Source organism: Nicotiana tabacum, chromosome 20, assembly GCF_000715075.1.
Source record: "Nicotiana tabacum cultivar K326 chromosome 20, ASM71507v2, whole genome shotgun sequence".
Lineage (NCBI taxonomy): Eukaryota > Viridiplantae > Streptophyta > Magnoliopsida > Solanales > Solanaceae > Nicotiana > Nicotiana tabacum.
Window position 1 is genome coordinate 17,089,298 of NC_134099.1, and position 144,179 is coordinate 17,233,476.

The following is a 144,179-nucleotide window of genomic DNA, read 5'->3' on the forward strand; positions in this document are numbered from 1 at the left end:
ATATTTAACAGTGAAAAATCCACTTGAATTGTGGACTGGCCTGAAGGAAAGGTATGATCACCTTAAGGCTACGGTATTGCCAAGGGCTCGATATGAGTGGATGCACTTACGATTGCAAGATTTTAAAACCGTAAGTGAGTATAACTCTGCTGTATTTCGAATAACTTCCCAATTGAAATTATGTGGGGAAGTTATGAATGATGAGGATTTGCTGGAAAAAACTCTTACAACTTTCCATGCCTCAAATATGGTATTACAACAGCAATACCGTGAAAGGGGTTTTAAAAAGTATTCTGAATTGATCGCATGCCTTCTGGTGGCTGAGCAACATAACACCATTTTACTGAAAAATCATGAAGCTCGTCCCACAGGGTCAGCTCCGCTTCCTGAAGCAAATATGGCAGCTAAACGTGATAAGTCTGGAAAAAGACAGAAAAATAATCATGGTCATATGAATGTACGTGGGTATGGCAATGGTAAGAGGCGACATGATAGTAGTCATCGTGGTGGTCATGGAAAACGAGAGAATAATATGGGTTCTCAAAACAATCCTTCAAGAGGCAAAAGTGGTAACTGCCACCGCTGTGGCATGGAAGGTCATTGGAAAATTGAATGTCGTGCACCTGAGCATTTTGTCAGGCTTTATCAAAAACTCCATCAAAAGAAAGACAAATAATGTTGGAGCATCTTCTGCTAATGCCCCAGTGGAGTTACACTTGACCTTTAAAAATGATTTTGAGGCAGGGTCTTCAAACGAAAATGATGACAATGCCGAGGCAAATCTTGCTTTGAAAGATGATGATTTTCAAGGCCTCGATGATCTTATTCATTTGGAAGTTGAAGATTCATTTGGAGATCAAAACTAAAGTTTGATCATTTTATTAGGGAATGCAATTATGTTGTTATTTTTAGTGTTTTTATCTCATCTAAAGTTGTTTTTATTTTTAAGTAGTACTTAAGTTGTCTTATGTTGTTGTTGGAGATGTTTGTTTTCCATATTTCTCATTATGTACTTTTATTCTTTTTTATGAAGAAATTAAAATTCCCCAGTCTTCAATTGGATCCAAGATGAGTAATGAAGATTTATGTCTTTTGGATAGTGCTACAACTCACACAATATTAAGAGAAAAGAAATTTTTCTCTTATTTGGTTATGAAAAAGGCCTATGTTAATACAATATCCGGTAGTACAAAGTTGATTGAGGGCTCCGAAAGAGTGGCCTTATTATTACTCGAATGAACGATATTAACTATTGATAATGCATTGTATTGTAGTAAGTCTCAAAGAAACTTGTTGAGTTTCAAAGCTATTCGCCAAAATGGCTACCATGTTGAGACATCAAACGAAGGAAAGGTTGAATACCTTTATATTACTACAATAAAAACGGGTAAAAAATATGTACACGAAAAATTACCTGCATTCACTTCCGGATTGTACCACACAAACATTGGTGTGGTTGAATCACATGCCATAGTAAACAAAAAGTTTACTACTTCTAATGATTTTATCATTTGGCATGACCGGTTGGGCCGTCCCAGTTCTAACATGATGCGCAGAATAATAGAGAATTCAAATGGACACACATTGAAGAACAAGAAGATTCTTCAATTTAAGGAATTCTCCTGTGTTGCTTGCTCTCAAGGAAAATTGGTTATTAAACCATCAACAGCTAAAACTGGGATTGAATCCCCTACATTTCTGGAACGTATACATGGTGATATATGTGGGCCTATACACCCTCCATATGGACCATTCAAGTATTTTATGGTCTTGATAGACGCATCTACAAGATGGTCACATGTGTGCTCATTGTCAACTCGTAACATGGCATTTGCGAGATTGTTGGACCAAATAATAAGATTAAGAGCACAATTTCCAGATTATGCAATTAAAACAATTCGTCTTGATAATGCTGGTGAATTTACATCTCAAGTCTTTACTGATTATTGTATGGCCACTGGAATAAAAGTTGAGCATTCGGTTGCTCATGTTCATACTCAAAATGGTCTAGCAGAATCATTGATTAAACGCCTCCAATTAATAGCTAGATCATTACTAATGAGGACAAAACTTCCCCTTTCAGTGTGGGGACATGCTATTTTGCATGCAACAACACTTGTGCGCATAAGGCCAACCAGTTATCATGAAGTCTCCCCATTACAGTTGGTTTTTGGTCAGGAGCCAAATATTTCTCATCTAAGAATTTTTGGATGTGCGGTATATGTTTCAATTGCTCCACCACAACGCACAAAGATGGGCCTCCAAAGAAGGTTGGGAGTATATGTAGATTATGAATCTCCTTCTATTATTAAATATCTGGAGCCTATGAAAGGAGATTTGTTTACAGCCAGATTTGTTGATTGTCATTTTGATGAATCAGTTTTTCCAACATTAGGGGGAGAAAATAAACAGGTGAAAAAATGATAGATTGGAACATATTATCTTTATCTCATTTGGATCCTCGTACAAATCAATGTGAACGAGAAGTTCAAAAGATCATTTATATGCAAAATGTTGCAAATCAATTGCCAGATGCATTTACTAACCTTCCACGAGTTACTAAATCGCATATTCCAGCTGTAAATGCTCCAATTCGAATTGATGTCTCAGCTGGACAGTATGATAATGAAAAAGAGTCTAGGCCACGCCTTAAACGTGGTAGACCAATCGGTTCCAAGGATAAGAACCCCTGAAAGAGGAAAGGAGCGAATGATCAAGTTGATCATAACATAGAGGCAATTGCTCAAGAGGAGCATAAAGACATAATAATTGATAAGACCTCACAGGAGGTTCTAGTACCTGGAAATGATGAAAATGAAGAGATCTCAATAAGTTATGTCTCTACGGGAAAAATGTGAAACCGAAATAATGTTATTATTGACAACAATTTTGCATATAATGTTGCAGTTGAAGTAATGCAACAAGATGGGTATCTTGAGTCAAAATCTATCGATAAATGTAGACGGGGAAATGACTGGCCAAAATGGAAAGATGCAATTCAAGTGGAATTGGCTTCACTCGAAAAACATGAAGTTTTTGGACCAATAGTCCAAACACCTGTCAAGCCAGTGGGGTACAAATGGGTTTCTGTTCGAAAACAAAATGAAAAAGGTGAAATCATAAGTCATAAAACATGACTTGTGGCACAAGGGTTTTCCCAAAGGCTTGACATTGATTATATAGAGACACATTCTCCTGTGGTAGATGCAATTACCTTCAGGTATTTAATAAATTTGGCAGTCCATGAAAAACTTGATATGAGGTTGATGGACGTTGTCACAGCCTACTTATATGGCTCACTAGACAATGAGATTTTTATGAAAATACCTGAAGGATTTAAAGTTCCTGAAGCATATAAAAGTTCAAGAGAAACTTGTTCAATAAAACTTCAGAAATCCTTATACGGATTGAAGCAATCAGGGAGGATGTGGTACAATCGCCTTAGCGAGTATTTGCTAAACCAAGGGTACAAAAATGACCCTATTTGCCCTTGTGTCTTTATTAAGAGGTCTGGATCTGAATTTGTCATCATAGCTGTATATGTTGATGACTTGAATATCATTGACACTTCTAAAGAGCTTCCCAAAGCCGTAGAATGTTTAAAGAAGGAATTCGAAATGAAAGATCTCGGAAAGACAAAATTATGTCTCGGTTTGCAAATTGAACATTTGGCAAACGGAATTTTTGTTCATCAATCTGCCTACATAGAAAAGGTATTGAAACGGTTTTACATGGATGGAGCACATCCATTAAGTACTCCGATGGTTGTTCGATCACTTGATGTGAATAAGGATCCGTTCCGACCTCAAGAAAAGAATGAAGAGCTTCTTGGTCTTGAAGTACCATATCTTAGTGCAATTGGTGCACTAATATATCTTGCTAACACTACAAGGCCTGACATAACTTTTTCGGTTAATGTCTTAGCAAGATATAGCTCTGCTCCTACAAGGAGACACTGGAATGGGATCAAACACATATTGCGATATCTAAAAGGGACTACCGATATGGGCTTATTTTATGGCAATAATTGCAGTCCTGATCTTGTTGGTTATGCCGATGCTGGGTATTTATCTGATCCGCATAAGGTTCGATCTCAAACAGGTTATGTGTTTACATGTGGCGGCACTGCCACATCTTGGCGATCGACTAAGCAATCAATCGTGGCTACTTCTTCTAATCATGCCGAGATAATTGCTATTCATGAAGCAAGTCGAGAATGTATTTGGTTGAGGTCTATAATACATCTTATCCAAGACAAATGTGGTTTGAAGTGTGACAAACTACCCACAATTTTGTATGAAGACAATGCAGCATGCATAGCCCAATTGAAGGGAGGATTCATAAAAGGAGATAGGACAAAACACATTTCACCAAAGTTCTTTTTTACGCATGATTTTCAACAAAATGGTGAAATTAGTGTTCAACAGATTCGTTCATGTGAAAATTTGGCTGATCTGTTCACTAAGGCATTACCAACCTCAACATTTGACAAGTTGAGACAGAAGATTGGAATACGCCATCTTCGAGAAATAAAGTGATGTTTTCATGAGGGGGAGTAAGATACGCGATGTACTCTTTTTCCCTTAGCCTAGGTTTTGTCCCACTGATTTTTACTGGTAAGGTTTTAAACGAGGCAGCAAATAAAGCATATTACAGATATGTGTACTCATTTTCCTTCACTAAGATTTTTTCCCTACAGAGTTTTTTAGTAATGTTTTAACGAGGCACATTATCTATGGACATCCAAGGGGGAGTGTTATGATAAATATCACATTATGATGTATGTCTACTCTTCTTCCATGATTTTTCATCTCAAATGCTTAATGACATATTCAATGACATATTTTGTATGTTCAATGACATATTCCATGACATATTTTCTTCACTTTTTATGCCTATATAAAGGCCGTGTAATAGATAGGAAAATACACACAATTGAAGAAGAAAATCTCTTCCTTTCTCTCTATCTCTATTTCTTGTTCATGTTTTACTAAATTGTCTTCATTTCTTGTTCATGTTTTACTAAATTGCTTTTATTTCATAACAATATTGTTATTATAGTGGGAAAAAGGGTCGGATAAGTTCTTGGTATCTTCTCAAGATTCGACCAATCGATCGGATTTTAAGGAACAAACTTTACACTTTTGATATAATAATAAGAGAATTGAGAATTTGGAGAGTCAGCTGATAAGAAAGCTGCTATGCGTTCGTCCAAATTGGTCCAGCCTAAAGCGTTTTCATTGATCTATTAAAGGCAATGTGAAATTATAGGTTATTCTTATGTACCAAAAATAGTAAAGGCTTTTCTTGTTTGTTACGGGCCAAATATATATATATATATATATATATATATATATATATATATATATATATATATATATATATATATATATATATATATATATATATATATATATATATATATATATATATATATATATATATATATATATATATATATATATATATATATATATATTGTTGTTTTGTTATAGATTTTCAAGAAGTAAACATAAAGTTGAAGACTTTAGATACTTATTATTGTGTTTTTAGCCAAAGTTGTCTTTACGTCTACTTTTGCTCTATAAAATAATATTATTTTTAAAAAGAATGTCAACTTGGAGAACCAAAAGTATTTTTCCCATAAAATATGGTATGCTATAACTAATTTGTTGATAATCAATTACAAGTTGGGGGACAAAAAGGTTTAGGTCAAAAGGTAATACAGGTGAGAATTATAAGCGTGCATTTGCCAATGAATGTAGTGGAGCTGCAAGAATTCGTGATATTTTCACTAGAACTAGAAATCTCAAATTTTGATTCCTAATAATGGGAGAGAAGCTTATTAGTTCGAAATTGTAATTTTTTAAGTTATTAATTTTAAATTAATAAGCTATACATATTTAATGAATTTATTAAGATAAATATAAAATTTGAAGGAAAGCCGGTAAATACGATAGAGCTCATAAACTCTATGCTAGCTCCGCCTATAATCCCCATATAGATATAATGAAAGTTTATAAAGAAGTGTTTTGTTTCCCTTATTAATATTTTTGGTATCAGATAAATAGCTTTGCTAACACAGCTAGCTATGTTTTACATCCTCCAAAACTTAGCCAACGCATGCATGCATACATTGGCTGATTCTCTTGTAGTATGCAAATGCGAAATGTCCCAAGGGACAAATTTAATTATCTGTATCTAGGGGTACATGAAATATTACATAATTCTTGGATTGTCTAGACTCAAGTATTGAATGTTTGGATGTTACACAGAAGTATGTGAATTTTAAATACTTTTATCTAATTCAAAAGTCTAATATCGGTAACAAATTATATTTGTATGATTGTTTTTATTTTTTTCTACATATGTTACAAAATATATACTATAATTTTAGTTGACTTAAGTCTACAAGTTGCGTAAACTCCATGTATGATGTAACTCAATAATGGAGTAGCATTTTTAATTGACTTCTTGTGACGTGTACGTAGTCTTCGAATACAAAGTCTACAAAATAAATCAGACGCACCTTATTTTATGAGATTCAAATCTAAGATCTCAAACTCCGTTGGAAGCAAGATAACACAACTATAGAGGATTAGAAGCAAAGCATTGACTTCATGAGTTCATAATTGTTGCGTTTTTTTCTTTAAAGGTTGCCAATGGAAAATGAAAGAGTCACCTTTTGGATTGCACCTCTCCATCTCACCTTTCCTTTAATTTGTCTATAATTTAGAGGCTTAACCTCATTTTTCAGACATGAAAAATGTGTCATGTGAAAACTTCTTCCCTCTTTCCTATATTGTTGCATTATTTTCCAAATAAATATAAGTGCCAAGTGTGATTTGTTATGCCTGTTGAGTTCGTTGAATTTCTATGATTTATAGTGCCGCTATCACAGAATAGTTATTCCGTTCTATCCTGGGAGGAATTAATCCGTATACCTTGGACAACAGTGAGGAGATTAAATTTCTTAAGGACACTGTGAATTCAGTGGGCTCAAAATTATTTTACAATTTGTTTATTGAACTAACGTTTGTTTGCTTCTCTAATTTTCTGATTTTGAACACAATAATACTAACAATCTTAAGGAATTTAACTATTTTTTGGATGGTTGTCAGAGAGGAGAACCAGAGCGAAAAAAAAATTTCTGTCGAATAAGCAGTATTTTTGAAATGAGGCCGAGAGTTCTTGGCACATGTGGGGGTCGGCCCGCATGATTGATTGAGAATTGCGGCACAACCTATTTCTTAGAAAAGCAAGAATTAATGCGTTGCTATTTCTCGTATACCTTTTTGTTGCATTTTGCTGGTATATGATGTGGTAAAGTCATATCAAATGTTGTATGGCCATGAAATTTGACAGCAATGATCTTGGCCACTCGGTCAAAAGCAAATTGATCTTGCTTTAGAATGTTCTGTTTGAAGATTACCATAGCGATATCATTTACTACCATGTGTTGGGCATAATGAAATTACCAATTAGAAGGAAGGCATGTCAAATAGTTGCCTTAAAGAAAGAATTACTGGGTGTAAACATTCCAGTAATTGTTATATGAAGGCATTGGGTACGCGACAAATTGTTATACTTCCTGTCAAGAATGACAAATTTGGATCAATTAAAAAAAATACAGTGGCTTTCTTTTGGTGTTCGACACAGTCGTTACTATCGATATGGTGAGGATCACCAAATTCCATTTATACAGGGAGAAATTTATCTCTTCGAATTTGACAAAACGTTGCGCCTGATCATCAAAGTTCATTTTGATGAATTAGTAGATTCTATATAAACTTAGCAGCCCTTATGTCAATGCGGTGACGATTGCAACCCGCAACGTATATATAAGTTGGCACATAACCGGGTTTTGTTTTCTTACTCTACTTATTTTTAATTTCCTACCCTATGCGTTTTACAAATGCTAAGGTAAGATACTTATTATGTGATGATCTCATATTATATATTTAGAATATATGCATGAGTAGGAGTAACATGTATTTACGGGTAATTTGTTATTCCTTTGACTATATGAAAAACTATGAGTAGTTGATATAGAATTTGATAAGATGCATAAATATATGTGGATGGTAGGGGTGACAAAATGGTTAAAAGAAAACAGTTAACCACTCATATTATTCACTAAAAAATGGGTTGGATTGAATTTTTTAAAAACGGATCAAATATGGATAAGAACCATATTATCCATTTAGAACACCAATGAGCCTAACTTTTACATTTGTAAATCCTCAAATTGGGGGTTCCTCAAGTTAGGGAGACTAAGAATTCTTCCAAAAGTGATCATATATGCAAGAAGTCATGGATAATATGGTTACCCATATTATCCGTCGGTTAACCCTTTTTATCCGTATTAAATATGAGTCGGGTCGAATTTTATCTATTTTTATTACCCGTTTTCGACCCGACCCGCCCGTTTGTCACTCCTAGTGGATGGTTATTTTCAAGGTTGTAAGATATGAATTAGGCTTACAGTAATACTTGAAGTATTCTTGAGATCATGAATATAATATATTTAAGATATATAAGTATTTAATTAGAGAAAGAGATCAAAATGGTTAAAGTGTTATAATGGTTTAGTTAAAAAAACTATTTGGAAAGAGAATTAATATTCTCGTGATTTTCTACATCCGTTATGGAGAATAAAATCTTCGTGATTTTCTACTCCTACTTCGAGATCAAAATCTGCGTGATTTTTTACTCGTTCGTTGAGATTAAAGTTGTGATGACCCAAAAGGTCATCTCTTGTTTTAGAAGTCGAATCCGTATTCTGAGGCCTTAAAAATCTCCTTTTATCTCTCCTCGATCTGTGTGCGCAGTCCGGGCGCGATGTCGGAAAGCTTTTATTTGAAAGTTTTAAGAAATGATGATTTTGTTTGGCTTAAAAAGTTGATTTTAGATGACTTCGGTCAACATTTTAGGTAAACGGATCCGGACCCGTATTCTGACGATCCCGAAGTGTCCTAGTAAAATATGGGACTTGGGTGTATGCCCGGAATCGAATTCCGAGGTCTCTAGCCCGAGAAATAAAATTTTGAAGAAAATTATTAAGCTGGAAATATAATAGTTTTTAGAAATGGAATAATGTTTGAACTTGTTAATATCAGGCCCATATTTTAGTTCCGGAGCCCGGTACAGGTTCGTATAATATTTTAAAAATATCTGTGAAATTTGGTGAAAAACGGAAGTAATTTGACGTGATTCGGACCTTTGGTTGGGAAAATAGAAAGTTTGAACTATCTTGGAAATTTCATGAGTTTTGGTGTTGAATTCATAATTCTAGATGTTATTTTGGCGATTTGATCACGCGAGCAAGTTCGTATGATGTTTTAAGACTTGTGTGCATGTGTTGGTTTGGAGCCCCGAGGGCTCGGGTGAGTTTCGGATATGCTACGGAGTATTTTGAACTTAGAAGTTTTGCTGGTGTGTTTCAGTTTTGTTGCAGAGTCTCTGATCTCGCAATTGCAAGATCAAGCCTCGCATTTTCGGAGAGTAGCTGTGGAGGCCAATGTTCGCAATTGCGAACAATTCTTCGCATTTGCGAAGCAGTCAGAGAAGGAGGACCTTCGCATTTGTGACAACAGCAGAAATGCAACAGGTTCGCATTTGCGATGCCTTTCTCGCAACAACAACAACAGAAATGCAACAGGTTCGCATTTGCAATGCCTTTCTCGCATTTGCGAGCTTCGCAATTGCGAAGCTCAGGTCGCAAATGCGACATCTGCAGCCGAGTAAAAGGGTCTTGGACGGGATTTTTCATTCATTCTCCCATTTTTCAAAACCTAAACATCAAGAGGCGATTTTCCTAGGGCAAGTTCTTCCCCAAATCATAGGTAAGTGATTCTTAACTTAATTCTTTCAATCTATCTCATCTTTTTACAAGATTTCATCCTAGAATCTAGGATTTTTCATGGTGGAATTTGGTGTTTTTGGGTAGAATTTAGGAGTTTCGAAATTTGGGGATTTAGACCTCAAATTGAGGTCGGATCCCAAAACCAATTGTATATCCGGGCTCGGGGTGAATGGGTAATCGGGTTTTGACCAAGCGGGCCCGGGGTCGATTTTTGACTTTTTGGGGAAAACATTTGGAAACCTATAATTATGCATTGGAATTGAGTTCTTTAGCATTTATTGATGTTATTAAGTTAATTATGACTAGATACGAGTGAATTGTGGTGGAATCGAGAGGTAAAGCGATGATTGAGCTTTGAAATACCCGTTGGCTTGAGGTAAGTGCTTGGTCTAACCTTGACTTGAGGGATTAGGAATCCCCAGCTCACTTGCTATGTGAAATTCCATGTGTGTGGCATATAGGTGTGGTGACGAGTACCAATGCGCCACCAAATTATCATTTTAGTCGGTTCCCTTCCTCGTTTACCTATATATAGCTTTCATGTATTAATTGCTACTTGCTCATAAATGTTTCCATGTCTAATTACTTCATATTAACTGTTGTTTCCTTGATTGAAGTATTTACTTGTTTCATGGTTTCGTTTTATTATCCTGTTGGCTTATATTGGTTTATTGGTGCTTCATGGTGCACTTTGGTTGGTCTTGCTGTGTAGTTTAACTGGTGAAGTTTCATGATCGTAGTGATATTCCATTGTGTGGATTGAGGTATAAGTGTTGTGGAGGATTTGAGTTAACTCGTGCAACACTTGTCTTTATTTTTGTGATTGGTGATGATACTTATATTGGGATCGGTTTGCACGCCGCAACAAGAGGAATAATGGTGAATGTGATTGTCTAGTGGGATTGGGTTGCGCGCCGCAACAAGGAGTAATAAGGGTGGACAGGTGGGATCGGTTTGCATGCCGCAACATGAGGAATAAGAGTGATATATATTGAGGAGTAATAAGGGTGGATTGGTGGGATCGGGTTGCACGCCGCAACAAGGAGTAATAAGGGTGAATATTTGTACTGTTATTGATTATATGGTGGGATCGGAATGCGTGCCGCATCAACTATTGTTTATATATTTATTCATGCTGAGTCTCATTATTGTGGTGTTAAAACTCCCTTAAGGATTGGTTATAGCTGAGTATTGGTAGAAGACTGGGTTCTGTATCTACTTAGTGGAAGTTAATGTTATGTTTCATTTTGTATTTCCTTTCTGTTAGTATCAACTGTTCCTATTATATATATGTTGTTATTCCCCGCCGTAGCCTCGTCACTACCTCATCGAGGTTAGTCTCGGCACTTACCAGTATATGAGGTCGGTTGTACTGATACTGCACTCTGCACTTCTTGTGCAGATTTCGGAGCTAGTGGCTGATCAAGAGGTTGGTTGTTGTTATTGCATTTTGGAGACCCAAGGTAGTCTTACAGGCGTCCGTAAGCCCTGGCGTTTCCTTCTATCTTACTTCATTTCTGTTTTATTTACTTTCGAGATAGATGTAATCTTTCCTTTCAGGCCAGTATTTGTAGTAATATGTAGAAAGTTTGTGAGTTGTGACACCAGTTTCTGGGTGGTATTGACTTATATTTTCGTTAATAGTATAATAGTAAATAGTTAAATTATATACCTCCATTTTCATTTTCCGTTGATTTAGTTATGTTAAACTGTAGTTATAAAAGGATAAAGGAAAAAGGTGTAATAATATGTAATATTGGCTTGCCTAGTGAGTACAATATTAGGCGTCATCACAGTCCCGAAGGTGAAAAATTCGAGTCATGACAAAAGTCTTCGTGACTTTCTACTCATTTGTCGGAAATTAAAGTCTAAGTGACTTTATACTCATTTTGAAAATTAAAATCTTAGTGATTTTCTACTCCAATTTATTATTCGGTTTGAAGATTAAAAACTTCATCGTTTACTAGATCTAGTTGTATCATATGTTACTTGGTTTGAAGATTAAAAACTTCACCGTTTATTAATTCTGAATGTGTCAGATTGGTTTGAAAATTAAAAACTTCACCATTTATTAATTTTGGCTCTGTCGTGATGCAAACAACAGTTTTTGTGGTTGACTCAACAATGTAATAGGGGCGTCTAATATGAATCTCCTTTTGAAGAAATATGTTTGGAATATAAAATTATTCACCAAACAATCACCCCTTGGTCACCGCAATCTAATGGAATTGCGGAAAGAAAAAATAGAACGTCAAAGGAGACGATGAATGCCTAGTTGATAAGTTCTGGTTTACCCAAAACCTACAGGGAAAAGATATGCTTACAGCTAACTGAATACTCATTCGTGTTCCCCATAGCAAGAAACAATCTATTTCGTATGAAAAAAAGGAAGAAAATCCAACTTGAAATATTTCCAAGTGGGGGAGGGGTATTTGAGTAAAGTGCAAGCTCTTAAACCCCAAAGGATAAATCAGATCGAAAACTGTTGATTTCATTTTCATAAAATATGCAACAAATAGTAAGGCATATCGTTTTCTGATTCATAAATCAGGAAATCCCCACATTCATAATAATACGGTAATCGAATCAGATAATGCTGAATTCTTTGAGAATATTTATCCATATATAAAGGAATGTGAGTCGTCTAGTGAAATATCTAAACGAACTCGGAAATAAGCAAAGGAAAGTACGTTGAATTCGGAAAATCCAAAACGTAGTAAACGTCAAAGGATAACTACTTCCTTTGGAGCAGATTTTTTGACATTCTTGTTGGAAAATGAGCCTCAAACGTTTAAAGAAGCATTGTCTTCCTTGGAAGTACAATATTGGAAAGAGGCAGTCAATAGTGAAATAGAATCTATATTAAGTAATCATACTCGCGAATTAGTTGATCTTCCTCCAGGAAATAAACTTTTGCGTTCTAAGTGGATTTTTCATAAGGGAAATGAAAGCTGAGGGTACCATTGACAAATATAAGGTAAGATTAGTTGTCAAATAATTTAGACAATGAAAAGGTCATGATTATTTTGGTACATACTCGTCGGTAACAAGGATTACATCTACTCGGGTGTTAATAGTGTTAGCTGTCGTGTATGGCCTTGAAATCCATCAGATGGACTTAAAGACATCCTTCTTAAATGGAGATTTGGAGGAAGAAATTTATATGAAACAACCTGAAGGGTTCGTGGTTCCTGAAAAAGAAAAGAAGGTGTGCTGACTTGTTAATTCACTTAACGGATTAAAACACGCACTCAAACAATGACATGTGAGATTTGACCAAATAATACTGTCAAATGGTTTCAAAATTAATGAGTATAAACAAATGTGTTTACGTTAAGAATACCTCAAATCAATAGTAATTATTTGATTATATGTGGATAATATGTTGATGAAATACTTAAAATGTGGGGGCGTTTAACTTATGCATGGCACAAGCGAATGTTAGACGTAATGTCTAAATGATATAATTTTTGAACCCCACCAATCCTTAGTGGATATTGATATGGTAGTCGGTGAATTCATTACTTGTTTAGTCTTAGCGGTGATTGATGATGAAACTACAAATTTGAAAGTTGTTTACGTGCTTTTCCAGAATTGATTTGTTCCTTCTTGAACATTTATAATGTTTAGCTCTTTTATGAAAGGGTATCACCTGGAAGGCTGTGACTTTTCATGAAAAGTGTGTTTACATGTTTTGTATAAACATGACTGTTCATGAACAAATGTATTAATATGTTGGTCTATAATGAGGTGAACAACCGATGAACATGACCAAAATCCATTCCAAGTTGGATTTGTTTCATGAATAAAGGTGCTATAATTTGCATATCATATAGACGTATGAATAAATAGCATAACAAATGCTTGAAAATGGTGGAATGATTGCGAAATGTGTTATATATTAAAAGGTTGTAGCCACAACTGATTCCAATCATTCCATCTGTTGTTATAATGTATTATTACTACATTAAGTGTAGTCAGTAATCTGATATGCAATCAAAAGTCGAGACGTATTAGACTACGGCATAAGAAAGTTTGCATCGAATTTTCATGACAATGAAACGAGTTTTGAAGTATTTGAAATATACTCCAAATTATGCTTTGCACTATAATAAGTATCCCACGATAATAAAGAGGTATAATGATGCAAATAAGATCACCAGTTCCACCGATTCTAAATAAGTTGGTGAAGGAGCGATGTCTTGGAAATCGTTCAAACAAATGTACATTAACCGCTCTACAGTGGAGGCTGAGTTTATAGCCTTAGGCAAGGCCGGTGAAGAAACTGAATGGCTCCGCAATTTCTTGGAAGTTATTCCATTTTGGCCCAAATCTTTGGCACCTATATGTATACATTGTGATAGTCAAGCGGCAATAGGCAGGGCAGGGAGCGTTATGTATAATAGAAAATATCGTCACATACGATGGAGACACAATACCATTAGACAACTACTCTCTAGTGGTGTTATCACGATTGACTACGTAAAGTCAAGAGATAACGTGTCGAATCCACTTACAAAAGGCCTATCTAGAGAGGCAGTTGAAAGTCATCGAAGGGAATGGGCTAAGGCCTAAGACAAGTCATCATGGCGGTAAATCTACCTAGCAGACTGGAGATCCCAAGAGCTAGGTTCAAAGAGATCAAACAAAGTTATGAATGACGGTTCAACATGTCAAATAACTCAACCCATTCTCGTGATGAAGATAATGTTCAGAAATCAAGGTAAAGCATTAAGGCTTTTTGATGGGTTAATAAAGCTTAAAGCTTTTTAATGATTTGCTAAGTCTGCAGGATATGTCCAGATAGTGTGTCTATAGGGTTACACGTTTAGAAATCACCTATGTGAGTGTGAAGTGTAAGCCGCTTTGAGGGGAATGAAAGTAAATGCTCATTCTCTAAGCACCCATGAAATCAAGCGGTGCTCATGGCTGAAACGAACACAACTGTGAGAACAAAGACGGTTAAGGATTGATTGTGTGACTTATGGTTGTCTAGGTATACACCAAAGATCGATGGTTCAAAGTATATCAAATCTACCGATTGACCGAGTATATCCGACTTAAGTTCACTATGGAAAGTTTAAAGGGAAACCTACTTATCCAGATATGATTAATCCTTACTTGCGAATCACAAAGTATTTTCATGCATGTTTTTCCACAAATGTTCATTCCCTATTCATGTGGGGGATTGTTGCGTTTTTTCTTTAAAGGGTGTGAATGAAAAATGGAAGAGGCACCTTTTGGATTGCACCTTTCCATCTCACCCTTTCTTTGTCTATAAATTTAGAGGCTTGGCCCATTTTTCAGACATGAAAAATCTGAAAACTTCTCTCCACTTTCCTATCTTGTTGCATTATTTTCCAAATAAATATAAGTGCCAAGTGTGATTTTCTCCGTCTGTTAAGTTCGCTGAAGTTCTGTGATTTGTAGTGCCGCTATCGCAGAATAGTTATTCCATTCTATCCTGGGAGGAATTAATCCGTACACCTTGGACAACAGTGAGGGGATTAAATTCCTTAAGGACACACTGTGAATTCAGTGGGCTCAAAATTATTTTACAATTTGTTTATTGAACTAACATTTGTTTGCTTCTCTGATTTTCTGATTTTGAACACATTAGTACTAAGAATAATAAGCATGAGTGTAATATATTCGATCTTTTGAGAATGGAATAAACTATAGAGGAAACACTTTCATACATTTTACCACCTTACACAATTATTTTTAAACAACTAATTTTTATATTATGACACGAAATATTTAAATCTTATAGTAATATCTTCACATAACTTATTTAGTGAAGAAATTATTTTCACTAAATATTTTGTGTAGTTAATTATTAATTTGATTAATCGAGATTCACGTCCCATATACCTCATCCTTTAATAGGTGGAGGGATCTCAACTCTCCCATTTGATGATTGTGGACAAAATATTCTAATCCAATAAAATGTATTTTATCATGCTCTTTTAATGATCGGATTTTTGAACATAGTTGATAACCTAATTGGACAAAATAAAGAATATTTTTTTTGAAAAAAGGGTTCTTTTTAAAATGGATTGGCAGCTACATTCTGTCTAGAACTGAACTAATGTGTCATTTTTTTTAAGATTAAGACGTCTGAATCTGAACTCATAACTGAATATTAAAATGTGTATTAAGATTAAGATGTTTGAATCTGAATACACATCTAAATGTTAAGATGTATATTAAGATTTGAATACTGACTAAGACTGTTTATTTTTTCAGCATATGAATGAATAAAATTAGTCTTTATTTAAAAAATAATAAATTTAAAATTTAAATAATACTATTTTATTTAATATTTTATCAATAAAATATTTTTTTAAAATAAATATATGGTAGTTGATGGTGGTGATCGCTAACGATGGTGTTTGTGGATGCCGATTAAAAGTGGTGGTTGGTAGTGGTTTTGATTGATAATGGTAGTTCGAGGTAGTAGCTAATAGTAATTGGTAGTGGAGATTATGGTTGAGAATGGTGGGTGGTGGTAGTTGATAATGGTGGATGGTGGTAGTAGTGGTTGAGAAAAGTGGTGGTAGTTCATAATGGTGGGTACTGGATGTTATGGTTAATAATGGTGGTGGGGGTAGTTGAGGTAGAAGGATGAATAGTTGTGGTTGAGGATAATGGTGGCAATGGTAGTTGATAATTGTAGGGGTGGTAGTCAATAATGGTGAGGTGGCGAGTGATAGTAGTCAATAATAATGACGGTTATGATTATACTTGAGAATGATGGTGGTTGGTAGTGATGGTGGTTGAGTATGGAGGTGGTGGGTGGTGCATGGTGGTAGTTGATAGTTGTGGGCAGTGACGGTAATTAATTGTGAATGTGGATAGTAACATCTTAATAAAATTAAGTCTCTGTTATAGATCCTAATCATTCAGACCTATTTAGACTCATTAAGTGGATGTAAAATTAAAAAAAAATACTTTTAATGATCAAGATCTGAATGATCCAGATTCAAACTTTAAAAATAAATGCATTTAATATGTGAGATCTGGATGATTAAGATTATGAACTCAATTAAGTGCAAACAAATGAAGTCTAAAACTCCCTCCTCTTTAATCTATCTATATCTATACTATATTAAAAGCACAAAGGCCATTAGCGAAATGTCGTTCGCCTTTTTTATCCTTTTAAAATAGAGCTCACACTAGACAAAATAGTCATTTAATTATTATCTTAATATTTAGGACTTTAAAAGAAACTAAAATTTGATTATTAGATTTTTCCTTATTGAATTAAGTAAGAAACCCTAATATTAAGGGCTTTAAAATATATATTATTTAAGAGAATTAATTAAGAGTACTCACGTGATTTCCATAGAAATATGTTTACATTGATTCCTCTTATTAGGGAACCTATAATTCTTGTGAGCACGTGATTTTTGCCCTATGAGAACTACTCCTAAAAATTCAAAATAAAATAGTTTTGTGTTGTTTGTAATTTATGTGTATTTTGTCTACGCATGTTTATTTTCTATTTTAAATGAGAAAAATACAAAAATATGTGTTGCATGTGCATTTAGGGTTTAATTTTACAATTTAGGAATTAATTAAACGATCAAGTTTGTTTTACGAAATGGAAAAATCACAAAAATATGTACTTTGCATTTTAGCATTTAATGTCCAAATTGTGCAATTTTGTCTTCATTTGATGTTTAACTTCGTGTGATAGCTATTATTAAGAGTTAATGTTTTAGCTAATTATCAATTTTATAATTAGGATTTTTAGTTGGTAGTTAGGAATTAAAAGAGAATAGAAGAAAAGGAAGAAATAAAGAGAAAGTCGGACTGGGCCAGTTTTGAATTAAATAAACCAGGCCCAAACCAAAATAACTCCTTGCAGCCCAGTCCAAATACCTTCTTGTCCGGTCCAACCTAGCCAGCTTTGGGGGCGGATGGAACGACGCCGATCAGGCGTGAAAAATCTGGGTCGTTGATCTCACTTGATCAACGTTCCAAATCACTTCGCCCTCACCCGTAACCCCATACCCGACCCATGGCCCTGAACCACCCGATCCCCTACTAAAACCAAACGACGCCGTCCCCATTAAGGGAATTAATCCAGGCCGTCAACCTTCATCGATCCAACGGACCACATCAAATCCCCACCCCACTATATATTCCCAAACCATACCCCGCCCCCCAAACCAAGCCCCCCATCTCATTAAACTCGGCAGCGCCGGCTCCAATGACCGCCAAAATAATACCCCTGAACCTCCTAACCACCCTCAACCTGAATCCTCACTCTGTTTGCCTCGAATCAATCACCAGCTTCTCGAATCTTCAATCGAAGATTCGAGCAGAACTCGAACCTACCCGAACCAAGCCCAAATTCATACCCTGGCACCCCATGACCTCCCTCGTGCCCGAACCACATTTGGTTCGAGTCGAATCTAGCTAGAAACACTCAAACCACAAATCGAAATGTAAGAACCCTAGAAAACCAAAACTGGTTTCTGTCCGAAGTTTAAGGGAATTTGGGTGTTTAACTGACCTTAGTCGAAGTGTTCTCAGTTGAGAACACTCGATTAAGGTCCGTTCGACCTCAAACAGTTCGAGTTTGAGTTCGAATCAGGGTCGTCCAGGTCCCGAGTTCTTGAGGTATTTTCCCTTTCCTGTTTGTTCTAGTTTGTGTTTGTTTATTCTGTTTATTTGTTTAGTTTAGTTTTGTTGGTTTTTCAATTTCTTTTGTCGACTGATTCTGCCCATATTCAATGACCCTTTATTTGGTCAAACTTTTTCTGGTCATGGTTAATGAATGTGATAAAACTATATAATCGATTTGAATGAGTGTCGTCGATTAGTTAAGTTTTATTATGAATCCATGTTTCCATTAATACGATTCGAATCACCTGTGTGCATGTTCGATTCTTATTTGCTATTGATTGTATGTGTTGTAATTCGTGTAGTCGATTGTATAAGTGTCGTCGATTAGTTTTACATGCTTCAATTCTGATTAAATAACCTGATAATAATGTGATTCGTACTACTTCAATTCTGATTGAATCAGGGTTCTTCTGTTGATGCCATTTGATCTGATTTAAATGCTAGTTTGAACGGTCATTTGAATTCGAATTGAATTGGTTATAGCTGAAAGATGTAGTATAAATTAAAGGGTTTAAGGTAGGACATTAAGTCACAGGAGTTTTCAGGGGTATTTTGGGGTTTTAAAAGGGTTGAAAGGGTTAGTGTTAGTGGTCTGACCATGAGGGTACTTAATTGACCATTAAACTAATATTTTGTCTAGTAGTAGTGGCTTGGGAAACATAATAGCATGGGGATTAATGGAATATTATAAACTGCCCATGCCTTTGGTTCAAGACACATGATAATGGGCTGTAAGAAAATATCATGGGCAAAAAGATGGTGGTGGTATTAGTTTAATTGCTTTTGAGAGGGGGAAGGGTCTGTTTTTGGGCAGATAAATAGAGCAAGGTTTAGACATTGAGGAGGACTTTTTTTTGGAGGAATAGGCAGAAAAGGTTGAGAGTAAAAAACAAATTGAAAAATCCAAAGATTGGCACACACTGCCTGACTTTGAAAAAGATTGAGAAAACCCACTGTGGCATTAGTTTCCTGAAGTCAAATTAGAATGCCAGTTGATGAGTTGCATGTTTCTAGCTTGATTTCTGATTGTGAGAGTCTCAGAGGTTCCCTGGTTGGTCTTCTAGTGATTTTGGGTTTATTCAGGCTGGTTTTGAGTCAGTTCTGGTAATTCTGTTGGGTTTTAAACACTTCTGGATTTCTGGTTTATCGCTTGGGTCTGCTGCATATGTCACTAGCTGTTGGTACCTGCTGTTTGGTACTCGCAGTGTTTGTTCGTTGTTCTGCTGTGTTGTATTGCTACTGCTGCTGATCCTCTTCTTCTTCTTCTTGCATTGTCAATACCAGGTACACTTCGAGACTTTGATGTAGTATCTCGTATCGGATATGAAATAGAAATGAAGCAAGTTTTCCTGCTGCGGAATTATAGTGAAAAACTTCTGTTGCATATATGGATAATTTGCTTATGATGCGTGTATTTGTCCACTGTGGTTAAGTATTCTGAGCCCCAATGGACTACTGGACTGTTTGTTTTAACTTGTGGACTATGTTGGACTGTTATAATAGATTCTAGAATTTAGATTTAGTTAAACTAATTAGATGTGTATTCATGAAAGCATGAGAGTTCTATATCTAACAATTTGATTTAACTTGTGTTGATTAATGGAATCTCAGTTTTCTTTCATATATATTCCACTAAATTGTTTTTCGAGGATATAGTTGATTTTGAAATCAGTATGACGACCACTTTAAGTTTTATGGCCTGGGATTCATTGTTATAGTATAGGTGTTTGTAATTCTGGATTAATAGTTCATAGCAGTAGTTAATCGAATAGAACATGCCTTATTAATAAGACTGCTTTGAATCTACTCGTGGATGTTAGTGAAAGCAAATAATCAAGCTGTCTAGTCAAAACTCGATCCCTCATTAGGAATCACCATTAGTTAAACAGGTGGAGTAAGCTGAATTTTAATATGAGATTCAAATGATCAATTGTTCCTTAATTTGAGTAGATAAACGTGATTCTCCCTTCTCATAAATTGTTGAGTGCACGTTAAATAATTTGAAGTTGTTCTAGTGATTCTGCGTTCAACTAGAATTGAAGCTGAGGTCAGTGGTCCACTTTGGACATTTTGGGCTTCGGTACTGTCACAAACGACCCAGGTCTAGCTTTGACTGCATGTTCATCTGGACCTGGGCCCAGATCTATAGTTGGTTGGCTCTTAGTACACACTTAGATAAGAGTTTATTTATACGGACTGCATTCAGAACCTAAAGTGAATAAAATTTGATTGCGTATGAGTTCAATAGACCCAGGTCTTCTAATTCTTACATAATGCAAAACTAATTAGGATCTTCTTCTTTGTTTTAGAGGCAAATAAAAATAGAAAATTATAGATTGCTTTAGGATTGGGCCTTTAAATAAAAATGATGAGACGAGCCTCACCGAGTGAAAGTACAAGTTGTGGGGGCCTCAATGAATGGTTAAAATAAAACATTTAGAATTCGGGACGGGCTATTTAGCGAATGTTACGGCTTTCCCCAGAATAACAACGCGTTAACCTCTTTAGGCGCGCAGTTTAATAACATTACCTCTCTAAACCCGGGTGCACATTTATGTGACCCAAATCCAAATCTCAACGAAAGTCGAAACGTGTCGCTAATCACGGGTACATTGATTGTGACGTGGTTCGAGATACGTTTTCACAACGTTGCAATTCTCTATTAAAATAATAAATGATAAAAGCAGTTAAAAGTTAAAATTTGCACATAGGTTCATAATTGTACAAAAATCCGATAATTAAGCCGAATATGACAGTTGAGCGACCGTGCTAGAACCACGGAACTCGGGAATGCCTAACACCTTCTCCCGGGTTAACAGAATTCCTTATCCGGATTTCTGGTGCGCAGACTGTTAAACAGAGTCATTCTTTTCCTCGATTCGGGATTCAACCGGTGACTTGGGACACCACAAATCTCCCAAGTGGCGACTCTGAATCTTTAAATAAAATCCCGTTTCGATTGTCCTTTAATTGGAAAAACTCCCTTTACGTCCCCTTCATGGGGGTATAAGTGAAAAAGGAGGTGTGACAGCTCTGGCGACTCTGTTGGGGAGTATATAACCCAGAACCTCTGGTTCAGGATTCAAAATTCGAGCTTATATAAATTGTTATATTTGGCTTTATCTGATTTTATTACATGTTTGGGCCTAATGTGCTAAATGATGCTTTTACCACTTTGATATTATCCGAACTGTATATAAACTGTGCCGAACCCTTCTCTTATTGCCTCCGGGGATGTGCTTACTGGTTGAGACTCCTTATTCTGTTAGTGTCATACCCTGAAATAAGAAAGAGGCCGGACAAGTTACTAAGCCGGATGGCCTTTTGGTTCCCGGTACGTAGTCCCCTCCTCGACTCAAGTTGTCCGCTCGGGTACACAGTCTAGAACAAATACCCAGGTTATAAACCTAGAATAACTCAGCTTCATGCCGGATCCCTAGTAGGAACGTTTGTTTGCATCACATGCATTTGACTTTGGAGGATCAACACTGGGGTTAGGTCTGTACCAAAAATGACAAAAGATCATCCTAATGCATCTTATTTGCTACTTGTGCATTTGTTTGCTTTGGACTTGCATGCTGACCGGCTTTTGAATATTTTGAGGAAAAAGAGATAGAGGTACGAGGGTTAAAGAGAGTTAATCGCCTATTTTAAAAAAAAAACAATGTCCAAATAGTGTCGAAACTCTGCCAAATTTTTGAGAAAATGAAAAGAAAAGACAAAAAGAGAAAAATAGTTTTATTTGCCAATACCCATCGGGTCCAACTCCACTTTTTTGCAAAAATAGCCAAAAGAACAAAGTTTTAAAAAATAATTAGGATGGTGTCATTCTTGATAGGAATAGTCGAATGTCCCTAAAAGGGCGCCGAAAGTCTATTTTTGCAAGAACAGCCGCCTGTGGTCATGTTTTAGGCTTTCACCGGTTAGCCGACACAGCCTTAAAATCTTCGACCCCGAGGTGCTGAAAGGCCGTATTGGCAAGACCAGTTTTAGTTTAAATGAAAAAAAAAAGTGAAAAGTGTCCATGTTATCTTTGAGTCAATTTTGTTTAACCACCCTAATAAATGTGCAGAATGAGCACAAGTCAGAATTTGCACGTAACAATTATGAACAAGATCCCTTTGGAGTTGCACATGTGGTGGGATGACTTGGGCGAATCAGGGCGCGACACAGTCAATCTATACCTGGGAGGCCTTAATGGGTTGTTGAAGATTAATCCTAGAGGGGATATCATAAAGGCCTTGGTCGCATTCTGGGACCCGGCTCGCAACGTATTTCACTTCTCGGATTTTGAACTTACCCCAACATTGGAAGAAATAGCCGGATACATCGGGGGTCCCAAAATTCCTTTGAGACATCAGTACCTGATTTCTCCAAGGGCCGTAGTCGTACACAGGTTCCTAGACTCTTTGAAAATAAGCAGGGGGGGTCCACAATCCAGACTTAGCAGCTGGTTTTTGTACTATGCGGTTTATATACAATAGGTATGGCCACATAGGGGGGGTTCAACAAGCCAGAAAACAAAATCTGTAGCAAAGGAAACCACCTTAAGTGGGAAGAACATAGGTGTTTTGCATTCATGGTATCCTTTTTGGGACTCCTGGTGTTTCCTAGAAAAGACGGGAACATTGACATACGAGTATCCGGGGTTGTCAGCACTTTACTCACTCAGGCCAACAACACCCTCGCACTCATGATAGTAGCTGAAATCTTCCGCGCTCTCACAGCCTGCAAAGCCAGGGGAAACTTTTTTAAGGGATGCAATGTGTTGCTGCAGATGTGGATGATTGAACACCTATGTCGTCGTCCTCAATTTATGAGTTATGGGTCGACAGAGAAAACATGCATAGAGGAATTTTCCACAAGGATTAACGGAATCAGCTTACCAGAAGGGGTCACATAATGGGTAGCACGCCTCCGTTCTGTCACTGCGGGCCAAATAGAATGGAAATTTGGATGGTTTCCTACGGATGAAATCATACATATGCCAACCACTGGACCCCATTTCCTTTTGATGGGACTCCGGAGTATTCAGCCCTATGCCCCGTATCGAGTCTTGAGACAGTTGGGGAGATGCCAAATAGTTCCGAAAGATGAAGATCTTAGTGGCCAAGTAGTCGAGATCGGGCCCAACGGACAGTTTCCTGAAGCAGCCGTCCGACAAATATGGAGTGAGTGTTAATACTTAACAGCCAATACATGTGTACGTTATCGGTCCAAGGGTGAAGTTTCACCATGATACTTTGCTTGGTTTAGGAAAGAAATCGAGTTTGGGAGACCGGCCAAAAGGCCCCATCTCCAGGAGTTCGTCCAGGCATCACAAGAACAGTGGGATTGGTTGGCTAAAGAAGAGAGTTACAGGGCCGAAGTAGGCAAGCTGAGGCAGCAGATTAGAGACCTGGAATTTGAAAATAGTCTGCAAGTTGATGCCGATCGGAGAGAAAAGAGCAAATTGGCCCAAGAAAATGAAGCGCTAAAAGCCCAAATCTGACAAATGAGGAGAGATGCTGACAAACAACAAAGGAGTCGGTCAGATGAGCGGTTAATAAAAGGGTTGAAAAAAGGAAATCGGTGGGTGCCGGGATGATTTGAAGCAATCTGAGGATACCATAGCACAACTCCGGGCATAATGGGCAAAAAGAATGAAAGAGCGCACACAGTACTTACAGCAGGCAAAGAAAGATTATGAAAAGACCATTGTCAGTCTAAAAAGGAAGGTGACCACCCTAGAGAGCAAGGCGGCTAAACAAGCCAAGGCTTTTGAAACCGAGAGTAAACACTGCTGTAATCTGATGTCCTCGATGGAAGATGAAAAACAGCAGTTAAGGAAACAACATCTGCATGATTCTCGGGTTTTGAAGGCTAGAGGGGATCGGACAGAACGCCTACTCCTAGAGAAAGACCGAACCAGGAACAAGATTCTGACTATTGCTCGTGCTATCACCAGGAAATGTCGGGAGTGCGAAAACTTGACCCGTACTACTTTTTTCTTGGCGGTGATGATATTTGTGAAGCAAATTATGTACGAATTGGAACAGCTAGAAAGGAACCTTACACCTAAACCCGCGGCGAGGCCGAATGACGCCTCGCGGGCACCCAAATTTAAAACTTTAATGTGTTCATAGTTTGAATCTGCATTTTCTTTTTCATAGAGTCTGTTGTCTGTTAGAGTCTGTCTTTATTTCGCATCAGAGTATGTCAGTAGTAATTGAGTTTGTACTTGGTTTGGTTTCGAGTCTATTATTTTCCTTTCCAAAAAGCGTCTGGTTTGTAATAGAGTGTTTAATAATGAAAAATTGAAAATTTCCAAAAAATTATCTTTTTCTTTTCGCACTTATGTGGCAGAACTATGCGCGGTCTGATTCATGTGGGGACATGATATGTAGGCAATCCACATAAGATTCGACCACCACTAAAAAGAAAAAAGAAAAGTCAAAGTGAATAAAAGAAAGGAAAAGAAAGAAATAAAAAGAGAGATAAAGAAAGTTTCATAGGCACAAACAAAGTAAGCCGGAATGACGCATGCAGTCGAAGCAAAGACATGTTAGAAATGGTTAAACTGCCTAGGAACATTGCATCCCCCAACGTGAAATTGCAATATGTGTTAAACTCTAAAGCTAACAAGTTTGTTGTTTATCTAGAGAGATATTTCGAACCAGTTAGTTTGTTAGAACGTTTTGGCAGATTACCATTACCAAACAAGATCCAAAGGGCCCGTACTAAAAAACATGACTAGTTCAGACCAAAGTGTCGAGGATGAAAGGACGGAGAATCAAATGCTGAAGGAGGAAATGGATAAGATGAGACAGGAGATGAAAGAAATGCAACTGGCCTTAGCTAGGGTATAAAAGGTGTCTAACCCTCCCGTTATTCCCACTCTCCCACCAGGACACATGCCGGAATACCCTCCCCCGGCCCTTCGACAAGCTTCCCCAGTCACCAATACTATCAGGGAAGAAATGCCTATGATCCCCAAGCTTCACAACGCAATCAGAACCCTCCTCCACCAAATGTCCCTGTTTTCGTGGCACCCCCACCAGCCACGCTGCAAAGATCATCCAGCGAGCCGTTGTTTCAGGCTCACGATAACCAATATTACCCCCTGAACCAACTTTCAAAGCACCCGAGCCTCATACTTATAATACTCACTTCGAGCTCCCGGTAGAGACTGAAAAGCCGGCTAAGAGCCCAGAGCAAGACGAAGTACTTCGAAAGTTTAAAAGCCTGGAGCAGTCCTTCAGGAATATCCATGGGCTAGGCAACCAAGTCAGTGTGGCCTACAAAGATCTGTGCCCATTCCCCGATGTTCAATTGTTGGCAGGTTTTAAGATGCCAAAGTACGATCTATATGAGGGACATAGTGATCCCATGGCACATCTACGAGGTTTCTGTAGTAAGATGAGAGGGGCAGGTGGGAAGGATGAGCTGCTGATAGCTTATTTTGGTCAAAGTTTAAGCGGGTCCGCACTGGAAGGGTACACGAGGCAGGGTCCTAGCAGGTGGTATACCTGGGACGATCTAGCACAAGCATTTGCAGGTCACTTCCAGTATAACCTTGAGATCGTCCCTGACCGTCTCACATTGCTGAAACTTGAGAAGAAGACCGGGGAAAGCTTCCGAGAATTTGGGTTCCGCTGGAGAGAGCAGGCAGCAAGAGTTGATCCTCCGATGAGAGAGGGGGAGATGGTGGACTACTTTCTGCAGACTCTAGAGCCAACTTACTTTGGTCACTTGGTGACGTCAGTTGGCAAATCTTTCAACGAGGTGGTGAAAATGGGCGGTATGATTGAAGAGGGACTTAAGTCCAACAAAATCCTGAGCTATTCGGCGATTAAAGCAACCACTCAGGCCATCCAGAGTGGCACGGGAGGTGCGCTCGGAAAGAAGAAAAGGGAAGATGTCACAACAGTCGAGGCAGGTACTTGGTCCAGATCCAGAGGTCCCCCCCACTACCAACCTAGACCCCATCACTCAAGTTACCCGCACATTCCATACGGCCCTCCACAGCCCTACTATCCACCACAAGAGCCACATTTCTCTTTTCCATCACGCCCAAACCTACACCTAGCCTCCGGCTCGCCCGCAATGGCGTGTGCCGGCTCCCCAAAATACATACCCGCCTCCACAAAATACATATCCACCTCCACAAAACACATATCCACCACCAAGGGCCTACAGGAATCCTTCGGGACTAGGTTTCTGTGGGAATCAGACTTTCAGGAATAAAAGGGTGCAGAGGCCGAGAACATTCACTCCACTGGGAGAAACCTATACTACTCTGTTCCACAAATTGAGGCAGTTAGGCCTATTGAGTCCTATGGAGCCCAAATTGCCAAATCCCCTTCCCAAAAATCTGGACTACTCGGTAAGCTGTGAATATTGTTCGGGGGCTCCCGGGCATGAGACTGAGAAGTGTTGGAAGTTGAAGACTGCCATACAAGATCTTATTGACACAAATAAGATCGAGGTCCAGGAGCCAGAGGCACCCAACATCAATCAGAACCCACTACTGGCACACCACGGAACCCATATGATCGAGCTTGTACACGAAGGAGGAGAGCTAAAGAAACCCTCACAGACGATGATGATGATCCGTGCCAGTCCAAAAGAAAAGTCGACAGGGGGAGAAGAGGTGGTACAGTCGGAAAAGGTAGACGTCAAGCCAGTGGTGGTGATGGGGAAGAGTTCGTCTATTGTTGCAAAGAATCCAGAGCCGGTCAAAGTAACGGTGCGAGGGGTACCAAGAAAGCTAGCATGCATATGGCCAGTTGTTATCAGGCCCATAATGCAGATGCCGATAACCAGTGAGAAAGCCGTGCCATGGAGCTACAGTAAAGCGATGGTGATGTACAAAGGGAAGGAGGTTGTGGAGGAAGTATGTGAGGCCCAGGGCTTAACTCGTTCAGGAAGGTGTTTTGCTCCCATAGAGTTAAGAAGGTCCAACCCAACGGTCGTAAAGAAGCCTGTGACAGAGGAAGAGGTTGAGGAGTTTTTGAAGAAAATGAAGGCACAAGACTACTCCTTTGTAGAGCAGTTGAGGAAGACCCCAGCACAGATTTCGCTGCTATCCTTGTTAATCCACTCCAGCGATCATTGCCAGGAACTGATGAAAATCCTGAACGAGGCCCATGTTCCGGATAAAATCTCCGTAAACCATTTAGAGAGGATAGTGCACAAAATCTTTGAGGTAAACCGAGTGACATTTTTGGATGATGAATTGCCGACAGAAGGTACAGAACACAACAAAGCCCTCTACTTAACCATGAAATGCGAAGACTCGGTGGTCACCCGAGTATTGATTGATAATGGGTCAAGCGCCAACATCTGTACTTTTAGTACTCTGAACAAGCTGAAGGTTGATCATGACCGGATTCACAGGAACAACGTCTGCGTCCAAGGTTTTGATGGGGGCGGTACTGACACGGTGGGTGATATCATATTGGAATTAACCATTGGTCCAGTCGAATTCACCATGGAATTCCAAGTGGTAGACATGGAAGTATCATACAACCTTCTATTGGGGCGACCCTAGATCCATGCCGCCAAAGCAGTGCCTTCTACATTGCACCAGATGGTAAAATTTGAGTGGGACAGGCAGGAAATAGTGGTGCACGGGGATGACGGTACAGGCATTGTGAGTGATACCGTTGTGCCATTCATAGAAACTGATGACGACAAAGGTCCATGGGTGTTCCAGTTGTTCGACGCGGTTTCAGTGGATAAAATTTCTGAAGGCGAGGACCTTCCACTTCCCAGGATCGCAGCTGCGACCTTCATGGTAGCCTCGGAAATTCTAAACAGCGGGTTTGTACCAGGAAAAGGTTTGGGGGTTGATCTACAAGGTATGGTCCAGCTAGTTTCTTTGCCCAAGAACCTGGACACTTTCGGGCTAGGATTCAAGCCTACGGTAGCAGATGTAAGGCGGGCCCAGAAGTTGAAGAAGAAAGTTTGGGTTCTTCCCAAGCCAGTTCCACGTCTTTCCAAATCCTTTGCCAGTGCAGGTAACGGAAGGTTGTCAGTCCCCAAAATTCTCGGACCTCTGATTGGGCCAGACGGAGATTTGAATGAGGGTTTTGAAAGGCTTTCGCCGATGTCAACATGATAGAAGCTGGAGAAGGGTCCAGTAGGGCAGATATACAGTTTGTGGGACCTAGGGCCAATATCAACAATTGGGCAGTTACTCCTCTTCCTACCCGAAGGGAGTCGTGGTAGTGGGCTCTGATTTTTCTTTTTTGTTTTTGGATTATTCCAGGGTTGTAATCCAGTTTTGTTTTGTATTCGGCAAAGTGTGAAACTCTGTTACCCCGTATTTTAATGAAGTAAAAGCTTTTTTTTTTTTCTTATTTTGTTCTAATTTTGTTTTCTTCTTTTTCTCTTTCTGAACAGTTCTCTTTATATTGGTCCTAATGACATGCCATGCACAACGGATCTTCAACCCAGTCTAAAAAATTAGTCTGATTTCGAACTAATTGTACAAGAGGTCGATTATGATGATGAATCGGAATACGATGAGGATGAAACCTTCGAAGAGATAAACAGAGAGTTAAGCCAGTTTGAAGATAAATCCAAGCCCAACTTAAATGACACAGAAGTCATCAATTTAGGGGATGCAGATGATATCCGGGAAACTAAAATAAGCATCCACATTGCACCAAATATCAGGGAAGAACTAATCAAAGCACTTATTGAGTTCAAAGATGTTTTTGCATGGTCGTATGATGACATGTCGGGGTTAAGCACGGATTTAGTGGTTCACAAATTGCCCACTGACCCGGCGTGCCCTCCCGTCAAGCAGAAATTGAGGAAGTTCAAGACAGATATGAGTGTGAAGATTAAAGAAGAAGTAACCAAGCAGCTGCAAGCAAAGGTTATTCAGGTCACTCGATATCCTGATTGGTTGGCTAATATGGTGCCAAGGCCGAAGAAAGATGGGAAGCTCAGAGTGTGTGTTGATTACTGCAATTTGAACAGGGCAAGCCCCAAGGACAACTTTCCATTACCCAACATCCATATCTTGATCGATAATTGTGTCGGACGTGAGATCGGGTCTTTTGTAGATTGTTATACTGGGTATCATCAAATTCTGATGGATGAAGAAGTTGTGGAAAAGACGGCATTCATTACGCCGTGGGGGACTTATTACTACCAGGTAATGCCTTTTGGCTTGAAGAACGCGGGGGCAACGTACATGAGAGCAATGACTACGGTGTTTCATGACATGATACACAAAGAGATTGAGGTATACGTGGACGATGTGATCATAAAATCCAAGCATCAGGAAGACCACGTAGCTGACTTTAGAAAGTTTTTCCAAAGACTTCGAAGGTACGATATTAAGCTCAACCCCGACCAAATGTGCATTTGGTGTTCCATCTGGAAAGTTGTTGGGATTCATCGTCAGCCGGTGAGGCATTGAGTTGGACCCGTCGAAGATCAAATCCATCCAAGATTTGCCACCGCCAAAGAATAAGACAGAAGTAATGAGTCTGTTGGGAAGGTTGAATTATATCAGTAGGTTTATTGCTCAACTCACAGCAACTTGTGAACCCATTTTTCGGCTACTGAAGAAAGATGTTGCGGTAGAATGTACGGCAGAATGTTAGGAGGCATTTGACCAAATCAAAGGATATTTATCAAATCTACCTGTGTTGGTTTCACCTGAGCCGGGGAGACCGTTAATTCTTTATCTAACGGTCCTAGAGAATTCGTTTGGCTGCATACTGGGGCAACACAATATTACAGGAACGAAGGAGCAAGCCATCTATTATCTCAGCAAAAAGTTTACAGGCTATGAGGTTAAGTACACTCAACTCGAGAAGACATGTTGTGCCCTAACTTGGGTGGCCCAGAAATTGAAGTATTATCTGTCATCATATACTACTTATCTCATTTCACGCTTGGATCCACTGAAGTATATTTTCCATAAGCCTACGCCCACAGGGAGGTTAACGAAATGGCAAATATTACTCACGGAGTTCGACATCATCTATGTGACGAGGACGGCCATGAAAGCCCAAGCATTGGCCGATCACTTGGCTGAGAATCCTGTTGATGAAGAGTACGAGCCATTGAGGACGTATTTTCCTGATGAAGAAGTGATGCATATAGATGAGTTGAAATTATTTGAGGAACCAGGTTGGAAGCTCTTCTTTGATGGAGCCGCAAATGCGAAAGGAGTTGGAATAGGAGCGGCACTTATTTCTAAAACAGGACATCATTATCCTGTTACGGCTCAGCTACATTTCTATTGTACTAACAACATGGCTGAGTATGAGGCATGCATTCTGGGCTTATGGTTAGCTGCAGACATGGATGTCGGGGACATCTTGGTCTTGGGAGACTCGGACCTCCTGGTGCATCAGATTCAGGGTGAATGGGAAACAAGGGATTTGAAGCTCATACCATATCGACAATGTTTGCACGATCTGAGCAAGCGATTTCAATCAGTGGAGTTCAGACACATCCCAAGAGTTCATAATGAGGTTGCCGATGCTTTGGCCACTTTGGCATCGATGTTGCATCACCCAGACAAAATTCATATTGACCCATTGCATATTCAGGTTCGTGATCAACATGATTATTGCAACATGATAGAGGAAGAAATGGATGGTGAACCATGATTTTATGATGTCAAGGAATACCTCAGGATGGGGATATACCCGGAACATGCCACCAGAGATCAAAAGAGAGCCATTCGGCGATTGGAAAATGGATTCTTCCTCAGTGGAGGAGTGTTGTACAAAAGAACCCCAGATTTAGGATTACTGAGATGTATAGATGTTAGTCAAGCCACGACAGTTATAACAGAGGTACATGCTGGAGTTTGTGGGCCACATATGAGCGGATATGTGTTGGTGAAGAAGATTCTTCGAGCAGGGTACTATTGGCTCACTATGGAGTGTGATTGTATCAACTGCGTATGAAAATGCCATCAGTGTCAGATACACAGAGATTTGATTCATTCTCCACCGACAGAGTTGCATACAATGTCAGCACCATGGCCATTTGTTGCCTGGGGCATGGATGTCATTGGACCTATTGAGCCGGCAGCTACCAACGGTCATAGGTTCATTCTGGTGACCATCGATTATTTCACTAAGTGGGTTGAAGCTAAAACTTTCAAGTCTGTAACCAAGAAGGCAGTGGTAGATTTTGTTCATTCTCATATCATCTGTAGATTTGGGATCCCAAAAGTGATCATCACGGACAATGGTGCTAATCTTAATAGCGGTTTGATGAAAGAGGTATGTCAATAGTTCAAAATTACACACCACAATTCCACACCATATCGTCCCAAAGCGAATGGAGCGGTCGAGGCGGCCAACAAGAACATAAAGAAGATACTGAGGAAGATGATAGAAGGATCCAGACAATGGCATGAGAAATTACCATTTGCATTGTTGGGTTATCGCACTACTGTTCGTACTTCAGTAGGGGCAACTCCTTATTTGTTGGTATATGGAACTGAAGCAGTAATACCGGCGGAAGTTGAAATTCCATCCCTTCGGATTGTCGCTAAAGCTGAGATTGATGATGACGAGTGGGTCAAAACCCGTTTGGAGCAGTTGAACTTGATTGATGAAAAGAGAGTGGCACCTGTCACACCTCCTTTTTCCTACCTCATAAGGGTATAAGGGAGTTTTTCCAATTAAAGGACAATCAAAACGGGATTTGTTTATGTAATTCAGAGTCGCCACTTGGGATATTTATGGTGTCCCAAGTCACCGATTGAATCTCGAATCGAGGAAAATATTCGACTTTCCAAATGAAGTCTGTGAACCAGAAATTCTAAGTAAGGAATTCTGTTGATCCGAGGGAAGGTGTTAGGCACCCCCGAATCCCGTGGTTCTAGCACGATCACTTAAACTGTTATAATGGCTAGACATTTGATTTTTTATACATATTATAAGTCTATTGTACAAATCTTAACTTTGAACCGCTTTTATCAATTTTATTATTATTGTTATTATTTTACGGAGAATTGCAACGTTATAAAAACATATCTCGAACCACGTCACAGTCAATGTACCCATGGTTATCGACACATTTCGACTTCGTTGAGATTTGGATTTGGGTCACATAAATGTGCACCCAAATTTAAGAAAGTTATTTATTAAAAAACGCGCCTAAAGCGATTAGCGTATTGTTGTTTTGGGGAAAGGCCACAAAATTTTGCTAAACGGCCCATCCCGAAGTCTAAGTATTCAATTAAACATTTATCGAGGGCCTCGTAATTTGTGTGTTATATTGGTGAGGCTCATCTCATTTTTATTTTAAAGGTTGTCCTATAATGACTATGTTTTCTATTTCGTTTGTCTCTGTAGTAAATGAAGAAAAAGGTCCTACTTAAATTACATGCTATAACTAAGTTTCGGATGCGGTTTGTTAAAGCAGAATATAATGGTGCATATGGAAAGTCCGTTTGCCAAACATGGGCCAGGTCCAACGTAAATAGCATTTAACTGAACATGGGCCATTGCATTCCAGTATTATGGCCTAGTTAAATTATTCTACACATGTTCCAAATTTGTAATGTTGAAAGGTAAAAAAATGATAATATCTAATTAAACAAATTACCCAAGTTTTAAAGAATCAATCAATTGGGGTGGGGTAACTTAGAGATCTAATTTTAATTCTAACTTCAAACCATTGGATGTTGAAACTAGACTGCCAGTGTAATTAAAATGATCTACTAGGCTTGATTTTGTTTGACATGTATTTAAACACATAATAACTATTAACCAAACTAAAATGAACAGAATGTCATTGGCTATATTACTACACAAAACTGTTCAGTTATACCAAAGGGGAATCAAATTACATAAGAATAGTACATGGCATGTTCTAATTACAATTAGTGAAAAGAAAAGAAAAGCTATATTAAGACTTCAAACTTCCATTCTTTCATAATTGTACATGCTTCCATATTTTCAGCTTACAATAGTCAGTGTATTCAGTTGTGTACCTGATTTTGGAAAGCAGAAGAAGAGGAAGATCAGCAAAATTACAGCAGCACACACAGAGCAATACAGCAGATTGACAACACGGCAAAATCCGTGAAACCAAAAAAACAGTAGCAGAAATCTCAGGAAATTCCAGATTCAAACCAAACAATATCACCAAGCATTAACAGGAACAGGGATTTATAATAAAACAACTAATCTACGAACTTAGTCGAATCGACTACACACATTGTAACTCATAACAATTACAACAAACAAAAGCAATGCTAGAATTGGACCAAATAAACAGGTCTAGTGGAGATGAGAAGATGAATTGAAAAGCAGGGGAAATCAATAAAACTAAACTAAGCACATACATAGATAGAAAATCATAAATATAGAGTAAAGGAAAAAGAAGAGTACCTCAGAACCTCAGAATTATACGGACCCAGGCTCGAACTCAGACCTAAGCACTTTGAGGTCGAACAGACTTTAATCGAAGTGTTCTCAACTGATCTGGGTCGTTCGATCAAGAGAAATCGAAGGTCCAAATCAATTCACTTAACTCAACGGTGTCGTTTGGCTTAAGTTGGGGAATGGGTTGGCCCGGGGAATGGGTCGGGTATGGGGTTACGGGTAAGGATATTGAATCTTAGCCGTTGGATTGATTTAATCCAACGGCCTTGATGAAAAGTGACCAAACGACATCGTTCGGCTTACCCCTGAGCTGGACTGGATTGGGGTGGGTCTTTTGGAATGTTTGGTCCTGATTTTTGGGTCTAAATTCCTGGCCCAGATCTGATTGGCCCTATATTTTAACTCTTTTCATTTTCTTCTTTTAATTAACAATTCATAATTAAAAATAAAAAATAACACTACACAATTATTAATTAATATTTACAACAATCATACAAATTAAAACCTTAAAATAAAATCACACAATGACAACAAATAAATGACAAAATTACAACAATTACATATTTTTTGTGATTTTCCTTCTTCTAAAATCCAATTATGGTTTAATTAATTCCTATTTGTAAGAAATAAAAATCCTAAGTGCACATGCCACATATTTTTTTTATTATTTCAATTAATTATAACAGGATAAACATTCACTGACAAAACACAAATAATTATCCAAAAGTGCCACGCAAATCCTAAAAATTGTACACCAAGAAAATGGAGGTTTTATTTTTTGATTTCTTTTGGAGTAGTTTTCGTGAAGCAAAAATCACGTGCTCACAGCATCTGTGTGTCATGGCCAGTTATATCAAAAGAGAATGGCAAGAGCATACAACAAAAAGGTGTGTCCCCGAGAGTTTGAAGTGGGTCAGCAAGTGCTGAAACGCATCCTCCCACATCAGGCTGAGGCAAAGGGCAAGTTCGTCCCGAATTGGCAAGGACCATTCATTGTAACCAGAGTGTTGTCCAATGGCGCTTTATGTTTAACAGATATCGAAGTGAAATGCGTCTACATGGCTATCAATTCTGACGCAGTTAAGAGATATTATGTATGATTTCTTTTAATTGTAATTGTTGTTTGTTTGTACTTGGCATTTATCGGAGAATGAAATGACGGAGGCAATTCTTTCTTCTATCCAAACACTTTAACCTTTGCTTCCCCTTTTGAGCCTTATTTATTCTTTCATACCCCTCTTTTGGAATCAGTAATGAAAATGAAAGAAAAAGAGAAGAGAAAAATAATGAAAAATAAAGACAAAGAAAGTCACAAGAAAAATAAAGGAGTTGGGAACTACGTTTGACCTGATTCCTCAAAGAAGGATACGTAGGCGCCTCAAGGCTCGGTCATAGTGTAACAAAAAATAAAAATCCCCAAGCAAGAAAAACTGGGGCAGAAGTTTGTGTTCGTAATTTTGGAAAGAAAGTTTGATTCCAAGAGTTGTACTGTTTTACCCATCAAAATTATTTTGAACTCTTGATACCCCTTTTCTTTAGCCATACACGAAAACCCATATTTATGTCTAAAAAATACCTCCCGATCAGTATCCGAGAAGTGCCAAGTCATGCAAATGGAAGTCGGGGATAACACCCCGATCCCCAGCAGAGAAGAGGATCATGAACTGGAAATGAATTGATAGCCGAAAAGAATCCCCAACAGAGAGAGTCATATCGGCAACACTCCAATCCCCAGCTGAAAAATAAAATAAAATGAGAGAGTCTTATCGGTGAAAACTTTCACAGGCACCATAAGGCTACGGAAGACGAGAGAAATAAAACGAGAGAGTCTTATCGGTGAAAACCTTCACAGGCACCATAAGACGACGAGAGTTGAGAGAAACGAGAGAGTCTTATTAGTGAAAACCCCTCGAAGGGCACTATGAGGCGACAAGACAAGATTGGCGGAAGGATCCGCATTTGGCAAAGAGTTGAGTGCTTGTTTATCCCCAGCAAGATGAGGCCGTCTGAAAGATTGATTGATACAAATAGACTGGGTTGATTAATCCGGAATGCACGGCATGATCATTGGGATCGGTTATATCATTCAGATCAGTTCTCTTCTTTCCTTTTCCTCAGCATTTGTTCAGAAAGACTTCTTCTTTTTCTATCTTTTGAAATCATCACTTTTTCATTCCTTGGTTTAAAGACTTTATCTCCCAAGCAGTTTATTTTTGAAAAAGATTTTCAGAGCTTATTACAAGTTGCCCAGATTGTGCAAAAACACAATGTGAATAGGACAGGCCAAAGATAAGGCGACAAAACGAAAAGAAGTTTGTCGCAAGACCCAATGATGGATGGGTCTAGATTCCAAGAGGACCGAATTTCCAGGGGAAGTTGGAGAACACAACAGTTGAAAAGTTATGGATCAAATTCCAAGAGGATCCCTAGCAGATTTGCGGGATGTAGGAACAACGACAGATTATCGACCAAGTTCCGCAATGGTCGGACAACAGAGAGCGGGGAAGGAAGAGAAAAGAAAAACCATCCCCAGCAGGAGTATCATCCCCAGCAAATAATATCATCCCCAGCAAGTTTTGTAATAAAACACAAAGCAGGGAAAGGGAGAAGGGAAAAACCATCCCCGGCAGGAGTGGCACGACCACTCACCACGTTTTAAACTAACAAATTATTCTTTGATTTGAAGCAGGGAAAGGAAATATTATTGACAGCGGGAAGACATTGCCACAAAGAAAATTATCAAACTGGGGCAGAAAATTTTCTCTCATTGCCTAATTTTTCTTGAATTCAGATACCTACTTGGGGAAGATGGAAGATAACACAAGTTTTGAAGGAAGTGGAATCCCCATCAGTTTAAGGGAGAAGGCAATAAAAGTTTTAAAGAAAGCAATCTTGGAAGAAGCAAGATAACCCGAGTTTTAAGGGTAGTGGTTTTTGAATCAGTGCCATCCCCACCATTGATAAAAGGAGGGAAGTAATTAGTCTTAAAGAAGGAAGATAACTCCCCAGCAGTGTTATCCCGGCGGGTTTCAGAGAAGTGAAAACACCAGCTTGAGGGAAGTAGTTTCAGTGGGAGGAAGGTACCAGCTTTAAAGGAAGTAGTCTATGAAGAAGGAAAATAACATAGTTGTGAATAAAACACTGGTGTTATCCCCAGCAGTATTCGAAGGAATAAGACACCAGTTTTGAGGGAAGCAGCTGAAAGAAGATGATTCAAGTTAGAAGGAAAATGGTTCGGGAGGCAGGAAGGAACAACATCAATAAAACACATTTTTAGGAAGTAGTTGAAGTCATGAGCCCGCCTGGAGAATGGAGGTGTTATATTTTTAAGAAGTAGTTAAAGTCAGGAGCCCGCCTGGAGAATGGAGGTGTTATATTTTTAGGAAGTAGTTGAAGTTAGGAGCCCGCCTAGAGAATGGAGGTTGTTATATTTTCAAGTTGTAGTTGAAGTCAGGAGCCCGCCTGAAGAATGGAGGTGTTATATTTTTTAGAAGTAGTTGAAGTCAGGAGCACGCTAGAGAATGGAGGTGTTATATTTTTAGAAAGTAGTTGAAGTTAGGAGCCTACCTGGAGAATGGAGGTGTTGTATTTTTAAGAAGTTGTTGAGGTCAGGAGCCCGCCTGGAGAATGGAGGTGTTGTATTTTTATAGAAGTAGTTGAAGTCAGGAGCCCGCCTGGAGAATGGAGGTGTTATATTTTTAAGAAATAGCCGAAGTCAGGAGCCCGCCTGGAGAATGGAGGTGTTGTATTTTTAAGAAGTTGTTGAAGTCGGAATCCCGCCTGGAGAATGGAAATGTTATATTTGTAAGAAGTTGTCGAAGTCAGGAGCCCACCTGGAGAATGGAGGTGTTATTTTTTTAAGAAATAGTCGAAGTCAGGAGCCCGCCTGGAGAATGGAGGTGTTGTATTTTTAAGAAGTTGTTGGAGTCAGGAGCCCGCCTGGAGAATGGAGGTGTTATATTTTTAAGAAGTAGTTAGAGTCAGGAGCCCGCCTGGAGAATGGAGGTGTTATGTTTTAAGAAATATTTGAAGTCAGGAGCCCACCTGGAGATTGAAGGTGTTGTATTTTTAAGAAGTTGTTGAAGTCAGGAGCCCGCCTGGAGAATGGAGGTGTTGTATTTTTAAGAAGTAGTTGAAGTCAGGAGCCCGCCTGGAGAATGGAGGTGTTATATTTTTAAGAAATAGTTGAAGTTAGGAGCCCGCCTGGAGAATGGAGGTGTTATATTTTAAAAATTAGTTGAAGTCAGGAGCCCGCCTGGAGAATGGAGGTGTTATAAAGAAGTAGTTGAGGTCAGGAGCCCGCCTGGAGAATGAAGGTGTTATATTTTTAAGAAGTAGTTGAAGTCAGGAGCCCGCCTGGAGAATGGAGGTGTTGTATGTTTAAGAAAATGTTGAAGTCAGGAGCCCGCCTGGAGAATGGAGGTTGTTATATTTTTAAGAAGTTGTTGAGGTCAGGAGCCCGCCTGGAGAATGGAGGTGTTATATTTTTAAGAAATAGGTGAAGTCAGGGGGCCGCCTGGAGAATGGAGGTGTTACATTTTAAGAAGATTGTTGAAGTGAGGAGCCCGCCTGGAGAATGGAGGTGTTATATTTTTAAGAAGTAGTTGAAGTCAGGAGCCCGCCTGGAGAATGGAGGTGTTGTATGTTTAAGAAGTTGTTGAAGTCAGGAGCCCGCCTGGAGAATGGAGGTTGTTATATTTTTAAGAAGTTGTTGAGGTCAGGAGCCCTCCTGGAGAATGGAGGTGTTATATTTTTAAGAAATAGGTGAAGTCAGGGGCCCGCCTGGAGAATGGAGGTGTTACATTTTAAGAAGATTGTTGAAGTCAGGAGCCCGCCTGGAGAATGGAGATTGTTATATTTTCAAGTTGTAGTCGAAGTCAAGAGCCCGCTTGGAGAATGGAGTCGTAGTAGAAGTCAGGAGCCCGCCCGGAGAGCGGAGGGTTACAACAAAGATCCCCAACATAAATTAAAGTTCAGAAGTCGGAAGGAAGGCAACATTAGTCAGAAGAAGGTGGTTCAAGCTTCGAAGGAAAAATAATTCGAAGCTTTAAAAAGGAAATAAGCAGTTCAAATTCAGCAATCAAAGAAGACTACGAGTCAAGACAGAAAGAAAGAAACGTCATAGGAAACACCAATCACCAAGACGTCAAAGCAACAAGAGACACAAGAGCATGGCTGAAGTTCTAGATAAGATTTTGTAATTCATAGACTATAGTTTAGTCTAGCTTCTTGTTTCCTTTTAGCATGGTGTAATAAGGAGATCGAAAAGCAGTAGCAACAGCATGCAGCAGCAGTAACAGCAAAAATGCAGTCCCATGGTAGTCCCAGCTACCAAAACTTCTCGAACTACATTAACCTGATTCCCTTTTTAGCCAGTGATATGTAGGAAACCTTTGAAGCAGAGGTTCGGTTAAATTATTCAAAAGATGCTTCACACGGAGTAGCCGAACGGGCAAAAATTGCTCGTATCCGCTCACTTTATCTTTGCACGGAAACCCTTTGTGTTTTCGGACAAAGAGGGGCAACTGTGAGCACGTGATTTTTGCCCTATGAGAACTACTCCCAAAAATTCAAAATAAAATAGTTTTGTGTTGTTTGTAATTTATGTGTATTTTGTCTGCGCATGTTTATTTTCTATTTTAAATGAGAAAAATACAAAACTATGTGTTGCATGTGCATTTAGGGTTATTTTACAATTTAGGAATTAATTAAACGATCAAGTTTGTTTTATGAAATGGAAAAATCACAAAAATATGTACTTTGCATTTTAGCATTTAATGTCCAAATTGTGTAATTTTGTCTTCATTTGATGTTTAACTTCGTGTGATAGCTATTATTAAGAGTTAATGTTTTAGCTAATTATCAATTTTATAATTAGGATTTTTAGTTGGTAATTAGGAATTAAAAGAGAATAGAAGAAAAGGAAGAAATAAAGAGAAGTCGGACTGGGCCAGTTTTGAATTAAATAAACCAGGCCCTAACCAAAATAACCCCTTGCAGCCCAGTCCAAATACCTTCTTGCTCGGTCCAACCCAGCCAGCTTTGGGGGCGGATGGAACGACGCCGTTCAGGCATGAAAAATATGGGCCGTTGATCTCACTTGATCAACGATCTAGATCACTTCGCCCTTACCCGTAACCCCATCCCCGGCCCGTGGACCCGAACCACCCCATCCCCTACTAAAACCAAACGACGTCGTCCCCATTAAGGGAATTAATCCAGGCTGTCAACCTTCATCGATCCAACGGACCACATCAAATCCCCACCCCACTATATATTTCCAAACCATACCCCGCCCCCAAAACCAAGCCCCCTCTCATTCTCTCCCAAACCTCGTCTCTTTCAGAGACGAGGAACCCTAATAGCCGCCACCCCATCCCTTCACCGTAAATCCGGCGGTGCCGGCTCCGATGACCGCCAAAATAACACCCCTGAACCTCCTAACCACCCTCAACCTGAATCCTCACTCTGTTTGCCTCGAATCAATCTCCAGCTTCTCGAATCTTCAATCGAAGATTCGAGCAGAACTCGAACCTACCCCAACCAAGCCCAAATTCATACCCTGGCACCCCATGACCTCCCTCGTGCCTGAACCACCTTTGGTTCGAGTCGAATCTAGCTAGAAACACTCGAATCACAAATCGAAACGTAAGAACCCTAGAAAACCAAAACTGGTTTCTGTCCGAAGTTTAAGGGAATTTGGGTATTTAACTGACCTTAGTCGAAGTGTTCTCAGTTGAGAACACTCGATTAAGGTCCGTTCGACCTCAAACAGTTCGAGTTTGAGTTCGAATCAGGGTCGTCCAGGTCCCGAGTTCTTGATGTATTTTCCCTTTCCTGTTTGTTCCAGTTTGTGTTTGTTTATTCTGTTTATTTGTTTAGTTTAGTTTTGTTGGTTTTTCAATTTCTTTTGTCGACTGATTCTGCTCATCTTAATGACCCTTTATTTGGTCAAACTTTTTCTGGTCATGGTTAATGAATGTGATAAAACTATATAATCGATTTGACTAAGTGTCGTCGATTAGTTAAGTTTTATTATGAATCCATGTTTCCATTAATACGATTCGAATCACCTGTGTGCATGTTCGATTCTTATTTGCTATTGATTGTATGTGTTGTAATTCGTGTAGTCGATTGAATAAGTGTCGTCGATTAGTTTTACATGCTTCAATTCTGATTAAATAACCTGATAATAATGTGATTCGTACTGCTTCAATTCTGACTGAATCAGAGTTCTTTTGTTGATGCCATTTGATCTGATTTAAATGCTAGTTTGAACGGTCATTTGAATTCAAATTGAATTGGTTATAGCTAAAAGATGTAGTATAAATTAAAGGGTTTAAGGTACGACATTAAGTCACAGGAGTTTTTAGGGGTATTTTGGGGTTTTAAAAGGGTTGAAAGGGTTAGTCTTAGTGGTCTGACCATGAGGGTACTTAATTGACCATTAAACTAATATTTTGTCTAGTAGTAGTGGCTTGGGAAACATAATAGCATCGGAATTAATGGAATATTATAAGTTGCCCATGCCTTTGGTTCAAGACACATGATAATGGGTTGTAAGAGAATATCATGGGCAAAAAGATGATGGTGGTATTAGTTTAATTGCTTTTGAGAGGGGGAAGGGTCTGTTTTTGGGCAGATAAATAGAGTAAGGTTTAGACATTGAGGAGGACTTTTTTTTGGAGGAATAGGCAGAAAAGGTTGAGAGTCAAAAACAAATAGAAAAATCCAAAGATTGGCATACACTGCCTGACTTTGAAAAAGATTGAGAAAACCCACTGTGGCATTAGTTTCCTGAAGTCAAATTAGAATTCCAGTTGATGAGTTGCATGTTTCTAGCTTGATTTCTGATTGTGAGAGTCTCAGAGGTTCCCTGGTTGGTCTTCTAGTGATTTTGGATTTATTCAGGCTAGTTTTGAGTCAGTTCTGGTAATTCTGTTGGGTTTTAAACACTTCTGGATTTTTGGTTTATCGCTTGGGTCTGCTGCATATGTCACTAGCTGTTGGTACCTGCTGTTTGGTACTCGTAGTGTTTGTTCGTTGTTCTGCTGTGTTGTATTGCTACTGTTGCTGATCTTCTTCTTCTTCTTCTTGCATTGTCAATACCAGGTACACTTCGAGACTTTGATGTAGCATCTCGTATCGGATATGAAATAGAAATGAAGTAAGTTTTCCTGCTACGGAATTATAGTGAAAAACTTCTGTTGCATATATGGATAATTTGCTTATGATGCATGTATTTTTCCACTGTGGTTAAGTATTTTGAGCCCCAATGGACTGATGGACTATTTGTTTTAACTTGTGGACTGTGTTGGACTGTTATAATAAATTCTTGAATTTAGATTTAGTTAAACTAATTAGATGTGTATTCATGGAAGCATGAGAGTTCTATAGCTAACAATCTGATTTAACTTGTGTTAATTAATGGAATCTCAGTTTGCTTTCATATATATTCCACTAAATTGTTTTTTGAGGATATAGTTGATTTTGAAATCAGTATGACGGCCACTTTAAGTTTTATGGCCCGGGATTCATTGTTATAGTATAGGTGTTGGTAATTCTGGATTAATAGTTCATAGCAGTAGTTAATCGAATTGAACATGCCTTATTAATAAGACTGCTTTGAATCTGCTCGTGGATGTTAGTGAAATCAAATAATCGAGCTGTCTAGTCAAAACTCGATCCCTCATTAGGAATCACCATTAGTTAAACAGGTGGAGTAAGCTGAATTTTAATATGAGATTCAAATGATCAATTGTTCCTTAATTTGAGTAGATAAACGTGATTCTCCCTTCTCATAAATTGTTGAGTGCACGTTAAATAATTTGAAGTTGTTCCAGTGATTCTGCATTCAACTAGAATTGAAGCTGAGGTCAGTGGTCCACTTTGGACATTTTGGGCTTCGGTACTGTCACAAACGGCCCAGGTCTAGCTTTGACTGCATGTTCATCTGGACCTGGGCCCAGATCTATAGTTGGTTGGCTCTTAGTACACACTTAGATAAGGGTTTATTTATACGGACTGCATTCAGAACCTAAAGCGAATAAAATTTGATTGCGTATGAGTTCAATAGACCCAGGTCTTCTAATTCTTACATAATGCAAAACTAATTAGGATCTTCTTCTTTGTTTTAGAGGCAAATAAAAATAGAAAATTATAGATTGCTTTAGGATTGGACCTTTAAATAAAAATGATGAGACGAGCCTCGCCGAGTGAAAGTACAAGTTGCGGGGCCCTCAATGAATGGTTAAAATAAAACATTTAGAATTCGGGACGGGCTATTTAGCGAATGTTACGGCTTTCCCCAGAATAACAATGCGTTAACCTCTTTAGGCGCGCAGTTTAATAATGTTACCTACCTAAACCCGGGTGCACATTTATGTGACCCAAATCCAAATCTCAACGAAAGTCGAAACGTGTCGCTAATTACGGGTACATTGATTATGACGTGGTTCGAGATACGTTTTCACAACGTTGCAATTCTCTGGTAAAATAATAAATGATAAAAGCGGTTAAAAGTTAAAATTTGCACATATGTTCATAATTGTACAAAAATCCGATAATTAAGCCGAATATGACAGTTGAGCGACCGTGCTAGAACCACAGAACTCGGGAATGCCTAACATCTTCTCCCGGGTTAACAGAATTCCTTATCCGGATTTCTGGTGCGCAGACTGTTAAACAGAGTCATTCTTTTCCTCGATTCGGGATTCAACCGGTGACTTGGGACACCACAAATCTCCCAAGTGGCGACTCTGAATCTTTAAATAAAATCCCGTTTCAATTGTCCTTTAATTGGAAAAACTCCCTTTACGTCCCCTTTACGGGGGTATAGGTGAAAAAGGAGGTATGAAAATTCTAACACTACCTAATTAAATATCTGTTCTAATTATTAAATGTAGTTTTCAATATTACATAATATCGATAAAGAGAATGTCACATCTCCTTTTTACCTGCGCCCCCAGGGGCGTAAAGGAAGTTTTTCCAATTAAAGGACAATCGAAACGGGATTTATTATTAAGAATCAGAGTCGCCACTTGGGAGATTTATGGTGTCCCAAGTCACCGGTTTAATCCCGAATCGAGGAAAAGAATTACTCTATTTAACAGTCTGCACACCAGAAATCCGAGTAAGGAATTCTGTTAACCCGGGAGAAGGTGTTAGGCATTCCCGAGTTCCGTGGTTCTAGTACGGTCGCTCAACTGTTATATTCGGCTTAAATTATCTGATTTTAACAATTATGAACCTATGTGCAAATTTTAACTTTTTATCGCTTTTATTATTATTATTCTAAAAAAGAATTGCAACGTCATTAAAACACATCTTGAACCACGTCACATAAATGCACCCGTGGTTTTTGACATATTTTAACATCGTTGAGATTTGGATTTGGGTCACATAAATGCGCACTCGAGTTTAGGGAGGTAATGTTATTAGAATACGCGCCTAAAATAGACTAACGCGTTATTATTTTAGGAAAGGTCGGAAAATTTACTAAACGGCCCGTCCCGAAATTTAAGTATTTTGAAATACATTTAACGAGGGCCCCATGATATCCAGGCTAGGGTTATTGACACTAAAAAATGAAGTATAAACCATTTCTACCATCTATTATACATGGAATAGATGTATTCCAGTTGAGAGCACTCGATTAAGGTCCGTCCGACCTCAAAAAGTTCGAGTCAAGGGTTCGACCTGGGTTGGTCTAGTTTCTGTTTTGTTAAGGTACCTTTTTCTCTTTTCTTGTTCTATTTTGTTACGGTTATTTGTGTTATAATCCAGTCTTGTTCATTGTTCCTTCTTTTTCTCCATCAGACCTTTTATTTGGTCCAATTTTATCATTGCTTCTGTTTGTTGTCGATTTTTATATGTTATAACTGTTTAATCAATCGAATAAGTTTCTTCGATTAGTCCGGTAGGTTTGAGTGTTAGTTCAACACGATAGTAGTTTAATTTTGGTTTTGATTTTCATAGCTCATTCCTGTCTGTTTCCCTTCCTGCCTCGTTTGTGTTCTAAAGTTTGTGTTAAAATGAGCTCGTTTGTATATTTGAACTTAGAACTGAGCCTATTGGTATATTCAGTTCATTGAACTGAATTTATTGGTCATTTGTTATCCTGAATATGTTGATCCCCTTAAGGCTCTTCTGGTTGTTTCTTCTTTTGTATTCCAATCTGATTAAGGCATATGCTCATCTAGTTGATTTCATTTCATCTGTTGCTGAGCTAAATATGATTGGTTCCCCAATATAATTAGTTCAATATGTGTTGCCCTGAACCCTTAGTCTTCATTTTAATGCCATTTGATTTAATATCTTGAAATACTAACTGATTTGAATTGGTTATAGCTGTTGTAGTTTGTTGGATTCAGCTTAGTTAGTTGGTAGGTTTGAATAGGTTAGAGTTGAAAGGTTCAATGCAGAGTGAAAGGGATTGGGTAGGATAGTAATTTCAGGGGCTTTAGGAGGGTAATTTGGGAATTGAAAAGTTAAAAAATGGCTAGTTTAAGTGGGCTGTCAGTAAAGCACTTAATTAACATTAAACTAATGCATTTGTTTAGTGCTAATGGGGAACAAAACGTGATAGTGTGGAAGGTCTAAAGGAAATGGATTAAGAAATAGGTGCTCATACTTGTTTGAACAATTAAATAAGGAAAAGACAAGGGTAGTGGGGAACAAGTAAATTAAAAAGAGAACACAACATGTAGTAGTGGTGGAGGAATATCATGGGCAGAAAATCTGATAAGGCAGAGGGGGCAGGCCTATTTTGGGGGTTATATATAGAGTCATTTTTAGACAGAGGGGGATCTTTTTTTTTAGTCGAGTCTGGGCTTGGTTTTTCTTCTAGGTCAGAACTGGAAGGCAGAAAGAGAGAGGGGAAAAGAAAAAGAATAGGAGGCAATTGTTGAAAACTTGAAAACAATTTTTTTAGGCAGTTGGAAAGGAGAGTCCTGAAAATCCATGTTGGTGAGTCTTTAATCAATCTATGAGAGCACTATTTGAGAGCATATTGAGGTCAGTTTTTAGTCAGTTAAAAGAAACATCTCAGAAAGCTTGTAAGGATTCAATTCTAAGAGTGTTTGAACCTGAATCTAGAGTGTTAGGTTACTGTTTCATCAACCCTTTGAGCAAACCTCCAGTCTACTTTCAAATTTGGAGTATTTTGAGTAGTTTGAGATTCTATTCTGTATCTGTTTAGTTAAGTGTGAATCCGGAACTAAATTCTATTTCAAAGAACTGCATCCCATGGTCTGAGGTTGATTGGTTTTGGTCTGAGTTTTGGTTTAAGTTGTTGCTGCATTGCTTGAAGTCCTTTTCCTGATTTTGGTTTGCTGTTGCTGTTGGTTTACAACCTCTCTGGGTTTTTCTGGAGTATTGATTGAGTCACTGCTGCTGGTGTATTGCTGTTGTATTGACTGCTACTAGTCTGTTGCTGACCTCTTTCTCTTCTCATTATATTGCCATTTCCAGGTACACAGCTGTAACCCTGGTTATTTGTAAGCTGAAAACATAAGCATGAATATACATGAAGATTTGAAGCTTTAAGTTTGATCTAGATTTTCTACTGACTTGTATATTAGGATATCTCACTCACTAATATCATGTAAATGCCTGCGGGATGTATAACTGGACAGTTCTTGTAATGACTTAATTTGGTGAACTTTCGAATGAATTTTATATCATGTATCTGCTCTTGTCTATTTCGAATGTATAGTTGTAGTCAATAATATTTGGTTTGTTTTAGCTTGATTATTAGGTAGTGTATTTCGAATGCATGTCCGTTAGAATCCGGCCTAATAGACTATTAAATTAATACAACAATCTAATTGTAACATCAATGACTTGAGTTTAGGATTAGGAATAGACATCTAAATTACCTCTTTCTAACTATTGCTCTTCTAAAACCTGTAGTAATATACTTAATTAGATATAATCACTTCACATTTCTGCGTGGCAAATTGTTGAATATGTGTAGAATAACTTAAGTAAGTTTCATTAAGTGTCTAGTTCGTTTAAAATCAGAAGAGTGATGTGTTTTGTCGAAAAGAGATCGATAGCCCGTATTTAGGCGGATTGGGCCTCAACACTTGAATAAGATGGCTCAGGTCCTATTTTTAACACTACATTCATTTGGACCTGGGCCCAGGTTAGTGAGTAGCCATGCCCGTCTGCGTACTTAGGTTCTGATTTTAAACGGATGGTGTTCATGACCCAATTATAATAGCTCTTAAACCATATAATTAGCTAGGACTCCTCCTTTTATTTTTAGAAACGAACTAAGTAGAACGCTATAGATTACTTTAGGTTTGCCCTTTAAAGATAGTAAAATGAGATGAGCCTCGCCCAAATAAAAATGCAACATTGCAAGGCTCTCAATGAATGGTTAAAATAAAACATTTAGACTTCGGGACGGGCTATTTAGCGAATTTCACGGCCTTCCCCAAAAGTTAATAACGCGCAAGTCACTTCCGGCGCGCTTTAAAAATTTACTCTCTTAAACTCGGGTGCACATTTATGTGACCCAAATCCAAATCTCAATGAAGTCGAAATGTGTCGCTAATCACGGGTACATTGATTGTGACGTGGTTCGAGATGCCTTTCCATGATGTTGCAAATTCCTTTAAAAAAAATAATGAATGAGACGAGCCTCGATAAACAAAAAAACACAAGCTGCGGGGACCTCTATACGTGTTGGTAAAATTACTTAGACTTTGGGATGGGCCGTTTAGTAAAATTTCACGGCCCTACCCAAAAATAATGACACGCTAGTCGCTTTAGGCGCGCCTTTAATAATTTACTTTCTTAAACTCGGGTGCACATTTATATGACCCAAATCCAAATCTCGACAGAGTTGAAATGTGTCAATAACCACGGGTGCATTGATGTGATGTGGTTCGAGATATATTTTTACGACGTCGCAATTCTCGTTAAAAATAATAATAATAAAAGCGGTAAACAGTTAAAATTTGCACATAGGTTCAACATGTATTAAAATCAGATAAACAAGCCAAACATGACAGTTGAGCGACCATGCTAGAACCACGGAACTCGGGAATGCCTAACACCTTCTCCCGAGTTAACAGAATTCCTTACCCGGATTTCTGGTTCGCGGACTGTAATACAGAGTCAATCATTTCCTCAATTTGGGATTCAACCGGTGACTTGGGACACCATAAATCTACCAAGTAGCGACTGATTGTCCTTTAATTGGAAAAACTCCCTTTGCGCCCCCTTGCGGTGGCGCGGGTAAAAAGGAGGTGTGACAATTGGTCCGTCAAATGACCCTTTTACCCCTGAATAGATGCAACATGTAGCACATAGGATACATCAAGATGGTCTGTTATTTTGGGTATACCTGTCCTAGACGGACCCAACCCCTGAATTGAGTCCCCAAAGTCAAAATGCACATGATGCAAACAAGCGTTCCTACTAGGGATCCGGCATGAGGCTGAGTTATTCTAGGTTCAAAACCTGGGTATGTGTTCTAGACTGTGTACCCGAACGAACAACTCGAGCCGAGGAGGGGGCTACGTACCGGGAACCAAAAGGCCATCCGGCTTAGTAACTTGTCCGAGCCTCTTTCTTATTTCAAGGTATGACACTAACAAAATAGAGAGTCTCGACCATCAAGCACATCCCCGAAGATGAGAAGAGAAGGGTTTCGTAGAAATTTATATACAGTTCAGATAATATCAAAGAGGTAAAAGTATCATTTAGCACATTAGGCCCAAACATGTAATAAAGTCAGATAACAGATAAAGCCAAAATATAACAATTCATCTAAGCTCGAATTCAGAACCATGAACAAGAGATTCTGGGTTCTTGTCCCCAGCAGAGTCGCCAGAGCTGTCACACCTCCTTTTTACCTGCGCCCCCAAGGGCGTAAAGGGAGTTTTTTCAATTAAAGGACAATCGAAATAGGATTTATTATTAAGAATCAGAGTCGCCACTTGGGAGATTTATGGTGTCCCAAATCATCAGTTTAATCCCGAATTGAGGAAAAGAATGACTCTATTTAACAGTCTGCGCACTAGAAATCCGAGTAAGGAATTCTGTTAACCCGGGAGAAGGTGTTAGGCATTCCCGAGTTCTGTGGTTCTAGCACGGTCGCTCAACTGTTATATTCGGCTTAAATTATCTGATTTTAACAATTATGAACCTATGTGCAAATTTTAACTTTTTATCGCTTTTATTATTATTATTTTAAAAGAGAATTGCAATGTCATTAAAACACGTCTTGAACCACGTCACATAAATGCACCCGTGGTTTTTGACATATTTTAACATCGTTGAGATTTGTATTTGGGTCACATAAATGCGCACCCGAGTTTAGGGAGGTAATGTTATTAGAATACGCGCCTAAAATAGACTAACGCATTATTATATTAGGAAAGGCCGGAAAATTTACTAAACGGCCCGTCCCGAAATCTAAGTATTTTTATATACATTTAACGAGGGCCCTACAATCTAGGTACTTAATATGGCGAGGCTCATCTCGTTCATTATTTAAAGGGCAAACCTAAGAGCAACTATGATTCTCTACTTTATTTGTCTCTAAAATAAAAGAAAGAGTCCTAGTTAATTATGTATTGAATTATAATACGTTGAACTATGAATTGAATTCTTCCAGCCAAGTCCAAATAATGAATTTGCTTGTGCACGATTGCAGCAACCCGACATTTCAGCCACCAGCGTTTGGGCTCAAAGTCGTGGATCAGTTCTAGAGCCCAACGTTCTTTTAATCTCCCCTAGGAGACCCTTTTGTGGGTTAGAAATCTTTGGGCTTGTTTGCCACGCATTCAAGCCCAATCTCCATGGTCCAAAAATTTCAGACTTTAACCAAACGAACTTACACTAATGCCTCAATCCTTTCTTTCAATATGCAATTAGTGGGCGAATCATAATAACTCAATATCGAAGCTAGAAGAGATGCAACTTCTGAACTATGACTACATGATATCCAGGCTAGGGTTATTGACACTAAAAATGAAGTATAAACCATTTCTACCATCTATTATACATGGAATTACTGGTACGAACATAGACATTCTTCCTAACCTTTTAGGCTCCATCATATTCCAGTTTTAATACTTTATAGAACAGGGTGCCATACTTGGACTATACTAAAATTGAACCACACTAAGTCGATTCTATTGAAGAGAATAGGCATAGGTTAATAGTCCATATACACAGTATCTCAAGTATTCAATTAACTTTACATACCACAAATATTCAGATAAGAAAGAAAGAGCAACATGATTCCCAGAATACACTACTTGTACTAGGATGAAACAGACTAAACTAACTACTTTCACATTATGCTACTGGATTCCAAACAAGTTGTTATTGAAGACTAAAGGCCAAAGATTATTCATTCATCAAGCTTCGTGTAATTACAATTTTACATATTTTTGTATCTCATCTTCTATAGATTCAAGGGATACCTGGAAATGGCAATACAATGAGAAGAGAAGGAGGTCAGCAAACAGGCTAGTAGCAGTCAATACAACAGCAATACACCAGCAACAACGACTCAATTAATACTTCAGAAAAACCCACAAAGGTTGTAAACCAACAGCAACAGCAAATACCAAGACAAACAGACTTAACCAAACTTGTATTAAACCTAAAACTGAACCAGTAGACCACTGAACCACTTAAGCAATCAAAAGGAATGAGAATCACTGTCCAGAATTCGAATTACACCTACGGATGTAATGAAACAGTATCTTTCTTTTGGTTTTCTGTTCTTAAACTCTCCAGCACTCTCTAAAGGAAACTAATTGTTTAAAACTCTCAAAAACTGGCCTCAACTCTCCTCAAAGATTCTTTTAAATTTAACCTCTGAAAACTGATCCTAAAAGCCCTCAAATAAAACTGGTCTTTTGGATCCTCAAAACTGCTCTCTAAGACTGATTAGAGAGGAACCAAAAGCAGAACCTCTCTCAAACTCCTAAGGTCTCAAAATTCAGAACCTTTTGAACTCTCTTAAAAAAACTGATCAAAGACTAATCTCCCTTATCTCAAAAAAAAAATTCTGCCCCTAACTCTGTATCTCTTTTTAGCCCTCTTAAGGTCTGAACCCCCCTATTCTAAGGTCTGCCCTGTATTTTATACCCTAAGACAGACCCATTTTCCAGCCTGTTTTAACACTTTGATCATTAAGAAATGTATTTCTTCCATCATATTCCCTGACAGCCACTACTAAGTGTCTAATTTCATTATTTAATTCAAATGTATATGGGCAGCCTGAATTTAAAACTCAGGCGTGCCCTGACAACCAGAATGAGCTTCCACTTGATTTTAACATTTTCACTTCAGTGATTTACCCTTAACTTCATTAACTAATGATTCCTAAACCGACTAACAAGCATGATACATATTCAAACAACAGCTTAAACAAACAAATTCACAAAACTCAACTGATTAACCAATTCAGTGTTTTATTCCAACAACAAAAGAAACAAGATAACACTGAATTGCCCATAAGATTGTTTAATAATACGCACGAGCATGGGATGAACAAGTTCTATTAAGTTGAAATGAACCATTTTGACTGACTAAATTATTAAACAAGGCAGGCTTACACACAACTGACTATACAGACTTGTGAGACCAAGAACAGATTCCCCAAATATTATGACAAACAAAACAGCGAATTGGCAACAGAATAAACAAAATGCCAAACGTTTCTTCTTGATAAACAAAATGGTCTAATAAACAAAATGCCAAAACAGAGGACTAGTCGAGTTTCAATCCGAAAACGACCAGAGAAAAGAAAAAGAGACGGGGAAAGATTGACAACAGAATAAACAAAACTAGGAAATAAACTCACCGGCCAGGCTCGAATTGGGAAATGACATGCTGAGTCAACACAACATAATGCCAAACGGTAATAAAGCGGTAAAAGCATCATTTAGCACATTAGGCCCAAACATGTAATAAAGTCGGATAACAGATAAAGCCAAAATAGAACAATTCATCTAAGCTCGAATTCAGAACCATGAACAAGAGATTCTGGGTTCTTGTCCCCAGCAGTGTCGCCAGAGCTGTCACACCTCCTTTTTACCTGCGCCCCCAGGGGCGTAAAGGGAGTTTTTCAATTAAAGGACAATCGAAACATGATTTATTATTAAGAATCAGAGTCGCCACTTGGGAGATTTATGGTGTCCAAAGTCATCGGTTTAATCCCGAATCGAGGAAAAGAATGACTCTATTTAACAGTATGCGCACTAGAAATCCGAGTAAGGAATTCTGTTACCCGGGAGAAGGTGTTAGGCATTCCCGAGTTCCGTGGTTCTAGCACGGTCGCTCAACTATTATATTCGGCTTAAATTATCTGATTTTAACAATTATGAACCTATGTGCAAATTTTAACTTTTTATCGCTTTTATTATTATTATTTTAAAAGAGAATTGCAATGTCATTAAAACACGTCTTGAACCACGTCACATAAATGCACCCGTGGTTTTTGACATATTTTAACATCGTTGAGATTTGTATTTGGGTCACATAAATGCGCACCCGAGTTTAGGGAGGTAATGTTATTAGAATACGCGCCTAAAATAGACTAACGCATTATTATATTAGGAAAGGCCGGAAAATTTACTAAACGGCCCGTCCCGAAATCTAAGTATTTTTATATACATTTAACGAGGGCCCCGCAATCTAGGTACTTTATTTGGCGAGGCTCATCTCGTTCATTATTTAAAGGGCAAACCTAAGAGCAACTATGATTCTCTACTTTATTTGTCTCTAAAATAAAAGAAAGAGTCCTAGTTAATTATGTATTGAATTATAATACGTTGAACTATGAATTGAATTCTTCCAGCCAAGTCCAAATAATGAATTTGCTTGTGCACGATTGCAGCAACCCGGCATTTCAGCCACCAGCGTTTGGGCTCAAAGTCGTGGATCAGTTCTAGAGCCCAACGTTCTTTTAATCTCCCCTAGGAGACCCTTCTGTGGGTTAGAAATCTTTGGGCTTGTTTGCCACGCATTCAAGCCCAATCTCCATGGTCCAAAAATTTCAGACTTTAACCAAACGAACTTACACTAATGCCTCAATCCTTTCTTTCAATATGCAATTAGTGGGCGAATATACAGTATCTCAAATATTCAATTAACTTTACATACCACAAATATTCAGATAAGAAAGAAAGAGCAACATGATTCCCAGAATACACTACTTGTACTAGGATGAAACAGACTAAACTAACTAATTTCACATTATGCTACTGGATTCCAAACAAGTTGTTATTGAAGACTAAAGGCCAAAGATTATTCATTCTTTAAGCTTTGTGTAATTACAACTTTACATAATTCTGTATCTCATCTTCTATAGATTCAAGGGATACCTGGAAATGGCAATACAATGAGAAGAGAAGGAGGTCAGCAAACAGGCTAGTAGCGGTCAATACAACAACAATACACCAGCAGCAACGACTCAATCAATACTCCAGAAAAACCCAGAAAGGTTGTAAACCAACAGCAACAACAAATACCAAGACAAACAGACTTAACCAAGCTTGTATTAAACCCAAAACTGAACCAGTAGACCACTGAACCACTTAAGCAATCAAAAGGAATGAGAATCACTGTCCAGAATTCGAATTACACCTACGGATGCAATGAAACCATATCTTTCTTTTGGTTTTCTGTTCTTAAACTCTCCAGCACTCTCTAAAAGAAACTAATTGTTTAAAACTCTCAAAAACTGGCCTCAACTCTCCTCAAAGATTCTTTTAAATTTAACCTCTGAAAACTGATCCTAAAAGCCATCAAATAAAACTGATCTTTTGGATCCTCAAAACTGCTCTCTAAGACTGATTAGAGAGGAAGCAAAAGCAGAACCTCTCTCAAACTCCTAAGGTCTCAAAATTCAGAACCTTTTGAACTCTCTAAAAAAAACTGATCAAAGACTAATCTCCCTTCTCTCAAAAAAAATTCCGCCCCTAACTCTGTCTCTCTTTTTAGCCCTCTTAAGGTCTGAACCCCCCTATTCTAAGGTCTGCCCTGTATTTTATACCCTAAGATAGACCCATTTTCCAGCCTGTTTTAACACTTAGATCATTAAGAAATGTATTTCTTCCATCATATTCCCTGACAGCCACTACTAAGTGTCTAATTTCATTATTTAATTCAAATGTGTATGGGCAGCCTGAATTTAAAACTCAGGCGTGCCCTGACAACCAGAATGGGCTTCCATTTGATTTTAACATTTTCACTTCAGTGATTTACCCTTAGCTTCATTAACTAATGATTCCTAAACCGACTAACAAGCATGATACAGATTTAAACAACAGCTTAAACAAACAAATTCACAAAACTCAACTGATTAACCAATTCAGTGTTTTATTCCAACAACAAAAGAAACAAGATAACACTGAATTGCCCATAAGATTGTTTAACAATACGCTCGAGCATGGGATGAACAAGTTCTATTAAGTTGAAATGAACCATTTTGACTGACTAAATTATTAAACAAGGCAGGGTTACACACAACTGACTATACAGACTTGTGAGACCAAGAACAGATTCCCCAAATATTATGACAAACAAAACAGCGAATTGGCAACAGAATAAACAAAATGCAAACGTTTGTTCTCGATAAACAAAATGGTCGAATAAACAAAATGCCAAAACAGAGGACTAGTCGAGTTTCAATCCGAAAACGACCAGAGAAAAGAAAAAGAGACGGGGAAAGATTGACAACAGAATAAACAAAACTAGGAAATAAACTCACTGTCCAGGCTCGAATTGGGAAATGACATGTTGAGTCAACACAACATAATGCCAAACGGTAATAAAGCGGTAAAAGCATCATTTAGCACATTAGGCCCAAACATGTAATAAAGTCGGATAACAGATAAAGCCAAAATATAACAATTCATCTAAGCTCGAATTCAGAACCCTGAACAAGAGATTCTGGGTTCTTGTCCCCAGCAGAGTCGCCAGAGCTGTCACACCTCCTTTTTACCTGCGTCCCCAGGGGCGTAAAGGAAGTTTTTCCAATTAAATGACAATCAAAACAGGATTTATTATTAAGAATCAGAGTCTCCACTTGGGAGATTTATGGTGTCCCAAGTCATCGGTTTAATCCCGAATTGAGGAAAAGAATGACTCTATTTAACAGTCTGCGCACTAGAAATCCGAGTAAGGAATTCTGTTAACTTGGGAGAATGTGTTAGGCATTCCCGAGTTCCGTGGTTCTAGCACGGTCGCTCAACTATTATATTCGGCTTAAATTATCTGATTTTAACAATTATGAACCTATGTGCAAATTTTAACTTTTTATCGCTTTTATTATTATTATTTTAAAAGAGAATTGCAACATCATTAAAACACGTCTTGAACCACGTCACATAAATGCACCCGTGGTTTTTGACATATTTTAACATCGTTGATGTTTGGATTTGGGTCACATAAATGCGCACCCGAGTTTAGGGAGGTAATGTTATTAGAATACGCGCCTAAAATAGACTAACGCATTATTATTTTAGGAAAGGCCGGAAAATTTACTAAACGGCTCGTCCCGAAATCTAAGTATTTTTATATACATTTAACGAGGGCCCCGTAATCTAGGTACTTAATTTGGCGAGACTCATCTCGTTCATTATTTAAAGGGCAAACCTAAGAAAAACTATGATTCTCTACTTTATTTGTCTCTAAAATAAAAGAAAGAGTCCTAGTTAATTATGTATTGAATTATAATACGTTGAACTATGAATTGAATTCTTCCAGCCAAGTCCAAATAATGAATTTGCTTGTGCACGATTGCAGCAACCCGGCATTTCAGCCACCAGCGTTTGGGCTCAAAGTCGTGGATCAGTTCTAGAGCCCAACGTTCTTTTAATCTCCCCTAGGAGACCCTTCTGTGGGTTAGAAATCTTTGGGCTTGTTTGCCACGCATTCAAGCCCAATCTCCATGGTCCAAAAATTTCAGACTTTAACCAAACGAACTTACACTAATACCTCAATCCTTTCTTTCAATGTGCAATTAGTGGACGAATCATAATAACTCAATATCGAAGCTAGAAAAGATGCAACTTCTGAATTATGACTACATGATATCCAGGCTAGGGTTATTGACACTAAAAAATGAAGTATAAACCATTTCTACCATCTATTATACATGGAATTACTGGTACGAACATAGACATTCTTCCTAACCTTTTAGGCTCCATCATATTCCAGTTTTAATACTTTATCGAACAGGGTGCCATACTTGGACTATACTAAAATTGAACCACACTAAGTCGATTCTATTGAAGAGAATATGCATAGGTTAATAGTCCATATACACAGTATCTCAAGTATTCAATTAACTTTACATACCACAAATATTCAGATAGGAAAGAAAGAGCAACATGATTCCCAGAATACACTACTTGTACTAGGATGAAACAGACTAAACTAACTACTTTCACATTATGCTACTGGATTCCAAACAAGTTGTTATTGAAGACTAAAGGCCAAAGATTATTCATTCATCAAGCTTCGTGTAATTACAACTTTACATATTTCTGTATCTCATCTTCTATAGATTCAAGGGATACCTGGAAATGGCAATACAATGAGAAGAGAAGGAGGTCAGCAAACAGGCTAGTAGCAGTCAATACAACATCAATACACCAGCAGCAACGACTCAATCAATACTCCAGAAAAACCCAGAAAGGTTGTAAACCAACAACAACAGCAAATACCAAGACAAACAGACTTAACCAAGCTTGTATTAAACCCAAAACTGAACCAGTAGACCACTGAACCACTTAAGCAATCAAAAGGAATGAGAATCACTGTCCAGAATTCAAATTACACCTACGGATGCAATGAAACAATATCTTTCTTTTGGTTTTCTGTTCTTAAACTCTCCAGCACTCTCTAAAAGAAACTAATTGTTTAAAACTCTCAAAAACTGGCCTCATCTCTCCTCAAAGATTCTTTTAAATTTAACCTCTGAAAACTGATCTTAAAAGCCATCAAATAAAACTGATCTTTTGGATCCTCAAAACTGCTCTCTAAGACTGATTAGAGAGGAAGCAAAAGCAGAACCTCTCTCAAACTCCTAAGGTCTCAAAATTCAGAACCTTTTGAACTCTCTAAAAAAAACTGATCAAAGACTAATCTCCCTTCTCTAAAAAAAAAATTCTGCCCCTAACTCTGTCTCTCTTTTTAGCCCTCTTAAGGTCTGAACCCCCCCTATTCTAAGGTCTGGCCTGTATTTTATACCCTAAGACAGACCCATTTTCCAGCCTGTTTTAACACTTAGATCATTAAGAAATGTATTTCTTCCATCATATTCCCTGACAACCACTACTAAGTGTCTAATTTCATTATTTAATTCAAATGTGTATGGGCAGCCTGAATTTAAAACTCAGGCGTGCCCTGACAACCAGAATGGCCTTCCACTTGATTTTAACATTTTCACTTCAATGATTTACCCTTAACTTCATTAACTAATGATTCCTAAACCAACTAACAAGCATGATACAGATTCAAACAACAGCTTAAACAAACAAATTCACAAAACTCAACTGATTAACCAATTCAGTGTTTTATTCCAACAACAAAAGAAACAAGATAACACTGAATTGCCCATAAGATTGTTTAACAATACGCACGGGCATGGGATGAACAAGTTCTATTAAGTTGAAATGAACCATTTTGACTGACTAAATTATGAAACAAGGCAGGGTTACACACAACTGACTATACAGACTTGTGAGACCAAGAACAGATTCCCCAAATATTTTGACAAACAAAACAGCGAATTGGCAACAGAATAAACAAAATGCCAAATGTTTGTTCTCGATAAACAAAATGGTCGAATAAACAAAATGCCAAAACAGAGGACTAGTCGAGTTTCAATCCGAAAACGACCAGAGAAAAGAAAAAGAGACGGGGAAAGATTGACAACAAAATAAACAAAACTAGGAAATAAACTCACCGGCCAGGCTCGAATTGGGAAATGACATGCTGAGTCAACACAACATAATGCCAAACGTTTGTTCTTGTTGGAGAACAAATGGGCGTCATTATTTTATGTTGAAACAGACTTGAATAAACTAAGAAATCCAAACGAACGACCCCCTTGTGCACTGATCCCAATTTAGGGTTCTAAGGCTTGAACTTAGATTTGATATTCGACTAACTTTGGTCTGATTCGAAAGGATTCCATGATGAATTCGTTATGAAGGAGTCACGGGGGGTATGTGGCGTTGATTTGGGGTCGATTTGGATGAACTAGGGTTTGGGTCGATTTCTTTGATCTAAGATTCGAGGGGCTCGGGGGTGATTCAAAGAAAAATGAGCGTGGAATTGAAGAGGGGATGGTTTGGTGGTTCAGGGGTGTGATTTTGGGGTTGTTTGGCCACCGTTTGCCGCCGTGGGCGATTTCCGGCGGGCGAAAAGCGGTGGTGTGTGTTTTGGTCTCTGAAGAGACGAGTGGGGGGGGGGGGGGTGTTTGGTATATCAAAATTAGTTGATTAATCTGGGCCGTTGGATGATGGGAACCAACGGTCCAAGATTAAGTCACTTAAGCCAAACGGGGTCGTTTAGGCTTAGCTGGGGCGGGTATGGTTCAGGGTAAGCGGGTCGGGCTAGAGACGGGTTATGGGAGGGGGATCTTAGACCGTTGGATTGGGTGATTGAACGGTTGAGATTGATTGGCGACGAAATGATGTCGTTTGGTATGGTCTCTTGGACCGGCCAGTTGAGCCTAGATATGGGGTGTGACATTGGGTCTGAACTTTTCTTTTAAAACTGGTCCAGTCCGATTTTTAACTCTTCTTCTTTTGTTTCTTCTTTTTCTTTTATTTTCTTTTTAATTCCTAATTACCAAAAATTCTAAAATAAATTGTAAAGCCAAAATTAACTTAGAAAATACTAATTAACCCTTAATAATAATTATCACATAAAATTAAATACAAAGATAATCACACAATTTTGACATTAGACACTAAAAATGCGAAGTACGTTATTTTTTTTTTTGATTTTTCATTTTCGTAAAACAAATTACTGTTTAATTAATCCTAAATTGCAAAATTAAATCGTAAATGCAAATGCAACACATATATTTTTTGTATTTTTCATTAATTAAATTAGAATAAACATTCACAGACAAAATACAAATAATTATCCAAAAAAAAAAAATGCCACGCAAATTCTCAAAATTGCACATAAAGGAAAATTATTTTATTTTGAATTTTTGGAAGTAGTTCTCATAGGGCAAAAATCACGTGCTCACAGAGAATAATATTATGCTCGATAGGAGAAAAGTTTGAAAATAATTTATATTTTCTGTACAATCAAAAAAGCATAAAATCTCAACAAATAATTAAGTCTTTGAATTAATAAAGCAACAAAAAAGTCAATTCAATTTTGTTTTAAAATTATTATATAAGTAAACTTATTTGTCAAGTTGATAAAACTCTTAAGGTACACAAATTATTTTACACAATACGAGCAGTTGTCGTGAAAGAAATAAGAAAATAGAGAAAAATTTATTATAATATAGTGTTAAAAGTTAAATTGCTAAAATGTTAAGTTGAAGCAATAAGGATATAACCCAAGACAAAAACAATTCACAAAAATTACCCTTATCATTTTTTCTTTCTTTTTATATTTATTTTAATAAATGATAGCTCCCTATATTTTTCATATCGTATTACATCATTTTTTATAATTCAATATTAGCTATTTTATACTTTATATTGTTATTTATCTATAGGCTTGCAGGAGCTATAGTTCTATCTTTACACTCACAAATTTCTAAAAGACCCAAAGATTCAAATTCTTCAATTTATTTTATTATCTTTGAATAATTATTGCAAAGTATTTTTTTGTTATTTGTTTATAGTATTTGGTAATAAAGGTAACAATAATTTTCATAAGATATATATTATCTCATAAATCATAATAAGACATATAAAGACTTATGTGGCGTAGGATTTCTTTGTTTAATGAGCTAGCTTAGTGAGATTAACATTCATTATATTTAGAAACTTACATTTTCTTTCTTTGATATTTTTTCAATAACTAAAACACATTATTGAATAATATATATATAATTTTTAAAAATTATATATTTATTGATATAGGTACACGCGCAAAGCGCGTACCCTAATACTAGTATATATTAAAAGCACAAAGGCCCTTAACGAAATGTCGTTCGCCTTTTTTAGCCTTAAAAAATCAGGTTCATATTGGACAAAATAGTCATTTATTTTGGGCTACATTATTCTTTAATAAAAAGGGACCATTACTTTACAGTTAGAAAATTTTGTCTCTGTATATTCTTTTTTGGTTCTATTGTTAACCAGAAAACCAATAAATATTATTTAACATCAATAAACTTAAATTATTTAATGTTGAGGGGTATTTTTCCAAGTGTAACACCCCTAAACGAAACCTACTCTTTGCTTATTCGCTGTTTTTCCCTTACAGTGTTCTTCAGTGTCTTTCTCTGCCTCTGCTTTTGGACCCATTACTGCGTCCGCTTTTAAGCTTATCAATTTGTAAACTGATCTTACTGAGATGGCTCAAGCTCAAGCGATTTCTTCAGTGAATCTTCTCTTCCGGGGCTCCATAAAAAGTATTCGTATTCACTTTTTTTTGGGCGTTTGTGTTATCAAGAAATGGTTTTAAACCTTAAAGATTGGATTTTGAAGCTATTTTTAATGACCCTTTTGTAAATGCAGGTTCACCTCGGATTCAAGATAAGCTTTGCTGCTCTAAAAAGTTGGATTCTTTACAAGAGGTTGGGTTCTTGATTGACACCCTTTAGATTTATTTTAATGTTATTCAGCTGAAATTTTTACTGATGGGGTTTTTGTTTTTAAAATTTTCTTGTTATTGCAGCTTGGTGTAAAAGCTAGTGAATTTAATGGTCTTGCAATTGCTCATAGCCGTTCTAGCTTTGCTTTGCCTTGTGCCACTCATGGTAGTAGTTTTTACCATATTTTATTTGATTGATTATATAGGTCTATAATAAGTCCATGCACGTGCAAGCTTGATTCTTTTTCTTGTGTTAGTTCAAGTGTTTGAAATATTTTGTGTCAAATGATTTCCTTAAGGATTTGGGTTGATAGTTGAGTTGGGAACTTGGAACTAAAAGGACCTTAAATTATTGCTATTCTGAAGGAGTATTCTTTGAGAAAAATTTGATCTTTATAGGGGAATACAGTTTAACTTCATTCATATTCTTGTGGATTTGGAAAGAACATGAATCATGATTCTTTCCTGCTAAAAATGGTCTATGCAATTCTAGTTATTCTTGTTCTAACGCGTCTGCGGTCTATGACTTGAAAGTCTCTGTATACAATGGAATATAAGGATCCCATATAAAGGCCAAATTAGCATGGCAAAAAATGTCTTCCATGAGAAATACTTTATCATATCATCTTCAATGTTTGGGTGGATATAAAGTTGGTGGAATATGATTTTGGTGGAAGATGGGGCTAATGTTGGGGCTTGGATATTCTTTTCATCGATTATGAGTAGAGTAGAGAAATATAGACATGCTAGAAGGAGTGAGCAATAAAGAATTGGATTTAAGCGGAAGCTTTGTGGACTTAAGCTGTTATTTTCCTCTTAAAGAAAATATTTTCAAAAAATGCTAATGTCATGTCCTTACTGCTTCCTACAATTTTCAGTTGATAGCATAATGATGAAAAATTTACTTGAATATTGAAGGTATCCAGGCAGTCTTGACCAATGACAAAGAGACGGCTAGTTCCAGCGTGGTTGGGGAAAAGCCTCTGCGCAAAAAATTGAACAAAGTGGTTCTAGCTTATAGTGGTGGTTTGGATACTTCAGTTATTGTACCTTGGCTGAGGTAGCTCCTTTTTGTTTTCTTTTATTTTCTTTTACAGCATTGTTGACCTAGGGTAAGTCCCTTCTGTTGCATGTAAGCCTCACTGTCTGAATATTTTTTTGGTGACGCTCTTAACCTCAAATGTTGGTTGACCACTTAATTTACCTCTTTTAGCAGTATGCTGTTAGTTCTGCAAAAATATTTCTAGAAATTCATCTTGTATGTCAGCTTTACAAGGTGGAATCTCAGTTAATATTGTACTGTTTGTTATGTATATCTGAAGTATATGTAGATGAGCGGAAAGGCTTGTTAAATATGAGAACACTACTATCTTTGTGATGTATGGAAAAGGATAACTTTAGGCAATGAAAGCAGCTCAAATTCAGCTTAAAGATAACGGCTATGTTTGACCCTTTTTTTGTGTGGAAAAAACAAGAAGATAATAGTTATAGTTGATTGGAAAGAGATCCAAGTAATCCAATCTATTAAACACAAATATCCGTCAGTGTTGTCAAAGGCGCGCTTAAGCCCTAAAGCGAGGCTCAAAGCATGTTGAGCACTTCGCCTCACTTTGTGGGCGCTTCAGTGTCACATCAAGACTCTAAGGCATACTTTTCCTTGCCAATGAGTGTAATCATGAAAATGCGACACTAAACAATTGATAATTCACCTTCTTGATGCCAGCAATACAACACCTTACTTCATCAAAAAAAAAAAACAATTGATAATTCACTTTATCGTAATATTTTTGTCCATATATTTGTTATTCATGGTTATAATTATTGCTCCTGGACTACATATACATATTTTTACTTTTTCTCCATTTTCGCCTTTTTTCATTAAAGCCACGCTTTATTTGCGCTTAAATCCCAAAGGGCCTTAGAGTTTTTTTGCCCTTTTCGCCTTTGATAACACTGATATCCATAGTTCACTTTTATTCTACTTTGGTAATGATGTAAGAAGAAGTGAGGATTCATATCGTCGACCCCAACTTGTTTGGGACTGAGGCATAGTTGTTGTTTTATCAAAATACAAAAATAAGTTTCCTGAAAAAGCGAACAATTTTGTTGCATGGCCCGTATGCGATGCTTTCGTCCCTTCGTCTATTTCTTAATTTTCTTTTTTGTTTTGCAGGGAGAACTATGGATGTGAAGTTGTCTGTTTCACTGCAGATGTTGGTCAAGTATGTTTTTCTCTCTAGTCACCTATTAGTAGTTCTTTTTGTTCTTGTTCAGAATAAATTATAAAATTATTGTGCATAAAATGGAACTGTCAAACAGAGAAGTTTATTTTTGTAAGAACCCATGTGTGAGATGAATTAATTCTTTCTCAGGGGATTAAGGAATTGGATGGTCTGGAAGCGAAGGCCAAGGCAAGTGGGGCTTGTCAATTAGTAGTGAAGGATTTGAAAGAAGAATTTGTGAAAGACTACATATTTCCTTGTCTGCGAGCTGGTGCTATCTATGAAAGGAAATACTTGCTTGGGACATCAATGGCCCGCCCTGTTATTGCTAAGGTGAACTCCAAATCTTAAATAATAAATTCAACCTTTGTTGTTATTTTTTCCTTCTGTGAACCACCAGTCCCACCTTCCCAGGATAAGAGAGAAAATAGATCCAGTTGGAGAAGTTCATGTTTGTTTGCCAACAAAATAAAGGTCTAGCTCAAGTTTAGTGATAACTCATGTCTGTCTTAATCTCATTTTTGGTCTCTGGTCAGTATTGCATTTAATTGGCACCTAACCAAGGATATTGGACTATTTTTGCTCTTGTAAAGCAGGTTATGCGAATAAGATCATAATTGGTTTGGATAGTACCCCAAGTTAATAGTTCGTAAAGCAGGTTATGCGAATAAGTTCCAAAATCTTGGAATCATAATTGGTTTGTATATTACCCCAAGTTAATAGTCTAAGTTGTTTCGTGACAGACACTTTCTCCTACATAGTTCATTTTTTAAGTGGTAGTTTGTCCTAAAATACAAGCATCAAACAAAAGAACTGAAAAAAGGAAAAAAGGAGGTAGTCACATCAATTAGACAATCACATGCACAACTACTCATTCCGTGAAAATAGAGCTTGTGAGAGAACAGTGTACAACTCTTAGCTCTAGGGTCCAATCATTCCAATAATTGGACTAAGCTTGTTATTATAACCTCTCAAGCAACTTCTCAAGGATATTAAATGTAGAGAATTCCCAAGATTTGGTGCTTCACAGGGTGTAGGAGGTAGGAAATTAACAAACCTTGTCATTAAATAAAGTTGTCATATGCACAACGTTTGTGCATACATTTAAGAGAAAATCGAGATTTTGGAATATAGGCACCATTTGGAAAAATAGTATGTCTGTCCCCGAGTCACTAGGGGTGGGCATAAAATCCGAAAAACCGGACCGAACCGAATTAATTCGATATTTCGGTATCGATTCTTCGGTTTTTCGGTATTAATTTGGTATGAAATTTTCTGTTATTCGGTACCTCGGTACAGATTTCGGTATTCAAGATTTAATTTTTCGGTATTTCGGTATTATCGTAATACCAAATTCGGTACCTCGGTACAGATTTTGGTATTCAAGATTTAATTTTTCGGTATTTCGGTATTACCGTAATACCAAAATATTTCCCATAACTATAACTATAACCCAACCGGTCAACCCAAATTACCCAACCCCATAATGCATAATCCAGGAACTATTAGTAATAAAAATAAGCCCAAGCCCAACTCAAGTCAGACGCTATCAGGCATCAACTAGGTTAGAGTTCACTTCTCCATCTCACTTCTCTGTTCTTCTCCCCTTGTTTCTAACACCCTCCTCGACGAGACAACGACTGCAATTGCTTCAAGTCTTCAACGACGCCTCCCCATCCTCGACGACTCCTCTCATAACTCCTCCCCTTGGCAAGGAATTCAAGCTTTCAACACTCAACAAGTTCTCGTTCCTCAATCTTCATCATTGCTCATACTGTAATGATTGGTTTTAAAGAAATTAATTTAGGAAGTAGAAACTTAATTTAACTCTTCAGTTAGGAGGAGTAATTAATTTTCCAGTTGTTCGTTTATTCAATTTAATTTAACAAAGTTGTTGCTAAGAGGCTGTAGTTTTACCGGCAATTTTGGGTGCTCTGTTGTTTAATTTTTAAGGTCTGAAGTAGAATGAGATTTCCTTTTTGGTTAAAATCAATGAATAAGGATTCATATTGTTGACCTTGAGATTTTCTCCTTTATTCTCAATATAAAAATGAGAATTACTAGACATGTGTTGCCTAAGAACATACAAAAGCACTCATAAGATGGAATATGTACTTGAAGCTTCGTCTCACTCCCCCCAACCCCTAACGCCGGCGGCGGAGGCTAATCGAAGAACAACAATGCGGTGTTAGCCAATTTTATTATGGGAGAAAAGGTCTTTTTCACCTCTGAAGACAAATCCTTTGAAATCACTGATATTAGTGAGGGCCAAAGAGGTGGTTTCTTTTTATTGAACACAATAGATGTTTCACCAGTAAGTTAAAAATTGATGAAAGCAATTTGAGATGGGTCTGTCATAACCTGAAGCAGGCATCAAGGGGTCAAGGAGATCTTTACAGAAGATGGGGAGGAAGCAACAAGATCTTTTGCATAGAGTCTACCGGAACTATAATATCCATGGGCGCTTCATCAGAATAGAAAAATGGTTGGGAAATAGAAAATCGGCAATTATAATCCCGGAGGTTGATTACAACACATGTTGGTGCGAAATCGCCGACAAAATTCTCAGGTTCTTAGGCAAGCCATCCAGTCCAAACCTCCAAAGATTCACCACTCCTGATTTCTCTTACATTGAAGCAGCAAGCATTCAAAAATGGCCAGAAATAGCAGCTCAAGCTCAGGTCTCGTCAGAGATCTCGTAAGAGGAAACCAGTTTGAAGCTCAACAAATACCTTTCCTGCTGCCTTGTGGGCTTCTTTAACGACCCATTCTGCTCAAGCCCTAGTGCAGAGATCATTCAACCTTGGTTCCCGAAGAGATGGAGGATGACAATGGGGTTGATAGTTACACCACTTTCGCCCAACTATTTTCTTTTCCGGTTCCCTTCGACAAGAAGCAGAGAGAGTTAAAATTGGTGATTGGTTTTGGAATGGGCGAAGACTCACTCTTGATTGGTGGTCTCCGGCTACCGGAACTAAAGCTACAGTGGTAAAATCAGATCACCGATGGATTAGGGCTTTCGGTATTCCTTTACATGCATGGTCGGAAAGCACTCTGAAGGGTGACAAGTGTGGCGGCTATATCAGTGCAGATGAGGATACGAAGAAGAGAAATCATCTGTTATGGGCTCGCATGTGTTAGGAATGGTGCACACGAGATTCCAAACAAGATGTATTTGGTTGTAGGGGAATGGGCTTTCGAAATCTCTATCATCACTGATGCCCCGTTAAGCACGTCGATGAAGCCGGCGCCGGAGATGGAAAGATGAAGAAGAAGATTGACCTTCGGTCCTGTGACCATCAGTCCTGTGACCTTTGGTCTAAAGAAGCGTCCACATCAAACTTCACGCCTCACATGTCATCAGATTTTAAAATTGAAAAGGATATTAGGGTTGGGCCTACTAATGTTAAGTTAGTGGCCCAACATAAGGCCAAAGGCCCAAAACCCAATCTGTATCTGGACCAAACTTATTATGCTAAAAGAAAGAAGGGAAAATGGTTTAGTGACTCTTCAAAAGGGATGCAAAGGCAGGAATAGAGAGTAACTGGGCCAGCCCATTATATTAATGGCCCAATAAAAGTTGCTGGAGAGAGAAATACAGAAGTTATTAATCCTAAGCCCCCCTCTTCGGTGGCCCCTGTATCTGATTCTGAACTTGCAGCTTCAGGCGTTGGAGAATATGAAGCCGATGATGAAGCAAACCACATACAATCTCTTCCTCTTCTCAAATTTCCATCGTTGCAACGGGATTTAATGATGGCAAATGCTTCCGACATTGCCTTCTCCGACCTTTCCTCTCCTCCTGGCAGTGATACCGTATTCCTTCCCTGGCATGGCGACACTTCCCATGGGAAACAAATGGTTCATACTCCAGCAGTAATTTAGACATCCCAATGGACCAAGATAGTCATCGCCAAGGCATGCAAGGCTTTCGGGGTGAATTCGGCAGGCTTCGAGCATGAGATATTTGATATGATTCTAAGAATGGAGGAAAAAAGACGATCTCAACTCCAACAACAAAGGGGGAATAAAAATGGGGACAAAAAATCAAAGAAGGGTAAAAGTGAAGCTCAGAAACTGGTATGCACTTTGAACTATGACAAAGGTGGAGGTTCAGATAGGGGCAGCTACCACAAGACATTCTTTGAATGAAAGTCAAGCTTATCAGTTGGAATATTAGGGGGCTCAATGATATGAGCAAAAGAAATACCATCAAGTCACTTATACAAAAATGGAGGCCGAACATTCTTTGCCTTCAGGAAACAAAGACTGAATTTTTTTCTGTGGCTATAGCTAGAGAATTATGGGGCTCTAGATGGGTAGAATGGGTGGAGTTGAAAGCCAGCGGCACTAGAGGAGGTATAGTTATCTTATGGGATAGAAGACTTTGGAATTGCATTGATTCAAAGCAAGGGAAACATTCTATCTCGGCTATGCTAGAAGGAATTCAGGTAGACATTAGACTTTGTTTCACTGGAGTCTATGGGCCTCACTCTAATCGGGAGAGGGTGGATTTGTGGAACGAATTAGCTGCAGTAAGAGGGCTCTGGGATGAAAACTGGATTGTAGGGGGGACTTTAATGTTTGTAGATTTGAGAGTGAAAGATTCAATTGTATTAGAAGATCAAGGGCTATGAAAAGCTTCTCTGACTTTATTCAAGATATGGGCTTAGTTGATCTTCCATTGCAGGGAGCCTTTTACACGTGGTCGAGGGGGGAAAACTCTTTACAGGCCCTCAGAATAGATAGGTTCTTGATATCCTCAGAATTGAATGATCTCTTTGGCTCTGTAAAGCAATTAGCCCTCCCTATCGTTGTTTCTGATCACAGACCAATTGTGTTAGAAAGTGATGACTGGTCTACTGAACCCTCTTATTTCAAATTTGAAAATATGTGGTTACACCAAGAAGGGTTTATTGACATGGTAAAACAATGGTGGCAAGGCTATGTGATAAATGGTTCTCCTGATTTTATTCTTTCTCAAAAGCTGGAATTCTTGAATAGAGACCTAGTCATATGGAACAGGGAAGTCTTTGGCAAAATCAGCACCAGAACAAATAAAGCATTGGAAGAACTTCTAATCCTGGAGCAAGCAACTGAAGGAAGGGTGCAGACTCAATCTGAAAAGAGTAAGATCCTGCAATTGAAAATGGAGATACAACAGTTAGTTAAATCAGAAGAAACATCATGGAGGCAAAAATCAAGATGTTTATTGTTGAAAGAGGGTGACAGAAATACTAAATACTTTCAAAGGATAGCTAACTCCCATAGGAGATACAATTGCATCGATAGACTACAGGTGGGAGAGGATATCATTGAAGATAAAGCGCAGGTGAAAGAGGTGATTCTTGATTTTTATCAAGAACTCTACTCAGAGAGTGAAAACTGGAGACCTGGTGCAACATTTGAGGTCTTGGAAGCCTAAATGCAGAGGAAAAGGATAGTCTTGAACATATTTTTGAGGAAGAGGAAGTGGAATGCTATCAATTCTTGTGCCCCGGATAAGAGCCCTGGACCCGATGGTTTTACAATGACTTTTTTTCAAAAGTGTTGGGACACTATAAAACAAGATCTCATGGGAACCTTCAACCACTTTCACAACAATTGTCACATGGTTAAATCATGCAATGCCTCTTTTATTGCTCTTATTCCTAAAAGGAAAGGGGCAATTGAACTCAAAGATTTTAGGCCCATCAGTCTCATTGGTAGAGTCTACAAGATAATGGCAAAGGTCCTAACTACTCGGCTAAAAAAGGTGATCGGGAGGCTGGTCTCGGGGTACCAAAATGCATTTATCAAAGGTAGGCAAATCACTGATGCCGCCCTCATTGCTAATGAAGTGCTAGATTGGAGACAAAAAAGTGGTGAACCTGGTCTTCTATTCAAGCTGGATATTGAGAAGGCTTTTGACAAACTAAATCGGCATTTTCTAATCTCAATCCTAAGACAAATGGGATTTGGAGAGAAATGGATCAAATGGATCAGATATAGCTTCACCACAATGAAGTACTCTGTGCTCGTTAACAAAAGCCCTGTAGGCTTCTTCTCTCCTAAAAGAGGAATCAGACAAGAAGACCCCCTATCTCCCTTTCTATTCATCTTAGCCATGGAGGGGCTTAGTAGAATGCTGGAAAAGGCCAAGCAGATGCAATGGTTACAAGGTTTTGATGTGGGTAGCAACTCGGGATTGACAGTTTCTGTATCACACCTATTATTCGCAGATGACACTCTTAATTTTTGTGGAGCAGATAAATCTCAAGTTCAGTTCCTTAACCTCACTCTCATGCTTTTTGAAGCCATGTCAGGTCTCCACATTAACATGTCTAAAAGCATTATTTTCCCCGTTAATGTAGTTCCTGAGCTAGAAGAGTTGGCAGATATTATGTATTGCAACACTGGTTCCTTCCCTACCTCATATCTTTGTCTTCCTTTGGGTGCCAGTCAGAGATCTACTGAAATATGGAATGCAGTTGTTGAAAAGTTTGAGAAAATGTTGGCTTCTTGGCAGCAACAGTACCTATCTCTAGGCGGCAGATTAACACTAATCAACAGTGTTTTGGATAGCATACCTACCTATTTCATGTCCCTCTTTCCAATGCTAGTCAAAGAGCCCGTTTGGATTGGCTTAAAAAAAGTGCTTTTAAGCACTTGCTTAAAAGCACTTTTTTTTAGTGCTGAAGCTTGTTCTCTAAATAAGTAGTTATGTGTTTGGATAATAGTGCTGGAGCTGGAAAAAAGCTGTTGAAGTGTTTGGTAAACAAGTGCAAGTAAGCACTTTTTCTGTTAAAATGACTGAAATATCCTTAAAGCTGTTAACACACGAAAAATAAGCTTATTACTACAACATCCTTAATGTAAAATTACCCAAATACTGATTAATTTATGTCTTAATTAACTCTAAATTAAATTAATTAGATAAGATTATTTTTAATAAATATAAACTGAATGGCAATAGAATTGTAATATGCTTTTGTTCTGAATATTCAACTACTAAATAAAACTATTTGTTTCTAGAGTGAAATGAAAAAAAATGTAATAGAAGTATAAATTATTGCCAATAAAACTAATGCCTCAGCCTTTGCATCGTTTTTTTTTTCTATGCTAGTTCTCACATTTGTCTAATATTAGGTAATTAAGGGTTTTATTAATTACTTATCACAGAAAAATAAAGCAACCTAATTTATTATAATAATATGAAGAAAAATATCTGCTACGTCAAAATGGAAGATGGAAAAAATGACGTTATGACTTAATTAGTAAAGTAAGGGTATTTTGTAATTTATAAAAAAAAGGAGGGATAATAAGGTCAATTACTTGGTCAAACATGAAAAGCTTTTAAGCTAAAAAGCAATAAGTTGGACATTCCCAACTTGTTGCTTTTGGCTTAATTCAGCTTAAAAGTACTTGACTTAAAAGCTGTTTTTAGGTTTGCCAAACACTCAAACAAGGCAAAATGTGCTTTTAAGCTGGTTTGACCAGCTTTTAAGCCAAACCAAACACCCTCAAAGTACAGAAACAGCTTGACAAGATTAGGAGATCTTTCCTATGGGAAGGTAATAGCTCCAGCCACAAATTCCACCTAGTCAAATGGGCCAAAGTCACACTTCCTAAAACACTAGGAGGTCTTGGGGTCAAAGACCTAGCACTTTACAACAAAAGCATGTTAATGAAATGGCACTGGAGGTATAACCAAGAAGATGCTGGCCTTTGGAAGGAGATAGTTCAAGCAAAGAATGGGGATAATAGTCACTGGTGTACCAATGCTATCAGAACACCTTATGGTACTGGGTTATGGAAGGGTATCAGGAGACTATGGATGGCTTCTCTTGCAACACATCTCTTCAGATGGGAAATGGGGCACTCATTCAATTCTGGAAAGACAAATGGCTGGGACACTCTACTCTAAAGGAGGCATTTCCAAGACTATTCCTAGTTGCAACCAACCCAGATTCTACTATTGCTCAAAACAGGAGGACAACACATGGAGACTGAACCATAGAAGAGACCTAAATGACGGGGAGATTGAGGACCTATTTGCACTTCTTGAAAGCCTCCAAAACAGCTCTTTCAACACCCAGAGCAGAGACAAACTCAAGTGGGGCAATAGCAGGGAAGGCACTTATTCAGTGAAAGCAAGTTATCTTCAATTAAGCTCCAACAAAGACTTAATTGATCAATGGCCTTGGAAGCTTGTCTGGAGAGCAAAATTACCACCAAAAGTGACATGCTTTAGCTGGATCACTTTAAAGGGAGCATGCTTAACTCAGGATAATCTCATTAGGAGGAATTTTCAACTACCTAACAGATGTTACATGTGTCTTTGCAACCCAGATACAATTAATCACCTGTTTCTTCATTGCCCAGTTGCAACAAGTATATGGAACATGTTTTTGCCACTTTTTGGACTGCACTGGACTATGCCATGCAATGTCAGGGAGGCTTTCTTGAGTTGGAATGCCTGGAGAGTTGGGAAGTCCATCAAAAGTATATGGTCTATGATTCCTGCTTGTATTTTGTGGTGCATATGGACAGAAAGGAATCATAGATGTTTTGATGGCTTTTCAATTGCCAACCATGCACTCAAGGCCAAATGTTTAGTTAATCTTTTTAGTTGGGTTAAATTTACACCTCTATATAACCCTGACTCTTATTTGGAATTTATCAGCGCCTTAGTCTTACAATAGTTTTTTTTTTTTTTGTCATTTGGGCTGATATTTCCCTTCTTTTGTAACCTATGCATCCCCTGGATGCTTCTTGTTAATGAAATACAATTTATTTCATAAAAAAAGATGGAACATGTACTTGAAAGATTATAATCTTCTTTAACAGATATATTGGCATTCAGGTGAATCGGGCTATTAAGCTTGAATTCATTTCTTAACAACCTTTGCCTTTTTCTTCAATAATTTCTTGCATCAAACAGAAGTTATCAAATGTCAATCAACTAACTTTGTTTGATTTCATGACCAATTCACTACTTTTTCGTCTACAAAGACTTGGTACGATACCGAAACCGTACCGAACCGAACCAAACAAGAAAATACCGAACCGTACCGAACTATTTTGGTACGGTATTTGGTATGCACAATTGATATACCGAAGTACCGAACAGTAATTTATAAATACCGTACCGAAGTACCGAATGCTCACCCCTATGAGTCACTTTAACCTTTCTTGACATTGGAGGTTATAGAAAGATGGGGCTGCTTGTTGGCTTTCTAGCAGTAGATTATTTGCTTAGGAGTCGTATACAGCACCCCAGATGAATTTCCTATGGTTGGATTCAGGTAGGTTCACCTCTCAGAATGCGACCTGACTGTATGAGAGGAAACATTACTTTTGGCAGAAGATTATAGAAAGCTATGGCTGTCTTCTGGCTCCTCTTGCAATAGATTTTTTGCCTGGGAGCTATGTTGCTCAGATCCTCCTCTTGCAGTAGCATTTTCTGGAAAATTGTCCGTAAAAGCAGTTCAGGTTGGTCTTTCCTCTATATAATTGCCTGAACTGCAGCGAAATGAATAATTTATTAACCCGTATCGCAAAGAAGCCGAAGAATTTGCCAGTCTTTACAGACAAGCTTCTCATGGAAGAACAAAATCAGCAAACGAAATTCTTAAGTACATAAAAAGATCATGAGAAATGATAAAACTTGCATTTGCAGGAATTCTGATGCACTCGTTTTCATTTGTTCACGATTTATGTTTGGTTATTAAAATTTCTTCTGGTCCGCTTGTGATCTTTAGATGTCTGCTAGACTGCTACTAGTTTCTTTTATTTCCCCATATTAAATGTGTTTTGTACGTCAAGCTTTTACATTTCCAGAAAGATGAACATGCTAGTAAAGTACCAGCATGGGCATCTTCACTAGGTATAATCTATGCGGCAAACTTTTCGTGTCATATATTGGTCCACCAAACTAACCTACTCAATTTTCAGTCATGAATCAGATATAACAATTGATAATCTAAATGTCCAAATTTTAGTATCGGTGCTCTCATTGCCTTAAATTAGTTTTGGACTCTGAAATTTAGCTGATAATTGCAGGCAATGGTTGATGTTGCCCGAGAGGTCGGAGCTGATGCTGTTTCTCATGGATGCACAGGGAAGGGAAATGATCAGGTATTATCCTGGATCTTCTTTTTAACTTTACTATGTCAATTGATCAGATCACTATTCTTCAGCTTCGTCTAAAACCTATTTGTCTGAGCCCAGGGGACAATTATGCTTCTTTACCATTACAGGTCCGTTTTGAGCTGACATTCTTTGCGCTGAATCCTGAGCTCAGTGTTGTTGCCCCATGGAGGGAATGGGAAATTACAGGAAGAGAGGACGCTATTGAATATGCTAAGAAGCACAACGTACCAGTTCCCGTGACAAAGAAATCCATCTATAGCAGAGACAGAAACTTGTGGCACCTTAGTCATGAGGTAATATTAGCTTGTTTTGGACCTATGTTGCTTGTTGATACTACTCATTTAGTATGCTGATTGTTCTTTATCCTTGACTTAGTTGCGAAGTTTCGGAACTTCTTTCCTTTTTTATCAAATACCATTTCCTGTTTTCTTTTTCTGCTTGTCTAAATTTGGAATTTTGTATCAATACAACTGTTTTCTTTTCACTAAGAATTTTGACCAAACGAACAAGCTCATCTTCCTGGGAGCAAATAGTTATTTACTATGTAAAACAGAGTACTATAAAGGGGTATCAATCTGAATTGGGATATGTATAGGAATGTCATGATTGGTAAATGAATCACGAAAAAGTTGAATCTCTGCTCTTAATAGTTTTTAGTGATTTCCTTAGTAAACAAGGAAATAAGAAACTAAAAGATCAAGAATTAAGAAAATATTATGACGTAGGCTCTGCCACTTGGGCGGAACTAAGACGGGCACCCCTCCAAAGTGCAATGGAGCCCACCAACCTAGGCCATGGGCATTCTTGATCGCCCATTGAACCCTGTTCAGGTAAGTTTTGTAAAAAAATATTGAAGTAAGGCTATGTGAATAGCCGATTATACCCGTAAAACTCATTTTGATATGGTATTGAAGGGAGATATTCTGGAGGACCCTGCAAATGAGCCAATGAAGGATATGTACATGATGTCAATTGATCCTCAAGATGCACCTGATCAACCTGAGTAAGAAATTTTTTTCCCCTCATTAATTGCAGTAGTAAGATCTAAGCATTTTGTTTCCTCAGTTTTAAAACTGTTTCCAACTGTGAAGGTATGTAAACATTGGGATAGTCGCTGGGATTCCTGTTTCAGTAAATGGGAAGGAGCTGTCTCCTGCAACTCTTCTTTCTGAGCTAAATGAAATTGGCGGGAGACATGGAATTGGACGAATAGACATGGTTGAAAATCGGCTTGTTGGAATGAAGAGCCGTGGAGTATATGAAACTCCTGGGGGAACTATCCTCTTCACAGCTGTGCAGGAACTCGAGTCTCTTACACTTGATCGCGAAACAATCCAAGTCAAAGATTCTCTTGCCCTCAAATATGCTGAGTTAGTGTATGCCGGCAGGTGGTTTGATCCACTTCGTGAGTCAATGGATGCTTTCATGGAGAATATTACAAAGACTACAACGGGTTCAGTTACTCTCAAACTATACAAAGGATCAGTTTCAGTGACTGGTCGTCAAAGTCCACATAGCTTGTACAGACAAGATATCTCATCGTTTGAGAGTGGGGATATCTACAATCAAGCTGATGCTGCAGGATTCATTCGGCTTTATGGACTTCCGATGAGGGTTAGGGCAATGCTTGAGAAGGGTCTTTAATTTTTTGATCGTGTCGTGAGTTGATGAAGGGGAGCCTTGGCGCAACGATAAAAATTGCCGCTATGTGACCAGAGGTCATGGTTCAGGCTGCAGAAACAGCCTCTTGCATAATGCAAGGTAAGGCAGTAAGACCAATATGGTCTGGCCATCGCCTGTCCCCTGCATAGCGGAAACTTGCAGCAGACTATCCTTTCTTGAATTGATGGTGTGTAGTGTTGAAAAGAACATCAAGGGTCAGTAGTATCTTGTTCTTCCATTTTGTTGCACTTAGTTCCGTATTTTACTCTGGAGGCTTGTTTGTTCAGATTGTTTTGTAGACTTTTTCTCTCGTTTGGCATATTTAAGGCAAAACTTTTGGACTTTATAGTCCTTTATGGAAACTTGCTGAATCACATATCAATAGTCAAATAGGCAAAAAACGTTAGGTGATTTCTGTACCTCAGAGAGGGAGGGAAAGTGATTTTGAGGAGAAGCACGAAAAAGTATTCTCTCCAAAAACACTTAGAAGTAGTTTAGAAACACTTTTGAGAAAAATACATTTAGAAGTAGTTTTTAAAAACTTGTCAAACACTAATTACTGTTTTTTATCAAAAACACTTTAAAAAAGTATTTTTAATAAGTTGATTTTAGCCAAACAGGAGAGAGAGAGTTATTAGGTGCTTGTGAGTAGTTGGTATCTGAGATAGTCAAGGTGCGAAAACTGACCCGACACCACTGTTACAAAGAAAAATGAAAACTGCTGAGAATTCTTGCTTTTAACATCTGATTTTCTTTACCAGTAGCTATATTGTGAAACCAGGCTGTGAAAACATTGTGCTCTGCATGGGAAATCACATTTACCTCTTCAGCGTTTATTTGTGTTTGATTGCTAGTTCTTGTTTGATTAGTTGAGCAGTAACAATAAAATGTAGCAAGACTTGAAACGTGTAAGTCCTTACTGGAAAAATCTTATGTGCTTGGGCCAATTGTAGCACCAAAGGGAATTTGTAAAAGCAAATTTGGGCAAAAATAGAGAGGAAAAAAAAGAAGAAAAAAGATCTGTTGAAATATCATGTTACTGAATGTTACAACTTCAACAGCCATGGAATTCATATAAAAAAGCTACAATCATCCTAATTTCAGGGCCAAATTTCAAGGCTTTTGATCTGCTAATTTTAGCCTAATCTTGGTATTACATGAATTTCATAGAATAATGGACTTTTAGTCCTGCCTTAGATGAAAAGCATCATCCAGAAGAACAAAATTCCTGAAAAAAAGAAGAAAAGAAATAGTTCATCACTCCAAATCTGTTCATGAAATTTGGTATCAGAAACAGTAATGTAAAAGGATGACAATATTAACAAAAGTTTTCAAATAAAGAAGACTTTTTGTCCAAAAAGTATAAAGCTTTAGACAAAGGAAACTGAAAAAAGGCATTGCCTTTTACCTCCAATACTCATTTCTGTTTGAATTTTGTGTCTCCATGTCCCACTCCATGCATATCCTGATCACATCAAAACAGATTATTAGTCTAGCTGTTAGGCATTTGGACTAGAGAGTTTAACTTCTATACAGTCAAAGCTTTCTGCAAGTGAAATTGCACGTGTAACAATTTCATTATACTGCCAGCGGATATAAGTTAAGTATCTTCCAAAGAATAAGAACAACAACAAGCCCAATATCTTCTCACAAATGGTGTCGGATGGTGTGTTCGCAAACTTTAACTCTACCTGGTGAAAGTAGAGGGGCTGTTTCCAATAGACCCGACTCAAAAAGGGTGAGAAGAAGATGAAGAACAACAAGAAGAATGAGGAGAAAGGAAAGAAAAGGAAGAGAAAAGGAAGGGGAAGGGGGTTGAGAATAAGTAGTACTAAATAATAACATGGAATACGATAACTGAAGCGAACTAAACCACATGACAGTAATCTAGATGGAAGAATATGAAGGAAAAAGTCCATCTTCCAAAGAAACAACATTAAATATCAACAAACCTCTTCCAAAGCAATTAATGGTAGTGTTAACACCATTCCTACAAATGCAAGCAAAAGACTCATCTGAACCAGAAAAACCACAAATTCCACCACTATCCTCACAGTTCTTGCAAGAATCATCAGTATAATATGAATTATTATACTGCAAAGAAATCCCATATTGCCATTTCATAGGATCTCCTTCATCACCACCAAAACCATATATCGACGAATAAGAAGAACACTGAAGTCTAGGCAAGTTCAAACCATAACCTGAACCAATAGGAACTGGTGGATCATATACACAACATGTAGATATAGGAGCATTTGGTTCTAAGCCAATTCCTGTCACTCCTTTACAAGAATAAAGTCCTCTACATACATTTGAACCCGAGCCGGTATCACACAAATCTTGTTTTGGATCAAATACAGCTGATGTTGTAGAACATCCTAGTAAAACAAAGATGTTTTCTTTCATAATGCTGAAGGGAGTCGACCGATCCAACGTAAAACTGCCTGAATTTTGCATTGATGAACATGTTGACATAAAGGGGTCTGTTAAAATAAGTGTGTTGGTTGTGTAGTCTAGTGTGGATATAGTATAAATGCCAGTGCCAGTTGAAAACTGAAGTACACCAGAAGTGCATTTTATGAATCTTGAAAATGTAGGATGTCCACAACCAAATCCTGAACCAAAGGGATATTTTAGGACAATGCTGCCACATTTATCAGTACAAGAACCATTTAGTGGAATGATACTTGGAACAGCTTGAAGTGGATGAATAAGAAGAAATAAAAGAAAAAATGGAAATATTTTTGTAGTAAATGACATTGATACTGGAAAAGAGAGAGAGGTGTTTGACAATAGGGGGGAATGATTTGAGTTTACTGATGAATGTGGAAAATGAGTCCCGCTTAAGTGTGACAGACAAATATGTGAATAAGTGGGGTATGTTCTTTTCGGTGGAGGAGTAATATTTTCAATTCTCCTCAAAAGGAGAGCAAGATTTTTATCATGTCTCTTGGCTAAAAAATAGTTTTCCAATGGTAGAAACAAAGTCATCTTTGATCATGCCGAGTTTCTATTGGAAACAATATCTCTATCCCACAATAGGAGTAATATCTGTGTATACATTACCATCTCTAGACCCAGTGGCGGATCTAAAGGTATGAGTATGATTTCCGGGAACCCAGTAACTTTTGGCTAGATCCTGTATTTGTATTAAAAAAATCATTCAATATATTAGAATATTTATAGTTGGGAACCCAATTCTTTAGTCCACTTATTATAATATATTAATTTAAAGTCGATGTAGGAACACATAAACTTTAAATCCTGGATTCACCTCTGCCCAACTCCACTTGTGGAGTTGTTGTTGTTGTACTATAATAGAAACAAAGATTGGCCGGAATTTGTAGAACGCGGATTAAAACATTGAATTTTTGGTACAAATTTAAATAACAATTCCTCAAATTTTATTGTTAAAAGAAATATATTTACATACTCAAACTTTACATAGAAAGCTAAAAGTCAAATTTTATGATTAAGAGTATTTAAGAAATATTTGAAAAGTCGTACTGAAGAACAATGTTAAACTGATACGAACTTTAAAAAAGTGAATCAAAATAATTGAAGTGATTTATTACTAATGCTATAGAGACTAAAAGCTGGAATAGCTCAGTCGGTTAGAGCGTGTGGCTGTTAACCACAAGGTCGGAGGTTCAACCCCTCCTTCTAGCGTGATTTTTCATTTTTTATTTTTTCCGGTCACTACAAGGGTTTAATTTGAAAATGAATATTTATAAGGGATTATAGCACCTTTTGTCCTTCCGTTATTAGCATATATATTTCCCCGATATTATTAGCATATTATAATTATGGTTTTTGTGATATATGATTAAGCACATTACTAAAAGTGTGTTTTTGGCCCCTTTATATAGGAAATATATCACATTTAGCTTAATTTAAAACTTTATAACATTTAATTATGAAGTAATAATAAAACTTAATATAATATATAAGTAGTCAAATAATGTAATAGTATATAATTTGCGAAGTTTCACAGAAAACATATATTCTATTAAAAATTAAAGGTTGGATATGCTTATCCAAATATTACAAGACCAAATTAAAATTTGTTTATTTTTTATGGACTAAAAAAGTGAAAAGCGCCAAATTTCACTTTTTAGAAAGAAAAATAAAGTACTCCATAAAGAATAGTATAAATGTCACTAGTAATTCCTTTTTTTTTTGTTTTATTCTAATCTCATTTATTTTTCACTCTTTTTTCTTTTATTTATTTATTATTACTATTTAGTAATTTATTTTCTCGGAGGAGCAAAACAAAGACTTTCAGTTTGACTTCGCCGGCGAACACAATGGAGAGAGATCAAAACGAAAATTCAACTTCGCCGCCGGCGACGGTGATCGAAGAATGGAACGGAACTTCGTCGACTAAACTCACAAAAACAGCCACCATAACTGCCACGTCATTATCTTCAATCTCTATCAAAAGGTCAAGTAATGCATTCACTCATATCTCTCAACGAATTCTCCAAGCTTTTGTTCCCGAGGCAAGTTCTACTCTATTAATTAATATTAGCAGTCTGAAAGTTTTCTCAGAAAATTTATTTATATACTTCGCACAAACATATTTGATATAATTAGTTTATTTGTGAAAAACAAAAGTGTTTATTTGTCTTATATATGTATTTTGGTTACATATTTCAAAAGATTTGATTTTTGTTATGTTTCTGAGATAATGATGCATAAGGTTGGATAAAGAATTACGTATGTAATATTTGGTTGGTGGAGCAAAAGCAAAACATTCAAAAGATTTAATTTTTATTGATTTTCAAAAGAAAAGATTCATAAAGTTTGCCTTCTAATAAAAAATAATTATAAAGTTATTTTGATAAGTAATCCATTAAGTAACTCTGTTGAATTGTTTGTTTAAAGGTGGAAGAATATTCAAGAGAAGCGAAAACAATTTTGGGAATATTTCTGTGAATTGTATTAAAAATTTGAAAAAGATTTGAATTTTGGTGTTTTAAGGAAAAGAATACAAAGATGAACCAATTCTCATATATTTGGTGGAATGGAGGTAAAGAGAAAACTTCAAAAGATTTGATTTTTATTATTAGTTTCTGAGGAAATGGTGCATAAGGTTAGATAAACAGTTATGTAACATTTGGTTGAATGGAGTAAAAGCAAAAACATAAAAAGATTTAATTTTTGTGTTGTCTAAGGAAAAGAATCATAAACTTTGCTTACCTTATCAAGAAACCATAATTTTTTTTCCAGATAACGAACCCGTTAATTAGCTCTGTTGAATTGTAACAATAGTCAATGGAGCAAAATCAGTTTTGGAATTTAGCTGAATGGTATTAAAAAAATTGAAAATTTTTTGATCTTTTTTGGTGTTTTAAGGAGAAGATTTACAAAGATGGAACAGTTCTGTAGGAATGGAGGTAAAGAAAGAACTTCAAAAGATTTGATTTTTATTATTTTCTAAGGAAACAATGCATAAGGTTAAATAAACAGTTCTCTAATATTTGATTGAGTGGAGTAAAAGGAAAAGCTTAGAAAGATTTAATCTTTATCGACTTTTAAGGAAAAGATTTATAAGGTTCGTTTGTTTCTTTTTCTCTTTGGAGTAAGAAATGTTGAGGGCATTTCACCGGTATCAACAATTCTGTCTGATTTTTCTAATTTCTTTTCCAATTTATTTGTAGGGGTTTCCAAGTAGTGTTACTCCAGACTATGTTCCTTTTCAAGTGTGGGACTCATTGCAGGTTAAGATATATTGCCTATAATTGGTAAAACTTGTTTTCAGTTTCTGAATGTGTTGAGCACTGTCAGATCTCTTTGTTTTTCATGTTATTGTTAATGATTTGGATTGCTGCAGGGGCTTTCTACCTATGTGCGGATGATGCTCTCTACACAAGTAAGAGGATATTAGTGTTAATGTGAGTTACTTATGATATGAAAGGCTAATTTACCTGTTCAAACAAATATAGGCTCTTCTAAGTGCTATAGGTGTTGGTGAGAAATCCGCTACTGTTATTGGGGCAACGTTTCAGGTAAGTTCACATCTTTTTTTTTTCCATTGCAATTTATGTTTTAAACTAGTGTGATGACAATGGTTTTAAAAAATTTCAGTGGTTCTTGCGAGATTTAACTGGTATGGTTGGAGGCGTCTTGTTCACATGTTACCAGGTTTATTTCATCTTTTCTGGCTTAATTTTCCGGTATCGTCTTGATCCTATTGTGTCAAACAATGCATGCCTTGATTCTTTATGAAGACTGAAGCTACACAAGCACCTCATTCCTCTGAAGATAAATGATTTCCCATCAGTTACATTTATGCCAGTTTCTGTTTCCACTTGAAACTGTATGCCAGAAAGATGCTCCTTTTCCATAAAGAAAAGGAAATGATGATCTCTTTCCTAGAAGAAAGTTACCATGGCAGCATATATGGGGCGAAATAGAACATTCTTTGGGACAGTGATATTTTTGACATGTCTCGTACTACCAGCCTCCTGTTAATGATTTTTGAATCATAAGTACTTGTTTGGAAAATGACTCTTGCTTTTGCTTTCTTTTTCAGGGTTCTAATTTAGACAGTAATGCCAAAATGTGGCGTTTAGTGGCAGATCTCATGAATGATCTTGGTATGCCCTTTCACCTGTATGTTGTGTGCGCTTTGCATCGAAATTACATAAAAAAGAATTTCCTTTCTCAGTCTTTTGGCTGGCCAGTGGCCGGAGTTTAAGATGTTCGTTGACTTTCTCTTTGACTTGCATTTGGTTTTCGTGGCCGTAGAAAAAAAAAATAGTAAAGTAATGGTAGAAAAGATAGTTTGATAGAGAAGATCACATCAAAGTTTATTTGAACGGTTTAACGAATTTGAAAGTTAAAAGTTGTATAGAAATTCAATGGTCAAACATTTTGGGACATTCTGAAAAGGAAAGAGTATTATGTAAATTGAGACAGAGGAGGTATTGTTATTGTTTGTAATTTTAAATGATTTATTAGATTTTAGAAATGCAACAAAAATAATTTTACTATAATGAAAAACGTTTTTTAGAAGGTTAAATGACATTGATTTATGCTTTTGTTGTCATTCCTGAAACGGATGCAATGACAATAAAATCATTTGTATTTCTTGCAGGAATGTTGATGGATCTTGTGTCTCCTTTATTTCCGTCGGCCTTTGTGTTCATTGTTTGCTTGGGGAGTTTGTCAAGGTCATTCAGTAAGTGAAATATCTGCTCTTAGTGGCAATGTCATTCTCTTATCTTCTAAATAAAGTGTAAACTTCTTGTCTGGTTGTGTCTAGTATTCAACTTGTTTGTCTAATGTCTTTTCTTTTTTAGGGTTGGGGCTGTTAGCGTGAATTGTCTGATATATCAGATCATTCACCTTGCCGAAAGTACTAATGTGCTTTGTAATTCAATGTAAAGATGCTACCTTTACTATGTTGATCTGTTGTGTCTTGATTTATTATATAGGTGAATCTTTGTTGTAGATATTTAAGATGGAACACAACTTAAAAGGAAGATACTATTATATTCAATCATTCTTACTGCAAGACACAAAATAGATATAAAGCTTATTTTGTCCTGAAAGTAGTCTCTCACAGCGTGTGGTCATCCAAAAAATTTGGAGAGATGCATCATCTCCTGTTTCACATCAATATCTTTGTTAAAGTGCCTAAAACAGTTAAATTTCACATAAGCATTTGTTCCAGAGACAATAATTCTTCTCATTCTAGTCCTATCTAAGATCAAGAACTTTGGCATCTATAAATTCATTGAACTATTTCTTTCACCAAGCTAATGGAAATTAGCATCAGCACTGATCAGTTTCCTTTATCCCAGTCACCATGAACGAACTTTTCACCTCCACGTGTGTTTCCAATTACTGAAGATTATAAAATCGTTTTCCTTGTCAGATGAGTTGATTGATCTAATTGACAAGAAGGAACAATCCCGCGCGCAAGAGTTCCTTCTGCAAACTCAGTCCAATCATCTTTATAGGTTGGAGAGTCTTTTCGAGCGAAACACACAAAAATTAGCATGATAATCTGCAGCAGCAGCACGTACTTTCCTTTCCTTCAAGACTTCTATTTCTTTCCCTCCTTGTAGTTCACAAATTGCATGTGGACTCTCTTACCATCCCCTCTTGACTTCCAGCTTCCAAATAATGCTATAACAGAGCTGGGGTAATGCATCAGATGGAAAATAGATTAAGCATCAAAGTCTGCAGGTTACTCACAACTTTGCGGTGAATGACAGATGGTCCATGTCCTTTCCCATCTCTTACACATATATATGTTGGTCTTCAGTGTTGCAACAGAAGATTGTAAAATCTTATGGACTTAAGCTTCTCAACTAATCTACCTGATAAATACTTTCAAAGTGTAATTTACTTATTTGCTCTAATGTTATAGTTGTTCAGTTTCTTCTCCTTGGCTGCTTTAGTTGTTTGTCCTCCTGACTATAATATTATGAAATTTCAATTGCAGTAGCTTTATGGTCTGTAATTAATTCAACCCATTTTAGATGTTGGGTAAATTTTGGGAAAGAGTTTTAAGCAGTCTGAAGCATATTTTTAACCTTGCTGGCTGACCTTGAAGCTTTTTCTTTTAATAGAAGATGATTTCTTCTTGTTAATGAGGCCAAACATACCACAATGATAGGACTGATTTTCTAAATATCATCTTTATTTGTTTCGATTTAGCTGGTGTTGCTAGTGGAGCCACTAGAGCAGCTTTGACACAGCACTTTGCCCTTCAAAACAATGCAGCAGATATAGCTGCAAAGGTATTGTGATAGATATTACAGTGGCGAAAGAATTGCAAAATTCCACTTACTCAGACTTGGTATCCGTTTTCCCTGTTCTGATAGGAAGGAAGCCAAGAAACTCTTGCTACAATGTTTGGGATGGCTTTAGGAATGCTTCTTGCACACATCACAAGTGGCCACTCATTTGCCATATGGATATCCTTTTTGTCTCTTACTATATTCCATATGTATGGTTAGTTATGCTTTGCTTTCAATTTCCTGTTTCCATGAGTTTTAAAGTGCAATGCCGAAGCTTTCTTAATGCAAAATGTACTAACTTGATGTATCTGACAGCGAACTATATGGCTGTCTGTAGTCTTTCACTGAATACCCTGAACTGTGAAAGATGCTCAATTGTTTTATCACAATTCTTCAAGACAGGCCAAGGTGAGTTGAACTACTTAATATTTTCATAGTCATAGAATGGATAACTGTATCTATCTCCTAGAATATCATCTGAGTAGGAATATTTATGACGTTGTATTGCGATGCTTAAATGGCCCAAATATTCTGTTGCTTTTATCTTTTGCAATTGAACTATTAATTTAAAGTTCCTGTGTGTGCTGAATGTTTCACACGAGTCGTTGACTAGACATGCACAAAAGTTTATGTAAATCTTGAGCTTTATGTCCAATAATGTAAGGTTGCTAATCTGGAGGTTTCACGCCTTGGTTCCAGTTCTCTCTCCAAAGCAGGTCTCCTCCATGGAGCATGTTCTACCTTCACGGCTGTCCTCGTTGACCTCAAAAGGCAGTGATTCTCTATACAAGCGAGTACATTTAGGTGTCAGAGTTTCTTCACTTGACAGCCTTGCTATGTGAGATTTTCACCTTTGTTATTAATAATTTGCACCCATATTTCTTGCACGTGGTATTAGCAGAGAAGAATATTTGGGTTGTTGAATAACGAATTGTCTTTTGATCGATAGGGTCAACCTCTTACAATCTGCTGGATCAAATCACAAGAAAGGTTGATAGACATGTTAAACTTTTTTCAAGCTAGGCTATTTGACCTAAGAGTTTCACTTATACATTCTCTCTTATCTTTTCAGCAAAGTATTTACTTCAACAAGAAAGGGATATTATCAACATTATTACTCATAAGGATTCAACCGCAGCTGATATATTGCAATCATTCATCCATGCGCTTGTCATGGCAAAACTAGGTGATCAAGGTGGATCCATGTCTTTGGAGAGCCAATCATGGATGAATAAACACTATGAAGTTTTTCTTCTGAAGGTATTTGTCTACTCCATGAGCTCTTTTTCAGGGAGGAAATTCATGATATATTCACTGCTTTTATAAGTTCTAAAATCATAGTCAACTAATCAGTATCAAGTTTCTGCCAAAAGATTTCCTTTGATTTTTTTTGAAGAAAACACCACCTAAATATGTGGACAATCCATTTAGTGTCAATGCAAAAAAGTTCATAAGCTAATATTCGTATCTGAAAGTGAAAGCTTTGGACTGGTCTAAGATGACATGTGCAAACGCCACTAAGAAGTTACCCACATATAAGCCCATTTTCTCGTGGCAAATTGTCCATTAATTCTACGAGCTGTGCATTGTGTTTTAGATTGAACTAACTATCTTGTTTCTTTCACAATTCACTGTCGCAGCTTCAGTCATCAGGATGGAAGACTGAGCGTCTGCTATCATCATCAGTTGTTTGGAGAGCAAATTGGCTAGTAGAGTACTCAGATGGCAAACATGACTAGAATGTTTTACGAACTTAAAGTTATCGAATATTGATGAGATGAAAATTCTGGAACCACAAAGTAATTTTAAGAAACATGTGCTTTCAAGTTCCAATCCGGGGTGATTTCAAGTCATCATTTGGTATATCTTGGATCTTCAATGACAGTGAGAAGGTAAACCTTAAAAAGAGAGGAGATTTTATTTGGCAAGAGGAGTTATTTAGTTACATGTGAAGTATCAGAACCAGTCAGTTTAGCCTGGCTTACATACTGTGACTTCAAAGGATAGCAATTGATGCATAGTTTCTGAGATCTTGGAGAAACTTTTGTTTACTGGAATTTTAAAAGGTGCTAGCTATTCTTGAGATCAAAGTTGTATTGTAATTTATGGCATTATTTCATAAGCCTGAGTGGAGATTCCATTGAGGTGTGCCCCAACTAACGGGAGATTTTGGTTTTAAGAAGGAATATTTTATTTGCAATGAAATGTTGTCTATACATCTTAGCGGTATTGTTAATTGGCCTAACAATGTATGTATATAGGTCAATGCCATTTTCTTCCTACAGCGCAAAAATCACCTCCAAATAGGGTTTTCACTGCAAAATTTGAAAATTGAAAACCAAAGTAGGGCGTTCACTGTATAGCGACTCCTGGCAGGAGTGAGAGCCAACTCTTCTCCAAATTAGGCTTTAAATTTTGGAGCCAATCCTCCGGCTGAAGGGCGACCTGACTCCTCCAGGTATGATAAGTGCTGGTATTTCCTATTACCCTTTGTCCTTGTTAGAGATATTTCTTAGATTCCTTTTCTTTTTCTTTCCTTTTTTGGTATTTGAAATTGATGTATTTGGGTTGTTATTTTGCATTTGTATTGCACTTGGATGTTATTAATTTGTCAATTTAGAGATACATTTGATTCTTTCAGTTGAGTTCTCACCTTTTTATGCAATGAATAAGCTTGTTTCGTTATAGACCATGAAAAGTTTGATATCTATAGTAGACCTGCATTTTTTTTCATTGTTTTATCATCGTTTATTCTCGAGTCTGAATGAAGTTTCTATTTGTCCTTCATTCAGTTACTTTTTCTCTTTTTTCTGTTTTTTTGGACAGGTTTTGTAAATCAAAATCCAACATTCTTTTTCTAGCTGTAATGTTTTTTCATATTCCTAACTGTTTGTTCTGTAAACTGTTTGTTCTTTCCATATTCCTCATTGTTGCTTCATTTTTATGTTCTCTAATTACACTGGATTTTTAATGCATGATATTTCAAATGTTTATTCATATTCTCTACTATGTTTTTGTGCACGATATAGAGTTGAAGTGAATATTGAGCATTCTCTGACTTGCTTTTGTAGTTTAAAAGAATGGAGTATTCTTTTCTTTCTGAGTCAGGTAGTAATAGCCAGGGATAGTTGGATTGTAAGGATTAGAGTTTGTAGGATGTGGGATTCTATTAATGCAAAGAAAAACAAAGAGTTAATTAGTTTAGACATGATTTTATTGACGTCAAGGTACCTAAATACCCATTTCTTCTTCTTTTACATTCTGTTGTATTTTTTAGTGGTTAGACACTTACGGATTCTTTTTAGCAGAATAATTTGATGCGTGCTGTATTAAGAAAAAGTTAGGTAAATCGGTATAGGTACATGTTGAGTGAAAGTTCGTTGTTTGTTATCAAGAACTTCAAGGTTATTGAACGTGTTGGTGGATATAGACCAACTAGGAGTAATTTTAAAATTATTTTCTTGGTCACAACTTCGCCTGGGAGATAGATGAAGATATTGTTAGGATTATCGACAAATTCCAATTTGTTAAACCCGAGATGATTGATTCAAGGGGGAACAACAATACAGTTTTGACAGGTACATATTATTACATTAATGTTTGTACCTAAATAGTTTTATATGAAAAGTATATATCATTGTAATTTTAATATGACTACTTTTTCCCTCAGTCTTGTAGATATAGTTGGATGTTTACGTGGAATTGGTAATATGAAAAGCGTTGGATGTTGTTACTGATGGAATTTATGAATGTTGGGCCTTCTAAATTGTGAATCCATCTTTTTGGACGAAGATAACTAACAGTATATAAAATGAGATAAGTGGTTACTAATCAGTTACAACTTAGATTTTCCATTTATATCCAACGCCTCCATATCACCAATTCCACGTAAACAACCAACTACATCTAGGATAAGGGAACAAAAATAATCATGTTAAAACTTTTCATGATATGTACATATACATAAAACTATTTTGCGACAAACATTAATAGTAATAAAATACTTGATAAGTTTGTGTCATCATTCAGCATTGCGACAATCATCTCTAGTTTATTAAATTGAAATCAATTTATGAGAATTTTAACCATGTCTTCATTCTCATTTTTCACTTAAACGAAGTTGAGACCAAGAAATTAATTTTAAAATTAGGGAGAATGAATAATTCAGTTACAACTTTGCAAATCTTTAGCCCATGTTAATGGGCTACAATAGGCCAAAGTGTGAAAATTGACCATTTTTCTTATTATTTTTTTATTCAACAGATCTTCAAGCACGAAAATTGGGTAACTTTTATTCTTCTTCCCCAAGTTTGTATATATTCCTATTCCATCTACAAAAAAGCAAATTAATATATAATGCAACTCGAGAACCTTAAATTTTATTCTTTTCCAAGTTCCAAATAGCAGAAATAAAAATGAAATTTGAAAAATTGTTGCACATGATTTGGGAGATAAATCAACAAAGAAAGTCGATTTATACATAGATTAGAAAAATTAAAAATTGAACATATGAAAATTTCAATTTTGGATTTAACTGAATGTGTGTATAGTTATGTATAACTTTGTATAAGTTTGTATATACAATCTCTAATAATGTATACCAGAAAAATAAGACAAAGAAGAAAAAGAGAAGAAAGTGTCAAACTTCTATGGATGCCTATTATACATGTACAACGTATACATACACTTATACATTAAAAATATAAATAATTTATACAACATCGTATGCAGATATACATACTTATACAATATTGTATAAGTGTGTATAAACATTACCCATACAACATTTACACTAGAAAACATCTTCTATCCTTCACTACTTTGTATTTTTGGGTGGTTGCTGGTGTTGAATTTTCCCGGCGAGGTTTTGGCATTCAAATCTGGGCTTGTAGCAAAGGATGATATAAAAATTGAGAAAAAAAGAAAATACGAGACGAGGTCATCGGAGATACTCTTCTAGGCAAGATCTGATAGTTTTAAGCCAGATCTAATAATTTCTGGACCGACATGCCAAATTTATTGTGGTCCTTAACCTCTTTTCATCAATTAACTCAAAATTCGAAACCTAATTGACATAGAATGTGAGGATTAAAGAGCCCTTGTGCTCAAAAGCAATTAACACGAGTGTGTACAAAATAATTTTGTAATTTTTAGGGAGAAAGAAAAGAGCGGCGAGTGGGGAGAGATTGAGTATTCTGGGAAAGAAGAAAGAAGAAAAGAAAAAAAAACCTAGAAGTGCGTATTCAATAATGGGCTAAAGGTTGAAAAGTTTCTTTCAAATTTTATACAACCTGGGCCAAATCGGGTAAGGACTTTAAACCTAGGCCATTTTAGGTTGGGCTCTTGGGCCAAGTGACAAGAGCTGTAATTCTTTCTTCAAATTGTAAAAATAGCACGATCTAGCCAGTTTTCGGACTGGTCATTCAAAAATAGCCAGCGTTTACCAAGTCAATGAAAAATAACCACTATTTTGCTGCAAAAGAGACCGGTCCAACATAATATACTGGAGTTCGGTGCACCTGTTTATGAACTTCCAGCATATTATGCTGGACCGGTATACTTTGCTGGCTCCAGTATATTATGCTGGACCAGTATATTATACCGGAACTCCAGTATATTAGACTGGAGTTCCAGTATAATAATATACTGAAACTCCAGTATATTATGCTGGAGTATTTTTCCGGATTTTAAACAGTATTTTCGTTCAGATTTATCTTTACATGAAAAGTGACTAAATTTCGATTACTTTTGAAATTGGGCTATTTTTAAATGACCACTTGTAAATCTGGCTATTTTTGAATTTCTCCCCTTAAAATTACTCCTAATTGGTCTATATCACCGACACTTTTAATAACCTTAAACTTTTTTTTGGGAGAAATTAAAAAATAGTGAGATTTACAGTAAAAATTGCATGGGGCGCCCTATTTGGTCGTCCCCATTTAACCTATACCCATTTTTTAAAAAGTTTTAACTTGTATCCACTTTTTAAACAATTTCAGTCCCCTTTCTCCTCATCATTCTCCTCCTCTTGGACAAATTTGAATCAGCTTACCTACACAACATTCAATCAAAAGATCCTGAGCATCTCGGGCAACACGAACATCTGGGGGCAACATTTCTTTAATAATTTTTGTCATAGTTGCTGAAAAGCGATACACTGGTCAGTATAGTGAAAGAAAGCAAACCATTAATGAAACTAAGTTATTTAAATTAAATACTAGCAAATTCGTGAAAATTAAATGAGTTTCAGAGAGTAAGAATAAAAAGCAACATTAAATATGTTCCAGTGGAGATAGAAACCTTTTAGTTCATCAATTTGGTATTTAAGAAGTATACCAAATTGGAGGAATCTGACCAAGAGGATTACATAAGTTAGTGAGCACCTGTATTTTCATTCGCCAGTTACTAACAAAAACTTCAGCTCTAGAGCTGAAGTTCACCAGTTACAAACAAAAATTTCAGCTCTAGAGCTGAAGTTTGACAGTTACAAAATAAAAACTTCAGCTCTAGAGCTGAAGTTCGCTAGTTACAAAAACAAAAACTTCAGCAATTACAAACAAAAACTTCAGCAAATAGAGAACAAAACTTCAGCTATTATGCTTAAGTTCAGCAATTACAAACAAAAACTTCAGCACACTTGGTTCATCACACTTGCTACTTCAGTCCCGTCTACTAGAATGCTAAAGTTTTGCGTGATTGCCTTTGCTACTTCAGTCCCGTATGCTGAAGTTACGCGAAAAAGTGGGTACGCTTGCAATTTTTTTTTGCAAAACGGTCACACGTTAAAACGTGACCCAAAAAGCAGGTATAGATGCAAATGCCCCAGATTTACAAGTGGTTGTTCAAAAATAGTCCAGTTTCAAAAGTAATCGAAATTTAGCCACTTTTCATGTAAAGATAAATCTGAACGAAAACACTGTTCAAAATCTGGAAAAATACTCCATCATAATATTTATACTGGAACTCCAGTCTAATATACTGGAGTTCCAGTATAATATATCGGTCCAGCATAATATACTGGAGTTTGGAGCACCGGTGCTCCAGCCTCCAGTATATTATACTGGAGCCAGCAAAGTATACCGGTCCAGCATAATATGCTGGAAGTTCATACACAGGTGCATCGAACTCTAGTATATTATGCTGGACCGCTCTCTGTTGCAGCAAAATAATGACTATTTTTTATTGACTTGGTAAACGTTGACTATTTTTGAATGACCAGTCCGAAAACTGGCTAGACCGTGCTATTTTTACTTTTTTTTTTTTTGGTAAAAAACAACAAACATTCAATCAATACGTGGTTGTACATGTTTACTTGATGTTTTTTCTTATTGTAGCATGCATCAAATTATTTTGGTAGAAGAAAAGAAATTAGAAGTGTCCACCCATTAAAAATTACAAAATGTAATAGAAGAAATCGGCACTAAATTACTTTCTCATCTATAAATGATGTCCAAGCTAATTTGGCTCTCACTCACATTAATAGAATCCCATATCCTACAAACTCTTATTCTCACCATTCAATAATTCCTATTACCATTCAACTCCGAAAGAAAAGAAAACTCCATTGTTATAAATCATTAAAAGCAAGTTAGAGCGTGTTCAACGTTCATTGTAACTTTGCAAAATTACAATTCCTATAATATGTTCTATTTTTGTTATGATCTTATCTGCCTTTGCTATGTTTTTTGTACTTGTACCATCTTGGTAGCTTTATTAATAAAACTTTTACCATTTCCAAAAAAAAAAAAAAAAGAGGATGGATGTGTGGCTTCCATTGGAGGAAGCAACATATTCATTGCTATGAACTTCATTTGACCTGAATATTTTGAAAAACTTTACCCATATTCTCATTCCTTGAAGTGCAAGTCCTTTTCCTGCAAAAGATTATTTTCCACTAAATCTTTTAACCATCCACTACATGTGTCCTAGTAAGCTTGAAACACTCCACGTTAACCGTGTTTTACAAAATAACTTGTTTCAACCATTAAAATATAATTCTTCATCACATGTTCTACAGAATCTGAAGATTTTCATATGATATGTTACTGATCCTACACTTTTATTTCTTTGAAATCATTACTAGAATATGACTTTATTCCGATTGAGATTTCCCATTATTTGGTATTGTGTAGATGCACTTGTGATGGATGACAATAAAAGGGAATAATCTAGCCTTACTGTTGTATACTTTTTCAAATAGTACATGTCCCTCAGATCATGAAATAAGATACTCATTGCACATTCCACATATATATACATTGTTTTATTATATTAGAGAGCACTATTTATGACAAAACAAGAGTGCTAAGTTGCTTGAATTATTGGTATTGGAATCCCATTGGAGATGATGCTAAAGTTACTGAATCACAGGCTGAGATTAAAGTCCTGTTAACTGAAGTTTGAGTACTTCTTTGAAGGGATATTGGCATCCAAGCTGCACTATCCAATCACAGACGATGTGCTAGACGGTTGGAATTCCGTTAACCTAAAACAAATGTCTCTGTTTCAAGTTTTTCTAATGAATGAACTTTTCGGTAGAGAGTGTTTTACCCTTATTAGTGGGCCTATCCGGCATGAATCTGGATGAGTTAGGCATGTTGGCTTCGATATCGGATTGTTAAACCAGAAAAAAATGTAATACTCTCGCTCTCTTCGTACAAAAATTTCATCCGACTATAAAAAAATAAGAAGGTGACGGGTTCAACCTGTGGAAACAGCCTCTTGCAGAAATGCAAGGTAAGACTGCGTACAATAGATCCTTGTGGTCCAACCTTTCTGCGGATCCCGCGCATAGCGGGAGCTTAGTGCACCGGACTGCCCTTTATAAGAAAGCAAGAACCAATCTTTTTGAGTTGGAATGAGTCTTTTAGTTGCATGAGTATAGTTTAATATTTAAAATATTTTCGAGCCATTTACTTCTTGAACCATTTCCAAGGTAATTCTATGTAATGTAAAATTATTTATTCAAGAGTGCTAATATTTACTAAAGCAATGATGTTAATAAGTTGGCTAGTGTCGATCATAAATGTAAGAGAGAGCTTGCCAGAATTGCTGGCAATAGAAGGTCCCAACAAAGATCATGATAAAGGTGAAAATCAACAAGATCTTCAACAGCAAGACTGATACCAACCCTGTTTTCTTTCTCTTTTCTTTTGGTTTTCAAGTCTAGAGGCGAAGCCAGAATTTGAAATTTATGGGTTTAGTATTCTAATTCTTTGAAGTTACTGGGTTCTAAATTAATAATTTGTGTGAATGATTCAATAATTTTTAAGACAAATACAGAGTTTCGACAAATGTTACTCGGTTTAGCCGTAGCCGTATCGGAAGGGCTAGCTGTGCCCCTGATTTGATCCCTACCCTTTTATTGAAAGTAAATAGAGTCAAAAGATGCAAAATGAAGGAGGTGCGCATATGCCTAAACCCCTTAAATCAAAGCCAAAATTGGACATGTCCAGTTGTCCGCTCCTTCACATTTTAATCCAATATCATATGTTATAAAAGGCAATTCGGTACGTTAAGCTCCCGTTACACGTGAGATCCGCAGGATGACCTGACCGCATTGGATTTATTGTACACGATCTTACCTTGTATTTTCATGAGAGATCGTTTCCACGATTTGAACATGTGATCTGGTCACACACTAACAACTCTTATAGTTGCACCAATATCATATATTATAGAAAGCTAAATTTTCAAACAAGTTTATCCAGATATCCAGGCACCATCAACATTAACAAATCAGGAGCAGCCAATTAGTCCATTTTTATTCACGGATTCACTAACAGGAAGTTTGGGATTAGATAGCAGAATCGAAATAAATGATGCATTCAGATCACACTCCATCAAAATTTCATTGCACATGAACTAAGACACATCATCAGAAAGGAGAAGAAAAAGAGCAATTCGTCTGCACTTAAATGGATACATAGAATGAGTTGCAGAATTGTATTTGGATAGGCAAAACTACAGTGTCTGTAAAGCTTGTTCGCAACATACAAGATCATAAAGGATTTCTTCTTCAAAACAAGCTATATGAATCCTCACTGATCATGTCGTTCCATTCAAGCTCATCTCAGACCAAAGTATTCTGTACTATGACGATTCATCATAGATTCACTAGTTTTACGATGGTTATTAGTTTACCACAACCCTTCTCCTTTATTCGGGCTTGTGAGTTTTTAAACTAGCTAAGAGCAGCTATATGAATCAATAATCATCTTTTTAGTTCATACGATTCATCATACTATCTGATTTCTACTGAACTTAACTGAAATTGAATGGTTGAACAGAAGAATAATTGCTAAGGACAGAATTGTTTTCAGGAAAATTCAGATTCCATTACCTTTAAATAAGAAAGAGCTTTTGAAATACATTCGGGGATACATAAGCCAATTTAACATGCTAAACTCTATGTCGAATCAAACACCGTCATATAAACGAGAGGAGTAAAAAAAATCAATCCTCCTCATTCGTTCGACTAAATTATTTCACTAATTTCAAGGGTGCAACAAGAAAAAGAAACATGATATGTACAAACGAAACATTATATTGGTTTCTTACTATTATACACATGGCTACTTCCGATGACCTGACGATGCCATGAGAATTGCAACAGCTACTGTAAACATAAACAGCATGCCCGCAAGGAGTGTATATGTTTTTCTTGATGATCTTCTATACTCTCCAAACAAAATCACCCCCCAAAATGTGCTCACAAGAGGCAGTGCCTGAAATTTTCCACATATTTCAAATGACTAAGTGTGTTCAACACAGATATAATAGGCACAGAATTTAAGAAATAAAGAAGGACTTGTGGAACTTCTGGTCTTAAACATGTCGTGACATCTGAGTGGCTGTAAAGTCATGTCATTGAGGATAAAATAAGAAGTTTAAAGTGTTTCCAAATGTAGAAAGCTGTCATTCTTTATGGAGTATACTTAAAAGGAAATAGTGTCACATTTTTTAGTGGAAAGTTCAATAGTTATCCCTACTATATAAGTTCTGTAGAGCGTTAATAAACTCAGACAAAGGAGGAAGGTTCGTTATAATGATTGGATAGACTGAAATTAACATAGTGGATTCATAAAGTCAACTCAAAATTTCTTGGGAATTGAGGCGTAGTTGATATACATTAATTGAAAGTCTAAGACATCAATAAATGTACAAACCTGAACAGCATCTGCAGCTGCGTATCCAGCAGCCTGACCTCCCATGAATTGTAGACCATTGCCAAAACCACACAAAAGTCCAGCCAAAAGGGCCCAACCTCTGCCATTCCAGTCGTTGAGATAAGCCTTTAGCGACGACTTGGGTGCATTTAGTATAGGGTAGTATAAGAAGGTGAGGTTCAGAACCATGGCAATCACAAAACAAAATGATGAGAAGTAGAAAAATGCTGTATAGACAGTCAAGTGCGGAACTCCATCTTTGAGAGTATGCCATTGATCATTTGTCGCTAGGTTAAATGCAGGCGAGAACATTGAGAAGCAAATCCCAGCAAAAAATGTTATGGCCAAACCAATGAACGTGCCCTTCCCGAAAACCTGCAAGCAGACATTAGAATACAACAATTAGGATGTAACGACAATACATTTCACAGACATAAGTAGGTTCTTCTGTTGTTGTTACACCTAAATTAAACTCGTATTTGCCAAGAGTCTTCTTAGTCTGGTTAGAGACTTATAGGCAAGTATAGCGATAAAGTGTGAGTTTTGGAGAATCACTATTTTAGACTGCCCTTAGTTTCTTTTTTTTTTTGTTTTTGTTTCCCAGCCAGTGTCATTGGTGCTCGACTAAATCCGGATTCGCCCTTGAAGCCCTACATTGGGGGGGGGGGGTAAATTGCTCCCTAACAAAAGCGACTCCATACCCGGATCCGAGACTTCTGGTTAAGGATATACTACAATTAGTTTGCCTTCATAGATGAATTGTTTAGAAGCGAAGTAGTATAGGAAGGATTTGGACTTGAATACAGCAGAATTGTACAGAGGATTCTTATTAGACAACGCCAACTTTGTTTGAGATTTGAGGCATAGTGGATTGATAAGTAATTATTCTAAGTAGCACATCTTTAAATAATTTCTGCAGTAAACTCAAATTTAATGGTGAAGTAGAGCATGAAAATGCAATAAGAAAAAGAAATTCTGACCTTGATTGATCTCGTGTTCTCAAGTTCTATAAGGAAAGCCGCAGTCCCAAATTTTGCCTTCCCAGAAGAACCACCATCCTCCAGATCATTTGTACCACCTAAGGATATTCAGCATTGCCAAATTTATAAGAATTAGAAAAAGGAAACCTGCCAATATAATATAAGGAAGAAGATATGGGAATTCAAATTTTAGATGCTCTGGCTCAAAATACCTGTATTAAAATTTGTTTGTTTGAAGGAAGAAATTCCATTAGTCCTGCAAGTTTTCAATTGAATTGGACATCAATTTCCTGTATTTATTGGCTTTGTTGCTTGGACTCTCCGAAAATGTCACCTGATGCGTGTCAGATCCTCCAAAAGTAGTGCATTTTTGGAGGATCCGAGATGAGTGCAGCAGCATTTTGGAGAGTTCGCGCAATATAGGTTATTGGCCAAATTTTATAACAGCAAAGACGTTAAAATTTTATGACATGGACCTAAAGCCGGAAAAAAGGTCGGTTTCCTTAAAACTTTATTTACTGGTTAAAATGATCAGAAGAAAGGAAACCATAAACATTGTAAGAATTAACCAGGGAAGTATGCTTAGCATACTGATGCATACCCGACTCCATCTTTACAGTCATTTGAATAATCATCAAGCTTGGTTTTGTTATCAGCGTTGTTGGACGAATGAACAGCAGAGCCTAAACAAACGGCAATCAAGAAACATCCAACTCCAGGAAAAAGAATCTCAGCTTTGTTAATTTTGTCGTCAAGGTAATAATTCAATGTCGTTCCTGTCATAGCCAAAGGAACAGTACATGTCATGTTTCAACACCTTGCCTAAGCCCGCTGGCCACGGAGTAGTCACCAACTTACTTCAGAAAAATATAGATTACTGAAGTTAAAATGATACCTATAACAACTGTAATACTAGCAGAGACCACTTCAGTGACTGATAAACCAACAAAAGCCCAAGCATATTGAGTTGAAAGGTTCCCAAGGCTGAGGACCATCCCTCCAGCCATTGCAAACAAGACACTCGGCCAATTATCCTGCAACGTTCATCCATTACAAGTGAATAGGAAGTTTCAAAATGCTTGTTATTGAGCAAATTCAAAAATGAAAAACTCAATAACATCACGTGAGACCTATGTAACGTATTCTAAAAAGGAGATGTTAGTTCCTAATAGTACATCACTCTTTGGTGGCAAGACCTCTTGTTGAAGCGGTAAAGTTAACAGAAGCACATAATACAGATGTCACACAAATTTCAGGTTGAATGAGGAAATTCTTATCAGGTGAATTGATGAAAGAACATACGAATAAATCAAATTCCAGGTATCAGGATCAAATTCAGCAGAAAAATCAGCAGAAGAACAGAAGAATCTGAGTAGTATTATTCTGGAACCTAAAGTTAAGTGAATTGGTAAAAGCTTTCACAGACCTCTCGTCAACAAAAAACAACAACAACAACAACAACAACAACAAACCCAGTGTAGTCCCACAAGTGGAGTTTGGGGAGGGTAGTGTGTACGCAGTCCTTTCCCCTACCTTGAGAAGGTAGAGAAGCTGTTTCTGGTAAACAACTGACCTCTTGTCAAAAGTTCCTAATATAACTCGATTTATAAATCAAATGTGTCCGCTTTCTGGTCATCATTGTATAGCACAAAATTGCAGCCACGTTATAGATTTAATTAGGTACTCTATCCCCTGACAAAAAAAAAAGCAACATGTTTCATGTACTTAATTAAACAGAAAGTATGCCAACATAGAAGAGGCCTGCAGGTATTCACCTTTGACAATTGAACAATGTCCTAAATTGAATACTAGAAACATTGACATGAAAAATAGAATTTCCATCTTGCATCAATGCCTAGTCCCATTTGAAAGCAAATTAAATTCTTGGCAATGAAGGGCACTAACCTGAGAGAGTTGAGTGAGGAAATCAGGCATTTCTGGTGTGCTTGGCCCAAACTGACCAAAGGTTAAAGCAATGATCACAGCAGCCAACAGATTGGTAATAGTATAATCAAGGTAAGTATGTTGAGGAAGACGCCCTCGTCTTTCGAGCAAAGTCAATAAAGCTGGCCATGTCCCTAACAATAACAGAGACAATAGCATACAAGCTATAGCCCCACCTTTGCTCTCTACCATATACATCTTCAATCCACTAGATAATACACCTTCAGGTGAAAGTATTACCAACTTGGGAACACTCCAATAGTCCTATCCAAAGAGGAAAAACATTGAAGATTCAATCTTTTAATTGTTCAACAGATTAACACACTCCCAAATTCATTGCCTGCAGAAATGATCAATGAAATGGGAAATCAGCAAACAGCTCCGCCACTGCCGTGGGGACCACATCCCCAGAGACAGGGAACTGGGATTTGTCGTATACATATCTGTGTCTGCACCCTAAGAAACCACAAAGATAGAAACTTTACCAATCTGTTTACCAAGAAAAAAGTAGCACACTCACAAAATCCCCCCACAAAGTTGAGAACAAAGAAGTATGAACAATCTGAATATAGCACAAGAAAATTTCTAGTGATACTAATAACAACAACTACTACGCCTCAGTCCTAAACAAGTTAGGTTTGGCGATATGAAACCTCACATCTTTCATTTAAGCTCAACTCGTATACAACAACAACAAAGCCCGTGAGTTCCCACAAGTGGGTCTAGGGAGGGTAATATATACGCAGCCTTACCCCTACACTGGAAGGGCAGAAAGACTGTTTCTGATAGACCCTCGGCTGGGGAATAAGCTCAACTCATATATGATCAAGAAAATTTCTGGTGACATAATAACAAAATTGCTGCATATAGAGTTTGCTAACACTTTTGAGAAATTGGAATCAGCATAAAAGGATCTTTGCTTAGTAGTTGAGTGATATGCACTTACTGCAATTCTGTAAAAAGATTGCATGATCAAGAAATTTCTATTTTTATTTCTACTATTTAAAAGGAAATCATTGACTACAAAATTATAGCCTTCACAAACCATTTCAATTGAAGAATCAAGTTTTCCTCTCAAATATCAGCCCAATTACTCACCATTTCAGATTGTAAAAGGGAATCAAGAATCTTTAACAAAAACAAAAAGGTAAAAAGACAAAACAGTGAACACTTTTTTGGACTCAACCACCATTTGGGCCACCAAATATCCATTTGTTGCTTCTCAAACATAAACCACTCATCATATCGAAAAGCCAAAAGGGTATTAAAAACTTAATTTTTTAATCATAAAAAAAGAATCTTTCAACATTAAACAATATATACAAACAAAGTTTTCGTGCAAACACAAACAACACCCAGAGATGGATATAGGATTTTTGTTCTATGGGTTCATCATTTAAAGTTATGAGTTCATATCTACTATTTATTGCAATTTTAATGATTTTTTACACATAAATTTTCAGTTGAACCCAATAGTTCTATGGTTCATTCACCGCGGGCAACAACAGGAACAACAAACCCAGTGAAATTACATATGTGGGTCTCCTCGATAGTGTGAATGCAGTCCTTACCCCACCTTAAGACAGCAAAAATATTGTTTCCGGTACACCCTCGGCTAACAAAACACAAGCAATAGCAACACAAAAAAATAGATTCTTTTCAACCCAAAGAAAAAGATAGATAACCAACCTATATTATAAGACCCCACCAAAAGGATTTTCCAGAACTCCAAAATGTACAGCAAAATGAGGATCTCTGAATAGCAAAGTGAGATCTGGATAAGTGGGAAGCATTGGTTTTTGGTAACTACAAAAAGAGCAGTGAATATATATAATTATAGAAACTGCCATTATTGTTTACTTGGGATATGAAATCAATGAAGATACAGTAATATTTTTGTAACAAATGATTGATTTACTTAGTTGTGAATCATGGTGTCAGAATCTTGGCTGTCGGATTCTTGGAATCTGACGGTTAATAATTAAGGTTGTTGCTCTAATATGTGACCATGTGGACATTATTATCGGCGGTCAAATTGGATGTTGACAATTTTGAGTGGACGTCACCTTTTACACTTGCCCCAAATGAAAGGGAAACTTTAGTACTTCACCTTATTTATTGGGTGATTGTTGAAAGTTGAAATGTGGAAATTTATGGGTTTTTTTTGTTTTTTCTAGTATTGGTCAATGTTCTTTTTCTATTTTTCTTTTCTATTCTTTTTCAAACTATCTTTCTTTATTTATTCTTTTTTGGTATTTTTCGTTCGTTTTCAACTCTCTCTCTCCTTTCTTTTTCAGTAGGACTAATATTTTTTTTAGGTATCAATAGGACTAATATTTACTCTAACTGAAGGGACAAACTAGAATAATGTCATATTTTAGAATTACTTATTAATATAAAAAATGATAACTTCAAAACTGAATTGTCCTTTTCCATATATCCCATTTTAACTGTCGCTTTAGCTCAAAATAATTGTCGCACAATAATTGTCAACTTGGGAATTCAAAATTAAATTTGTTGATTGTTTCTAACTATAGCCTTAATATTCAAAAAGTAAGAGTTCTTTCTAATAATGCTTAATTCTCAAAAATATTAAATAGGGACAGTGGCGGATTTATGTTTTGAGGTATGAGTGCTAAAGCACCCATTGCCTTTGGCCAAGTTGTATTATGTATTCATATATAATATTTAAAAATTTAGATAATTGACCATGAGCATCCACTATGATCATATTTGACCATTGTTAATTTACACTAAAATAAGTGAAGTACCCACGATTTATAAATCTTGGATCCGCCACTGAATAGGGGTAACTTAATTAGTAAACTATATCTTATATTTATTATTTTCTTAATGAACATTAAAAGAACTAAAACAATAGTTAAAATCTATATCTATATTATATTAAAAGGAGAGTAGTCTGCATTTGGTTAAGCCACTTGGCACTTTTAAGACAAAATCAAAATAGATTTTAGGACAAAATCTAATATAGATTGACAAGATTAGGATAAAAATAATATGAAATATGGTATATTTAGGAACATTATGCTTATTAGAAGAATACCAAATCTGTAAATTGTTCAAGAAATTTTTATGTAGTAAATATTTTTATTTAAGGAAGATTCTTTCTTTAATTTTGGTCAAAGTGAAAAACGAAAGGATTGAATTTGGACTGATTTTCCTTCATGATACATTTCCAACTAAAATTTAGGTGATATTATTTTTTTAATTTAGGTACATATTAACAAAATATTTAGTTTGACAAATATGATATGAAATGTCATAATTAATCTCTCTCTCACACACACACACCCCCTCTTTCTCTCTATATATATATAAGGAATAAAGTTTGTATTGTAATTAAGTCAAGGGGAAAACTACTATAAAGTCACTTGGCAATTTAGGATAATATTATAATAATATTTAAATTAAATTTAAGAGAAATTATTTTTTGAATTTAAATTAAAAAAATATTAAATAAGATTCTTTTGAATCTTAATGGAAAGAAAGTTAATATTTTTCTAAGATACAACCTACTATCTTATCTTTACTGATAAGATTTTAAAAAAGATAAAAATAATAACTACAAGTAAGAATAAAAATAATCTATATCTATTCTGTTAATTTATTTTCTTAAACTGTATCAACTCAATTCTTTTTCAAGCTTTTGAATTGAAAAACATATAAATCGGATCATATCCAAGTTTTTGAATATGAAAAGAAAACTTACAGGATGTAAAAATATGAACAGATACTCTTCTATTTTTTTAATATATTATTGACTTAAATACTAAATAGAATAACTTTATAAAATTTATAGTAGGAAAAATAATAAAAGAAGAGGGGGCGGAGATAGTGTATGAAAATTTATAATTTACATTTACATAATAAATAAAATAAAAATAATAAATAATACTAAATAATATTATTAATAAATTTAAATATTAATCTAAGTAGTAGAGTAAAAGTTAAAAAAAAATTTATTACAGTAAAAAGAAAAACTAAATTCATCCATAATATATTATAATCTATTTATATTATATTAAAAGGAGGGTAGTATGCATCTGTATCTTCTATATTATCTTCTATATTTGCTTATTGCATGTAGTACAAAAATAATAATTATTAAAAATATATAACTTAATCGTAAAGATCACATTCAAATTCACAATTTAACACTGAATATTGATAGGTGAAATTCTAAGTGAGACTAATCAATTAAAACATCATATAAAAATGTACAAAGTGAAGGATAGAGACAATTTGTTGATATTTATAATATTTATTAATTTATAATAACTTTAGAGTTTTGAAGATGAACGTAAAAATGGAAAAAAAGTTCCGAGAAAAATTTTTAGGAATAAGAAAATAGATATTTATGTTATATTAAAAGGAAAGCAATTGAGAAAAATATTAAGTCAAGTGACAAGCTAATAAAACGTAATGAGATAATATTAAGTATAGCAGATTATGTAATAAAGTAAAATAATGAACTGAAAGTAATTCGATGACTATATGAATCCTTTTATAACTTTATAAGATTCTTTTATTGGGTATGTTTCCTTGGGTAACAAGAAGGTAATTAAAATTTGATTCAAACAATATGATATAATTCACATTCTTTAATATTATCTGCGCACCGCGCGGGTACTAATATTAGTTAAAAGAATAAAGTAAATATTAAAGTACGATAATCAACGTATAAAAGTTTGGTGTAAATTTAAGTCATTTTAAATATGCGGTGGACACATGTCATTAGTAGGCTAGCTTATATATACATTATTTCGTACTAAATAAGTTAAAAATTATAAATCCACCTTTGCGTTGACAGCTTTGTCCAACAAGAAATTAATTAAGGTCAAATCTCTCGGCTTTAACCCTTAATTAGAGACTATTAACTTTTGGATTTTTTCATTTCCACCAATTCAAGTGGGAAGGTTTCATAACGTAGAAAATGACACAAAAAAAGTTAGGCATGTGTCAATTAAAGTAATTAAGATATAAGTTTGGTTAGGCATTGTTTGAAGTTGAAAAAGTACGATTAAGGTATAAAGCTTAAACAAAAAGTGAAAGAACTGACCTGGCTAGGGTGTTTTTTTTAACGTGTAGAGATTCTAGATTTTTTTAACGTTACATAAGTATAATTTACTAATCCTACCTTTACACATGCAAAACTTTATTAAAGAATTTAAATTTTAATCGTTGTTTTCTACTCGGTGTAATTTGGAAGCCTCCAACACATTATCCACCCTTTCTCCCAAAATTTCAACTCCTACTTATAACGACCACTTAACCATGATTGACTTCTAACCCAAGGGATGTGGTGGAATTATAAATATTTCCTTCACCTGTAGTCAGAAAATTCATATTCATTCAAACTTTAAACAGGAAACACAAAAGTCCCCCATAGTTAGTTTTCTAGCACGTGAATTTGAATTAGTTTGATCAGTAAATTTCAAACACTGAATGATTAAACCAAAAAAGATTTTAACTGCTTAAGTGCTCTCTTATAAGTACCGTTAATAAATAAAAATTAAACTATTTTCAGGATATGCTAGACTTTTTCTTTTTGATTTCTCGTCATGTGTCGGTATCCATATTAGATCCAAATTATATCTAAATTCGAGCCGCGTTAGAACCATTTATAGAGAAAGCACTCCATAACATGATTTTTTTTCATATTTAGGGCTCGAACTCGGTTCACCGGCCATTTTGCACCCAAAAATCCCCTCTCTCTCTCAAACTTGCAACCCAATTCGCCATGTCTGATTGCCAAAGGGAAACGAAAACGAAAAGGCAAAAAGACAACATTGAATATTTCTTTTTTCTAGACTAGTTAACCACCATTTCCCAACCAAAAGTAACCATTGTTAATTTGTTATTTTCTCAAACATAAACCACTCATCGTGTCAAAAGTCAAGAAGAATTATTCAACAACAAAAGTAAGAGTAGGAAAGAAAAGGATAGATGACATACCAATCCCACCAAAACTCACTTCTTAACAAGAATGGAACTTCAGAAGTAGAGCAAAAGGGTGATATCTTGCAATTGTGAAGAAGCTAGGAAAAGAAGAAGAAGAAGAAGAAAAGGCAAATTAAATAAGAAAAGTAATGAGATATTGAAAAGTGGGTAGGAATATTGGTAATTGGTAACTAACTACAAAGAGTGAAGGGTATAGATATATATAATCCCAAGTGCAATTGAGCTCCCATTTTACTTGGGATTTATTTATTTATATATTCTTTTCTACAAATTGATTGAAATTGCTTAGCTGTTTTTGTGTTCATACTTGAGTTAGTACGTGACCCTAACATTTGCATTTTATGGAACGGTGTTTGAGTAGACACATTTTTCGAACAGTAGAAGAAGACTTCCAACCCAAACTAAATATATATTCTTTCTGTTCAATTTATGTGATATTTTTTGCTTTTCGAGATTCAAATTCCTTAATTTTAATTATGCATTTGGACATAAAACTTTTTAGCTTTTCAAAATAAAATTTATATATTTAAAAACTACTAAAAAGTAGTATAAGTCATAATAACTAATAATTTAAAATATATAAAAAATTATGATAAAAGAATAATTTATTTGACTCTCGAAATTTAAATACCTTCACACAAATTGAAATGGAGGGAATATAAATACTAAAATTGTCCTTATTGTGAATAATTAATAAATTGAGAAGTGGTGAAAGCTCCACATACCAATTATAACACCCGACAAGACCAATTTGCAAAAGTACACTTCTTAACAAGAATTGAACTCCAAAAAGTACACCAAAAGGTTATCTCTGGCAATATTGAAGGATGAGAGGAGAAGCAAAGCAAAATGAGATATGGAAAAGTGGGAAGCATTTGTTTATAAAAAAGAGAGAAGGATATCTAAATAATCATATGATCTTCCATTTTGGCATTGTACATGGGATTATATAATATATATCCACATTGAAGTAAAGCATATATCAGCCATTCTTTTTATTTTTATTTTTACAAACGATTATAATTGCTTAGCTGTATGTGAATATATTGCTGTCTTTCCAAAAATCTGACACTAAACAGTTCTTGTTCATGCACGAATGAGGATAGTAGTGGAGTGGTAAATACTTGTTTACCTTTAATAAAAAAATCTTGAGTTCAAGTTCCAGATATATATAAAATTGCCTTTGTTAGAAAATAATTTACCTTTCAACATAGAATTTTTCTGACTCGAATCCCAATTTACTCGAACCATTAACATGCAATGGCTAATTCAAAATTTTTAAATTATGAATGCTCTGCAGAGAGATGGGTGTTCAACAATATTATGTAACCATGTCACCAAAAGTCTTCGACGACCAAATTGCATGGTGACAATATGTATGGATGTCACTTCACAACCCCCCCCCCCCCCCTCCCCCTCCAAACACACACAAAGAAAGGGACATATTTCATATACTAATTGGGGTATTGTTGAAAGTAGGAATAGGATATTACTAATTTCTATCATTTTGCTATTATGGGTCAATGTTCGTTTTTCATCATGTTCTTATATATATTATTTTTCAAAATCTTCATTTTTTTTCTTCGTATATTGGTAATAGGTCAATTAAAGTCGGATATAATTGGATTTTTGTGAAATTCTATTTTGATAGAAACATATGATATCGATGGTCCGAGGTAGATCAATATGTTAGGGTGGTCGATTTCACCACATATCTTTTTTTCTCGCTTTTTGAATAAATTAAAGCCCGTCCATCAAGTCTATAGAGTTCAATCCAACTATAGTTGATCATATTTTGATTGAAAATGTCATGTGATCTGCTTAGTTATTCAAAGGATTTGAAGCTTTATTACTGCTTTAAGTATAAGAGATAAATTAAAGTTTCGTTAAAATGCTATAATTCTAAGTGAAATAGTAATACTCTCAAGAGTTTTTTATTGAGAATGTGGTGAAAGCTCCATATGTAAATGAATATATTACAGAAAGAAAAGTAGAAAAGGAAGAGATAGTGGCATACCAATTATAAGACCCCACTTGAAAATTTTGCAAAAATACTCCACTTCTTAACAAGAATGGAATTAACTCCAATACAAATATCAAATACAAGACGAGAGATAAAAAGAATATATATTCATGTTATGGTTTAATACTATGTAACCATGTGAGCAAAGTCTTCGACCACCAAATTAAATGGTGACAATTTGTATGGATGTCATTTCATATCCCACCCTCTCCCTCCCCTAAAGAAGGGGAAATATTTAATATACTTATGTTAGGGTATAGTTGAAAGTTGGGATAGGATATATATTAATAATTTCTGTCATTTTCCTATTATGGGTCAATGTTCTTTTTCCATTTTTCTTTATATTCTTTTTCAAAGTGTTCCTTCTTTTTCTCTTCATAATATTGGCACCCCTTTTTTAAACAAACTCCACTAAACCCTCTTAAATTGATAAAAAAAGATTTAATAAAGCTTAAAAAAGGGTTTTCAATTTTGAAAGTGACAAAAATTTGTGTTCGAAAGGAAATATCTCAGAGTCGCCACCTGACATTGATTTCGGTGTGCCAGGCCACCGTTTTTTTTCTTTTTTTTTTAAAATAATTTTTTCCTTTAAAACACTTTAGGTTCCAAAACTAAATCTGCACCAGAGATTTGGGTAAGGAGGTTCATTTGACTCGGGGAGAAGGTGTTAGGCACTCCCCGAATCCCGTAACTAGCACGGTTGCGTACTCGATCAAGTTGGCTTTTAAAATATTCAGATTGAGCTAAAATAAACACAAAAAAGAAAATCAAACACACAAGAGGCTCGAGGTCGTTCCCATCTAATAAAAAAAAAGATAAAAACAAAAGTGAAATAGAAATAAAAGTACTACGAGTTCGCCTTCGACCTCCAGTTACAGAATACTACGGGAAATTCCCCGAAATAAAATATGTACAAATCCTTCGGGGCATTCCCCGGATAAATTTAACTAAGGGAATGACCTCTCACCTCGAAACCAACACAAATCCTAAAGCTTGCCTACCCAAATGATGGCAGCCTAACATGCTCCTAGCGGGCAATATAATAAAAGCAAAACAAATAGAAACTAAATATATAAAGTTATGTTCATGTTCATTCCCTTTTTAACTTTTCGTTTTTATTAGACTGAGCCCGACACTTAAAGCATGGAGACAAATTAATCGTTAATGGGCTTCGGTCTTTCCATACTCCCATGGCCCAACAATCATCCAAACAATTTCATATCCAACAACCAATCAGTGAAATAACAAATAACATCCAATGCTCATGGAGAGGAAAAATACAATAAAGAAAATGAATTGAAGCATGACAAGAACAGTCATGTCCACTTCACCATCCCTTTGGAGACCAAATAATTGCATACTTCCCTTTCTTCACAAACAATTACCCGTTACCAATAAAATCACACAAGCACATATTTACCCATTTAATTACTATTTTAATTCCCAATGTAAACTCAAAAATGCATTCGACACTGGAAAACAATGCCCTTTTTCATTGCATAAGAAAACAATCATACAGTAAATACCCAACGCCCATTAGATCAAGCCTGTTATTATGAAAAGTTCATGTATACTAGCACACATTTGAGAAGATAAACTGAATAATTATGCAAACTGTTGATGCGGACACAAACTACAGTTCTGGTAATCGAACACTTAACATGCCAAGATTGACCATGATGAAAGTAAACTAATCCAAACTTAGTTTGCAAAACAGGAGATTAAGCGCAATCAGCAGTCTAATACCAGTTGATTAATGCCACACCCTTATCCAAAATGCGCACTATTTGATTTACTAACTCATGATCGAACTGACTATATGGAAAAACAACTCACAAATCCAAGCGAACTGAACTATTTTGTCTAGTCATGGAAATAACAGAGAAATTCTAGTTCAACACATGTGAGAAAGTGTGATTCCGTTTCAGATATGGATAGCTGGAAGGCATGATTTTATTTGTAAGCATGTTTCAAAGAGTATGAAAATCCAAACTCGGAACTCCAAACCTTAAACAGAGATGAAGTCAAAGAACATACTACTCTAATGGCTGAAGGCCTTCGACTACTTAATCATAAGCAAAAACAATGACAAATCAACTTCCGCTCGACACGATGAATACACAGTTTCATCACGATTGGTTCTAACACTTCAAATATCAATCTGACTGAACCAAACAGGGATCCGAACAATTCATGCTCGTTTATCATCTAGGAGGTTTCACCAGAAAAATTCAACGCACATACAATCGACACAGAACGTAGACTCGAATCAAAGGGAAGTTAAACACAATCTTCGAAATCACTGCTTATTTAATCCATTTTAATGATTCTTATACATTTCAATTCATTCCAAACAAATTCAAATAAAGAAGATGGACGCGGGAATGAACCTGTAAAGTTGAACTCCTCTTTAAGTAACAATATATGATTCAACAGAAGCTCGGCTTCAATTCCCGGAATTCCAACGAAGAAACAAGCAAATGAATCGGACAAGAGCTCGGACGGAACTTCAAATTGGCGATTGATATCGAACCTCTAACCTCAGCTAAACTCCATTTCGAACAAGAATCCAGAAGAAGAAACTGACTCTTTTTTTGTATTTTTCTGACTTTGATGTAAAATCCGAATCAGAAGAAACTAATTTTTGTTCTTTTTTATATATGAAAAATGAAACAAAATAGAATCAAAGAACACTAAAAGAAAACTCTAATTTTCGAATGAATTGAAATTTACGGAACAACCAAAAATCCGAAAAACCCTAGCTCTTTTTGTCAAGAAATTCTCCAAATTTTTCTCTCCCTTTTCTGTCCGAAAAACATCAAATATATAGCTCCCTCTCGAAGCTTCCTCCTCATTCTTCTCCAAGAAAGTATGTGGGACCACCAGATAAAATCCAAAAATCCCTTTCACAAATAAAAATAGGAAAAATGGAGATTTTTGGACAAAAATTTCATCCAACGATTTATTCAAGGGTCCGGATTTTTGTTTAAACAAAAGAAATAAAAGAAGGAATCCGCATGAATCAGATTAAAATGATGAGATTTGGTACGGAAGGGATGACGTGGAAGAAGGAGAAGACGAGAGGGGGGACCATGGCACTCGGCTGAGTGAACTCGCCGGTTTTTTTTGAGTTTCCCGGCGAGTTTGGCACGAGCTGGAAACGGTAAGAGCATGGGAGAGGGGCGCCGCTTGGTGTTGTGTATTTTAGGTTTAGGGTTTGGTTAAAAGTAAGATTTTATATGGATGTGGGGATTAATTGGGTCTGTTGGATCAAAGTTAATGGAAGGCCAAGATTAGAGGGGGGGAATGGGGCGGATAGGCAGACGGGTCGTGGGTCAAAATGTTGGGTCGGTGGATATGGGGCTACATTGCAAGGGGGAATTGGGTTGCCCAGATTTGGGCCTTGTCTTGGCCGAAATTGGGCCAAAATTTGGGACTTCTTCTATTCCTAAGGTTCATTGACTAACAAGCCCAATTTCTTAACTATATATAAAAAATAAAACTAATTCCCATTAATTAAATAAAATATATATCATACTATGAAACCATTTTTTTTAAATATCAATTTTATATAAATTATTATATTCAAAATAAAAATGAAAAATCATGGTAAAAACAAAAGATATGGCTATAAAATATTAATAACCTAAACTAAATAGAAATAAGGTAAAACATGAAACTATATATATATATATATACATATATTTTTTAGTTTTTGTGCCTTAAAAATAGAATTAAAATTAGTAATAAAGTAAAATCCTATAGAAATAAACCCAAATAAATATCCTAATTATTTCTTTAAAAATACTACCTTTTAAAAGTTGCTCGGGTCAAAAATTACATGCTTACAATAGGCTAATCAAAATTGGATATAGTTGATTTTAAGTGAAAATTCTGTTTCAATGGAACTAGATCAATACTCAAGATCCGATATACTTGATTTTATGTGTAATTTATTGTGATAACTCAAAAGGTCATCACTTGTGTTGCAAGTGAATTCAACATTCCGAGGCCTAAAAACCTCCTTTTTACCTCACATTGATTTACGTGTGTGATCCAGATCTATATCCGGAAAGCCTTCTATGTGAAAATATGAGAAATAGAAATTTTAGAGTTAAAATTTAATAATGGTTGACTTTGGTCAACATTTTGAGCAAACGGACCCGGATCCGTGTTTCGACGATCCCGCAGGTCCGCAGTAAAATATGGGATTTGGGCGTATGCCCGAAATGAATTCCGAGGTCTCAAGCCTTAGAAATCAATTTTTGAAAGAAATTGTTTTACTAAATTATCTAACAAAACAAAGAAAAGAATTAATGTTTGAAACCATTGTTATCGGGCCCGTATTTTGGTTCCGGAGCCCGGTACAAACTTGTTATAGTATTTGAAAGATAAATGTAAAATTTGGTGAAAAACGGAGTTTATTTGACGCGAGTTGGACTTCCGATTAAAGAGTTATGAACTTTAAGAGTTCTTGATGAAAATGTTGAGTTTTGAGGTTAAATTCATGACATTACATGTTATTTTGATGATGTGATCGCACGAGTAGGTCCATATGATGTTTTTGAGTTAGTATGCATATTTAGTTTGGAATCCAGAGGGCTCGGGTGAGTTTCGGGTAGGTTCCAGGGTGTCTTAGGCTTAAAACATGGCTACTGGAGATTCAGAGAAGTGCAAATCTCTGAACCTGCTAGTGCGGTCCGCACTAGTTTTTGTGTTGTCCGCACTTTTGACTGTGCAGCCGCGGTTGATTTTGTGTGGTCCGTACAGGTTCACTGGTCCGACTTCTGAAGCCTATATCTTTTGATATACAAGGAATTGTGAGATGATTCAAAAACGAAAGTTGTATCCCTTCGTGTCTAGTTTCCAGAAAGGTAAAGAAATCACAATCTGAACATCTATAGAGAAAGTTATGGCCAAAATACTAAAGCAGGTCACTGCAGTCCACACGGGGGCTGTGCAGTCGCAGTTGATTTTGTGCGGTCCGCACATGGCATCTGAGAGTAGTATATTTAGACGGGATTTTCAGTTATTTTTCAAAACCCCAAAAACATAAGAGGCGATTTTTCAAACAACCTTTCTTCTTCAAAACGTTGGTAAGTGATTTCTAACTCATTTTCTTCGCTCCTTAACATTTTTAACACGATTTCACCTCAAATCAATGATTTTCATGGGAGAAATTGGGTGTTTTGGGTAGAACCTAGGTTTTTCAAAAAATGGGGATTTGGACCTCTCTTTGAGGCCCGATTTCAAAATAAACTATTTATTTGAGTTCGTGGGGGAATGTGTAATCAGGTTTTGGTTCGAACCACGAATTTTGACAATGTGGGCCCGGGGGGCGATTTTTGACTTTTTGGGTAAAACTTTGGAAAATTCATTTTCATGCATTCAAATTGATTCATTTAGCATTTATTGATGTAATTAAGTAACTTGTGACGAGATACGAGCGGATTGGTAGTGGAATCGAGGGGTAAAGCTATAATTGAAACTTGAGTTGTATTCATGGCATTGAGGTAAGTGTTTGGTCTAACCTTAGCTTGAGGGATTAGGAGTTATGTCCTATTTGCTATTTGCTATTTGCTTCCTGTTGAGTACGACGTATAGGCATGGTGACGAGTATCTATACGTTGGTGTCAAGCATGATCGTGAGTCTTAAATTGCAGCTTGTTGTATTCTTAAATGATATTACGGAAGCTTTAATTGATGACTCTCGATAGTGAGCAAGGAATAAGTTTGTTTTTGTGGGAATTATGAAGTTTGAGTATTGGTGATAGATGAAATGGTTAGATGTTGGATTAAGATTGGTTATAGCTTTTTCTCCCTGGCCGGGACGTATTTATTTATGTTGTCGATTCCCTTGCCGGGATAGTGTAGTTCGTTATTGATCCCTTGCCGGGACTATGGTTATGATTATTGTTGACTGTATATTTGGAACGGGTTGCACGCCGAAACATTATTATATATGGATCGGGCTGCACGCCACAACAAATATTATATTGGGTCGGGTTGCACGCCGCAACAAATATTATATTGGATCGGGTTGCACGCCGCAACATTATTATATATGGATCGGGTTGCACGCCGCAACAGTGATATAAATGGATCGGGTTTCACGCCGCAACAGTGTTAAATGATAAGGGATCGGGTTGCGTGCCGCAACAGTATAATGTTTTGTTGTAGACCTTGAATCGTTCTCTCATATTTCTCTTAAGTTTCTGCTGGATTTGATATTTTTCCCGTAGCATGTACTCCCTCCCATTTAAATTGTTTATTCTTGTTTATTTTCCGCTGTATATTATATAACTGCACAGGTTTATCTGGAGTTTGGTCCTAGCCTCGTCACTACCTCGCCGGGGTTAGGCCAGGCACTTACCATCATATGGGTCGGTTGTGCTGATGCTACACTCTTCACTATGTGCAGATACCGGAGCAGCATTTGGGCAGTAGCACTTGGGGAGTCTGCCTTCAGTCCAGCCAGAGATCCCGAGGTAGTCCTGCAGGCGTCCCAGGCCCGACGTTCTCTTCTACTTTATTATGTACTCTGTTTTCATTAGATTTCGAGACAGATTGTATTTCTTTCAGACATTTGTTTTAGCGATCTTAGTCCGTCCATGATATTGTGACACCGGATTTTGGGTAGAGATGTGTGTTGTCATTATCGTACTGGCCTTGGTTATTATATTATATTAAGTCTTCCGCTTGATTTCATTTATCGTTAATATCTAAATGTTGACTACCTGCTAATTCAAATTGTTAAAAGGGGTTAAAAATGAAAGAGTTAGAAATTTTCCATGTTTAGTGGCTTGCCTAGCTTCTACGCTATCACGACTCCCGAGGGTGGGAAATCCGGGTCGTGACAAGTTGGTATTAGAGCTCTAGGTTACATAGGTCTCACAATTCATGGACAAGCTTAGTAGAGTCTGAAGGATCGGTATGAAGATATTTGTATTTATCCCCCAGAGGCTACAAAGTTAGGAAACATTCCACATTTATTCTTTCCTGTCGTTCGGGTTGGTTTCTCAATGCTAATTGAAATTCTACTCTGTTCTTTCGTAGATGGCGAGAACACGCGCTTTCTGATCCACGGATCAGCAGCCCGAGCCCCCAGCAGCAGCTCCCACAAGGGGTAGAGGGCAAGTCCGAGGCCGTGCTAAAGGCCGAGGTAGGGGCAGAGCTCAGCCTCGAGCAGCAGCACCAGCGGCGGAGCCTCAGGTTGATTTTGATGATGAGGTTCCGGCCCCAGCAGTTTCGGTGGGCCCCGCACAGGTCACAGAGGGGTTTATTGCTACCCCAGTTCTTTAGGAGCATGCTCTGGTCCGTCTAGTGGGCCTCATGAGAGTGTCACCCGAGATGGCTTGCTTGCTGTAGCACCAACCGTCTCTCAGGATGGAGGAGGAGCCCAAACACCTGCTACTCGCACTCCGAAGCAGGTAGCTCCCTAGATTTAGACTCCAGTAATTTAGCCAGTTGGAGCAGTTCAGCCGGGTGTGGTAGCTCAGACCGGTGATGGAGCAGCTATGTCTGCCGATGCTTTGTGGAGGCTGGATAGGTTCACCAAGCTCTTCACTACTACTTTCAGCGGTGCATCTACTGAGGATCCCCAGGATTATTTAGACAACTGTCACGAGGTTCTCAAGAACATGGGGATAGTTGCGACCAATAGGGTTGATTTTGCCACTTTTCGCTTGTCTGGATCCGCCAAGACTTGGTGAAGAGATTATTGCTTGGATAGACCAGCCAGATTGTCAGCCTTGACTTGGGAGCAGTTTGCACAACTATTTCTGGAGAAGTTTCTCCCCATCACTCAAAGAGAGGCCTATCGGAGGCAGTTTGAGCATCTCCAGCAGGGTTCCATGACGGTTACCCAGTATGAGACCAGATTCATCGACTTGGCTCGCCATGCTCTTGTCATACTTCCTACCGAGAGAGAGAGAGAGGGTGAGGAGGTTTATTGACAGTCTTATTCAGCTGATTCATCTTTAGATGACTAGGGAGGCTGGGAGTGAGATTACCTTCCAGGAGGCGGCCAATGTGGCCAGGAGAGTGGAGATGGTTCTATCATAGGGAGGTGGTCATGGGTCGGATAAGAGGCCCCGTCATTTAGGTAGATTCAATGGTGCTTCGTCTGGAGGCAGGGATTCGTATGGTAGAGGCCATCCTCCTAGGCCCTTTCAGGAAGCACTTCAGGTTTCTCACGGTGCTTTAGGTAGCTGTGGTTCTCACATACAATATTTTGATCAGCAGCCCTATAGTGCACCACCAGCTCCTATTAGTGCACCGCCGCTCCAGAGTTTTCGGGGTAGTCATTCAGGTCGCCAGGATCAGTCTTAGTTTCCTTAGCCACAACACTCATGTGGATGCTATGAGTGTGGTGAGTATGGTCATATCCGAAGGGCTTGTCCGAGATTGGTAGGTACTCAGTCGCAGCAGCAGGGTTCCCGTGCTATGGTTCAGGCATCAGGTGTTCCACAACCCACCCAACCAGCTAGATGTGGGGGGTAGAGGTGCTAGAGGTGGAGGTAGAGGTGCTAGAGGTGGAGCTCAGACCGCTAGAGGGGGAGGCCAGCCAGCTGCAGGCCATCCTAGAGAGGTAGTCCAGGGTGGTAGGGCCCAGCCCCGATGTTATGCTCTTCCAGCCAGGCCCGAGTCTGAGGCTTTAGATGCGGTTATCACAGGTACGGTTCTGGTTTGAGATAGAGATTCTTCAGTGTTATTTGATCTAGGGTCTATGTACTCGTACGTGTTATCTTATTTTGCACCGTATCTGGTTATGCCTAGTGATTCATTGAGTGTTCCTGTCTATGTGTCTACATCAGTGGGTGATTCTATTGTGGTAGATCGAGTCCATCGCTCTTGTATAGTTGTGATTAGAGGTCTTGAGACTCGTGTAGATTTATTGCTTCTGGACAGGTTGATTTCGATATCATATTGGGGATGTACTAGTTATCACCTTACCACGCTATCTTAGAGTGTCATGCCAAGACTGTGACCTTAGCCTTACCGGGTTTACCTTGTTTAGAGTGGAGAGGGACTCCTGGTCATTCTACCCGTAGTGTTATTTCTTATATGAAGGCTCGACATATGGCCGAGAAGGGGTGTTTGGCCTATTTGGCATATGTTCATGATTCTAGTGCTGAGGTTCCTTCTATTGATTCTGTGCCCGTTGTTCGTGTGTTTCCTGAGATTTTTCCTTCAGACCTGTCAATTATGCCACCCGATAGGGATATTGACTTTTGCATTGATTTGGCTCCAGGCACTTAGCCTATTTCTACCCCGCCATATCGTATGGCCCCACCGGAGTTGAAGGAGCAGTTGCTAGACTTGCTTGAGAAGGGTTTCATTAGGCTGAGTGTTTCGCCTTGGGGTGCGCTAGTGTTGTTTGTTAAGAATAAGGATGGATCGATAAGAATATGTATTGATTCCCGACAGTTGAACAAGGTTACAATCAAGAATAAGTATCCATTGCTGAGGATTGATGATTTGTTTGATCAGCTTCAAGGTGCCAAGGTATTCTCGAAGATTGATTTGAGATCTGGCTACCATCAGTTAAGGATTAGGGCATCCGATATCCCTAAGACAGCTTTTCGCACTCTGTACGTGCATTATGAGTTCTTGGTGATGTCATTCGGATTGATGAATGCCCTAGTAGCTTTTATGGATTTGATGAACTGAGTGTTCAGGCCTTACTTGGATTCGTTCCTGATAGTCTTCATTGATGATATTTTGATCTATTCCCACAGCCGGGAGGAGCACGAGCAATATCTTAGAGTGGTTCTTCAAACCTTGAGGGATAGTCAGTTATATGCTAAGTTCTCGAAGTGTGAGTTCTGGTTAAGTTCAGTTGCATTCCTGGGTCATACTATATCAGCAGAGGGTATTCAGGTTGATCCAAAGAAGATTGAGGCAGCCAAGAACTGGCCTAGACCAGCATCAGCTACAAAGATTTGGAGTTTCTTAGGATTGGCAGGTTACCATCGCCGGTTCATGGAGGGGTTTTCATCTATCGCAGCCCCGATGACCAGGTTGACCCATAAGGGTGCCCCGTTCAGATGGTCGGATGAGTGTGAGGCGAGCTTTTAGAAGCTCAAGACAGCTCTGACTACGGCACCGATATTGGTTTTACCCACAGGTTCAGGGCCTTATACAGTTTATTGTAATGCATCTCGCATTGGACTTGGTGTGGTGTTGATTCAGGATGACAAGGTCATTGCTTATGCTTCGCGACAGTTGAAGATTCATGAGAAGAATTATCTGGTTCATGATTTGGAGTTGGCAGCCATTGTTCACGCGTTGAAGATTTGGAGGCATTATCTGTATGACGTGGCATGTGAGCTGTTCACAAATCACAAGAGTCTGCAGTACTTGTTCAAGCAGAAGGAGTTGAATTTGAGGCAGAGAAGGTGGTTGAAGCAATTAAAGGACTATAATATCACCATCTTATATCATCCGGGAAAGGCCAATGTGGTGGCCGATGCTTTGAGTAGGAAGTCAGCTAGTATGGGCAGTCTTGCTTATATTCCGGTCGGTGAGAGACCGTTTGCTTTAGATGTTCAGGCTTTGGCCAATCATTTCGTGAGTTTGGATGTTTCTGAGCCCAGCCGTGTGTTAGCTTGCACTGTCGCTCGTTCTTCATTGTTGGAACATATCCGAGATCGGTAGTATGATGATCCCCATTTGTGTGTCCTTAGAGACACGGTGCAGCGCGGAGGTGCCAAACAGGTTACCTTAGGTGATGATGGAGTTTTGAGATTGCAGGGTCGAGTTTATGTGCCTAATTTGGGTGGGCTCCGAGAGTTGATTTTAGAGGAGGCCCATAGTTCCAGGTACTCTATTCATTCGGGCGCCGCTAAGATGTATCATGATTTGCGGCAACATTATTGGTGGCGACGAATGAAGAAGGACATCATTGCATATGTGGCTCGGTGTTTGAATTATCAGCAGGTTAAGTACGAGCATCAGAGGCCTGGTGGTTTGTTCCGGAAGATTGAGATTCCTGAGTGGAAGTGGGAGCGGATCACTATGGACTTCGTTGTTGGACTCCCACGGACTCAGAGGAAGTTCGATGCAGTGTGGGTTATTATTGATAGGCTGACCAAGTTAGCGCATTTCATTCCTGTGGCAGTCTCTTATTCTTCTGAGAGGTTAGCTGAGATCTATATCCGGGAGATTATTCGCCTTCCTGGTGTGCTTGAGTCTATCATTTCATATTGGGGTACGCAGTTTACCTCCCATCTCTGAAGAGCAGTTCAGCGAGAGTTGGGCACACGGATTGAGTTGAGCACAACATTCCATCCTCAGACAGACAGACAATCCGAGCGGACCATTCAGATTTTGGAAGATATGCTCCGAGCTTGTGTCATTGACTTTGGAGGCTCGTGGGGATCAGTTTTTGCCTTTAGCAGAGTTTGCCTACAATAGCAGCTACTAGTCGAGTATTCAGATGGCTCCTTATGAGGCTTTGTATGGTATGCGGTGTCAGTCTCTAGTTGGATGGTTTGAGCCGGGAGAGGCTCGGTTATTGGGTACGGATCTGGTTCAGGATGCCTTGGACAAGGTCAGGACCATTCAGGATAGGCTTCGTACAGCTCAGTCCAGGTAAAAGAGATATGCCGACCGCAAGGTTCGTGATTTGGCATTCATGGTCAGTGAGCGGGTATTGCTTCGAGTGTCGCCTATGAAGGGCGTGATGAGATTTGGGAATAAGGGCAAGCTTAGCCCTAGGTTCATTGGACCGTTTGAGATTCTTGGTCGAGTGGAAGAGGTGGCTTATAGACTTGCATTTCTGCCGAGCTTATCAGCCGTGCATCCAGTGTTTCATGTGTCCATCCTTTGGAAATATCTTGGCGATCCATCCCACGTGTTAGATTTCAGGACTGTCTAGTTGGACAAGGACTTGTCTTATGAGGATGAGCCTGTAGCTATTCTAGACCGGCAGGTTCGTCAGTTGAGATCGAAAAGTTTTCCTTCTGTTCGTGTTCAGTGGAGAGGTCAGCCTCCTGAGGCATCGACCCGGGAGTCCGTGTCTGATATGCGGAGTCGTTATCCCTATCTTTTTCCTGACTCAGGTACGTCCTTCTTATGTCCGTTCGAGGACGAACTGTTGTTTTAGAGGTGGATAATGTGATGACTCAAAAGTTCATCACTTGTGTTGCAAGTGAATTCAGTGTTCCGAGGCCTAAAAGCCTCCTGAGGCATCGACCTGGGAGTCCGAGTCTGATATACAGAGCCGTTATCCCCATCTTTTTCCCGACTCAGGTACTTCCTTTTTATGTCCGTTCGAGGACGAACGGTTGTTTTAGAGGTGGAGAATATGATGACTCAAAAGGTCATCACTTGTGTTGCAAGTGAATTCAGTGTTCTGAGGCCTAAAAACCTCTTTTTACCCCACCTTGATTTACGTGCGTGGTCCGGACCTATATTTGGAAAGCCTTATATGTGAAAATATGAGAAATAGAAATTTTAGAGTTAAAATTTGATTATGGTTGACTTTGGTCAATATTTTGAGCAAACCGACCAAGATCCATGTTCCGACGATACCCGGAGGTCCGCAGTAAAATATGAGACTTGGTCGTAAGCCCGAAAATGAATTCCGAGGTCCCAAGCCTTAGAAATCAATTTTTGAAAGAAATTATTTTACTGAATTATCTAAGAAATAAATAAAAGAATTACTGTTTGAAACCATTGTTATCGGGCCCGTATTTTGGTTCCGGAGCCCGGTACAAACTTGTTATAATATTTGAAAGATAACTGTGAAATTTGGTAAAAAACGGAGTTTATTTGACGTGAGTTGGACTTCTGATTGAAGAATTATGAACTTTGAGAGTTCTTGATAAAAATGTTGAGTTTTGAGGTTTAATTCATGATTTTATTTGTTATTTGATGATGTGATCGCACGAGTAGGTCCATATGATGTTTTTGAGTTAGTATGCATATTTAGTTTGGAGTCCAGAGGGCTCGGGTGAGTTTCGGGTAGGTTCCAGGGTGTCTTAGGCTTAAAACATGGCTACTGGAGGTTCAGAGAAGTGCAAATCTCTGAACCTGCTAGTGCGGTCCGCACTAGTTTTTGTGTTGTCCGCACTTTTGACTGTGCAGCCGCGGTTGATTTTGTGTGGTCCGTACAGGTTCACTGGTCTGACTTCTGAAGCCTATATCTTTTGATATACAAGGAATTGTGAGATAATTCAAAAACGAAAGTTGTAGCCCTTCGTGTCTAGTTTCCAGAAAGGTAAAGAAATCACAATCTGAACATCTGTAGAGAAAGTTATGTCCAAAATACTAAAGCAGGTCACTGCAGTCCACACGGGGGGCTGTGCAGTCGCAGTTGATTTTGTGTGGTCCGCACATGGCATCTGAGAGTAGTATATTTAGACGGGATTTTCAGTTATTTTTTATTTTTCAAAACCCAAAAACATAAGAGGCAATTTTTCAAACAACCTTTCTTCTCCAAAGCATTGGTAAGTGATTTCTAACTCATTTTCTTCACTCCTTAACATTTTTTAACATGATTTCAACTCAAAATCAATGATTTTCATGGGGTAAATTGGGTGTTTTGGGTAGAACCTAGGTTTTTTTAAAAATTTGGAATTTGGACCTCGATTTGAGGTTCGATTTCAAAACAAACTATATATTTGAGTTCGTGGGGGAATGGGTAATCGAGTTTTGGTTCGAACCTCAGGTTTTGACCATGTGGGCCCGGGAGCGATTTTTGACTTTTTTGGTAAAACTTTGGAAAATTCATTTTCATGCATTCAAATTGATTCATTTAGCGTTTATTGATGTAATTAAGAAGCCCGTGACTAGATACGAGCGAATTGGTGGTGGAATCGAGGGGTAAAGCTATAATTGAAACTTGAGTTGTGTTCGTTGCATCGAGGTAAGTGCTTGGTCTAACCTTAGCTTGAGGGATTGGGAGTTGTGTACTATTTGCTATTTTCTTCTTGTTGAGTACGACATATAAGCATGGTGACGAGTATCTATACGTTGGTGTCAAGCATGGCTGTGAGTATTAAATTGCAGCTTGTTGTGTTCTTAAATGATATTACAGACACTTTAATTGATGACTCTCGATAGTGAGCAAGGAATAAGTTTGTTTTCATGGGAATTACAAAGTTTGAGTATTGGTGATAGATGAAATGGTTAGATGTTGGATTAAGATTGGTTATAGCTGTTTCTCCTGGCCGGGACGTATTTATTTATGTTGTCGATTCCCTTGCCGGGATAGTGTAGTTCGTTATTGATCCCTTGCCGGGACTATGGTTATGATTATTGTTGACTGTATATTTGGAACGGGTTGCACGCCGAAACATTATTATATATGGATCGGGCTGCACGCCACAACAAATATTATATTGGATCGGGTTGCACGCCGCAACAAATATTATATTGGATCGGGTTGTACGCCGCAACATTATTATATATGGATCGGGTTGCACGCCGCAACAGTGATATAAATGGATCGGGTTGCACGCCGCAACAGTGTTAAATGATAAGGGATCGGGTTGCGTGCCGCAACAGTATTATTAATGTTTTTTGGTAGATCTTGAATCGTTCTATCATATTTCTCTTAACTTTCTGCTGGATTTGATATTTTTCCCGTAGCATGTACCCTCTCCCATGTAAATTGTTTATTCCTGTTTATTTTCCGATGTATATTATATAACTGCACAGGTTTATCTGGAGTCTGGTCCTAGCCTCGTCACTACCTCGCCGGGGTTAGGCCTAGCACTTACCATCACATAGGGTCGGTTGTGCTGATGCTACACTCTTCACTATGTGCAGATACCGGAGCAGCATTTGGGCAGTAGCACTTGGGGAGTCTGCCTTCAGTCCAACCAGAGATCCCGAGGTAGTCCTACAGGCGTCTGCGGGCCTGGGTTTCTCTTCTACTTTATTATGTACTCTGTTTTCATTAGATTTCGAGATAGATTGTATTTCTTTGAGACATTTGTTGTAGTGATCTTAGTCCGTCTTTGATATTGTGACACCGGATTCCGGGTAGAGATATGTCTTGTCATTATCGTACTGGCCTTGGTTATTATATTAGATTAAGTCTTGCGCTTGATTTCATTTATCGTTAATATCTAAATGTTGACTACCTGCTAATTCAAATTGTTAAAAGAGGTTAAAAATGAAAGAGTTAGAAATTTTTCATGTTTAGTGGCTTGCCTAGCTTCTACGAGTAGGCGTGATGATAGGCTATAATTACGTATTTTAGTCGCTTATTACACTCAAATTTACTGCACTTTAGTTGAGTTTGCGCTTTAATTGCTAGTGTTTTGCACTAACGGTGTATTTTATCCCTTGTAGGAGTGATTCCGAGCTATATAGATGTTATGGAATGAATTCAAGTGATTTGGAGCTTTGAAATCTGAGTAAAAGCCCAAGGAATTAAGCCGGGATCGTATTCGGGGGTCAACGGATGATAGAGCAATAAAACGAAGAATCGAGTAGACATATTGTACACTATCTAGTAAAATACATAAACCTTTTTGCTAGGAACTCTATTTGGGCTCCACAATATATATTTAAAAAGCTAACTCAAAGGGTTACAACTTTCATGTTTTACGTTTTTCCAAATTCCAAACGAAACAGGGTGAAAAACGCAATCAAAACCGCGATTGCGGACCGGACGCGGCAGAAACAATAGCCTTGCAATGTACCGTGTCCGTACCGCGGTTGACCGCGGCCGCGGCAGTCCAGACATGAAATATTGTCCTTTTTTGCGTAGGAGAAGGTGTAATTATTTGGGCCCGACCCTACTTGGTATATATACATGAAAAAATGGTATTTTAAGGGTTGAACACACTTTTGACATAATTTAGACCTAAGGAGGCAGAGGAGACCAATTTTTGACACAAATTCGACCTAAGGAGGCAGAGACACAATAGGAGCAAGGCGGAGAATTCTTTTACGAGTTTTTCCTTCCTCTTTCTATTTTTTCATTGTGGTTATGACTTTTAGTATTGTAGTTTTACATACTATTATGAATAGCTAATTTGTTATCTAGGGTTTTGATAAAACCTTTGTAGGATAAATTCTTGTTATATTTTTATATAATTGAGCTGTTGGATTTCTCTACTTGTTCAACTACGTGTTTATTGTTGTTGATTGAATGACCATCGATTGACTGTGCATATTTATTATGTGTTGCTTGAGAAAGGATACATATTTAGGTGATTGTTGAACAACGTCACTCCTAACGTATGTGAGAAATCAATACAGCGGGTTTAAAGGTAGGTTTAGAAATAACAAAGCCTTGACGTGGTCATAATGAGCGGTTAGATAAAGCCAACTAGTGTAGTTCGAGAGAATATGTTTAGTAAATTGTTGTAGTTGCTCGAGAGAGAATTACGGCACCTAAAGTGCTCACGATCAGTAGATAATACATTGGCGAAATTGTAGGGAATATAGCTAGAAGGATTCCGACAATTGGGGAAATCATAACTCTAGACCTTTTTAATTTAGTCTCGTTAGTTGATAATTTTACCGTTTTCTAGTATTTGCTAGTTAATTAGTTAGAAATATAAATATCAATCTTTATAATTTAGAAAATTGTTCAAACTTGTCTTTTTAGTGATATTAAACAGATATAGCTAAGCCTTAGTTCTCTGTGAGATTCGACTCCGGACTTTTAGACCGGATTATATTTGCAGCGACCACTTATCTTTTTTAGGACTAGAGTTGGGCGTGATCAAGGCGCCATCACGATTCCCGAGGATGAAAAATTCGGATCGTGACATTTATCTCGAGCATATGATAGTGATGATCAGAAGTAGATCACTCAATTTGTGTTAGGATGATCCTAATTATAATCTTTTTTTCAAAATCTTCGCTGTTAATTCTTTTCTAGATATTGATAATAGATAAATACTCAAGATCTGATATACTTGATTTTATGTGTAATTTATTTTGAGCATATGATATTGATGATCCGAAGTAGATCACTCAATATATGTTAGGATAGTCCTTATATTCTTTTTCAAAGTCTTCCTTATTAATTCTTTTTCTAGATATTGATAATAAATAAATACTCAAGATCGGATATACTTGATTTTATGTGTAATTTTATTTTGAGCATATGATATTTGATGATCTGAATTAGATCACTCAATACATGTTAGAATGGTCGTTATATTCTTTTTCAAAGTCTTCCTTATTAATTCTTTTTCTAGATATTCATTAATGATAAATACTCAAGATCGGATATACTTGATTTTACGTGTAATTTTATTTTGAGAACATGATATTGATGATCCGGAGTAGATCACTCAATATATGTTACTATGTTAGGATGGTCCTTATATTCTTTTTCAAATCCTTCCTTATTAATTCTTTTTCTAGATATTGCTTAGTTATTCAAAGGATCTGAAGCTTTATTAATGTTTTAAGGTAATAAACTAAATTTTCTTAAAATACTATAATTCTAAGTGAAATAGTAATACATGAAGAGTTTTTTCAAGGCAATAGAAAAGATGCAAAAAGGAGAGATAATAAGCTAAAATAAACTACTCCCTCCGTCCCAATTTATATGATGACATTCAGATTTCGAGAGCCAAACGAATTATTCTTTGATCGTAACTTTTTTTATATGCATTTTAAATATTTTAAATTATTAATTATTATGACTTATAGTATTTTTATGTAGTTTTTGAATATGTAAATTTTATTTCAAAAAAACTTATATATTCTATGTTCAAATACACCATGAAGTTTAAGAAGTTCAAATTTCGAAAAGTCAAAAGTGTCATATAAATTGGAACATTGGAAGTAGTTACTATAAGGGGTATGTTTTCCTGAGAAATATTTTTTTCGATAAGATTAGTTTTTAATAGTATTTGAATACCATAAATTGTGCAGAATATTCGTTTCCACATTGGTATTTATATTTAAAAAATTGGATAGTATGCATAAATGAATAGCTTGTTATAAGTATATTATATTATGGATGTTTATTTGGTATTCCGTTACAGATAAATATTACTATCGGTAGAAGATTATTCATACCTGGTACAATGAGCTTATCCTTTCGATACTCCATTATGGATAAATATTACTCTTGGTAGAGGATTATTCATACCTGGTACAATGAGCTTATCCTTTCGGTACTCCGTTATGGATAAACATTATCCTCGGTAGAAGATTATCTATATCTGGTACAGTAGCAGCTTACACAGAAACTTCCTTTCTTTTATAAATAGAGGAGATTTCAGTTCATTATGTACATGAGTTTGAAGTCGAATAATATATCAGTTTCTCTCTATACCTGTCTTTACTTTAGAATCTTTATTTCATAACATGTTATCAGCACTAGACTCTGTCATCTCGACCAAATACTTTGAAAGTATCCGAGGTACGAACTTTCTTTTTCTATATAATGTCAAATCTTTCTAAACTTGAATTTGTAGCCCTGGATATATCGGGCAAAAGTTACATGTCTTGGGTGCTTGATGCTGAAATTCATCTTGATGTGATGGGTCTGGCAGTACTATCAAGGATAAAAATCAGGCATCAAACCAAGACCGTGCCAAAGCAATAATATTCCTACGCCATCACCTTGATGAAGGCCTGAAAATGGAGTATCTCACTATTAAAGATCTAGTCATACTGTGAAATAATTTGAAAGATAGATATGACCACCTGAAGATGGTCGTTCTTCCACAGGCACGTTATAATTGGATTAATCTAAGGCTATAAGATTTTAAATCTATAAGTGAGTATAATTGTGCTATGTTCAAAATTATTTTCCAGTTGAATTATGTGGTGATAATATTATTGATCATGATATGTTGGAGAAAACTTTCACCACTTTTCACGTCTCGAATATGCTCCTGCAACAGCAATATCGAGAGATGAGATTTAAAAAGTATTCTGAACTTATCTCACATCTTCTTATAGCCGAGCAACATAATGGGCTATTAATGAAAAACCATGAAAGCTGACCTACTGGTTCTTGTCCATTCCCTGAAATGAATGAGACGAACTTCCACCAAGCTAAACGTGGAAGAGGTCGTGGCCTCAGTCGTGATCATGGACGTGGTCAAGGAAGAAACTCTAATCATGGTTATAATAATGCACCAAAGAACCCTCCCCGCCACCAGCAGTGGAAAAGGAAGGAACAAAAACATGAAGCGATGCAAGCACCAAATGCAGAAAATGCATGCTATAGATGTGGAGGAAAATGGCACTGGTCACATACCTGTCGTATGCCAAAGCACCTGTTTGAGCTTTATCAAGCCTCTCTGAAGAAGACAGAGAAAATGCTGAAGCAAATTTTATTTCTGAAGATAATTTAGACTTCATGCATTTGGATGTAGCTGTTTACTTTGCACTCCCATAAGGAGAAACAAGTCATGTAATCGGTGGTGAATCTGTAGAAATATAAATATTTTAATTTTTGTTGTTTGTAATAGATAGTATGGTTATGTAATTGTTGTACATAAATAAAAATTATGCTTTAATAATGATATTTACTACTATAATATATTTTATTTATGTCATTTTAAAGAATATGGATAATCTTCAAATTATGTTTGGATCAAAGATAAATCATGAAGATATTTGTGTTATTGATAATGAAACAACTCATGGCATATTCAAGGATCAGAAATATTTTTCTTATTTGCATAAGGAAAAAAGTTAATGTTTCAACAATTTCTGGTAATACAAGCTTGATTGAAGGCTCCGGAAGAGCCATTATATTTCTGTCTAAGGGAACAAAACTTATTATAGACATTGCATTATTCTCCTCCAAGTCCCAAAGAAACTTGTTGAATTTTATAGATATCCACCGAAATGGGCATCATCTTGAGACAATAGATTAAATGAACGTGGAATATCTTTGTATTACAAAGAATATTTCTGGCCAGAAATGCATTGTAGAAAAGTTACCGACTTTATCTTCTGGCTTATACTATTCAAAAATTAGTACAGTTGAAGCACACTCTATCGTAAACCAGAAGTTTACGAATTCAAATACTTTTGTGCTTTGGCATGCCCGTTTGAGCCATCCTGGATCAATAATAATAAGATGAATTACTGAAAATTCGAGTGGGCATACATTAAAGAACCTGAAGATTCTTACAAATGATAAATTTTCTTGCGATTCTTGTTATCAAGGCAAAATAATCACTAGACCATCACCAATGAAGGTTGGCATTGAATCCCCTTCATTTTTAGAGCGTATACATGGGGATATATATGGACCTATTCACCCACCAAGTGGGTTGTTTAGAGATTTTATGGTTCTAATAGATGCATCTTCAAGATGGTCTTATGTGTGCCTACTATAATCTCGCAACCTGACGTTTGCAAAGCTATTAGCCCAAATAATTCGATAAAGGGTACAATTTTCAGATTATCATATAAAGGTTATTCGCCTCGATAATGCTGGAGAAATCTCATCTCAAGCTTTTGATGATTATTGTCTATCAGTTGGGATAAAAGTTGAACATCCTGTAGCCTATGTTCATATTCAAAATGGCCTTGTAGATTCATTTATTAAATGCCCGCAATTGATAGCAAGACCATTACTTATGAAAACAAAATTGCCCACTACTATTTGGGGACATGCTATCTTGCATGCAACATCACTTATCCCTCTAAGACCAACACATTATAATAAATATTCTCTTTCATAATTAATTTTTGGTCATGAACCAAATATTGTCTATCTACGAATTTTTGGATGTGTTGTATATGTGCCAGTAGCACCACCACAGCGTAGTAAGATGGGGCCACAGAGAAGGATAGAAATATATGTTGGGTTTGAATCATCGACTATTATTCTCTATCTTGAACCATTGACAGCAGATTTATTTACTGCTCGATTTGCAGATTGTCGGTTTGATGAAACAATTTTCCCACAATTAGGGGGAGAGAAAAAGGAAATCAAAAGAGAAATTGTGTGAAAAGTTTCATCATTATCTTACTTTGATCCACGTACCATTATATGTAATCAGGAGGTCCAGAAGATCATCCATTTACAGAATATAGCAAATCAAATGCCAGACGCATTTAGTGATTTGAAAAGGATAACGAAGTCACATATCCCTGCAGAGAATGTGCCTATCCTAATTGATATCCCAGTAGGACCATCTACTAGCATGAGAGCTACTTAACCTAAAACACGCCTAAAGCGTGGTAGGCCTTTGGGTTCTAAGGATCGAAATCCTCGAAAAAGAAAATCAACAAATGATCAAAACGATACTATGAAGGGATCTCCAGAAGAGATCCAAGATCTGATTAGTTCTGAGATTCTTGAAAAATAAATGAACCTGAAGTTCAAGTGAGTGAAGAAATTTTAATAAGTTCTACCGGTGATGGGATTAATTTAAATCGATCTGAAATAGTGGTGGATAGTATTTTTTCATATAATATTGCACTCAATATTATGCAAGATAGTGAGGATCTTGAACGCCGATCTGTCGAAGAATATTGACAAAGATCTGATTGGTCAAAATGGCAAGAGTCAATTCAATCGAAATTGAAGTTACTTGCTAAAAGGGAGGTCTTTGGACCAGTAGTCCAAACACCTGCTGGTATAAAGCCAGTTGGTCATAAATGGATTTTTGTACGAAAAAGGAATGATAAAAATGAAGTTGAAAGACACAAATATCGCCTTGTCGCACAAGGATTCTCACAATAACCTGGAGTCGATTTTGATGAAACATATTCACCTGTTATGGATGCCATAACATTTTGATATCTCATCAGTTTAGCACTACATGAAAAGCTTGAAATACATCTAATGGATGTAGTTACAACTTATCTGTACGGATCACTTGATAGTGAAATTTATATGAAAATCCCTGAAGGATTTAAAATGCCTGAAGCAAATTTAAAATCTCAGGAAATATATTTAATTAGATTACAAAGATCTTTGTACGGTTTAAAGCAATCTGGGCGCAAGTGGTATAATCGCCTTAGTGAATATTTGCTGAAAGATGGTTACATAAATGATGTTATTTGTCCATATATTTTTATAAAGAAAATGACATCAAAATTTTGTTATAATTGCAGTTTATGTTGATGACATAAATCTTGTTGGAACTACAGAAGAGCTCCAAAAGGCAATTGAATATCTTAAGAAAGAATTTGAGATAAAAGATCTAGGAAATATAAAACTTTATCTTGGTCTGCAAATTGAACATTTAGCATATGAGATCTTTATCCATTAATCTGCCTATACAGAAAGGGTCTTAAAACGCTTTTACATTGACAAAGCGCACCCATTGAGTACACCAATGATTGTTCGATCACTTGAAGTGAATAAGAATTTGTTCCGACCTCCAGAAGAGGATGAGGAACTCCTTGGTCCCGAAATACCTTATCTTAGTGCAATTGGTGCACATATGTATCTTGCTAATGCTACAAGATCTGACATAGCATTTTCTGTTAATTTACTAGCAAGATATAATTCTTCTACTATACGGAGATATTAAAACGGGATTAAGCATATATTGCGATATTTAAAGAGAACTCTTGATATAGGTTTGTTTTATACTAACAAAGATAGTGCAGATCTTATTGGTTATGCAGATGCAGGTTATTTATATGATCCCCATAAAGATCGATCTCAAACTGGGTACGTGTTTACATATAGAGGTACTGTCATATCATGGCACTCCACAAAGCAATCTATTGTTCCTACTTCTTCAAAGCATGCTGAGATAATAGCTATTCATGAAGCAAGTAGGGAATGTGTATGATTGAGATCAATAATTCATTTTATTCGAGAAAAATATGGTTTGGAATGTGAGAAAAGACCCACAATTTTATACGAAGACAATGTTGCATGCATAGCCCAATTGAAGGGAGGATTTATAAAAGGAGATAGAACAAAGCACATTTCACCAAAATTATTCTACACACATGATCTTCAGAAAAATGGTGACATTAATGTACAACAAATCCGTTCAAGTGATAATCCAGCAGATTTATTCACTAAATCTTTGCCAACTTCAACTTTTGAGAAGATGGTATACAAGATTGGAATGCGGAGAGTCAAATATTTGAAACAAGATTTTCATCAGGATGCACTCTTTTTTCCTTACTAAGGTTTTTCCCCACAGTGTTTTCCTTACAAGGTTTATAATGAGGCACCTAGCAATACGTATTACTAAATATGTGTACTCTTTTTCCTTCACTAGAATTTTTTTCCATGGGGTTTTTCCTAGTAAGGTTTTAATGATGCACATTATCTTTTAAACATCCAAGAGGGAGTGTTATAAATATATTATATTATGAATGTTTATTTGGTACTCCGTTGTAGATAAATATTACTACCGGTAGAAGATTATCCATACCTGGTACAACGAGTTTATCCTTTCGGTACTCTGTTATGGATAAATATTACCCTCGGTAGAAGATTATTTATACCTGGTACAATGAGCTTATCCTTTCGGTACTCCGTTATAGATAAATATTACCCTCGGTAGAATGTTATCTATATTTGGTACAGTAGCAACTTACACAGCAGCTTCCTTTCTTCTATAAATAGAGGAGATTTCAGTTTATTATGTACATGAGTTTGAAATCGAATAATATATTAATTTCTCTTTATACGTGTCTTCACTTTAGAATCTTTATTTCATAACAAGTTATAGTAGTTAAAAATATTTCTTTTTTAAGGTTTAAAAAAGATATCTTCTTCTCCTCATAATACCCTACTCCTCTCCCTTAGTTGATGAAAAAGCACAAATTTCCGCACCCATTGATTTAAAAATTTAAATTGTCTTTGCTTTTGAGTCTTTGGACCAAAAATCAAATCTCGTGCTTTCAATTCTTTGGCATAAATATCTATGTTTGCTGACTTTTCAAATTTAGCTGCTCCACTAATTTAAGTGCAAAGATTCTTCCAAAGTAGAAGGACGAGGACAGATAAAGTTTTCTTTTTGGAACTTCTTGTATCTGCATTGTGCCCTACTAAATTCGAACTCTCGCATTAGGAAGATTCGCATTGAGAGTAAAGTGTTTTCTAACAAAAATAATTTTATATTCAATGTTTGAAACCAAAATTTATGATTAAGGATAAAAGGTACTTATAGCTCCCCCAAAATTCTTGTTAGTGAGGACAAATAAAGTTAAAAAGCATGTCACTAAGTGTCACCTAAAAGGGTAGATTTGAATTTGATTAGTCATTATTTAAAGTTGACAAGGTGCAATTAAGGTTTAAGTCTTTAATTATAGGTTATTGTAAAACGACATGAATCTAACATCATAGTAGTAGGCAAACTTTTCCAAAAAGTGTAATTTCTCAACTTTTTAATTTAACTTTTCCCTGTCCTTGGAACATTCCCTAAAAGGTAGGAGGAAAGTTTAGTGGAGAAACTACTTAACAGATTACTAATGTAATTAAGAGGGATTAATTCTGCGAAAATGTTTTTTTTATTGATGGTATAAATTAGAAACAAGTTGTTCTCTTTCAGTATTTAATTGGAAATATTAGATCTGTTGAAAGGAATTGATTGTATATTGAAACAGACTTATTCCATGCTCCTTTTTTTCAAATCAAATAATTTAATTATAAGAGATCTTAATCTAAAGTGTATATAAATATTCATTAGCTAAAATTGAGTGACGAAAGTGTATTTAAAAGACATGGGTTATGCGTTTATCTGTTTGGTAAAATTATTATGTGCAAACAAGTATGCCATTATAACTGTGGTAAAATTCACCTTCTCTAACATACACTAAAATTTTATATCTAATAAAATTTCAACTTGAGATAGTGATGAATTAATGTAACGTACCGACTCTCTAGAGAGAAGCACTCCCTTCTCTCTAGCTATCAAAAAACAGACCCTGCAAATTCCCTAATAACACTACTTCTCTGGAAAAAAAACTCCCTTAAAATCTGCAATGGACAGTCACGCTATTCGAATGGAGCCACCCCCAAAACCGCCTAACATCCTTTCCAATCAATCAACAGACCTTTTCTCGTTCAAGGAAAAGCTACTAGCCAATGACCATGAGAAATGTTTTTCCTTGTCCTCAACTCCCTCTCATTTACTACCTATGGCTATTGACTCCATTGAGGTGGAACTGGACAAATCACTTACAGAATAGGAAAACGAACACCTAGTTCAAATAAGTGGGGAAGACAAGCAACACATCTACTACCCCTGGAGGTTCTCTGTAATAATTAAACTCCAAGGAAAAAAAATACTTCACCAAGTACTCAAACGAAAAATCACTGATCTATGGAAGCCTTCAGAGGCTTTCCCTCTCATTGACCCGGGAGAGGGCTACTACACAGTTAAGTTCAATAAGGAAGAAAACATGGTAACAGCCCTGCAAAAAGGCCTCTGATTCATATTTGGCACTTTCTTATCAGTACAACGATGGGAGCCTAATTTTGTGCCATCAACAGCAAAACAAACACTCACTGCAATCTGGCTAAGATTGCCAGAACTACCCACAGAATTTTACGATGAAAAGATCCTAACAAAAGTTGGAAACACAATAGGAAGACTCCTCAAAGTGGATGCATGTACTTCTGCAGCCCTTCAAGAACGTTATGCTAGAATTTGTGTGGAATTACCCCTAAATAAACAAGTTAAATCAAATGTGTGGATTGGCTCTCATAAGCAGCAGATCCTATACGAGTGTGTAAAGCTCATTTGCCTAAATTGTGGCTTCCTAGGTCACTCCACTAGCCAATGCAAAAGAACAAATCCCCAACCAAAAACCTTACCAACAAAGGGAAAAGAAGCAGAGAAACAAGAACTACCACAAAATATCATGCAAGAAGAACAGCACAAAATCTGTCAAACAGATCAGCATGCATCAACGGAGGAATGTCAAACAGTAACATTCAAGAAAGGTACCAAAAAACAAACTGCGAACAAAGAAGCTATATCAAGGACAAGTATAAACGTAAATATATTTGATGCTTCTACAAGTAAATTTCTTACTTTTCAAATCTTTAATTACAAGGCAAGACCTAATCAAGGTAGTGTGGGTGTTAAGATTATCGATTCAAATTCTCACATAGACTACCAGCCCGTCCAGTCGCCATTAACAATGGCAAATAACTCTCAAAACCACTCCTCCTATCTTTCTCCACAGAACGTGGTTTTGGATAACTCCAAAAACCACTTAGATGAATTATCAGACTCTTTTCCGCATAATAATGGCAATAAGACTGTTAATACTAATAATTCTAATAAAAATATTATTAACAATATTAATATCTCTAAAAACTCTACCCTTATTAAAAAGACCTTTTTGATAAATCTACAAAAAATCCAAAAAGAGTGTCAGACGTTAGGGCCCCCTCTTAACCCCTACCCCTGGGGAACCAATGAGGGTGAAAACCCCCCTAACCCACTATCGCATCCCCCTAATAACAAGGGTAACATAAACAACATTACCCACATGTCAAAGCATGAAGTATCTATATTCCAAATGGCCAATGCCAAGGAACACGTATCCCAAAACCAATCAATCTCTCCTACAAATAAAACCCTTACGCTATCCCAAACATTCAACATGCAAAGGGATATCACAATCATTGAAGCTGGTACTGTGACTTCCCAAGAACCAAAAATTCACTCTAAAAACTCTTCTCCTCACCAACAGAATGCCCAGACTACCCATAACCAACAGGAGACGATACAGATTAATCCAACTCATGCGCCTACATCAGAATATGGCAAATACAACTCACCCAAATCAACCACCAACAATTCTGATTCAGCCCCCTATGCCGGAGAACCACCAGCCCCAGTCATGAGTGGAATTGGGCTTGATGGATCATGCTCTTTCCTTCACCATCATGCTAAATGGGAGGGAAACAGTAATTGTCCTCCACAACTCACACTACCTAGCTCAACTTATTTTAGAAGGGATCCACCTCTCAATGAACAATTACATGAACCACATTTGGTTGAACAACATTCTCCAACCAATCGCACCAAATCTCCCTCCACATACAAACCAAATGATGATGGGGAAATGGATCATGCCACCACACTTTGTTCCACTCCAGTCAGTCCAACCAGTGATGAATCTTCCATTCTTCACTCCGGAGATAGCCACCTCTCTAAACCCAATCTTCACTCCTTGGGACACACATGCACCACAAGACCCAACTGCTAGTGTCCAAAATACAACTACATCTCTCCACCAAACTACTCCTCAGTCCCATGCAAAACCAAACTCCCAACCCTAAGAGGCCATGTGTCACGACCCCAGTTCACCCTCCGTGAACTTTCGTGACGATACCTAGTCTTTACGACTAGGTAAGCCTATATTGCGGAAGATAACCAAAACTTGCGGAAGTAAAATAATTTAAAAACAGGAATAGGGCAATAATAGTGTTAAAATGTGCCGCTCGGCATACACCATATATAAATCTCAAAAACAACATCCAAATCCAAGACTCGGAAACCCACGAATCACAAGCTAATGAAAGAAATACTACATAGCTCTTGCTCTAACTCCGGAATTTCTAATAAAGAACAGAAAAGTGCAGAAGGGCTATATACTAAAGGCAGGAATAGAAAGGGACTCCTTGGTCTGCGTACGCGGTAGATGTACCTCAAAGTCTCTAAGCAGTCGCCTCTCTCAATGATAGGAGGCCTGATCAGCGGTACCTGGATCTGTACATGAAAAAATATGCGCAGAAGGGGCATGAGTACACCACAGCGGTACTCAGTAAGTGCCAAGCCTAACCTCGGTTGGGTAGTGACGAGGAAGGTCAGGGCCCTACTGAGATTAAATAAATATAGAGAATGTGAGACATGACAGTATAAGATAAGCAATACAGTTGAAAAACTACAGTAAGAATCTACACAGGATATTAAGGAGTACAATATCGAAAACAGAAATAATGGCAAACACCAGGAAACATCGCTCATAACAAGAATGATAACCGGGGATCTCTTGGTATCCCGAGGATCTCTTGGTATCCTCAATATATATGCCAGGGATCTCTTGGTATCCCGAGGATCTCTTGGTATCCTCAATCTCTTGACATCCTCAATATATAGGTCAGGGATCTCTTGGTATCCCGAAGATCTCTTGGTATCCTCAATATATGTGCCAGTGATCTCTTGGTATCCCGAGGATCTCTTGGTATCTTCAATATAGGTACTAGGGATCTCTTCGTATCCCGATGATCTTTTGGTATCCTCAATATATGTGTCAGGTATCTCTTGGTATCCTCAATATAGGTACTAGGGATCTCTTGGTATCCCGTACCTCAGTCCAAATCATAAATACGTGCAGGGGATCTCTCGGGATGTCGTCCCATAGTCCCAAATTAAATCACACAGCAGCAACTCAAGAATATCAAAATAAATGCTAAATTCGTAACAAGTAGACAGTTAATTCTAGCCTAACATGCTTCACGTAACGCAATCAAGGCAGTTCAAGCAAATAAGCAATTAAGTCAACTAAACATGCTCTTCTAGACTAACATAGGCTAAGTTTGCAAGTAAAATAAAGCAGGTAAGAAAGGAACTCAGTTTAAGTACTTAAAGTAAAATCGGGTTTTCAACAATTAGCTCAAGTACGCGCTTGTCACCTCACATACAAGGCATCTCAACTATCAGATATCATATCCTAGGGGAAAGGTCCCCCACACAAGGTTAGACAAGCCACTTACCTCGAACCAGCTCAAAATCAACTTGAAACCACACTTTTGCCACGAGTATCCAACTCCAAATGGCCCAAATCTATTCAATTCAATTACATTGTAAATAACACTTCAAGTAACTAATTCTACAATTAAATTCTAAGCTAATACGGGAAATCATGTAAAATGACCAAAACGCCCCTCAAGCCAATGTCTCGGAATTGTGTGAAATTTATATTTTCAGAAACCTCATACTCTCACGAGTCTATACATAACAAGAACACTGAAATCAGAGTCCAAATGACCCCTCAAATCCTCAATTAAAGGTCTCTTAAACTCAAGCCCTAATTACCCATTTTTCCCAAATTTCTCACCATTAATTAGGTCTTTAATCATATGAAAACAAGTTGTAAAGTCAAGAAGGTTATCTCCAAGTGATTTCCCTTTGATTTCCTCAAAAACCCCTCTTAGAAGCTTCAAACCCGGACAAAAATGGTGTAAGAGTAGCCAATTTTCACAAAGACAACTATTTATATGTTCTGTCTAGCGACTTCCGCATTTGCGGTCAAGACTGCTTCTGCGGACCATTTGTCGCATCTGCGACTCCCACTTAGGAATCCAATTTTCGCATCTGCGGTTATTGTTCCGCAGGTGCGGTACCGCTTCTACGGTTAAAGTCCCGCATCTGCGGAACCTGCTTCTCCTGCCCAAAATCCGCATTTGCGCTTGCCTTGCCGCTTTTGCGGCTCCGCACCTGCGGAACCCAAACCGCAGGTGCGGTTATGATAGATAACAGCAATTTCATGCAACTCTTCAACTTCAAAAATCCTTCCGTCAATCATCCGAAATTATCTCGGGGCCCCCGGGACCCCAACCAACAACACCAACAACACCTAATACCTTATTCAAACTTGTACCAATCCTTAAAACACCTAAAACAACACCGGAAACTCGAATTAATCAAGGATTTAAGCCTAAGAAGTCTAATTTTCCTCAAAATACGCTTTCGATCAAAAATCTAACCAAACCATGTCCGAATGACCTGAAATTTTACACACACATCCCAAATGACATGACAGAACTACTGCAACTTTTGAAATTCCATTCCGACCCTCGGATCAAAATCTCACCATCGGACCGGAAACTTCAAAACTTCAACTTTCGGCATTTCAAGCTTAAATTAGCTACAAACATCCAAAACACATTCCGATCACGCTCCTAACCCCAAAATCACCTAACAGAGCTAACGGAACCATCGGATTTCCATTTCGAGTCCGTCTTCACACTGCTCCGACTACGGTCAACTTTCCAACACTTAAGTTCTCATTTAGGGACTAAGTGTCCCAAAACTCTCCGAAACTCAAAACCGAACGTCCCGGCAAACCAAAAATAGCATAAATAAACACGGGGAAGACAGTTAATAGGGGATCGGGGCGTTAATTCTTAAGACGATCGGCCGAGTCGTCACACCATGACAGAAGAAGCAGCGGATCCTATAAACTTAGTCCTAGAGTTAATAATAAAAATTCAAATCTAGAAGACGTAAAAGTGTTCATCTTCACGGAGAGGCAGGAACAGAGGCAAATTCTCAAATGTCCATTAGCTCTCTACAAACGCACAATAGTTATACGACCACCTGCCGGCCCATCTATAAGACAGCATGCAATGATCCTTGTGCCATTTTAGAGGAGAAACCCAATTCATTCCCCAAGAATTTTGGAGAATGGGGATCTCTACAACTGGAATTTAAGCATGAATAGGTCCATCTCTTTTATTATTTGGAATATTCGAGGGGGAAACAGTGATATCTTCAGGCTTCACTTTAGGGAGATGATCGACACTCACCATCCTAGCATGGTAACACTGTTGAAAACACGTATGGATAACTATATGGCCGTCCTTAATCCTTTTGGTTTTACGGATATGATTAAAATACTGTCTAATGGTCAATTAGGGGGAATGGTAATCCTTTGGAATCACGCAGTAGTTAATGTCCACAGCTTCGTTAGAAGGAACCAGGAAATCAGTGCGACCATTGAGGTAATACCAACAAAATTACTTGGTTATTTACTTCAATATATGCTAGTACTAAGGCAAAATAAAGAAACCTGCTTTGGGATAATTTAATTAGTATGAATGATCACTATAAGGGTCCTTGATTAGTAGGGGGAGACTTTAATGACGTCCTAGACTCTAATGAAAAATTAGGAGGGAACTTAGTTAGTAGTAGACGTACAAAATAACTATGGGATTGTATAAACAAATGTGGTCTCACTGACTTAGGGTACAAGGGTTGTAAATACACTTGGTCTAATCGAAGAAGGAAAAATAAAGGACTTATTATGGAAAGGCTAGACAAAATTCTAGCTAATAGTGATTGGATCAGTGCATTCTCTAATGCCTTTGTCACTCATTTACCCAAAACTTACTCAGACCACAACCCCCTATTACTCCAACTAATATCTAACCAAACCACTAGACTTCCTAAACCCTTTAGGTTAGAATCTTACTGGTGTAGACACCCCAGTTTTTTGAACCTTGTCAAAGAAAACTGGAAGGGTTTAGATTACCAAGATTCTTCCAATGCCTTTATTACAAGGGTCAAAGATTGAAAAAATACTACTTTTGGAAATATCCACAAGGAAAAAAGGAGAATCCTAGCAAGACTAAAATGTATCCAAGAATCAAAAAACTACTACAATAGCACATTCCTTTAAGATTTAGAACGGTCTCTTCAATCTGATTTTAACAACTACCTAAAAATTGAAGATGACTACTGGAAACTAAGGTCAAGAATTTCTTGGGTACAAGAAGGAGATGCCAATACTAAGTTTTTCCATATAATGGATACTAATAACAGAAGGAGAAACAAAATCATGTTCTACAAGGACGACCATGGCAACTGGATCAATAATCCAATAGATCTTATAAAACACACCAAACAGTTTTTCCTTAATTATTTCACAACCTCCCATGAATCTACTAATTGGTCAGATATTCGCCTTGACCCACCAAACTACAATAAACATGATCTTAATAGTTTGGATAATCCTTTAATACCAATTGAGATCACCAATGCCGTCTTCTCTTTCAAAACCTTCAAGGCACCCGGCCCCTGATGGTATACATCCTTTTTTGTCAAAAATATTGGAACATTGTCGGGCCCTCATTCATTAAAGTTTGTTCTCAAGTTTTCAAAAATAAAACCCTCCCTCCAAATATCAATGATACTTACATTTGCCTGATCCCAAAAATTAGCAATGCTAACAATCTAAATTTTTTTAGGCCCATTGGTCTTTGCAACACCTTATATAAAATTATCACAAAGATCATCGCAAATAGGATCAAATATTTTTTAGACAATCTAATTAGCCCCTTTCAAGCGAGCTTTATAAAAGGTAGAAGAACTAGTGACAATGTCATCCTAGTTCAAGAGATCATTAATAATTTTGAGAAAATGAAGGGGAAAAGACTAGTATGATCCTCAAGTTAGACCTTTAAAAAGCCTTCAACCGTCTAGAATGGTCTTTCATCTACAGAATGCTTAAGTTCTTCAAATTTCCACCAGCAATATCTACATTAATTCTTAACTGCATATGCTCTAGTAGAATTTCAATCCTAGTCAATGGTTCTATGACTGAATTATTTAGCCCAAGTAGGGGTATAAGACAAGGTTGTCCATTATCACCATACATCTTTATTTTATGTATCGAAATGTTCTCCCGTCTGATCTTTCATCAAGTTGATATCTGTCAATGGGATCCAATCCATCTCAGTCCAAGAGACACATGAATTTCACTCCTTTTCTTTGCTGACGACCTTACTCTGATGTCCAGGCTTAATGAAAAATCTTGCAAAACAATAAAGAATAACCTCTCCTTTTTTTGCAAATTATCGGGGCAGAATATTAATCTACAAAAATAAAAAATCATAGTCTCCAAAAATTGTCATCCCAACATAGCCCAAGAGGTAGCCTCCTTCTTTAATATAAAAATAAATAATTCCTTTGGGAAATACCTAGGCTACCCAATCCTAAACAATCACCCCACTCCAAAGGACTATCAGTACATTATAGATATTATGCAAAGAAAACTATTCTCCTAGAAAGGAAAGTTTCTGAACATCGTAGGGAGAACTACCCTTGCTATTTCAACCCTCAATGCAATCCCTAGTCATTCTATGCACTACACCCTTCTTCCGAATAAAACTTTGAAATAAATTATCCGCATCCAAAGAAACTTTATATGGGGAACTAATAGTGAATCAAAAAAAATTCATTATATCAATTGGAACAATATCACTAGGCCCAAAAAAGAGGGAGGCATAGGACTAACAATGGCCAAAAATAAGAACCTAACCTCTCTAACCAATCTTGCGTGGAGACTCTTGACGAATACCACTGCACCATGGTCAAGAACTCCCATTCATAAGTATGCAATAAGCATGTCACGACCCAAAAATCCCTCCGAAGGAGTCGTGATGGCACCTAGTCTCTAAACTAGGTAAGCCTAACATTAACTGAAATAACATTGATATTTGCCAACTTTAAATTAAATTCTTAACAATTTACCATTCCCAGAACCGGTGGTACACGTCACAAGCCTTTCTAAAAGTAGTTATACAAAATAAATACATCACTGTTCCGAAAGAAAGGGAACAAATGAAAATAAGTACAGTTGAAGGTGACTCTGAGAACTGTGAATGCTGCAGAAGGTTTACTCTGAGTCTCCACCACAACGAACAACTACTATCGATCAAATATTTGTATTTGTACACAAAAATATACAGAAGTGTAGTATCAGCACAACCGACCCCATGTGCTGGTAAGTGCCTAGCCTAACCTCGGCGAAGTAGTGACGAGGCTAGGACCAAACTACCAAATAAACCTGTACAATATAGCGTACAAAAATAATAGGAAGCAGATAATAATGATGGCAATAATGACCAACCAATGATATAAATAGCAGGCAACAAGAACACCATAAATGCTTCTAAAAAAATAATAAATACAAGTGCAATCAATTAATCAAGTCCTTCAAATATAAATCTTCCGCCAATAAATCCTTCAAGTAATAATCTTTAAGATAATATGCTTTTCAATAAATATCTTTTGAATGTATTTCCTTCAAATAAGTATCTTTTAAATATGCATCTTTCGACTATAATTCTTTCGAGTAAAGGTCACCTTGTGATGCCTCATTTCATAATCATAAATAATATAGGTCTCAGCCCACTTTCATATTTTCACGGCATCTCGTGCCCATATATTTCTGTCTCATATTGCACAACAATATTCTCATGTTACTCAGTTCATAGGGTCCATAACTTAATACAATTAAGAATGTCAAAGAGCCTCATTTACTTAATATAAAGTAGAGTACAACTTCCAACCCAATTAGGAAATTAACAAGAAAAGATGAAATTATTTTTAGAAATCATTTGATAAAGAAGATACCATTTTCAATTGAAGTACAATATCGAATGAATCCTTTACCTTTAATACGAGAAATCAATAAATCAAAACATAGTAGAAATTCCTTTTTAAGTAAAGTACAACCTCAAACGTTTTAAGGAAAATTTAATAGAGAAATCAATTGAGTTAAAAATGTAACAAATTCTGAAATTTGAAGTAATGAACATATAAAAAAAAAATAAGGCGAGGTAATTATAATGGAATAAACCACTAACAAAGGCCAACCACTAACAAGAATAAGGAAAACAAAGGCCGTTTTCACTTTCTGTTCACGTCTTGCAGACGTGCAACCCGATCCCATTTCATCATGACTCGTGGTAGGCGTACCACCCGTTCCCATTTCAATCAATATCTTGTGGTAGGCATACCACTCGCTCCCATTTCAATATCATTTGTGGTAGGCATACCACTCGCTCCCATTTCAATATCATTTGTGGTAGGCGTACCACTCGCTCCCATTTCAGTCAGTATCTTGTGGTAGGCGTACCACCCGCTCCCATTTCTTTCAATATCTTGTGGTAGGCGTACCACCCGCTCCCATTTCATTAAATCTTGTGGTAGGCGTACCACTCGCTCCCATTTCAATATCATTTCTTGTGGTAGGCGTACCACTCGCTCCCATTTCAATATCATTTGTGGTAGGCGTACCACTCGCTCCCATTTCAATATCATTTGTGGTAGGCGTACCACTCGCTCCCATTTCAATTTCATTTGTGGTAGGCGTACCACTCGCGCTCATTTCAATATCATTTGTGGTAGGCGTACCACTCGCTCCCATTTCAATATCATTTCTTGTGGTAGGCGTACCACTCGCTCCCATTTCAATCAATATATTGTGGTAGGCGTACCACCCGCTCCCATTTCTTTAAATCTTGTGGTAGGCGTACCACCCGCTCCCATTTCATTAAATCTTGTGGTAGGCGTACCACCCGCTCCCATTTTATTATATCTTGTGGTAGGCGTACCACCCGCTCCCATTTCATTATATCTTGTGGTAGGCGTACCACCCGCTCCCATTTCAAGCCAACAATAATGACAAGGAATACCGGCAAGGGAACAAGAGCAATATAACAACTTCCCGGCAAGGGAACAATGATATTTCAACAACATCCCGACAAGGGAACAATAATATCAAACAAACATCCCGGAAAGGGAACAATAATGATAATAACAAATGAAGCGTAATAAACTACAATGGAGTCATAACAATTTATAATACAAGACTCACGGGCATGCTTGACACCAATGTATAGATACTCGTCACCATGCCTATACGCCGTACTCCACAATTAACATGTAACAAATAAGACACAACTCCTAATCCCTCAAGCTAAAGTTAGACCAAATACTTACCTCGCTTTGCAACCAATTCAAGCTTCCATCACACCTTTGCATCGCACATTAGTGTCTGAAATCCTCATATCTAAGTCATAAACAATTCAATATACTCAATACAAGTCGTAGGAATTAATTCCATATGAATTTACACATTTTCCAAATTAAATCCGAAATTTAGCTCAAAATTTCCTGTAGGGCCCACATCTCGGATTCCGACGAAATCATAAAATCCGACAACCCATTCCGATACAAGTTCAACCATACAAAAATTATCGAATTCCGATGTCAAATAGACCTTCAAATCCTAAATTTTCATTTTTGAAATTTTTTTCAAAAACCACAATTCTTTCATCCAAATCCGAAATAAACGATGAATATTGATATAGATTCATGAAATGTAATCACTTCCGGGTATAGAACACTTACCTTGAATATGAGAGGAGTTGGAGGTCTTGAGAGAGTGGAGGAAAACCCTCAAACTCGTCCAAAAATAATGGGATAAAATGAATCCCGAAATTGTGTTTATAAGCCCAGATTTCGGATGCTGCCTCGGATGCTTCGCATCCGCACTTCACTCCTCTCAGAAGCTCGGATGCTGACCCAGATGCCTTGGTAGGACTTCACTGCCTGGCCTCTTTTCGGACGCTGCATCGGAAGCTTCGCATCCATGCAGTCCTCCGCCAGCCTTTGGTAATTTGGTCATAACCTCTTGTAGTAAAGTCCAAATGATGAACGGTTTGAAGCATTGGAAACTAGACTCAACGGGCTTTAATTTGATAGGTTGTGCATCCCACAACTCCTTATATAACTGGATATATGCTCGTCCAAAGTAAGGTCTTGTGCGTACTCATTTGCAACTTTGGTATATTATGAAATTTTCCGACTTGGCTTAGACTTAGGACTTTACTTAGACCTCATATATCTTATAGTATGCCTCGTGCATTTGCTATTATATCCAATTGGTATCCATCATGGTAATAGACCTCTTCCACATATAAGATAATATAATTAGAACACGTCAACTCTCTTATTTCGCCGAAATGCGCCGAATTGTCCTATGGACTTCCGAATCCAAATTTGGACACACATCTAAGTCCGAAATCGCCATATGAAGCTATTAATTCCATTTCAGGGGTGTTTACGCAAAAGTCAACTCCCCGGTCAACTCTTTCCATTTGAGCTTCAAAAATAAGATTTTTGCTTTTTCTTTAAATTTAACTCTGAATCTTGCGAAAACCAAACTCGACCATACATGCGGGCTATGATGCATATTACAAAGCTTCTCAAGGTCTTAAGCCATTGAACAAGACGCTAATTCTTATAGCGACAGATCGAGTCATTACAAAGCATTCCTAAAAAAATAGCTCTTTTGTCTGGAAAAGCATTCTAAAAGGATGGTCTATTTGCTCCAAAGGCATTACTTGGATCCTAAGTGATAAATCCAAACTAAATATTTGGAGATCAAATTGGATTCCAAATTGTAGTACTCTTCGTCAATCAATTCAGGGTCCACTCAAAAGAGAGGAGATTAACATGACTGTTAGAGACATTCTCCTTCACAAACGATGGAATCTTTCAAAAATTTCTCTTAATATCCCAAAGGAGATAATAACCAACATCAACAAAATTCCAATGCCATTAAATAGCAAACAAGACACCCCTGTCTGGTCCCTTTCCCCCAATGGATGTTCCTCCTCCAAATCATGATCCAGGATCTTATAAGATAAAACACCACATCAACAAAACTTTTTGTAGATCTCGAAGCTTAACTGCCCAAACAAAATCAGATTTTTCCTCTGGCAATGTCTGCATAACAGAATACCCTACCGCCAATACCTTCAACACATTGGCATCAATATTGATAACAAATGTGCCATGTGCCGCAATGAAGAGGAATATCTCAGGCACATCTTCCTCACATGCACTATCGTCCAAAACTTGTGGGAACATCTGGGGGTAATGGTATCCTCCACAACAAATGACCACTGGTTACTTCATATTAAAAACCTCACACCCAACTTCAGCAGTGCCTACATCAACTGGCAACACTTTTTCCCATTCCTGATATGGGGAATCTGGTTAAACAGAAATAGAAACAATATTAATAACACCACTCTGAGCCCTTCAATCCAAAAGCTTATAAATCATGCCACTGAATTCCACTTCATGACCTTAACCAACAGCCCTATTATTAATATGAGAACCATTAACATTAATTGGCATGCACCCCAAAAGGGTTGGATTAAGCTAAATATTGATGGAGCCTATGAGGAACACAAAAGTGGTATAGGTGGGGTTTTCAGAAATAACAAGGGGAAATGGATAATTGGTTTTCAAAAAAATATCAATGCTCTGTGCCCTCTTCACACTGAATTATAGGCACTTCATGAAGGCCTACAACTAGCTCAAAGATTCAATCTATTTCCTCTAGAAAAAGAAACAGACTCAACAGAAGTTATCAAGGCTAATAATAATGGCCATGCCATACTAAACAGTGTAATTTACTCTTCCAGGTCATTAATGCGCCAGGAGAAGGGCCTCCAACTGAGGCATAATTTCAGACAAGGGAATGGTGTTGCAGATGCACTAGCAAAGGATGCAAAAAATCAGAAAAAAAAACCCATATATGCAAGAAGAAGTTAAGATGTTGGCGTCACCGCCAGTTTTTGTGGAAAAATTGCTTAATATAGACATATGTGGGGAATATATTTTGTCTAAGAAACTATCTACCAATGTTTGTAATATGTTAGTATGTCAAGGCAATCAGAACATTGCAACAAACAATGTACCTTTGAATGAAGGGTCAACGTACCCTCTCCCCTTCATGTACTTCACCTCAGGTGAACCCCTTTATAATATGCAAAACTCTACTTAAGTAAGTTTATATATATATATATATATATATATATATATATATATATATATATATATATATATATATATATATTCCTATTAAATTCTTAACAAATTAATGTAGCGTATAATCAGGGATTGAAATTTAATTGATGGAAGTCGATATTTCTTGGTTGTGTTTTTTTTTTTGGGGGGGGGGGGTCGGGGGGGGAATTTAATTGTCCAATCGAAATCGATCGATTGTGACCGACCGAAGTCGGTCGATTGACTCTAGCGACCTAGTGAATTTCGGCCACTATTGTCACGACCCGGTATTCCCACCGTTGGGATCGTGATGACGCCTAATATTTTACTTGCTAGGCAAACCAACGTTAGAACAATTTACCTCTTTTAACAGTTTAAGTGATAGCATTAATAACGACC

General features: G+C 37.1%; 4 protein-coding genes, 1 non-coding gene and 1 pseudogene across 18 annotated transcripts; 3 read left to right on the forward strand and 3 right to left on the reverse strand.

The window, feature by feature from the left end:
• Positions 1-60,399: 60,399 nt before the first annotated feature.
• LOC107780821 (argininosuccinate synthase, chloroplastic-like) lies at positions 60,400-74,639 on the forward strand. Its single transcript, NM_001325302.1, is given in 10 exon segments — positions 60,400-60,457; positions 60,564-60,622; positions 60,724-60,805; positions 61,558-61,699; positions 62,813-62,861; positions 63,012-63,194; positions 72,906-72,980; positions 73,103-73,288; positions 73,910-73,998; positions 74,087-74,639. Coding segments are annotated over 10 exon segments (1,476 nt in total).
• LOC142175019 (U1 spliceosomal RNA) lies at positions 73,696-73,833 on the reverse strand (annotated as a pseudogene).
• Positions 74,640-75,666: 1,027 nt separating the features above from the next.
• Positions 75,667-77,601, reverse strand: LOC107780822 (uncharacterized). Its single transcript, XM_016601416.2, has 3 exons — positions 76,610-77,601; positions 76,066-76,122; positions 75,667-75,885 (listed from the first exon to the last, which is right to left on the reverse strand). The coding sequence occupies exons 1-3, from the start codon at positions 77,418-77,420 to the stop codon at positions 75,851-75,853; spliced, it is 903 nt and encodes a 300-aa protein (XP_016456902.2). The 5' UTR covers positions 77,421-77,601; the 3' UTR covers positions 75,667-75,850.
• Positions 77,602-78,255: 654 nt separating this feature from the next.
• TRNAN-GUU (transfer RNA asparagine (anticodon GUU)) lies at positions 78,256-78,329 on the forward strand. Its single transcript has one exon. It is a non-coding gene; the product is annotated as a tRNA-Asn (tRNA).
• A 528-nt stretch (positions 78,330-78,857) lies between these two features.
• On the forward strand, positions 78,858-86,051 carry LOC107780820 (protein root UVB sensitive 3). 3 transcript variants are annotated; one of them, XR_012703751.1, is made up of 15 exons: positions 78,858-79,162; positions 80,324-80,383; positions 80,497-80,535; positions 80,609-80,671; positions 80,751-80,807; positions 81,199-81,262; positions 81,763-81,846; positions 83,334-83,416; positions 83,501-83,630; positions 83,732-83,824; positions 84,116-84,254; positions 84,366-84,406; positions 84,489-84,676; positions 85,057-85,482; positions 85,678-86,051. XR_012703751.1 is itself a non-coding variant. In XM_016601413.2 (14 exons), the coding sequence occupies exons 1-14, from the start codon at positions 78,968-78,970 to the stop codon at positions 85,153-85,155; spliced, it is 1,335 nt and encodes a 444-aa protein (XP_016456899.1). In that variant the 5' UTR covers positions 78,858-78,967; the 3' UTR covers positions 85,156-85,621. The 3 variants fall into 3 exon arrangements, 2 of the variants coding, with proteins under 2 accessions (XP_016456899.1, XP_016456900.1); XM_016601413.2 differs by lacking the exon at positions 85,678-86,051 and having other exon boundaries at positions 85,057-85,621; XM_016601414.2 differs by lacking the exon at positions 85,678-86,051 and having other exon boundaries at positions 79,073-79,162; positions 80,324-80,407; positions 85,057-85,621.
• A 7,680-nt stretch (positions 86,052-93,731) lies between these two features.
• Positions 93,732-103,667, reverse strand: LOC107780819 (ureide permease 1). 12 transcript variants are annotated; one of them, XM_016601411.2, is made up of 9 exons: positions 103,485-103,666; positions 99,198-99,263; positions 97,470-97,772; positions 96,460-96,598; positions 96,166-96,340; positions 95,777-95,820; positions 95,565-95,662; positions 94,585-94,959; positions 93,732-94,143 (listed from the first exon to the last, which is right to left on the reverse strand). In XM_016601411.2, exons 3-9 carry the CDS (start codon positions 97,704-97,706, stop codon positions 93,991-93,993), a joined length of 1,221 nt encoding a protein of 406 aa, XP_016456897.1. In that variant the 5' UTR covers positions 97,707-97,772; positions 99,198-99,263; positions 103,485-103,666; the 3' UTR covers positions 93,732-93,990. The 12 variants fall into 12 exon arrangements, with proteins under 12 accessions (XP_016456897.1, XP_016456896.1, XP_016456892.1 ...); XM_016601410.2 differs by having other exon boundaries at positions 97,470-97,848; XM_016601406.2 differs by having other exon boundaries at positions 97,470-97,964.
• Positions 103,668-144,179: the final 40,512 nt, after the last annotated feature.

Bases quoted from the DNA above. Each gene is read 5' to 3' on its own strand.
- LOC107780822 (XM_016601416.2), bottom strand. From the start codon at position 77,420: ATGTCATTTACTACAAAAATATTTCCATTTTTTCTTTTATTTCTTCTT. The intron at 76,123-76,609 runs GTTTGTTGATAT...TGATGTGATCAG, and splicing joins CATTAATTGCTTTGGAAGAG to GATATGCATGGAGTGGGACA. The intron at 75,886-76,065 runs GTAAAAGGCAAT...TCTTTTTTTCAG, and splicing joins AACAGAAATGAGTATTGGAG to GAATTTTGTTCTTCTGGATG.
- LOC107780820 (XM_016601413.2), top strand. From the start codon at position 78,968: ATGGAGAGAGATCAAAACGAAAATTCAACTTCGCCGCCGGCGACGGTG. The intron at 80,672-80,750 runs GTAAGTTCACAT...AAAAAATTTCAG, and splicing joins TTATTGGGGCAACGTTTCAG to TGGTTCTTGCGAGATTTAAC. The intron at 80,808-81,198 runs GTTTATTTCATC...TTTCTTTTTCAG, and splicing joins TCTTGTTCACATGTTACCAG to GGTTCTAATTTAGACAGTAA.
- LOC107780819 (XM_016601401.2), bottom strand. From the start codon at position 98,738: ATGTTTGAGAAGCAACAAATGGATATTTGGTGGCCCAAATGGTGGTTG. The intron at 96,341-96,459 runs GTATCATTTTAA...TGGCTATGACAG, and splicing joins TAGTATTACAGTTGTTATAG to GAACGACATTGAATTATTAC. The intron at 94,144-94,584 runs GTTTGTACATTT...GGAAAATTTCAG, and splicing joins CAGCTGCAGATGCTGTTCAG to GCACTGCCTCTTGTGAGCAC.